This window comes from Pongo pygmaeus, chromosome 18 (assembly GCF_028885625.2).
Source record: "Pongo pygmaeus isolate AG05252 chromosome 18, NHGRI_mPonPyg2-v2.0_pri, whole genome shotgun sequence".
Lineage (NCBI taxonomy): Eukaryota > Metazoa > Chordata > Mammalia > Primates > Hominidae > Pongo > Pongo pygmaeus.
The window spans coordinates 71,850,308-71,987,873 of NC_072391.2; the positions used below are offsets into that span (position 1 = coordinate 71,850,308).

The following is a 137,566-nucleotide window of genomic DNA, read 5'->3' on the forward strand; positions in this document are numbered from 1 at the left end:
CGAGGTTAGGAGTTCAAGACCAGCCTGGCCAACGTGGTAAAACCCTGTCTCTACTAAAAATACAAAAAAAAAAAAAAAAAAAAAAAAAAATCAGCCTGACGTGATGGCGGGCACCTGTAATCTCAGCTACTCAGGAGGCTGAGGCAGGAGAATCGCTTGAACCCAGGAGGCAGAGGTTGCAGTGAGCCAAAATCATGCCACTGCACTCCAGCCTGGGTGACATAGCGAGACTCCATCTCAAAAAAAAAAAAAAAAAAAAAAAAAAGACAGAGAGAGAGAGAGAGAAGATCTCAAATCATTGTCCCAACTCTACACTTTAAGGAACTAGTAAAAGAAGAAAAAATCAAACCCAAAACTAGCAGAAGGGAGGAAATTACCAAGATCAGAAAAGAGAAAATCAATGAAACTAAAAGTTAGTTCTTTGAAAAGATTAATAAAATTGACGAATCTTTAGCTAAATTAAAACAAAAAGAGAGAAGATGAAAATAACTTAAATCAGAAACGAAAGTGGGGACCTTACTATCTACCTTATAGAAATAAAAAGGACTATGAGAGAAAACTATGAACAATTGTTTGCCAACCAATTAGGTAATCTAGAGGATATGGACAAATTCCCAGGCACACAAAATTTACCTAATTCACTCAATGAGAGATAGAAAATCTGAACATAACTACAACAAGTAAAGAAATTGAAGTAATAATCAAAACTCCTCCAAACAAGAAAAGTCCAGGCCTAATAGTTTTACAGCAAATTCTACCAAACATTTTTTTTTCTTTCTTGGAGACTTTTATTTATTTTATTTATTTATTTTTTATTATATTTTAAGTCCTGGGGTACAGTGTAGAATGTGCAGTTTTGTTACATAGGTATACATGTGCCATGGTGGTTTGCTGCACCCATCAAACCGCCACCTACATTAGGTATTTCTCCTACTGCTATCCCTTCCCTAACCCCCCGCCACCCAACAGGCCCTGGTGTGTGATGTTCACTTCCCTGCGTCAACGTGTTCTCATTGTTCAGCTCCCACTTATGAGTGAGAACATGCAGTGTTTTCTACCAAACATTTACAAATAAATTACCACCAATCATTCTCAAACTCTTCCAAAAATAGGAGAGGAGGAAACACTTCCCAACTCATTTTAAGAAACCAGCATTACTCGGATACTAAAGCCAGATAAAGACACAAGAAAAGAAAACTACAAGCCAATATACCTTAAGAATCCAGAGGCTAGCCGGGCGCAGTGGCTCATGCCTATAATTCTAGCACTTTGGGAGGCTGAGGCAGTTAGATCACTTGAGCCCAGGAATATGAGACCAGCCTGGCCAACATGGTGAAACCCAGTCTCTACCAAAAATACAAAAAAATAGCCAGGCATGGTGGTGTGCACCTGTAGTCCCAGCTACTTGGGAGGCTGAGGTGGGAGGATCACTTGAGCCCATGCCACCACACTCCAGCCTGGGCAACAGAGCAAGACCCTGTCTAAAATAATAATAATAATAATAATAATAATAATAATAATAATAATAATAAAAAGCAATACAGAAAGTTACATGGATGTAAAAACCTTAACCAATTTAAAGCTCAGTTTTCCTAAGTAACTGAAACCTAATAAAGACAACATAGGAAATTGTCTTGATAAAACATAAATTCTTTGTTTTATTTATTTATTTTTTTAAGGCCAGTTACCAAAAAAATTAAGAAAAACTTCCTGTACTGTGATTGTTTCTCTTTATAGGAAGGCTGTTTAGATAACCTGAAAGTTACACCTGATGAAAAGAGTAATAAAATTTAATCAGACACAAGAAGAATTTGTCCAAGGTTATGAGCATACACTGTATTATAGAAGAAAGTAGGCCGGGCGTGGTGGCTCACGCCTGTAATCCCAGCACTTTGGGAGGCTGAGGCAGGAGGATAACAAGGTCAGGAGATTGAGACCATCCCGGCCAACATGGTGAAATCCCGTCTCTACCAAAATACAAAAAAATTAGCTGGGCGTGGTGGTGCACGCCTGTAGTCCCAGCTACTGGGGAGGCTGAGACAGGGGAATCGCTTGAAACTGGGAGGCGGAGGTTGCGGTCAGCTGAGATCACACCACTGCACTCCAGCCTGGGCGACAGAGCAAGACTCCATCTCAAAAAAAAAAAAAAAAAAAGGAAGAAAGTAAACAAGAAAACTTGTACCTTGATAAGGGGAGTAGGTGATTCTTAGTAACAGGATGGGAAGTTTTCTGGCAACAATTCAGACACATCAAGAGTAGCCAAGAGTACAGAATCAAGTTATAGTAAAAGAAAGCATTTTTCTTCTAGGCCTTTAAGATAAACATTTCAGTGTCAGGCCATAAGGGAAGAGTTAGAACGGGAGAAAAAAAAGTTATAAGAGTTGATGAAAAGGTTGAAGGAAAGAGTTACTATCCCAGGCAAGGTCTTGCTCTATTGCCCAGGCTGGAGTGCAGTGGGGTGATCACAGCTCACTGCAACCTCAAACTCCCGGGCTCAAGTGATCCTCTTGCCTCAGCCTCCAAAGTAGCTAAGACTACAGGTGGTGTACCACTATACCTGGCTAATTTTCAAATTTTTTCATAGAGAAAGGGTCTTGCTATGTTGTCCAGGCTGGTCTTGAACTGGCTTCAAGTAGTCCTCCTGGCTCCCATTTCATAATTTTTAAAAACATGTTTTTCCATAATAAAATTTTTGGATGTATTAATAGACCCAATAAATGTAATCTTTTACAAAATGTAAGCATCTGAGAACACACTTGTATTTATATTCAGTAATTCTGTTCATTAAAAAATAATATTTTTCATATGGGTCATAAAAAATGTGTTCTTGTATTTCATTAAAATTATTATTTTTTAATGAAACAAATTGACCCAGACATTTAACGAATATCTATTAGTTTATTTAACCTAACATAACTTAAAAATTTCAAATTACATGAAAAGTTCATTTATAGACATTTATCCTATTACATTTACCTAAGTTATTTACGTTTTTTTTTTCAAGACCTCACTCTGTCATCCAGGTTGAAGCGCACTGGCGCAATCTCGGCTTACTGCAACCTCCACTTTCCTGGTTCAAGCGATTCTCCCACCTCAGCCTCCCGAGTAGCTGGGACTACAGGCATGCACCACCATGCCTGGCTACTTTTTATATTTTTAGTAGAGATGGGGTTTCACCATATCGGCCAGGCTGGTCTCGAACTCCTGATCTTGTGATCTGCCTGCCTTGGCCTCCCAAAGTGCTAGGATTACAGGCATGAGCCACCGTGCCTGGCTAGTCTTTGGAATTTTACCTGTGGGATTTTTTTGAGGCCTGAATTGAAGATACATTTCTCCATAAAACAATTTTAATTGCTTCCTCTGAGAGCCTTGTGGCTCCACCAACTAGGCTATTTTACATTACAATTTTGGCTTGAGGTGTTTCAGATCACCCGGTTTTCACAAATTCAGGCTTCAGACCTCAATGAGGACTCTCCTTGTGGCTCTGCATCCTCAGCCTTTACCCACTCCACGCAGGACATTTCACTTTCAGTGCCCTGGGGAGGTGGTTTCCTCTTGGTTCACTCTAACATTGAGGATATGACCCTTTGGGGTCTGTAGCGAACACATCTGTTCCTCCTCATCATGCTCCCTCTGTCTGCCTCTGGTCTTAGCCTCAATTGCAGTGGAAGGTTCTGTGTGAACTCTGTCTCAGCTTTCATTCCAGCCACAGTTCCAGTGGCTAGCTCCTGCCTAGCAAGCTCATACTCAACTTGTACTGATAGAATCCCACTGCAAATGCATACCTCTATCTTCCTGCTTTTGTCCAAGGACTTCTGCCAAAGCCAGCATCTGCTTGGCTTGCACGGCAGGGAAGTCCCTAAGTGAGGGTGAATCGATGTCCCTGAAGACAGTCCTCACCCATAGGAGTGGAAGCTGGTGATAAATGCTCCAGCCTCCTGTCCTATTGGACAATTCCGATATGTTTTCTCTATGCTTCTCAAGATGCCCTTACAGAATCTGTAGGAGAACCTCACATACTCAACCTTACACTGCTCCTCCAACTTCTCCCTTTCTAGACCTCCCTGGTTCTTGCTCTTTATTTCTGCAATCACCTCCCAAATAGGCTGCCTGCATCCATGTGCTTATTTTAGGTTTTGATTTTTTTTGTTTGCTTGTTTGTTTGTTTGAGATGGAATTTTGTTCTTGCTGCCCAGGCTGGAGTGCAATGGTACGATCTTGGCTCGCCTCAACCTCTGCCTCCCGGGTTCAAGAGATTCTCCTGCCTCAGCCTCCCAAGTAGCTGGGATTAAAGGCATCTGCCACCACGCCCAGCTAATTTTGTATTTTTAGTAGAGATGGGGTTTCTCCATGTTGGTCAGGCTGGTCTCGAACTCCCAACCTCAGGTGATCTGCCTGTCTTGGCCTCCCAAAGTGCTGGGATTACAGGCGAGAGCCACCACGCCTGTAATCCCATTTTTAGGGAACCTAAAAGAAGATATAACTCCACTGCTTTTGCCAGAACAAAATTTTTTTTCTTCTTTTAAATTTCTTCCTCTCCGCTATAGGTGTCTGAGATGGGACAGACACTTACGAGATGAGAGTCCTGGAATTTTCTAAATTTTACATTCATCTTGTGGCATTCTTTATAGATAACATTTATTCATTGGAGCCTGGTGTGGTCTTTGGGCAAAACACCTAACTGTAAAGAAAACTCCAGGTGAAATTTTGCAACCATTATGGCTTTTTTGAAAGTTAGAACTATTCATATACATATTTCCAACTTCCTCTCAAAAATGGCAGATGAGTCAAGAACGTATGTCAACAGAACGGGTAAATTGGGAAAGGCTAGAATTTTGAAATCACAGATATCTGCTTCCAAAACAGTCCCCGCGAGGGCAGTAATAATGGAGTAGGGCTGCATGCTGCCACCAGAGGGCAGCAGAGGCCGGGAACAGGTGGAGAGGCAAGGCCCAGTTACTGTTACCGTCTGAGATCTGATGGAGACAAGATGAGCATTTATTGGGCTCTGTTACAAGTTGGTCATTGTGCTGGGCACAATAAAAAGTCACACAAAGTTCAAAGGCAGAGATCAGAGGTCAGAGCCAACGGGGGAGTGGAACAGAGCAGAATTAAGAGGGCTGTTCTTCAGATCAACTAAGGAACCCTCAAAGACAGCATGTCTGGAAATACAAACACAACACCAGAAATAAATATGATGGCTATTTTTTGGTCTGTTCTTGACCATGGAAGCTGGGTCATCCCTGGAGAATCAGGTGAGGCAAATTTGTAGGGCTACTGAGGGTCAGTCAATCTGCAGATTTACTTTATGCTGATCAGAATTTAAATGGCCCTCTTGGCTGGGTGTTGCGGCTCATGCCTGTAATCCCAGCACTTTGGGAGGCTGAGCTGGGAGGATTGCTTGAGCCCAGGAGTTCGAGATCAGTCTGAGTAACATAGAGAGACCCTGTCTCTACTTAGAAAAATTAAAAAATTAGCTGGGCACGGTGGTACATGCCTGCGGTCCCAGCTGTTTGGGAGGCTGATGTAGGAGGATGCCTTGAGTCTGGGAGGTCAAGACTGCAGTAGGCTATGATCGTGCCATTGTACCCTAGCATGGGCAACAGAGTGAGAACCTCTCTTATAAATAAATCAATAGCCACCTCCCTGAGCAAACATAAAACTTTTTTGGTTTAGTGTCTCTCCCACTACAAGAATAAACGCAATCCCACATCACAGGTCCAGGCTTTTCCCATCAGGCTAGATATGTTGGCATTTTGATAATATCCTGTGCTTCCTCTAACATCTAATCTTTGCCTCTTACACTTGATGGCAAAATCCTCCAGCTCCCCCAGATGATCACTGAGGTGGGGGCTGCTCCGTGAGCACTAACTGCTTGGGGATTGCAGGCCTCGTGGCCTTCCTGTATTTTGCCCTGCTGTGAAAATGCAGGCAATATGGCCGGGTGCGGTGGCTCACGCCTGTAATCCCAGCACTTTGGGAGGCTGAGGTGGGAGGATTGCCTGAGGTCAGGAGTTTGAGACCAGTCTGTGCAACATGCTGAAACTCCATCTCTACTAAAAATACGAAAATTATCAGGTGTGGTGGCGGGCACCTGTAGTCCCAGTTACTTGGGAGGCTGAGGCGGGAGAATGGCGTGAACCCAGGAGGCGGAGGTTGCAGTGAGCCGAGATCGCGCCACTGCACTCCAGCCTGGGCGACATAGTGAGACTCTGTCTGAAAAAAAAAAAAAAGAAAGAAAATGCAGGCAATTACCTCTGCACTCTCAAGTTCCTGTGAGGTGGGACTTGCTCTCTCTCCAAAAGGCCTTGTGGATACTCCCAACCCCACTGGACAGTTATAGTGGTGCCATGGGGAGCTCTGGGAGAATCTGTCAGATTTTCACCAATTGGACTTTTCATTAATAGGTGGGCTTGGTTTCGTGTTGTCACTTTTTTTCTAAATCTTCTCATTACCATGCTATAAACTCACTTATTTTTTGGCCTTTCTTATTAGTTTTGTTTTACTTCTTTTTTTTTTTGAGACAGGGTCTCACTCTGTTGCCCAGGCTGGAATGCAGTGGTGTGATCACAGCTCACTGCAGCCGCAACCTCCTGGGCTCAAGTGATCCTCCCACCTCAGCCTCCCAAGTAGCTGGGACTACACGTGTGCACCACCACACTCAGGTAATTTTCTTTATTTTTTGTAGAGATGGGGTCTCACTATGTTGCCCAGGCTGGTCTCAAATTCCTGAGCTAAAGCGATCTGCCTGCCTCGGCCTCCTAAAGTGTTGGGATTATAGGCATAAGCCTCCATGTCCAGTCTGTTTCATTGTTTTTTTGTTTGTTCGTTTTGTTTTGTTTTGTTTTGAGATGGAGTCTTGCTCTGTCGCCCAGGCTGGAGTGCAGTGTCACAATCTCAGCTCACTGCAACCTGTACCTCCCAGGTTCAAGCAATTCTCCTGCCTCAGCCTCCTGAGTAGCTGGGATTACAGGTGCATGCCACCATGCCCAGCTAATTTTTGTATTTTTAGTAGAGATGGGGTTTCACCATGTTGGGCAGGCTGGTCTTGAACTGCTGACCTCAAGTGATCCGCCTGCCTCGGCCTCCCGAATGCTAGGATTACAGGTGTGAGCCACTGTGCCCGGCCTGTTTCACTCTTCTTAAAGAAAATTTTCTTTCTTTTTTTTTTTTTTTTTTGCTAAATCTTGCTCACCTTAGGCTTTTTCTCTTGCTGTGGCCATGTGTGTTTACACTTGCAGAGTTCCTCCTGTGTTCCTCCTCTGCGTCCCTCCCCCTGGGTGTGATGGTCTAGGATGAGCTGCTCAGCTCCATCAGTATATGAAGGTTATGAGTTCTGCTGCTTGGACAGGCTGGGTTCCGGTGGCAGGCTTCAGGGACTCGAGTGATGGGTGGCTCCGACAGGCCCTGCTTATCTTCAGGCTGGGAGCTGCAGGCATAAAGCTGCCCCTATGAGTGCCAGAGCAGGGAGACATAGCAGAGTTCGGGGCTCCCTCCCTGAGGCTCCCCAACATCAGCTTGCTTCCGCTTCCGTGTCCTCAGACAGGTGAGTCCAGGACCAACCCCCTTGGCCCTGAGTGCGAGGCCCTGGAGCTGCACTTTGGCAGCTTCCTAGGTGGTTCTGATAGGGCAGCAGAGAAAGACAAGCAACAGTTTCACCGAGACTGAGCTGCTTGAGGTTCTAGTTCCCACTATGCGCGTTTGTTGCTGGAGCCTTTCTCCCTCTGTTTTAGGAAAGTCAACCGGAAGCTCAGTTTGGGTTAGATAAACTCCAGAAGAGATCCCTCCCCAGTGGCGGATCAAAGTAGTTTGTGGGTACAATGCATCCCAGGTGCAGGCAATAAGAGGAGATGCTGTCTGCAGAGAATTTAGAAACAGAATAAAGCCGAGTGAGAGAATAAGAGTCAGTCAGCTTTCTCCTTTTGTTTTGTTTTGTTTTCTTTTGTCTTGTTTTCTTTTATTTTCAGAGATGGAGTTTTGCTATTTTGGGTGGGTTCGTCTTGAACACCTGGCCTCAAGTGATCCTCCCATCTTGGCCTCCCAAAATGTTGGGATTACAGGCATGCACCATCCCACCCAGCTGAGAGCTGGTCAGCTTTTAACCATCACCATGCCCCAGCAATTCTACCCAGCCTGGTCAGGGCTAAAATCTCCCTCCCTGGGGACCGATCCCCCACCCCTCCACCCCTCCCCACACCACTGCCCCTTCCCAACCACGAGGGAGTGTGATAAACAACTCATTTTTGTTGGTTTCTTTTCAGTGTTTTATTTTTCAAAATATACAATTTAAGTTTTTATTTCACAACCGTAGTTTTGTATATTTATTCCAAAATCTTTAAATAGCTCCGCAGCAAACAGTACAAATCACAAGGTCCGTCAAACTGCTTCTCTTTAGCCTTTACACTAGGCGAGTTTTTTAAGTTTCAAGTAGTAATGGTTTGTGGGTAAGAAAAGAACCAAAAACAGGAGGAAACAACATTTTTTACATAAGCTCAACATGTAGGATTAGAAAGGGCCGTCTGACCAGCTCCTTGGTCTGGGACCAGACTAAGAACATGTGTCTGGTTTATAAATAAGACCGTCCTGGGAGCAGTGAGGGTTTTGGTTACGAGGAGGAAGGGGCAGGAACCTCATCTGCGGAGGCTGGGAGGCAGGAGGAGGTGAGGCACTGAGAGGTGGCTCCTTCTGGGAGGGCCCGAGTAGGGGGCTGAGTGGGGTAGAGGCCAAGAATGGCCGGGGACGGGGTGGGGCTGCCACCGGTGGAGAAGCCTCTTCAGCCTCCCTTGGGGAGAAGGGCTGTGATTCTGGAGGCAGGGGAGGGATGGCGAGAGAAGATGCCAGGTCCTAAAGCAAGCAGCTGGGACTCCTGCCAGCCACCCTGGGCCCAATGACACAGACAGCTGACAGGGCCAGAGGGGCTGCCCCAGGGTCTGGAGTGGACTGTGGAAGGCATCATGCTGTCTCTTCTTGCGAGAGCTCTTTGTCCACCTCAGAGCCACCAAAGCCTCCCCAGAAGGGACAGCAGGGAGGACAGGGACCACAGGTCCCACAGACCCACTTCTGACTGTGAACGCGGAGCTGTGCCGTGCAGGCAGCTCCTAGGCAGCCCACGATGCTAAGGCACAAGAGTGACACAGGTGGCCACGAGGGGTCAGTTTTCTTCATTTCCCCTTGCAGCTGCTACCTGTGGCCAGGTCCTGAAGCAGTCTTGTGGGCTGAGCTCTAGGCAGGGACGCTCCAGGAAGAAGCGGGTCACCAAGGGCCACCTGGCCACCAAGTGGATGTGAGCCTCCTACTAGGGGTCAGGAGGGCGGTCCTGCCTCAGGGCCCCCTCAGCACCTTCCACTAGGCGCAGGGCCAGACAGAGCCCATCCTGCCTGGCCAAGCCAACCTTCTTAATGGGGTCTGGATGGCGGGTGGGGGTCGGGAAGGGGCCAGGGCTGGGCTGAGGGCAGGACGGAGGGGGTGGCAGTTGTCACTGCGTCTTCAGGTGGGGTTTCTCTGGAGTGAGGGTGTGGAAACAGTAATCCCACAATTTAGTGCTGATACCAAATCCTAGAGAGGGAGACAAATGGGGAGAAGATGAGGCATTGAAGGAGCAGGCGTGCGCTGGCTTGGGAAGGGTGCCAGGGGAGGGATAAGAGGTGGAGACAATGTCAATATCTGTCCCCTTGGCCTTCCCAACTCCCGAGGCCATCCTGGCAGAAGTCAAGGGTGGGGAACCTGTGTCTTTTATTGTCCCCAGCATGAAGCTGGAATAAACCCTAATTCCTTATCTGGCCTTTGTTTCTAGGATACGTGGCCCCCTCCCACCCCCCACCTCCATCTCCTTCCCCTTCCTTGGGGGCCAAGTTCATTCCTGCCTCAGGGCTTTGCACCAGTCGCTCCTGGGATGCCAGATGCTGGTTTCTCTTCATTAGGGTCTTAGCTCTAATGGCACCTCTGCAATGACACCTGGACCATTTAATCTCTTTGCTGTCCAACTAGCCCCTAGCCACACATGGCTACTGAGCACTAGAAATGTGGCTAGAGCTCCAGAGAAACTGAATTTCTAACTTCATTTAATTCTGATGAATTAACATGTCAATGTAAAAACTGATGCTTGATTCAGTTCCTGGAATTTTTTTTTTTTTTTTTTGAGATGGAGTTTCGCTCTTGTTGCTCAGGCTGGAGTGCACTGGTGTGATCTTGGCTCACTGCAACCTCCGCCTCCTGGGTCCAAGAGATTCTCCTTCCCCAGCCTCCTGAGTAGCTGGGATTACAGGCGCGCACCACCACATCCAGCTAATTTTTTGTGTTTTTAGTAGAGAGGGGGTTTCAACATGTTGGCCAGGCTGGTCTTGAACTCCTGACCTCAGGTGATCTGCCTGTCTCGGTCTCCTAAAGTGTGTTACTGGAAAATTTTAAAGTATGTTTGGAGCAACTTACCTATGTGAACTACTGTTTGCAAATTTTATAAAATCTAGATATGGATCTACTATTTCTAATGAAACTTTAGTATCTGAATTGAGATGTGCTGTAAGCGCAAAATACACCTTAGATTTCGAAGACTTAGTATAAGAGTTGCTAATTATTTTTTTTTTTAAAGAGACTTTACAAAAAGGGTCTTGCTCTGTCACCCAGGCTGGGGTACAGTGGCATGATCATAGCTCATTGCTGCCTCAAACTCCTGGGCTCAAATGATCCTCTTGCCTCAGCCTTCTAGGTAGCTGAGATTACAGGTGCACATCACCACACATGGAAAATTAAAATTTTTTTATGTAGAGACAAGGTCTTGCTATGTTTCCCAGACTGGTCTGGAACTCCTGGCTTCAAGCAATCCCCTGCCTCCACCTCCTATAGTGCTGGGATTATAGGCCTGAGCCACTGCGCCCAGCCACTAATGATTTTTTAATGTTGATTACATGTTGAAATAATAATTTGCTTATATTAGGTTAAGTAAATGTTATTAAAATTCTTTTCATCTGTTTATTTTCATGTCTTAGTGTGGCCACTAGAAAATTTAAAATCACATATGTGGCCCACATAATATTTCAATGGAAATCGCTGTACCCTCCTCCACCTGTGTGATATTCCATCACCTTGCTTTATTTTCTTCTTCTTTTTTTTTTTTAAGACAGAGCCTTGCTCTGTCGCCCAGGCTGGAGTGCAGTGGTGCAATCTTAGCTCACTGTAGCTTCTGCCTCCTGGATTCAAGCTATTCTCATGCCTCAGCCTCCCAAGTAGCTGAGATTACAGGTGGGCACCACCACACCCCGCTAATTTTTGTATTTCTAGTGGAGACAACTTTCACTATGTTGGCCAGGCTGGTCCCAAACTCCTGACCTCAAGTGATCCACCTGCCTTGGCTTCCCAATCCCCTTGGCTGGGATTACAGGTGTAAGCCACCACGCCCGGCCCCTTTATTTTCTTTCTGGCATTTATCACACTTTGAAATCTTTGCCATTTATTGATGTCCTTGCCTGTCTCTGCACAGCTGTCTGCACCCGGGAAGAGAGTAGAGGGAACCGTCTGTATATGCCCAGTACAGTACACGGAACACTGCCTCGCCGTTCCCAGGAGCTCGATGGTAGTTGGCAAATAAATCAATGAACACATATAGGGGGCTGGGAAGCCCAGGCCCATCCTCACCTGACTTCTGATGTGCAAAGTGGTGCTTGACGTGGTGGGCCTTCAGTTTGTACAGGTAGGAGCCCTTGTGCGGCGAGCCGAAGTGCAGGTAGTAATGGGTCATGTCGTAGAGGACGTAGCCCAGGAGGCCCCCCGCAAACACAGTGCCCCCCACCGCCTCGGGCAGGATGAGCTGCATGCACAAGTAGAAGACGCCGATCACCAGGGAGGCTGGCACAGGGGGGAAGACCAGGCGGGAGCCGTCGAAGGGTGCCTGCAGATGGAGAGGCTTGGGCATCAGGAGGCAGCCAAGCAGCCCCAGCAGCTGGCCAAGCCCCGGCCGCTCCCTGCAGAGGACAGGGGCAGAGCGGCCCAGACATTCCACTGCATAGGCTTGGCACCTTTGGTGGCTTTGGGGAGGGCGGGCCACCCCGTCTGGAAGACCTGGAGAGATTGTCTTCCTCCCCATTTGTGAGCCATTGTGTCCCCATTTGGGACCTGGCAGATTGCAGAGGAACATGGGATGGGCGGGATGGGCAGGTTGGGCGGGGTGTGCCGGCGGCTCAGAGCCCATCTCATGCTCTAGAGGCCACTGTGACTCTGGAATTTGTCAGGTGCTAGACAGGTATCCCATCCCTAAATGCCGTGCCCCTGGCTAGAGGGGCATTCTGGAGACAGGGCACCTAGACTGAGGCCTGATGTTGTCTGGGAGAGCAAGGCACTGAGGGCGGCTGAGGTTAATGCAGCCTCTGTGGTGGGATGACCTGGAAGTGTCACTAGAGGTGTCCTCCCCACCCCCATGTCCAAACAGAAGGCCTTTTTTGTTCCAAGGGGGTGTCGCCACAGTGAACCAGAGAATACCGCTTCACCATGGCCCTTGAGCTTCAGAAGCCGAGGGCCTGGCATAGAGGTGAGATCTTAGCTATGGCTTGGTGAGGATTCTGAGAAGAGAATCCTGCAGCCTCTCTGGGCTGGAGGAGAGAGAGAGAAAGCAGGTGACAGTGACAGAGTGAGATGCTGGCGTGGGCCTCCCTCCCTTCAGACCAGGAACAACAGGACCAGTGGTGTGCTGGAAAAGCAGCTCTCAGGAAAAGGAGGAAGGGAGAGAGCTGGAGAATGAGGGAGGGGGAAATAAAGGGAGGGAGGGAGAGCCCTGATTGGTAGCGTTTGCTAATTCCTGCAGTGTAAAAACTCCTGCCCTGGCGCTTTCAAGCGCCGAGGTGGCGTCACTGGAACAGAAACAGGAAAGGATGTGCATGGGTGCTCTTGTGAGCTGGTATGGGCCAGCTCCAGGTCACAGCTGGATCAGGATCCTTAGATGGATAGGTTTGGGGATCTGAGAACACGTTCCTGATTGGAGCCCACGTGGCTACAGGCCATACAATCTCCTCGGGTCCTCATGGTGTGGCAGCAGGGGACTGGACAGACTGGGGTGGAAGTGTCTCAGAAGAGGGAGCCTGAGACAGCCCCTGGGGCCCCAGAATGGCCTGAGCAGGTCCCCAGAAGGTTCTGGTGTCCCCTGTGGATGGGAAAGATAGCTGACAGGGCAGTGGATCTGAAAAGGCTTCACAAACAGGGCAAGCGACACAGCAGCAGATGCAGTGAGCTCTGGAGAGCAGAGGCCAGGTAAGGCTGGAGGACACAGGCCAGGCCTGGGCTGCGCTACCTCTGAGAGCATACCTGAGAGACAGGTTGGCCCAGGACTGGGCACCCACCCCGATACTGGCCCCTAGGAAAGCCCCCTAGGATGCAGATCAACTCTGGGGAGAGCCGCTGGGAGGACCACAGCCAACCAACCTGAGGACTCTCCCAGGCGGCCGATCAAACCCTGAATCGGCTCATTGAGATGAACTGGATTAAGTTGCTGCTGGGAAACCAAGGTGAAACCCACGTTCAGTATCAGCAACATCAGGGTCTAAACTGGTGTCCTGAAAGTATCATATCTGCCATATTTTCTCTAATTTACACCCAGCAGAGAACAGAGTGTGGAGACCGGCTGGGGAACAGCCTGGGACGGGCCAAGGACAGCACAATGCAGGGACAGAGAGGCAGTAGAGGGTATAGGGGAGGTAGCTTCCTTTGGGCAGACCTATCTTCTAGGGCCAGCTTCTGGGACTGTCGTGGAGTCCTCGAAGGGCCTCAGGGGAAGGGTGATTGACAGCGCAGACTCTGGAATCCCCAGAATGGGGTACAACATCCTGGCTGTGCCAAGTATGACCTGGGGCAAGTTCCTTAGTTCTCCTAGGCCTCGGTCTCCTGCTCTGTGGAACGGGGAGAACCATGGGACTGTTTTCAGGACAAGCTCCAGGAGAGCAAGGCTTTTTGTTGTTTTGTTCAGTGATGTCTAGAACAGTGTCTCGCACACAGGAGGCACTCACTGGGCATTTGCTGAATGAACGAATGAATGAGTTGTTTCAAGGATTAAAGGTGATGCATAAACAAGGGTGCAGAGGGCCTGGGGTCAGCATGATGCTGCACACCCATGCTGTCCCCGCCTGGCTCAGGTTTGGATGCCCAACCCAGTTGCCCCTGTGAGTCACATCAAATGTCCTGTCCCTCCCAACCCACAGCCAGACTCCCAGGAGGCTCCGCAGCACCTGAAGCTGCCACTGGCTGCCGGGCCCTCTCGGGCTGCACATGCAAGGTCCGGGCTGGGACCCTGCCCTGCTCACCTTGTGATGCTGGCCGTGCATGACGAAGTGCAGCATGATGAGGTAATAGCTGTCACTGGGGGGCTTCATGTGGAACAGGAAGCGGTGGATGAGGTACTCGATGAGGCTCCAGAGGAATGTCCCCAGCATGAAGAGCCCGGGGAACATGGACTTGGGCACTGCCACCGTGTACTCTGCAGGGTGGCAGGGAGAGCGAGGTGAGGACCGGTGCACAGCAGCCTGGTAGCTCCAGGTGCCCCCGCCTCACCATCCCCATCAGCTCGGGAGCTGCTGCCCTCTGTTGGACAGCTACAGGGCCAGGCCATACTGCTGGGGTCCTTGAGTGAAAATGGGAAGGAGGCTGCAGGGCTCTGGTCTGGGTCTGGGAAGTCCTTTACAGGAGTGATGGGCCACTGGCTGGAGGCCTGACATCCTCCTTACAGAGGCTGTTGGAGGAGTGGCTGTGGCTGGGGCTGGGCCTTTACCTGGAAGGGTGACCTTGCCCCAAGGACATTGGAGACGAGAAGGCGACACTCCTGAGCCAGGGCGTTGTTATTATTATCTTGAGACAAGGTATCTCTGTGTCACCCAGGTTGGAAGATGGGAATGCTGGAGTGCTGGAGTGCAGTGGTGTGATTACATCTTACTGCAGCCTCCCATTCCTGGTTCAAGCGATCCTTCCACCTCAGCTTCTCAAGTAGCTGGGACCACGGGCGCATGCCACCGCACCCAGCTAATTTTTAATTTATTTTTTATTTTTATTTTTTTTGTAGAGATGAGATCTTGCTATGTTGCCCAGGCTGGCCTCAAACTCCTGGACTCAAGCAATTCTCTCGCCTTGGCCTCCCAAAGTGCTGAGATAACAGAAGGGAGCCACTGTGCCCAGCCTCCAGGGTGTTAATGATGGGAAGTGTCAACCACCAGGGACCACGGGGCAGGAAAGACAAGAAAAAACAAGCACCGAGATCTCAACAGACAAGACCTGAAATCATAGCACAGGAGGAAGATGTGAAAACACTGAAGATGATCAGCCTAGGTGGAGAGGAGAAGACTGGAGACAGGGCACCATCTTCAAGCACATGCTTCCCACCACCCTCCGGAGACAGCCTGCAGACCTAGCAGCTTTCAGCTCTTTCCTCCACCTCATTCATTCTTTGACCTCATGGAGATTTCAGCTCTCGTTCCTGTTTGCTCCATATTCATCCTCACCCTTTTTTTTTTTTTTTTTTTTTGAGATAGGGTCTTGCTCTGTTGCCTAGGCTGGAGTGCAGTGGTGTGATCTCAGCTCACTGCAACCTCCACCTCCTGGGTTCAAGTGATTCTCCTGCCTCAGCCTCCTGAGTAGCTGGGATTACAGGTGTGTGCCACCACACCTGGCTAATTTTTATATTTTTAGTAGAGATGGGGTTTCACCATATTATCCAGGCTGGTCTTGAACTCCTGACCTCAAGTGATCTGCCCTCCTCAGCCTCCCAAATTGCTGGGATTACAGACATGAGCCACCATGCCCGGCCCATCCTCATCCTCTTAGCTTTGTTTCTTTTCTCTACAAACCATAGCTTTGGCCATATCTTCTCTCTTCTTAACGGCTTTATTGAAATCTAATTCACATCCATATAATTCATCCAAATAAAATATATAATTCAGTGATTTTTAGTATATTCACAGAGTTGTTAAACCATCACCCCAGTCAATTTTACAACATTTTTATCACTTCCCGCCAAGCCCCTGTACCCATTAGCAGCCACTCCCCATTTCTTCTCAGACCCTCCCAACCCTAGGAAGCTACAGGTCTACTTCCTCTTTGTTGGATTTGCCTATTCTGGACATTTCACATCAATTGAATCATATGACATATGGTCTTTTATGACCGGCTTCTCTTACCAAATATGTTCAACGTTCACCCATGTTGTAGCATGTATTAGAGCTCCATTCCTTTTTAAGGTTGAATGATATTCAAACTTTATTCATCCATCCATCAGTTGAGGGACACCTGGGCTGTTTGTAGCTCTTGGCTATTGTGAATAGTGCTGCTATGCACATTCGTGTAGAGGTTTCGGTGTGAAAAGATGTTGTCCTTTCTCTTGGGTACAAGACCAGGAGTGTTTGAGGAACAGCCAGACTGTTTTCCAAAGCTAGCCATTCTCTTTCTCTTTTTTTTGTGAGGCAGTTTCGCTCTTGTCACCCAGGCTGGAGTGCAATGGCACGATCTCGGCTCACTGCAGCCTCCACCTCCCAGGTTCAAGTGATTCTCCTGCCTCAGCCTCCCGGGTAGCTGGGATTATAGGCGTGCGCCACCATGCCCAACTAATTTTTGTATTTTTAGTAGAGACGGAGTTTCAACATGTTGGTCAGGCTGGTCTCGAGCTCCTGACCTCAAGTGATCCACCCACCTTGGCCTCCCAAAGGGCTGGGATTACAGGCGTGAGCCACCATGCTTGGCCTAGCCATTCTCTTTTAACCCTTACTCCATCTCCCTCACCTGCGCCCATGAACCCTCACCCCTGGGTCAGCGCAGGAACCTGCCTTTGTACCCCATACCCAAGCTGCTGAGCATGGAGACTCACACAGCTGTGGGTCTGGCACCTTTAACCTCTGCAAGACCCTAGACACAGCCTGATGGATGATCCCTGTGCATCTTCAAGTTCAGCTCCCTCCCCACTGCCCTTGGACATTCTCTACTCCCCTTTACCGCCGCTCCTTCCACGCAGCCTCCTACTTCACAGAGAAGAGAGGCCCTGGGGTTGGGGAGGAACTATCCCCTCCACATACTTCCCCCAACTTCCAAGCACACCGCATTCTGCCGGTACCCAGGCGCATCCTCCTTGCTTCTCAGGGAAGAGGTGTGCACCGGCACGCGGGTGCTGGATGATCAGAGCAACAGTAACAGCAGATGTGTCCTGACTGATTCCTGTGTGCCAGGCACCACCCAAGGGCCTTGCATGGATTACTTCCTATTTCATCTCACCACAGCCTTACAAGGGAAGCCCTGCATTGCCTGCATGATTGAGGACGTGGAGGCCCAAAGTCCGTGACTTGCCAGGCTCCCCTTGCTTGGCAGTGCAAAGCCCTCAGCCGCCTCGTCCCACCCTCCCTCCCAAGGGACTCCTCTGGGCTCCTTCAGTCTCTCCTTTTCTCCCGGCTCTTCTGCTCATCTTTCCGAGCAAGACTTTCCCATCATGGACTCAGCCCCTTCATCATCAAGGCTCCTAAAAAGCCAGGCTAGGCTGAACATGGGGGGCTCATGCCTGTAATCCCAGCACTTTGAGAGGCTGAGGTGGGAAGATCGTTTGAGCCCAGGAGTTTGAGGCCAGCCTGGGCAACACAGTGAGACCCCGCCTCAACAAAAAGTAAAAAAATTAGCTGGGCATGGTGGCTCATGCCTGTAGTCCCAGCTACTGAGGAGGCTGAGGCAGGGGGATCACTTGAGCCCAGTAGTTCAAGCCTGCAGTAAGCTATGATTGCACCATTGCACTCCAGCCTGGATGACAGAGCAAGACCCTGTCTTAAAAAGAAAAAAAGAAAAAAAACGTAGGTTGGACTCATGGCTCCACTTTGCCACTTCCTACTGGCTTGTCAAGTCCTTAAAAATCTGTCTTCTGGGCCAGGTGCAGTGGCTCATGCCTGTAATTGCAGCACTTTGGGAGGCCAAGGTGGGCGGATCAGCTGAGGTCGGGAGTTCAAGACCAGCCTGACCAACATGGAGAAACTCTGTCTCTAAAAATACAAAAATTAGCCGGGCATGGTGGTGCATGCCTGTAATCCCAGCTACCTGGGAGGCTGAGGCAGGAGAATCACTTGAACCCGAGAGGCAGAGGTTCTGGTGAGCCAAGATCGTACCATTACACTCCAGCATGGGCAATAAGAGTGAAACTCCATCTCAAAAAAAAAAAAAAAAAAAAAAAAATCTGTCTTCTGCCCCAAACCGCCAGAACTTCAAAGGCTATTCATGATGTCTTTCTTGCCAAATCTAAGCAAATTTTTTAGTCCACCTCTAACCTGGCTGTGGCATATGACATTAGCACTACTCTCTTCTTCAATCTGCAGCTGCCTAGGCATTTAACCTGAGGCTTATGAATATCCGAGGGTACTAAGTTGGATTGCAGAGTGTCTGTGAACTTGCTAATATATCAAATTGTACACCTATAGGCATTTTTTCTCTGTACTGTGTCCACAGTTTCTCAAATTCTCAAAGGATCTGGGAGCCATAACGTTGGAATCCATAGCTCCACCTTCTGCCTGTTGCCACACTTGGCTTTTCTCCTCTTCTCTGGATCTCCCTGCTCAGGCTCCATCTTAGAAACTCTCCCTCTGTCCCCAGGGTCCAAACCTGGACCCTCTGCCTCTCAGCTCAATCCCTTCCTCTCCCACGTGCTGACGACCAAAGCTCTACACCAACTCCACCCTGGGTGGCTACTCCCTACTGGACAGCTCCATGTGGTTGTCCACAGTCCCCACCTTGAACACCTTCCAAATGAGGCCAACTATCTTCTTCCTTCTTCCCACCCACCTCCTCTTGGGTTTCCCTCCTGGGAGGCTGTGGTTACTGACATCCACACATTACCAAAGGAGTCAGGTTCAAGTGACCCCTCTTCCATGGAGTCTTAGCTGGGCTGGTCTGGTTGGTGAGAGACTCTGCTTCCAGAGAAGCCCCGATACCTCTGGGGTCCTTCAGGTCACTCTGGTAAAGTGCAGAGAGCACAGGCATTGGATTTGCAGACCTGGATTCAAATCCTGGCTCAGCACCACCTAGGTGTTACAGTTTTCTCAGGGAAACACCGTACCCATCTTGGAGGGGTGTAGTTAGGATGGAGGTAACAGAGTATCTGATTATATGATGAGTATATATGTTGTATTATATAATAATAATAATATTATATATATATATATATTTTTGAGATAGTATCTCACTCTGTCACCCAGGCTAGAGTGCAGTGGCATGATCCTGGCTCACTGCAGCTTCTGCCTCCTGGGTTCAAATGATTCTCCTGCCTCAGCCTTCCAGGTAGCTGAGATTACAGGCACACACCACCATGCCTGGCTAATTTTTATATTTTTAGTAGAGACTGGGTTTCATCATGTTGGCCAGGCTGGTCTCAAACTCCTGACCTCAGGTGATCCACCCGCCTCGGCCTCCCAAAGTGCTGGGATTACAGGCGTAAGCCACTGTGCCTAGCCTTAGCTCTCTTATTGGTAAGGAAAGGACTGGACATACGGGAGCACTCTCTGGTGCAGACTAAGGTCCTGGCCTCTGCCGGGCCCTGCACACCACCCCACCGGAAGCCTGCCTCCCCTCCTCTCCAGGATGCTGCTCGCTCTAACATGCTCTCAGAAGCTGCTCTGGAGCCATCCTGAGTATGCAGCGCCGCCCCCTTTCCCCCGTCCCCTCAGCTTTTGAAAGCATTTTCATGTGCGCATCCAGGAATGTCAGCCTTGATCTGGTGTCTGCGTTCAGCTTCCACTGCTTCTTGGCACCCTGACTCTTCTGTATTGATTCCAGTGCGTCCTTTGTCCAGCAGCTGCACTGGGACCCCGCCGAGTCTCCCCTTGCCTTGCTTTGTGGGCTCTTATTTTCTCTGCCTGTGGCTTGTGCCTTGCATGACAAGCTGGGGGCTGAGGGAGGCACGTGGAGACGTATCTTTCATGCCCCCATCACTGGCATCGTGGTCACAGGCTTACTAACCCTCTACACTGGACCTTTATAAGACAGGCACATTTTAGCTCTCTGCCGAGGCCATGTGGCTGATAGAGCCCTCAAATCATCCTCCCTGCCATGCAGGAAAGTCCTCTCCTATAGGTCAAGCCTCTGCCCGCCCCCTCACCCCAGCATCACCCCTGTCTGCCCATCCGGCCGGAGCTGGTACTGAGTGGCATCTCTGGAGGAATCCGGCAGAGGGACCTGGGCCAAAGCTTCAGCATCCCCTTCCCCCTCCGGCTGCCAGCCCTGGCGGCCCTGCCACTGTTTGCAATTGTTAGGGGAGTGCCGGGCAGACAGTGGGTGATTCAGCGAGCAGGCCTTCTGAGCAACAACCCCCGTGCTGTGCCTGAGCTATTCAGCGTGGGCAGAACAGGGCAACCATGGCTTGAGGGATGCCCGCAGTAACCCTCGGTGACCGGGAGCAGCTCTGGGCTGGATTTGGGGGAACTTCCTGCAGCTCGCTCACCCCTGACTCATCCTGGGTCAGGTGGATAAATGAAGCCCCTGATGCTGTGACCATGGCCCCTCTCCTCTCATCTCAACCATTCAGGCACTTGACTTGTGGAGTGCAGGGAAAAGAGCTGCCCCTGGCAGAGTGAGGGCAGCTCAGGAAGCTCAGAGCCAGGACAGACAGACCACAGGGCAGGTGGCATGTACCTGGAGGCCCAAGGTAGGCAAGGCGCTTGCGGGGCTGGCTGTCCCAGCGGCTGTACTTAAACCCACAATCATCCTAAACCCCAGTCTCATAGGCTCTTTAGACACTGCCCCATATCAGCCCCTCTTTTCATCCTCTGTCCCCCAGCTAGAAGCTGGGGCGCACCTGGTATCCACATCCTAGCCACATGCCCTTCAGATACTCCCTTGATATCTTTGAGGCTCCATTTCCTCAGCATTAAAAGGGGATAATGACAGGACCCTTCTTATGGGGCTGCTGGGAGGGGTAAATGAGGCGGTCCTAGGAGAGTATGTGGCCCCGCACATGGCAAGTGTCCCACAGAGGTTAGTGGGCTGTTACTCCCAGTCTGGGGATCTGCTGCCTGAGCCTTTGCCTTGGACACACTCTAGGACACTCCCAGATCTTTCTCTCCCAAGTTCTCTGCTAATCTGTGCTCAGTTCATAGGCCAGTCCGAGTCTAGCTCTCAGTTGTGTCACCTGATGAAGTGATTTCATTTAGTTTCTTAGCAAAGAATCCCAGATCATGTGTCTTTTGGTGTGACACTCAATGAGAGGCACTCAATCTCTCTCTCTCTCTTTTTTTATTGCTATGCCACCCGATGATTCCATTTAGTTTCTGCTGATGTGTTGTTGGGTTTGGTATCCATTTGGAGGGTAGATGGGAGTTGGACAAAATTCTTCTTTGGAAGACTATTTCTACAGAGAGGCTTCACCAAAAATGCCTGTGATGTGGTTTGGGGTTCTGTGCTCTCAGAAACTCTGGGCAAGGGAAAGCACTGAGGTCTCCTCCCTCTAGGATCCTCACGGCAAGTCAGGAAAGAAACTGGCATTACCTGTTGTAAATGACGTGAAGAGTCGGACGTTGCCCTGGGCAAAGGTTCGGTAGTAGGACCAGCTGAGGTACAGCACCAGGGGCACCCAGATGATGGGGACACTGTACCTGCAGGAAGGCCGTCAGAGTAAGAGAGATACATGCACAGGAGCTTGACAGAGTACAGCTTTCTTTTTTTTTTTTGAGACGGAGTTTCGCTCTTGTTGCCCAGGCTGGAGTGCAATGGTGTGATTTCGGCTCACTGCAACCTCCGCCTCCTGGGTTCAAATGATTCTCCTGTCTCAGCCTCCCAAGTAGCTGGGATTACAGGCATGCGCCACCACACCCAGCTAATTTTGTATTTTTAGTAGAGATGGGGTTTCACCATGTTGTCAGGCTGGTCTCGAACTCCTGACCTCAGGTGATCCACCCACCTTGGCCTCCCAAAGTGCTGGGATTACAGGCGTGAGCCACCATGCCCGGCAGGGTCCAGTTTTCTTAGAGACACATAACTCAACTGGATGGGGGACAAGATGACACCAAAGCATATGCAGAGTGCCTATGGAGACCTGGGGTCAAAGGGATACTGGTACAGGGAGTGGGGAAGAGAAAAGAGGAGAAAGGCTGTGAGTCCATCTGCCTCGTCTCTGAGATGAGTTATTGGCAGAAAAGAACTCTGTCCCCAGGGCTACTGACTCTATGCAACTGGACAGATGCTGACCTCTTATGGCAGAGGAGCTAATTGCAGGCAAAATTGTTCCCATGCGCATCGCGGGCAAGAAACTCCTCATAAGCATCTGGAATAGACCAGGGGTGGCATTCAATGTAGTTTCTGGCTACATGTTGGGTTGTGACCCATCCAGTGGACAAAACCATGCATAGGGATGAATTATTCCCATGGCATGTTCCTCCCTCCCTGAGAGCTTTACAGCATAAACCTGGGCTCTGGGGAGGGACCTAATTGCCCCCTCCCTTTCCATATCTGATTGGCACCGTCAGAAGAGAGGGACAGCCTGCCACAGGCTCAGGGAAGAGCTCACCAGACAGTCTTAGAGAGGCCCTCAATGAGGTCTGAGTGGAAGAGGCGGATGGGCCTGGTCACCGGCTGGTGAACCCACTCATCGTACTTCTCTCCCAAGTGGCCCACCTGCCACAGGAGAGGCTTTTGCCAGTCCACCAGGTCCTGCAAGAGATGAAGCCAAGTGGACATTTGATATTCACGTCTTCCCGTATTCATTCTCCCATTTCCTCTTTACAGCATCCCAATCCCCCGCTCCTACCTCAGCTCCTGTGATCTGCGTGGGGCTACCCACCCTCCTGCTTCAGTGATCAAAAACTGACCAAGCTGCTCATCCCAGCCCCCGGCCACAGCAATAGGATCCGGTAAAGGTTTGCGACCTAAGCTGCTGTGATGAGCCATCAGACACTCCCTTTTTCTGTTGGAGGTGCTAAATCAGCAGGGCATGAGCCTGGATTTACTAGCAGAGCCTGCCTGAAGATGCCACCAGCACAGAAGATGGCCAAACCGAGGGCTAGAGAGACAGAATCCCAGTGATGATATCCGAGCATCCAGATTCAGCCACATCTGAAGTTTAAAGTCTTGCTCAGGACTCTTGAGGTACAGGAGGTAATACATTTTGTATCAGGAATGAAGTGGGCTCTTTTCCCCAGGCTTCTTGGTGTTGGCCTGGGTAATTAATTCATTCAATCATTTATTCAGCAATTTATTTAATATTTTATATATATATTTATTTCTATGCTAGGTGCTGGGAAGAATCAACAGGAATGAAAGAGGCCAACCTTGTTTCATGTAGCTTAGTGCTTAGAGTTAGACTGAAGTCAGGCCTGGGTACAAATCCATTTGCCATTTACTGTGTGACTTTTGGAAAATTACTTAACCTCTCTGAGCCTCAGATTCCCCCAGCTATAAAATGGAAGTAATTGTTGGTTGCAGTAGCTCATGCCTGTAAACCCTGCATTTTGGGAGGCTGAGGCAAGATAATTGCTTGAGGCCAGTAGTTTGAGACCAGCCTGGGCAATAGTTCGAGACTCTGTCTCTTCAGAAATAAAAAAATAATAACGGTACCTGCATTAAGTGCTCAGTGAGATGTGGCATGCCAAGCAAGGATAGTTTAGTGGAGATACAGAGCAGGCTGAGATCCAGAGGCAGAATGGCTGGTACAAATGCCCAGGTCACGGTAGGCGAGGAGGGCTTTGCAGAGGACCTGGGTTTTGGTTTGGAGTTCATCAACATGGAGGATTTGACAAGGGGGAGAGAGGAAGGGATAACGGGGAGTGTGGGCACAGATGTAAAGTTGAATATGGTTGTGGCCTTTCTGGCACCTTAACAGTGCTCTGTGGGCAGCAGGAGGAAAGTTGCTGAAGGCTTAGGTGATAGAACACCCTGTACCACATCCAGGAGTTGCTTATTCTCCAGGCCTGTCGTCTCCAAGGCAAGGATGTACGTGTACCCCATCGGTACTCACAGGCTAATCCCCAGAGGCAGGGAGAAAATATTAATGACCCTATTTGTATTGCTATTATTTCTATTTATTTGTGTTTGTAATATATTTATCTCCCTTTTCCTTTTTTTTTTTCAAGACAGTCTTGTTCTGTTGCCAGGCTGGAGTGCAGTGGCATGATCTCAGCTCACTGCAACCTCCGCCTCCCGGGTTCAAGTGATTCTCTTGCCTCAGCCTCCTGAGTAGCTGGGACTACAGGCATGCATCACCACGCGCAGCTGATTTTTGTATTTTTAGTAGAGACGGGGTTGCATCATGCTGGCCAGGATGGTCTTGATTTTTTTTTTTTTTTGAGACAGAGTCTTGCTCTGTCACCAGGCTGGAGTGCAGTGTACAGTCTCAGCTCACTACAACCTCTGCCTCCCGGGTTCAAGTGATTCCCCTGCTTCAACCTCCCAAGTGGCTGGGATTACAGGCACATGCCACCTCGCCCAGCTAATTTTTTATATTTTAGTATAGACGGGGTTTCACCATGTTGGCTAAGATAGTCTCGATCTCCTGACCCTCGTGATCCACCCACCTCGGCCTCCCAAAGTGCTGGGATTACAGGCGTGAGCCACCACGCCCGGCCTCTTTTTTAGTTTTATTAAGAGGTGGGTCTTGCTGTGTTGCTCAGGCTGGACTTGAACTCCTGGGCTCAAGCGATCCTCCTGCCTCAGCCTCTTCAGTAGCTCAGACTACAGGAGCGTGCCACTACGCAGGCGTTATCTCACCTTTACACGGCATTTGAATGTTTTCTAATGCACAGACTATGAGAGTACATTAACACATGCAAATACTTTAGAAATAATTTAAATGGACACACAATGGAGAGTGTGTGCAGAAAGTTTTACTCATAGGGATGCAAGCTCAGAAAAGTTTGCAGGTTTCAGCTCCAGGCAGCTGGAAGCCCTTGAGGATTTCTGACAAGCCAGTGCTGGGTTAATCTGGACTGAATCCAGTAAAGAACAATGAACCTGAAGTCAGGGGAACAGCATTAAAATCTGGCTGTGCCTTTGACCAGCTGTGAGATCCTGGGCGTGCATCTTTTCCTCCCGGGGCCCTTCAGTGCCCTCATCTGTGATGCTGGTGGGCCCGAATCCGCCACCCACAATCGGAGTGAGGATGAGGGTGTCGCGGTGGATGCTCAGCCAATCTTCAGCACAGGGAGTCAGGCAGCCACTGCAGGTGGGAAGCAGGGGAACCAAAGGCAGGGAGAGAGAAGGGGAGAGGAGCAAGGGCTGCATGTGGAAGAGCTTGCAAGCCTGGACGAAACAGCCATCAGTGATTCCAGAAACCTGCCTTCCCGTGGCCCTGGCTGCAATCTCATCCTTGTACAGGCCTCTCCACCAAAGCCTGCAGCCACAGCGGGTCTTCCAGGAACTGGCCCTCACGTGCCCCCAGCTCCTCTGGAGGTGGAGCTAGTCTCGCCCATCACAGCCTGGGAGCAGGGGTGTGGGGGTCCTGGGAGCAAGCAGGCAAGGCCGCTGGGTTTCTCTCTGTGCCCGTGACCAGGGTGAAGGGCCCAAAGAAAGCTGTGGCTTCTGCCATGTGAACTTTGGCAGGTCCCAGGTACTGGCTGCCTTCCTGTGGCAGGGGTGGGGGTTGGGGGGTTCACTTCCTGCTTCTCAGGCTGGAAGATGATCCAAGTCAGCCTGGAGCTATCCCGCCCTGGCACTAACTACATCAAGCAATCATCCAAACTCCTCCTAGTCGCTGCTCCCTTTCTGACCCCAGTCTCCTTGACCTCAGTCCTTGAGTCTAGCAGCAAGTGGGGTCATTAGAAGTGTGCTGTCTCATTCCCTCCAGTCCTCTGCCCTAGGTCTGTAAACACACACACACACCCTGCACCACCACAACCGCTACAAACACCACCAGGAAAAAGAACTGGAGGAACCAGCTGGTGGCCTGTGTTTACACCTTATCTTGCGGCAGTCTGCAGAGCCCCACCTTAGAAGAAGTTGGGCCAGGGTCACGGCGAGAATGCGAGGCTTTGTCCCAGCTGCAGTAGCACTCAGAGCTAATCCCCGTGGAGCCCTGGTTATGTGTGAAGCATGGTTCTAAACACCTGACACAGGTTCAGTCACTTGATCCTCGCCATACCCCTAACTAGGTGGGTATTCTAACTATTGTCATTTTGCAGATGGGGAAACCGAGGCTGAGTAATCTGCCCAAGGTTGCCCAGTTATGTCTCCTTGATGAGTTGGCCCCTTTACCACTGGGAAAGAGCCATCTTGGTCCCTGGAAATACTCCTTCTCCTGAAGTCCGCTTGGGTATTAATAGAATCACGCTGGTTTCCTGAAGCTTGCTGTGCGCAGGATCCATGTTTTCCCATACTTTTACTTTCAACCTGTGTACGTCTTTACATTTAAGGTGCATCTCTTGCAGACAGAATATAGTTGGGTCTTCCTTTTTAATCTAGTCAGACAATCTCTGCCTTTTTTTTTTTGAGAAGGAGTTTCACTCTTTTTGCCTAGGCCGAGATGGCAATGGTGCCATCTCGGCTCATCGCAACCTCCGTCTCCCGGGTTCAAGCGATTCTCCCTGCCTCAGCCTCCTGAGTAGCTGGGATTACAGGAGCCCACCACCACATCCGGCTATTTTTTGTTTTTGTATTTTTAGTAGAGATGGGATTTCACTATGTTGGCCAGGATGGTCTTGAACTCCTGACCTCAGGTGATCCTACCCACCTCCGCCTCCCAAAGTGCTGGGATTACAGGCATGAGCCACCACACCTGGCCATCTCTGCCTTTTAATTGAAGCACTAAATCTATTTACATTTAATGTTGGAGTAGGTCTCCTCTGGTTTTCTTTTCTCATTCTTTCCTTCTTTTTTTGAGACAGGGCTTGCTCTGTCACCCAAGCGGGAGTGCAGTGGCCCAATCTTGGCTCATTACAGCCTTGACCTCTGGAGATCAAATAATCCTCCCGCCTCAGCCTTCCGAGTAGCTAGGACTACAGGTGGGCGCCACCACACCTGGCTGCTATTTTCTGTTTGTCTCCTCTGTTCTTCCTTTGTCTTGTTTGTATGAAATATTTTACAATATTCCATACTATCTCCTCTACTGACTTTTTAGCTATGCTTTTGGTATTTTCCTTGCAGTTGTTACTCTAAAGATAATAACACACATCTGTAACTTACGACCATCTCTCTCAAATGAATCCCCTGGTCCTTTCTTTTTCTTTTTGAGACAGGGACTTGCTCTGTTGCCCAAGTGAGAGTGCGGTGGCATGGCTGTGGCTCACTGCAGCATCAACCTCCTAAGCTCAAGCAATTCTCCCACCTCAGCTTCCCGAGTAGCTGGGACTACAGGCTCACGCCACCATGCCCAGCTAATTGTTTTTTTGTTTGTTTGTTTTTTTTTTTTTAGAGACGAACTATCACTATGTTGTGTAGGCTGGTCTCGAACTCCTGGGCTCAAGTGATCCTCCCGCCTCAGTCTCCCAAAGTACTGGGCTTATGAGCATGAGCCACTGTGCCTGGCCAGTGCCCCTGGTTTTTCTATGTCCCACTTTTGCATGTTACACATGACAGATACTGCTATCCTGTGATTCACTTGTGCACTTTACACAGACTGAGCGATCTTGAACTGTGATCTTTTCCAGCTATAGCACAGGGATGTGGCCGGGGACCCCTCTCTCAGCCTAGCAGTGGTTCAGGCAAATTTTAATCTATTGATCCATTTTGTCCTTATTTTGTGAAGCAAGTAAAAAATGGCATAGGATTCTTTTTCTTTTTCTTTTTCTTTTTTGAGATTGAGTCTCACTCTGTCACCCAGGCTGGAGTGCAGTGGCGTGATCTCGGCTCACTGCAACCTCTGCTTCCCCAGTTGAAGTGATTTTCCTGCCTCAGCCTCCTGAGTAGCTGGGACTACAGGCAGGCACCACCATGCCTGGCTAATTTTTTTGTATTTTTAGTAGAGATGGGGTTTCACCGTGTTGACCAGTCTGGTCTTGAACTCCTGGCTTCAGGTGATCTTGCCTCGGCCTCCCAAAGTGCTGGGATTACAGGTGTGAACCACCGTCCCCAGCCGAAAATGGCATAGGATTCATACGTTGAATTCAGTTGAACCACAAGAAGAGACGTCTAGGTAAGCTATAAGCAGGGACTTCAGCCTAGATCTCACACCTGGATCTACAGGAAACAGAATAAAAGCACAGAGCTGGTGTGGAAACTGAAGCTAGACCGTGGAAGACGTGTTTACAGGTGTAGTGGGAACACAGCCCCAGCACAGGGGTCTGTCATTTGATGTCATTTGATTGACCTGATTTCAGTTAGTCCCTGGGTAGACCAGCAAGCACTGCCACCTGTACGCATGGTGGACTTGTGCTCGAGAGTCAGTCCCAAGCTGCCTCTTGCCTGTCTGGGGCCGTGGAGGGCCTCACACCCGAGCTCTGTATCTAGCCTATGCTGTGTCTCCACAAGGAAGCCCGCCTGGGTGCCCAGGGAAGGTGCCCACTTCACTCTGGGGCTGAAGGACCACCCTGGAGGAATCCCAGGGAGGCCTCACTCTCCCTTCTGTGAACACCCCCCTCAGTCATCAAAGGCCAACACCTATAGTTCTACGACTGGGGCCTGAGTCCCGCTATTCCAGGGGAAGCCCCGTGAGCCTTCCAGATAAGCACAAAAATTCAGGCCCACCAATCCCCGACCCAATTTATAGATGAGGATATTGAGGCCTGAGAGGTCAAGTGGCTCTTGAGATAGGATTGGTTGGGCCTGAAGTGGAAGCCTCCCTCCCCCTTCCCCCAGCTTGTAGCAGCCTCCACACAGTTTCCCAAGAGCTGGGGCTGGCACCCTGTGCACTTGACCTTGATTTAGGTGGTACATGCACTGATAGGGTGTCCTTTCTTAATCATCTTCCAGTCCTGAGCACTGAAGGAGAAAGGCTCAGCTGGGTGCTGAGAGGTTCAAGGCCTCTCACTTGCTGGTTGTTCCCAACATGGCAGGTGGCGGGACCTGGTTTTGAGAAGGGAGGACAGCAGACGATGACGGCTTGGGATCCAATGAGATGGGAAGCAACGCAAGACACATTTTGCTTCCTGCTCTACCTGACCAAGCAATTGCCTTAGCTCATTGCCGTGGGGGTGGACAGCGCTTCTGACGCTGAGCAGCTGCCCCGTCCCCGCCTGCCCCGGCTCACCACATTTGCCACCTTGGGGAGAAGCAGATTCTGGGCACACCATTCCCCAGGAAAGCGTCCTATGCTACCTGGCCCTGTGCTGCCCGGGAGGAGGGGTCCTGGGGAGGCGGAGGAGGAAAGCAGGGAAGGCTCCCTTCTACCTGGGCACCACGCCCTTCCGCCCACCCTCTTCTACCTGACCTAAGACCCCTCTCCTACTCCCACCACATCAGTGGGTCTCTTCCTTCCAGCTCGTTTCTGGTCCTGGCCCCATTTACTCCTTATTTCCCAAGGCTTGGGGGACAGAGGGAAGGCATGGGCACAGGTCTGTGGGCTATGTACGTGGCTGGGGTTGGGGAGAAGGGGAGATCAGGCCACTGATGAAGCCTCCACTTCCCAGGCATCTGGGGGCTCCCATGGCTCCCCCTACAGTAACAAGTCCCCTTTTACAGCAGTGGAACCCGACGCTAGAGAGGCATGTCCAGCACTCGGGGCCGTCCAGAGGAAGCTGGCCTGCATGGGCGACAGCACAGTTATGCCCGAAACTGCTCTGGAATGAGCAGCTCATTGGGGTGGAGGGATTTTTTGGTGATTCAAAGACCTGACCAACGGGCTGGGGCCCAGGAAGCAGATGCAACGGGGAGTGGATTCGGCCAAAATGCCCCTCCCCCAGCCTGCTCTGTCCCTGCCTTAGAGAGAAGGGGAGGGCCTCTCCCAGGCTATGCCAGGAATGCAGCCCGCAGCAGCACGGCAGGGGGAAAGGGCAGCTTGCTGCCCAGAGGGTGGGCGGAAGGGCATGGTGCCCGGGTAGAAGGGGGCCTTCCCTGTTTTCCTCCTCCCCCTCCCCAGGACCCCTCCTCCCGGGCAGCACAGGGCCAGGTGGCATAGGACACTCTCTTGGGGAACGGTGTGCCCAGAATCTGCTTCTCCCTAAGGTGGCAAATGTGGTGAGCGGGGGCAGGCGGGGGGCAGGATAGCTGCTCAGTGTCAGCAGCGCTGCCCACCCCCACAGCGATGAGCTAAGGCAATTGTTTAAAGAAATGTCCACCCAAACTCAGGCACATCGCTCCAGGGCAGCTTTCTGAGCAGAGCTGGAGACAGGCTTCCAGGCAGCCGGGGCTGTGGGAGAGGAGTGGGGGCCTGTTGTCTGCACCCTGGTCGCTGGTCAGCTGGGGCTCAGGCCTCACATCCCCTGTCCTTCATGAGCCTTAGTCCTGGGAGTTGGGGCCGATGATGACCTCATTTGACAGATGAGAAGACAGGGTCAGATGTTCGGCTGCACGTGCTGTGGCAGGGCCTGGACTCGAGTGCCCCACTCACAGCCCAGGCTCAGCCAGGAGGCCTCCTGGCAGCCAGATTGGGATCCCACGGCTGTGACTTCCTCAGCACAGAGGCTGTGAGGAAGCCCAGCAGCGGTCAGTGGGGGCAGTGAGGTGGGGCTCTTGGTGGCGTTGCCGGAGTGGCCGCAGGCCTGTCCTGTGCGGTCTAACTGGGACAAACTCAAGTCCACAGAGGTGGTTCCGGATCACCTGCCTCCTCCCCCTGAGCCCTGTGACCCTCCCGTCACCCAGGGGATGTGAGGAGAGGGAGGTGGCCTCAGGCTCATCCCATGAGGATTCAGGCAGCGGAGAGTGGATAGGGAGCAAAAATGCCAGACTCACAGAGAGAGATGAAAGATAGCTTGAGCGCTGGCAGAAAGCAGGCATGACCTCTGCCCTTAGGGCTGAAGATGAGCCAAGGGGGCCTGCCCAGGGGCCCCACCCCAAAACCAGGTAGGGTGGTCTTTCCCTTGCAGCACACTTCTGATATCCCTTAGTACATTCCACCAGATCCTCCAGATAATCCCACACAATAATAAGATGCAGGGTTGCAATCCCAGCACCTTAGGAGGCCAAGGTGGGAGGATCACTGAGGCTGGGAGTTTGAGACCAGCCTGGGCAACATAGCAAGACCCTATCTCTACAAAAAAATTTAAGAAAATTAGCCAGGCATGGTGGTATGCACCTGTAGTCCCAGCTAATTAGGAAGCTGAAGTGGGAGGATGGCTCAAGCCTGGGAGGTTGAGGCTGCAGTGAGTTGCAATCTTGCCACTGTACTCCAGCCTGGGTGACAGAGTGAGACCCTGTCTCTAAAAAAATAAAAAAGATAGAGGGAATAGCTTTCTCCATCATACTGGAACACTGTGTGGCATCTCTTGCCTCCCAGCCTGCCCTGTCCACTGCCCTCCCAGGGTGTCCTCTAAGACCCACGGAAGCAGAGGGCAGTGCTCAGCCCACCTGCCTGCTTTCTGCCTTGGAGTATTTTTTGAGCACCGCTGAGCTCCTCTGAAGAGGGGCCAGGAGCTCTGGGCACGGAGGCAGGCAGAGAGGAGACTCAGGGACCCTAAGCCCAGTACGGACAGCCTTGGGGAGGCCCTTTGGATGTTGGGCCCTCCAGACCCCTACTCTGGCTGGGAGGGATTATAGAGAGAAAGGAGGCCCAAGGGGACCCAAGGTGACTAGGCAGGCAGGGTGCCTGGAGGAGAGCCAGGCCAGTGCCCACGGTGCCAAGGCTGGTCCCCTCTGAGAGTGTGTTGGCCAAAAGGGCCCTTTTTCTGATCCGGATGCTAACTTCCTGAGTTCTCAGTGACTGATCTGGGGGTCCTAAACGGGCAAAACACTATGGCCAACATCAATAGCCTTTCCAGGCCCTGGGGACCCTGGTGTCAGGGTGGTCTGTGTTATGTCAGGCAGGGGGCAGGGACGGGGAGTTTGGGGATGCCTGTTGGATGGGTCTGTCTGTCCCTTGAGGGAAGAGGGTGATCACACCCATTGTCCAGCCCCAGCAGCTGGTTATGCCAGCATCTGGCTTAGCCTGAGGAAGGATGGGGAAGAGGATGTGGCTGGCTTGGGAGACACTGCTGGTATCTGCTCAGCCTGCTCCCTCCCTCTGCCACCCCCTCTCCTACTCACAGGCCTCAGGGTCTTATTCATGGTCAGCTGTCGGGGTGGGAAGGTTCCAGGACCTTGTGGAGGGGAGGGGCCGCTATCTGGGCGGCTAGTGTGCCCAGAGGTGACTTTGGGCGGGAGATTTAAGCTCTTCCTCATCAGTTAAATCAGGATAATTATAATCCTTATCCCTCGTGCTGTCAGCAGGATTAAAGCAGATAACCAATAATACATTTAAAGCGGCTGGCACACAGCGAGGGCTCAGTACAAGAGATGTGAATTCAGGGCTAACTCTGCTGCTGAGCATCTGGGCAGGGAACTTCTGCAAACCCCTCAAATCACACCTGTTCTTGCTGCTTCCCCAAAGAGAGGCTGGTCCCCAGGGTGGAAAGGGTGGAGCGGGCTCCCAAGGGAGGGCTCCGAAAAGGACATGGCAAAGTGGCAAAAAGAGGCTGCTGGACCAGGGGGACAGGTGTGCCCAGGAGCTGAGAGTGGTGGGCAGCTCTGGCCACCTCACCTGGCTGTGTTCTAGAAATAGGGAGGGATGTGGAGGGTGGGAATCCACAACCTGGCTTCTCGTCCCATAAGGAAGCCTGGGCCCTGCCTGGCTGGGTGACTGAAGGGATGATTTAGAAACTGTTCTGGTAAAATTCCACACAGAGCCCGAAAGTAAGACCATCCCTCACCTCTGAGCACAGTGGGGCACCAGGGTTTGCTTCCTGGCCCTTCTTGCTGTCTTTTCAGATCCTTCTAGCTCTGTCCTGGCTCCCCTGGCCTGGTGTCCTCTCATTCTTCCCAGCATGGCCCACTCTGTCCCCACCTTCTAGGGCCAGGGAAACTGGGCCCCGGGAGGCCAGGACTCCAGCATTTGGCAGCAATCACAGTCCTGAGCTTGGAGGGGAGGCCAGAAGAGTTAACACCAGCAAGCCCTTCTGCCACAGGAGCAGGTGTGCAAACCCACCCCAGGCCTGGGGACCCTTGGCTGAGACAAAGCTGCCACCTTCATGGCCTCTCTCCCAGCTGTTCCATGTCCCAACCCAAAAGACCCACCCCAGCCCCCGCTGCCTGGGTCAGCAACAGAGAGAGGGCTCAGGTTGGAGCGCTGCGGGCTCCCCCAGCCTCTCTGTTCCTGCTAACGGAGCTGGGATTGTCAGTGAGGTGAACGAGACAGCAGCAGCACCCTTTTTTGGAAAGTCAAAAGCGGAAAGAAAAGAAAAAAGCAGAAAAGCACCCTCTGCCCTCCTGGGAAGCCCTGCTCCCTGTGCTGATTTTCTGGGGTGCTGAAGGGGTTCCCATGCACACCCGGGTGGGTGGGGGCTCCGTCCAGAGTGGGCCTCCACATCCTCCCGGGGCCCAGCCCTCGCCCTTCTGTCTCAGCCCAGAGACACAGGAGGAAGGGGAGGAAGAGTGAGTGTGTGGAGAGAGAATGAGAGAGAGGTGGGGAAGGTGAGTCAGGCTGCTTGGAGAGCTGGCCCGGAGCCAGGCAGGGAGCAGGCCATGGGGGAGGAGGGGCCCCTCGTCTCCTTGGGTGTGGTCGTGGTGACAGCATAGGTGACGGTGGCACAGCCCGGGTTAATCCTCCCCTTGCCTCCTGCAGTGATGGGGCCGGGGTCAGCCCTGAACCGCACCTCAGGGAGACTGGGAGGAGCTGGCCACAAAGCTGGCAATGTGGGCTGGACCTCCCGTCCCCAGCCAGCCTCAGACCCCAGCTCCTCCCTCCAGGACAGTTTTGTTCATGTCACTCCACCCTGATGGTTGCCACATTTGTTCAGTCCCGGTCAGCTCTTTTCAGAATTCAAGCCCTGAGCCAAGCTCACAGATGCCTCTCTCTGCAGCTCCTTTCAGTACCATCCACTGGTCACTCAGGACAGGACTCTGAGCCAGGACACACTGTAGCTCACCCTTTGGTCCCCTCATCATTCCCCAAACTCTCCTCATTCCCCTCCGATCTCCCCCTGTTCCAGACTGAGGTCCTGACCCTGCCAGTGCCCAGGGCCCAAGCTGGGGGTTGAGGTTCGGAAACCAGATCCCAGCTCGCCGGCTGCATGGCCGGGCGGCCTTTCCTCCGGCTGGCCTCCATCTTGCCCTGGGTTCTGCACCTCTCAGGAGGGGACGTGGCACAGAACAACTTCTTTCGGCCTCTCTGGTTGGATCCCGAGGCGTCTGTGCTGTGGGCGGATGGGTTCTCCCAGAGGCGGCTGTGATCTCATGCGACAGGTGGGATCTCCGTGTTCCCAGTGTCAGGGCCAAGGGGGCCCAGCAGACAGTCAGCTTTGTGGGATCCCCACCCCACTCTGCTCGCCTGTGTTCCTTGGGCATGCATCCCATGCTGCCTCCTGGGTTAATAACTCTTTATGGCGGTGGTGGGGAGGGGTTACTGTCCCCTCCACCAGGCTGTGAGCTCTCGCAGGGAGGGGACTGTCCCATTTGTTTCTGTGTCTTTGAGGCCCAGCCGAGGCAGAGGCCATGCAGGGTAGAGGTTTATGGACATGCACATTTGTGTCTGTTCCTAAGCTGGAAGGAAATAGCACCAAGCCCGGCTCCCTCCAGTGACCCCCTCCAGTGACCCCCTCCAGGCAAAGCTGCTTCTCCCCTGCCACTGAGTGACTCCTTTTCCACCGGGACCGCTCAGCTCCTCCAGGGCTCATCTCACCAGTCTATGGGGTCTGCTCAGCCACAGCAAGGCACTGGCCTCTCGATGCCAAAAGAGGCTTATCCTAAGACTGCAGGCATCTCTGACTCCTCCCAAACACGGAGGATGGCTTCAGCGCTGTCTCCTGCCGGACTCAGCAGGCTCCTGTGCCTTGCACTGGCCAATGTCGCTTCCAGATGACTGCAGGTGCCAGGGGCAGCTCTACCTTGTGCCCTGGTCAAAATGGGCATGTCTGGGCCTGCCAACCCTGTCACAGCCCCTTCTCAGCTTCAGGGGTCCTGGTGGGAGAATTGTTCTTCTCTAGGGGTGTCTGGGATCTGGCTCCATGCTGAGACCTTGTCTGCTATTTTTCTGAACTTTCCACCAATGAGGCACCCCCACACCCCTGCCTGAGTTTGCTGTCCCAGGTCACGCCTCTGGGCTGTGGACACCTGCTTCCGCTTCCCCGCTGGGCACACATCATGCCCACTCCCAGCTTTGGATCCACGCACCCTCTTCCTCTCCTCATCCCTTCCAGCCCCCAGTCATCACCCCACTCCATCCTATGCCAGGTACCTTGTCCCAATCCACCACTTTGAACCGTGGTTCCATAGCAGGATCTGTCTTCTGAGTTTCCTCAAGGGCTACAGCCTCGTTCTCCGTGGAGCCCTGGAAAGAGGAGATACGAGAGGATTATATACAGTGGGTGAGGGAAGAGGGCAGAGCCCCAAGCTGCCCCAGAAGAGGCAGCCAGGAGTGGTGAGAGCCCCATGGGTGGGGCAGGGTGGTGGAGACCAAGGACGCTGGGTACTTTTGAAAACAGAGAGACCCTGATGTGAGCATTGTTATTCTCTGTATCTTACATTTCCCTTCAAAAAATAATTTCCAGCCGGGCGTGGTGGCTCACACCTGTAATCCCAGCACTTTGGGAGGCCAAGGTGGGTGGATCACCTGAGGTCAGGAGTTTGAGACCAGCCTGGCCAACATGGTGAAAACCTGTCTCTACTAAAAATACAAAAAAGTTTACCAGGCGTGGTGGTGCGCGCCTGTAATCCCAGCTACTCAGGAGTCTGAGGCAGGAGAATTGCTTGAACCTGGGAGGTAGAGGTTGCAGTGAGCTGAGATCCAGCCTGGCACTCCACCCTGGACGACAGAGCGAGACTCCGTCTCAAAATAATAATAATAATAATAATAATAAAATTTCTGCATAAACAAAAGAGGCAGAAAGATCTGGGAGAGGAAGTGAGCCCCAGCAGAGAGACTGCAGGGAAAGAAGCTTGCTTAGTGGGAGCCCTCCGGGAAAGGGGTCCCTGCCAGTCCTCCTTCAGGTCCCGGGAAGGTGCCAAGCAAAGGGAGTCCCAGGGTAGCACCCAGGGCACCTGGTGGAGCTCACAGGGCCACACTGGTGAGTCACAGGCTGTGGCTTCTAGGACCACACACCCACAAGAAAGAAAGGCAGCAGGGAGCGAGGGAGGCTGTCCCTGCGGCAACACCCGAGTGCCAGTCAGCAGCCACACGTGGGGTGGGATTGGCAGAGCAGTGCCCAAGTGGGCTCAAGGTTAAATCGAACTCACAAAGAGGTAAAGTCAGAGGGAAACGGGATGTGCTGGGAAAAGCACACAGCCCCAGCCAGCTCTGACGTCACGCAGGGTGAGGCCAGAGCCAGCAGGCTGGCACGTAAGTGAAACCATGCTGCCCCGTAGGAGGAGCAGAGAGAGCGCTTGCCTTCTCTGTGTCCTTGTGACTGAAGGAAGCCGTGGTGCTGGTGGCCATGGCAGGGAGCTGGAAGCTGGGCATTGGCCGGCGGCCAAGAGGCTACTGTCATGACTTGTACATTTTTGTTTCCACGGACCCAAGAGAACCTGATGGTGACAGTGACTATTTTGGCATTTTATGGGAAAACCCACATGTAACCCAAGTAAAAGTCGGCTTTTGTGGTCCTGTCTTAGTCTGTGTGTCTCAGCATATTTAGTCTGTATCATCAAGCTAATATCTGAATTTTTTTGTTTATTTTTTTGAGACAGATTCTTGCTCTGTCACCCAGGCTGGAGTGCAACGGCCCACGCTACCTCTGTCTTCTGGGCCTAGGCTATCCTCCCGCCTCAGCCTCCCAAGTAGCTGAGACTACAGGTGCACATGACCACACGCAGCTAATTTTTGTATTTTCAATAGAGATGGGGTTTGGCCATGTTGCCCAGACTGGTCTTGAACCCCTGACCTCAGGTGATCCGCCCACCTCGGCCTCCCAAAGTGCTGGGATTACAGGTGTGAACCACTGTGCTGGGCCAACACCTGAATTAAAATATATGTGTGTGTGTGTGTGTGTGTGTGTGTGTGTGTGTGTGTGTGTGTATCATGCTGTCTTGAGTACAAAGAAGAGTAGATTTTATAGCACATCATACATGGAAATGCCTTAAATATCCAGTATAAATGTCCTCCCTCTTCCCATGACAGCAGCTCAATAATCCTGTTCCAATTCTGTTTAACCTCAAAATACTCCAGTGGTGTGATAGGTTCCAATTGGCAGGGACCTTGTGGATTTCTGTTTCCTGTTTCTAGACCCACGCCTAGCATGGGTCTTGCAAACACCAGATGCTCCACCCACATTTCCCCAGTGGGTCGTGTTTCAATGCTGTGTCTCTGCAAGCAGCCAACATCTTCCAAGACTCCTGCCATGTGGTGGGCCTGGCTGTGGGGGCGAAGCCCTGAAGCTCTGCAGGACTCACACTCCTTGGGGATGTGAAACAAATGGAGTGGGTGCATCTGCCCACCCTGCCACGTGGTGGGGAAATACGGCTGTCTGCCTGAGGGGGTGGGCCAGGACGCAAAACATGCATCTTGCACTCTGGGCTGGATAGGGCAGTGCCCAGATAACAGGATCAACACTCCAACAACCTAGATCATAGATTCTCAGTGCCCTTTGGCCGAGTACACAGGACAGGCATGAGCAGAATGAAAAGTATATAAGACTGGTATGAGATTGCCAGCGTTTTATTTTGCCAAATAAATATATTTCAAAGGCAGGCACGGTAGCCAATGCTTGCAACCCCAGCACTTTGGGAGGCGGAGGTGGGAGGATTGCTTAAGGTCAGGAGTTCGAGACCAGCCTGGGCAACAAAGCGAGACCCTGTCTCTATCAAAGAAAAAACAAAAAGCCAGGCGTGGTGGTAGTGTGCGCTTGCAGTCCTAGCTACTCAGGAGGCTGAGGGAGGAGGATCATTTGAGCCCAGGAGGTTGAGGCTATGAGTGAGCTATGATTGTGCCACTGCACTCCAGCCTGGGCCACAGAGTAAGACCTTGTCTCAAAAAAAAATTTTTTTTTAATTTACTATCAGTAACATTTCATAAACAAGAGGAAATTTCAATACCAAATATATAGGAAGTACATGTTTTCAGGATAAAAGGCAGTTCTTTCCAAGGAAGGCAGTTGGCAACTTTATACTGACATTTACCAAAAAAGGTTCTATTTTATTATTTTTAATTATTTTCTTTTTATAGAGATAGGGTCTCATTATGTTGTTCAGTCTGGTCTTGAACTCCTGTGCTCAAGTGATCCTCCTGCCTTTGCCTCCCAAAGTGCTACGATTATTGGTGTGAGCCACCATGCCTGGCCTCTATTTTAAAGTATTTATGAATGCAGAACAATTACAACAACATTCTGTTTTTATGAGCATTAACTGCACATAATTGTTCTTTTGGCTCAAGCTGGTTGATGTGGGGCTCGATGATCTATCTGTAACAGGAAGTAAATCAAACGTTCACCATGTCCTGGTTCTAAGGTTCTACTTCAAAAATTACAAAAATCCTGTTTCTTAGAGAGATGCCGGCTAAATAGAAACAGCACGTTGAAAGCTTCTTCATTCAACTGGAAGTATCCTGAGTGACATGAGGAAACCGGAGGAGTCCCTGCTCTGTGGATTTCTGTCCTGCTCCTGGGAGCCAGGGGGAAGAGCAGTAGGTCACGCCTCAAGCGGCTCCACCCCCAGCACAGAGGGGCCAGGGATTCTCTCTCCAGAATTCCTCTGAATCATGGACCAGTGCCAGTCAAGGGCTGAAAGAGGGGGCACCCTCTCTATGGAGGCTGAGGAAAAGAGGGGCAAAGGGGAAGGGGGTGGGCATGGCCTCTTTCCATCCTTCTCCTTCCTGCTTCTGCTTTAGGGTCCTGGGGCCACCCCAGGGAGCAATGTCAGGACTGATATGCTTCTGGCAAATAAGCCCCAGACTGACTAAATAAGCAAGGTGCTTTCCTGGGTGGCTTCATTGGGACCACACCCCTCCTTGGCAGAAGCCCAGGTTCTTATCACAAGATGGGACACACCTCCAACATGGGAGGAGACTCCAGGAAAAACCAGAGCCAGCGTCACACGGTGTCAGTAGCAGGAATACTCCTAGGTACAGGGACACGTCCTCCGGTGCATTGTTCATTAATCAATTTTCTCAAGTCTAGTTGTGAGATTCTAGGTCTAAAAACCCTCCCTACACACAACTAAGACAAAGACCTTCCTGAAGAAGGTCTCCCATTCCCGCCTGGTGGATGCCAGGACTCCAGGAACTGAGTCCTGCCAGGAGCAGCTGCGCCGCACGCATGCCACACACATTGATCTGGGCCATGTTTTCCAGACTCCCGCCCCGGTGTTTATTTTATAGTTGAGCCAGCTCACCCTTGAATTCCACAGGCAAACACCATCCATGAATCAGGAGTGTGTAGAGGTCATTCCTAGGAATTAGGGTGCAACCCCAGCTTTAAAAGGCTTTTAGAAAGTTTCTTGGAAACTTTCACATTCATTATTTAAAAGGTTCTCCTGGTCCTGGAAGCAAGCCAAAGGGTGGTTTTTAAACACTTTAAAAACCAAAAAGTGCCTCAAATGAAGATATGTGTGCTTTCTTTTTTCCAGTATTTGGAAATTATTCCAGATGATGCCTTTTTTTTTTTTTTTGAAACAAGGTCTCACTCTGTCACCCAGGCTGGAGGGCAGTGGCATGATCTTGGCTCACTGCAGCCTCAACCTCCTGGGCTCAAGCAATCCTCACACCTCAGCCTCCCAAGTAGCTGGGATGATGGGTGTTCACCATCATGCCCAGCTAATTTTTAATTTTTTTGTAGAAATGGGGTCTTGCTCTGTTGCTCAGGCTGCTCTTGAACTCCCATGTTCAAGCGATCCTCCCACCTCAACCTCCCAAATAGCTGGGACTATAGGTGTGCACCACCATGTCCAGCAAATTTTTTATTTTTTATAGAGACGGGGTCTTGCTATGTTGCCCAGGCTGGTCTCAAACTCCTAAGCTCAAGCGATCTGCTCACCTTAGTCTCCCAGAGTTCTGGGATTACAGGTGTGAACCACCGCGCCTGGCTGGTGGTGCCTTTGAATTGGGGAGGTTTCAGTATTTGGTAAAGGAAGTGAAGAATTTTGAGTTAGACTCACACTGGCTTTCACGGGAGTGATCAGCACAAGTGTTGATGAGTGTGGCTTGACAGGCGGTGTCCAACCCATCTGTGTCAGGTGACAGCTTTCTTGTACCCTGAGGCGAACGAGACTGTCCCAGGGCAACAGTCTGGTGCTGAGGACAGAAGCCCTCATCCCAGTCCCTCCTGGCTTCTCTGCCTTGGGAAGGTGGGAAGGTAGGCAGAAGAGACAGCTTGACACTCTTGCGTTCAGGCCCAGGGCTGCTGAGTGGCAAGGGGGCACCTGGCTCTCCTGATACCGCATTTACCTGTTGATTGTATTCCAAGCTAGCCCGTAAGCACTGTGCGGTAGAGACCCCGCTCAATCTTGCTAACTGCTCACTCCCTAGTCCCCAGCACAGGCTTGGCCCTGCCAATACCTGCTGAGTGATCCAGCTGAGTGATACCTGCTGAGTGAGTCGAGCAGGTGGGTGGCCTGGGTCGACTCTGAGAGCCCCCCCAACTCCCCGCCCCAGGCCTGGAGAGGCCACCGATGTGTGGGGAGGGCAGGCAGGAAGAGTGCCTTCCACAGCCCATGTCTACTTGGAGAGAGAAGGATGGGCACAAGCAACGGCCGAGGTGCTCTGCCAAGGAGACGGAGTCGGCAGGCACTGCTCATTCCCAGCTGAGAGCCACCGGACGTGCTGGGCAATGGAGGGTAGGGAGGGCACTTCAACCTCCTTATATCCTTCCAGCCACATTCCAAGGCCACACAAGAGAGAAGCCTTTGAGACAGAAGTACCAACCCTCACTGCTCCCAGCACAACGCCAATTCCTGGCTCATCACCAGGTGTTATTTCCTCTCTGGTCAGTCCAAGCCACAAGGACGGTATCGAGTCACTGTCAATGGAATTTTTTTTTTTTGAGACACAGTCTTGCTCTGTAGCCCTGGCTAGAATGCAGTGGCACCATCTTGTCTCACTGCAGCCTCTGCCTCCTCAGTTCAAGCGATTCTCCTGCCTCAGCCTCCTGAGTAGCTGGGACTACAGGCATGCACCACCATGCCTGGCTAATTTCTGGTATTTTTAGCAGAGATGGGGTTTCACCATGTTGCCCAGGCTGGTCTTGAACTCGTGAGCTCAGGCAATCTGCCCACCTCGGCCTCCTTGGGATTACAGGCATGAGCCACAGTGCCTGGCCTGTTACTGCATCTTCGTATCAGGGAGGCTGCAGGGAATGAAGCAGACTACAGTGAAATAGAGGGGCCACACCCTGTTATAAGAGGGCAGCTCTGACTTAGGTCCAAGTCACAGGAGGATGGGGACCAAGGGCTGTCAGACCTTCTGATTTCTTTTCTTCTTTCTTTTTCTTTTCTTTTGACACAGGGTCTTACTCTGTTGCCCAGGCTGGAGTGGAGTGGTGTGATCATGGCTTGCTGCAGCCTTGAACTCCTGGGCTCAATTTTTATTATTATTATTTTTTTTTTTTGGTAGAAAAGGGGGTCTCGCTATGTGGCCCAGGTTAGTCTCAACCTCCTAGCCTCGAACTCCTGGCCTCAGGTGATCCTCTTACCTTGGCTTCCTAAGGTGCTAGGATTACAGGCATAAACCACTGCGCCTGGCCCTGATTTCTATGAAAAGCTGGAAAAATATATTTTTATGTAAAATCTCCAGATTTTAAAATTTGACTTGCATTTAAAACAAATGATGTGGGCCAAACCAACACATATGAATATAAATGTGGCCCTTGGTGTGCCAGTTGGAAACTCCCAGGCAAGCTGCCGGCCTCCTGCTCCCTGGGATGCCCTGTCTACTGAGAAGGATGAGCAGGGACAGACGAGAGCAGGGGTTTTCTTCTCTCTGTCAATTCCCAGAACAGGGAATTCCAATGGGGAGCCTGGGCTATACCTTCACGGGGCAGGCCTTCAGGGCCAGTTGTGCCAAGGCCCAGGTGGGGTCGGGGCAGGCAGGCACCAGAGGGACCAGAGTCCCAGCAAGGTCTGATGAAGGGCAACCTCGGGTGGGGACTGGCTTCTAGAGGAAGCAGCGGGTCAGGGAGCAGAAGTGGGTGTTGGACCTGGTTTTTCCCGGTTCTCCTCCCCTTATGTCTAGAAAGGTGATAAAATTAGCCGGACATGGTGGTTCATGCCTGTTATCCCAGCACTTTGGGAGGCATAGGCAGGTGGATCACCTGAGGTCAGGAGTTTGAGACCAGCCTGGGCAACATGACAAAACCTCATCTCTACTAAAAATACAAAAATTAGCCAGGCATGGTGGCAGGTACCTGTAATCTCAACTACTTGGGAGGCTGAGGCAGGAGAATCGCTTGAACGCAGGAAATGGAGGTTGCAGTGAGCCGAGATCTTGCCACTGCACTCCAGCCTGGGTGACAGAGCGAGACTCCACCTCAAAATAAATAAATAAATAAATAAATAAATAAATAAATAAATAAAAAAGAAAGAAAAGTGACAAAATCTGTGAGGGGTAAGGAATCACAGTAGAGACTCAGGCCATGCACCAAGGGCATTACCTCCAGGGTCTCGTTTCCCAGTGTAGACGTTGTGGGTTGAGCTATGCCAGTCCTCACAAAGATCTCTATGCTGAAGTTCTAACCCCCAGTGTCTCAGAATGTGACCTTCTTTGGAAACAGGGTCATTGCAGATGTAGTTAAGATGAGATCATTACAGTGGGCCTTATAAAAGGGGTGATTTGGACACAGACACACGCGTGTGAAGATGGAGGGAGAGATGGGAACAATACCTCTCCAAGCCAAGGATTGTCAAGAGCAGCTGGCAGCCCCCAGCAGCTCAGGGGAGGGCTGGAACGGACTGCCCGTCAACGTCCTCAGAAGGAACCAACCCTGCCAACACCTTGCTCTCAGACTTCTGGCCTCCAGAGCTGTGAGACAATACATTTCTGTTGTTCAACCACCCAGTTCGTGATAGTTTGTTACAGCAGCCTAGAAAGCCTGTAACAAGGCCTGAATCAGTTCATCAGTTTCACCTGGGATCAAGACCGCCACCAAAGGAGAGGGAATCCAACCAAGAGAGGGGACAACCGAGGGAGGCATCCGAGGAGCTGTGGAGCCAGGAGTCTGCCCCTCATCCTATGCTGAGGACGCGGCAGAAACCAGGCTCTTTCAGTCAGCACAGCCTTGCCACCCAGCCTGCAGGGGCAGGCCACACAGATGGCCCTGGGGGGGAAGGCATTCAAATAGGACAGGCATTCAAATAAGTCCTTTCCTAGCCCACTGCTGCCCATCTGCAGCCAGGGGAGGCCTTGTTCCCCTTCTTTAGGGCCTGAGAGGTCACTTCCCAGTTTTCCCTACCTGGAAACGCTGCGCGTGGAGCAGTGAAGCAAACGCCGCCCTCTTTAGTGCAAACTTTGTTCTATTCTGCACTCCCCCCACCCCCCACGTGGCAGCTGGAACAGCCCTGCCATCTCCACCACAAGCACCTTCACTAAGGCGCACATGCGGCGGCGTCTCACTGGGACAGACACAACTCTCCCTGAGAGACTGGCAAGAGGCATTCCACACACGGGGGAAACTGAGGCACAGGCGGCCCGAATGACTTATTCAAGATCTCTCAAGTGATTGCTGGAGGGGCGAGGGGAGCACACAGTAGCCCACTCCCAGGGCTGTTCCCGGGAAGGTTCCTCACAGTAGCCTCCTTTCTCCCCTCCTGGAGGACTCTCTGGGAGGTCCCCAAGCCCCCAGCTTCCTCCAGGGTCCCAGACCCTGTCCTCCCTAGAGAGGGTTTGCTTGGACGGCGCACGGGGGAGAGAACAGAGAAGAACAACAGAAAGTCTGCGCTCTGCACACAAACAAACAAATCCACCATAGAGGCAGCTTGAAAGGAGGCAGTGTGCGGCGGGCGGGGGCTGGGGGCGGGGGCGCCGGCATAAAGGCATGTTGTTCGGGAAAGCCGGGGCTGGGCACCGCGGGACGGACAGATGGCCTTTTATCCCATAGCCTGGGTTTTGCCTGAAAACCCTTTTTCTGAAAGGGAATGGTTGCCTCGGGCCTTGGGTCCAGCTGCCCCCACCCCATGGAGGCCCAGGGGGAAGGTGGCGGGTCTAGGTGTCGCAGCGCCCCTGGGTGGCACATGGCCCCTGGCAGCTAGGAAGGGGCAGGCCCCAGAGGGAGATGATGGTGCCAAGGCTGTTCCAAGCCGTATCTGTATCTGCAGCAAGAGTCTTTCTTGGGGAGGAGACTTTTGCATTAACAAGCCCACCTCTGAGGCCCCCAGAGAGCAGTCCCCTTGGAGCTGGTTGTTTTTGGTAAAAGCTTTTGGCTGAAATGAAGGCAGCGGATCCGCTTGCTTCCATCTTTAATAAGCTGCCCTCTGCCTTTCTAGATCCAAACCAGGAGTCAGGACCGGCCAGGAGCTGAGCTCTGGATGCCTGTGGTGGCCTAAGAAACCATATCTGGCAAGTGAGAAGCCTCAGAACCCTTGAAGCCCACCCATCCCTCGCCCTCCCCGCAGTCATTGTAAGGCGATGGGCCCTGCAGGCCACCGTCCTGGTATTCATGGGATCAAGAGGAAAGGAGGAAAGAAAACCAGCAGGAAACCTGTGCCTGAGCTGTGACCAGCTCTCCAGCTCAGGTGTGTGGAGAACAAAAAGACAGTCCTGGGCCCTGGGGCGTTGACTCTGTTCACCACGGACCCAGCATTGCTTCTACTCGTGAAGTGAGCTCCCTCTGATGCCATTGCCAGCAACCTCGACACCAGAAGCCGAAGCCAGCACAGGTGGGCAGGCAACCCAGGAGGTGGGAAAAGGGGCCAGTGGTTTGAAAAAATGAAATTACCACTCCCTAGGATACCCCCTGTGGGTTTTCAAGCCACTAACTCCATTCTTTACCAAATGTTGCCACTGACTGTTGGCAGTCACCGGGATCCTCAGCCCTCCAGCCTCTAACCTCGGATTAGGGCAAAGTTTCCAAGAATGCACTGAGTAACGGAGACAAGTGGGTTTTTCCAGTGAATGCCGGACTTGGGGATCTGGAGAGGCCCCCAGGGAAAATCTCCGTGCTGGGAGCACAGCTGGAAGGGGCGCGGCCAGGGCTTGTCAGGGTAAACAAGAGGGGCTTTTGGAGGCTTCCCTTCTGAGTCCTTCCTTACAAAATCCTGCCTCTCGCTGCACGGGTAAAATGGGAGGATCTGAGTTTCAACTCCAATGAGCAGCATCAACTGCTCGCAGGACATGAGTTCCTTAAAACGTGTCCTTTTGCAGACTTGCCAAGACCACTTCTGGACCATAGTCTCTCAAGACTGAGACCTCAAGCCACCTCAAGTAGGTTTACAGGATGTGCTATCCACAAGGAAAATACACGTACGGCACCTAAAATATATTATCTCCTCACTGATCCAACTGGTATAATAAAATAAATTTCAGATCTATTGCATAACACTCCAATCTAAGAATTATCCTGTATTTTGTTATTTTTAAAAGGAGAATCAAGACTATTGATTTACAAACAACCTCATATGCCATTATTCCAGAAACAATATTTCGAAATGTGTCTTTTATAATCTAATAATTTAAGAAAGAAAAATATTGTTCTTGCCACTGTTTACAAAATGGCAAATGATTATACTACGAAAAACAATAATAGTCACTGAACTGTTTTATTTAAAAAACCCAAACAACAAAAGCAGCAGCAGCAGCAACAACACCACCCTCCCTCATACCTCCTACTTCTTTTTGCTGATTCAGGCAATTTCCTCTCCCCATGCCTGGCCATGCAGTCTTCTCCCTGTGCAGTCAGGGATGTTTATGCTTAGAAAGATTGGCTGACTTGTCTCAGGTGGCATGGTGTGTTCTAGAAGACAAGTCCATTGGATTCAGGCCTATGTCCTCTTTTTTTTCACTGTGTGTGTGTGTGTGTGTGTGTGTGTGTTTAAGAGACAAGATCTCGCTCTGTCAGCAGGCTGGAGTGCAGTGGTGCAATCATGGCTCACTGCAACCTCAGCCTCGAGTTCCTGGGCTCAAGCAATCCTTCTACCTCAGCCTCCTGAGTAGTTAGGACTATAGGCACATGCCACAATGGCCGGCTAATCTGTTAATTTTTCTTCAGAGATGAGGTCATGCTATCTTGCCCAGGCTGGTCTCAAACTCCTGGCCTCAGGGGATCCTTCTATCTCAGCCTCCCAAACTTCTGGGATTACAGGCATGAGCTACTGTGCCTGGTCCCACTGTACATTTATTTTTGTTTGTTTTTTGAGACAGAGTCTCACTCTGTCACCCAGGCCGGAGTGTAGTGGCTCAATCTCGGCTCACTGCAACCTCTGCCTCCCGGGTTCAAGCAATTCTCCTACCTCAGCCTCCTGAGTAGCTGGGATTACAGGCATGTACCACCATGCTTGACTGATTTTTTGTATTTTTGGTAGAGATGGGGTTTTACTATGTTGCCCAGGCTGGTCTTGAACTCCTGACCTCAGGTGACTCACCCGCCTTGGCCTCCCAAAGTGCTGGGATTATAGGTTTGAGCCACTGCGCCTGGCCCCATCATACATTTCTTAAATTAGCAAAGTCTACGCAGTGAGTCCTAGAACTCATGACAACCAGTGACGCCTGGTGGATATAGCCTCCATTCTATGTGTTATACTCGTCACCATAATGATGCTTCAGCCCCAGGAAGTGACTTCCTTAAATGACCACAGGGTAAATTGTCTTTCTGGGAGGTCAGTGCCTGCCTGACATGGCCACAGGTAAGGGACATCACTGAATACACATTCTGGTGTGGTCAAGCAGAGAGGGCAAGAAAGAGCCATTTGCGAACGACACACGGACAGCAGCTTCCTAAACAGCACCACCAGATTGGGTGCCATTATCCCACAGAGAAATGCCTATGGTGCTGGGCTGGGCCACAGCTCTAGACCAGCACCACCCGGCAGGATTTTGTCCAATGATGGAAATGTTCTATATGTATGCTGTCTAATATGGCTGGTGGTTCCCACCTTGGACAGCTCAGCTCCGGACTCATATATTCAGTCACTATTCAAAATCTCTACTGTTGTTTCCCTGGCACCTCAAACCTGACCCCAGTGAACTTTGATAGTCCTATCCGAAACATGGGCCCCCACCCCAGTATTAATCATTTCCATAAATCAAATCACCCAGTTGCTCAGGATAAAACCTTGCTGTCATCCTCAACTTCCTTTCCCTCGCTGCTGGCATCCAATGCAGCAGCAAGTTCTAATGGTTCCATGTCCACGACAATTTCAAATTCTCTCCATCCTCACAGTCACCAATCCAGGCCACCCCCATCTGCCACCTGGACAACAGCAATGGCCTCTTAACTCTCTTGCTGCTTCCACTCTTGATGCCCTCCAAGCCCAATCTGCCCTCCACATGGCAGCCAGAGCTATCTGATCAAATGTAGAGCAAATCTGTCAGTCTTCTGCTTAAAATCCTCCAGTGGCTGCCCCTGGTTCTCAGCATAAAATCTAAATCCCTGGCCATGACCCACGAGCCCTACCAAGTCAGGGCTCTTGCCCACCTCCTTCCACTTCAGCCCCCACCACACTCCATCCCTCCCCACACTCCAGCAATGCCAGAGTCTCCTCTTGGTCCTGTTGTGCCTCAGAGCCTTTGCACATGCTGTTCCCTCTGCCTGGAATGTTTCTGACCCAGGGTGTTGGTCCATACAGAATGTTTCTATTCTATTGCAGCACTTGCTGCCGCCTGTAATTATCATGTCTGTTTCACTCCTCTGAGGTAAGCCCCATGAGTGTCTCAGCCAGGTGTCTTTTTGTCCCCAGCACCAAGCAGGGTGCCTGGCACAGAGGAAACATTAGCATATTTGTGGCTGAATGGAGGAAGGGATGGTGGGGAGTGGGAGGCAGCCCCGTAAGCCCCCAAGACAAACTGGGGCCTTGGCCAGCCTCACCTTTGGGGACTGTCCTTCCCTGACCAGGGTAAGCGTCCTGGGTATAGTGCTGCACCTGTCCAGATGAAGATGGAGTGAAGGTGGGAGGCCATCACAGATCTCCCTGGCCAGGCCTGGAGGGACGACTCAGAGAGACCAGAATGTCACATTCTCCAGCTCCTCCAGGGGTGCACAGTTCTGCCCAGGAGGGTCCAAGCATGCAGCAGCTCAGGTTCCGAAAACACCCGTCCCTCACCACCTAGCAGAAACCCACCCCTGGTTAGCAGAAGCTGGAGCTGAAGGGACTCCTTGCTCTCCTGTGTGGGTGTGATCCCTGCGTCCTGTTTCACAGCTCTCATATTATGTCACTGTAGCCACACAGAATCCTGTAGGGGAGGCCGGGCATGAGGAAACTACTGCTCAGAGAGGTTGATTAACTTGCCCAAAGTCACACGGCCAGTTAGATACAGAGCCAGAACTAGAATACAGTCTTAGGCTCCAGATCCTAGACTCCCTCCTCTGTCTCAGAGGGCAACAGCATGGGCTGCCCGGTCAGTGTCCACAGCTCAACTGCTCTGCACCAAACGCCATGCACCACGACAAGAGCTTGAGGATGTGGCTTCTTTAATAACCCCACGAACAGCAGGGCGAGGTGGCTTACGCCTCCCAGCACTTTGGGAGTCCAAGGTGGACGGATCATGAGGTCAGGAGTTCAAGACCAGCCTGGCCAACATAGTGAAACCCCATCTCTACTAAAAATAACTGGGTGTGGTGGCACGCACCTGTAATAATTCCAGCTACTTGGGGGGCTGAGGCGGGAGAATTGCTTGAACCCGGGAGGTGGAGGTTGCAGTGAGCTAAGATTGCACCTCTGTACTCCAGCCTGGGTGACAGAGCGAGACTCCAGCTCAAAATAAATAAATAAATAAATAACCCCATAAGCACTGCCTGCCAAGCCACACCCAGCACCTCCAGTTTCCCCATCTCCATTTTTCTTCTGTCCTTACCCTTCTAGGGCAATGAGTTACAACAAACTTCATGGTGCTCCAGAATCACACAGGGTACTTACAAAAAATACAGATTTCTGAGGTCTTGACTCCAGAGATTTAAATTTTGTAGGTTTGGAGGGTGGCCTTAGAATCTTTTAAAAATATAATCTATGCACATTAATTCTTTAGTTACACACGGATTTTTTTCACTCAAGTGAAGCATCAAACTTTTCACTTGAGTCTTTGACATTGAACTCTCTGTCTTAGAGTCATTTTTCTGCAATAGACCGTAGTTCTCCAATGAGCATTCATATTCACTTTCATCTAGGTTGTTTGAGTGGCAGAAGTTGTTTAATAATAACTGTACCGGGACCAGGCACGGTGGCTCATGCCTGTAATTGCAGCACTTTGGGAGGCCAAGGTGGGTGGATCACTTGAAGTCGGGGGTTCAAGACCAGACTGGCCAATATGGCGAAACCCTGTCTCTACTAAAAATACAAAAACTAGCCAGGTGTGGTGGCACGTGCCTGTAGTCCCAGCTATGTGGGAGGCTGAGGCAGGAGAATTGCTTGAGCCTGGGAGGTGGAGGTTGCAGTGAGCCAAGATTGCGCTACTGCACTCCAGCCTAGGTGACAGAGCGAGACTCCATCTCAAGAACAAAAAACAAAAAACAAAAAAAATGTACTGGGAGGAATAGTGTTCCTCCCCCAATTCCCCCTGCCAACTCATGTCTGCCCAGAGCTTGTGAATGTGACTTTATTTGGAAACAGGATTTTTATTTATTTATTTTTTTTTGAGACAGGGTCTGGCTCTGTTACCCAGGCTGGAATGCATTGATGTGATCTCAGCTCACTGAGACCTCTGACTCCTGGGCTCAAGTGATCCTCCCACCTCAGCCTCCTGAGTAGCTGAGACTACAGGTGCATGCCACCACATCCGGGTAATTTTTGTATTTTTTATAGAGACAGGGTCTCCCTATCTTGCCCAGGTTGGTCTCAAACTTCTGGGCTCAAGTGACGCTCCTGCCTCAGCCTCCCAAAGTGCTGGGATTACATGCCTGAGCCACCACACCTGGTCAGAAATAGGATCTTTGATGTAATCAATGTAAGATGAGGTCATGCTGGATTAGGGTGGGTTCTAACTTCAGTATGACTAGCATCCTCCTAAGAGGGGACTTAGGAGACACTGACATAGAGCCACCCATATGGGAAGAACACCCATAAAGATGGAGGCAGGGATGGAAGCGATACAACTACAAGCCAAGAAACACCAAAGGACAGCAGCCCCCCTAGAAGCCCGGAGAGGGGCTTGAAGTGGATTCTTCCTCGCAGCCTCTAGAGGGAACCAACCCTGCTGAAATCTTGATGTCCACTGTCCAGCCTCTAGAAGCGTGAGAGAATACATTTCTGGTTTTTTCTGGGCGGGGGGGGAGGTTGGTGGGTGGGGATGGAGTCTTGCTCTGTCACCCAGGCTGGAATGCAGTGATGCCATCTCAGCTCACTGCAACCTCCGCCTCACAGATTTAAATGATTCTCCCACTTCAGCCTCCAGAGTAGCTGGGACTACATGCATGCGCCACCACACCCGGCTAATTTTTGTATTTTTAGTAGAGACGGGGTTTCGCCATGTTGGTCAGGTTGGTCTCAAACTCCCGACCCCAGGTGATCCACCCGCCTCAGCCTCCCAAAGTGCATTTCTGTTGTTTTAAGCCATCCTATGTACGGTGCTTTGTGATGGCCAACATAATATCACTGGAAATGTGATCCTTTGCTGCATATAACCATTCATGTGCTGTTATTTTATTTTTCTACTCATTCTTTAAGAACACATCTGTGAGTGATTTCCACAGGGTAACTACTTAGTATTTCATCCAACATTTTGTTAGGAAAATTTCAAACATACAGCAAACTGGGAGAATCTCACCAGGAGCACCTGCATCCCCTCTAACCTGGATTTCACCATTCACATTCTACTTTTTCTTTCCAAAGCAGTCTTTATAAGGCTTGTGTATACCAGCACTAACTCTTGCAAATATGAGGTCACCTGCTTAGGAGGCACTATAAAGCTGGTGTTAAATTTATTTGGCTCTTTTCCCCCTACTAAGCGTAATTTTCATATAGTTAAAAAAAAAATCAACCGTAAGGATATAGTTTGACAACGATATGCCTCCTTGCAGCCAATGCCCAAATCAAGATACAGACCAGTTCCATCTCCCCAGAAAGTCCCGGGAATCTATTTTAATATGTTCCTCATGCAATTCTGATGAAAGGAACGAGGAGGAGATGCGGAATACATGTACAGTTCCCTCGGCCAGAGGGAGAGTACAGTTTGAGATTCACGCGGCTTTCCAGGAGAGGTGCCATGTTCCCTCTAGCAAACATGGCTGCCCCCCTGCCGTCCTAGCCTTGGTCATCCACGCACACGTGGAATCCAGCCTGCAGGCCTCCCCTCTAACCACAGGCTGTGAACACAAAGCAGGAAGAACAAGCAGGACCCACCTGAATGCTGAGTTCCAGGACAAGCTGCAGCTACCTGCTCCTTCGACACCCCTCCCCATGCCCGCATCCCCTGGCTAAAATCACTACTATTCCATCACTGCTTGGACAGACAACCACTGTGGGCCACACACATGCTGCCGGGGGCTGCTGCTTGCAAGGGTTTCTCCAAAGTGGCTTCTTATCTGCTCCAGCCACATGACCTCAGGGCCCAGGGCAAGCCCGGCAGTGCTAGCCTTTGAAAGTCAAACTTGACTGTGTTCGCCAAGGCTGGTGACAGGCTCCAGAATCACTCCCACCTCCTGTTCTTTTTCTTTGTCTAGTGGAGCAGAGTCTTGGCTGCAAGGAAACGCAAGGAGGAAAAACACAAATGGCTAAAACCTAATAAAACAGTAGTGATTTCATTGGTATAGAATATAGTCCAAAAACAGACCTAAATAAATATATATGTAAATTGACTGATATGTGAAAAGGGTAAGTTTAAAAAAAAATCAGTGGAAAAAGATAGATTATTCAATAAATCTACCGGGACAACTAGTTAGTAATTTGGAAAAATATAAACCTAAAATAATACCTATCTTTTTCCTTACATCCCATCCCCCCAAAAAAAATTCCAGGGAAGCAAAATATTTAAGCAAAAACAAACAAGAAAAAACACTAAACATACAATTATTAGTAGGAAACTGAAATATTTTGTTTTTATGTATAAAATCTTAAAGTAGGGGCAGAACTTTCTAATAATAAAACTGGTGTCTTTTACTACAAGGAAATTTAAAGGTTTTGCATTGAAGAAAAAAACATTAAGCAAGGCAAAAGGCAAATGAAAAGTGGAAGAAAAATAGTAACACAGATGCCAAAAAACAAGCTAATACCCTTTACCTCTAAGGAGAGATTATAAATCAATAAGAAAAAGACAACTATCAATATAAAGATGGATAAAGGACATGAAAAGGCAGTTTACTAAAAATGTGCAAAAAGTTTAGAAACATGTGGAAAGACTTGGAACCTCCCTTATCCTTCATATAAATAAGAATGTAAACAGGGAGAAATTTTTTCATCCATTGACAATGATTAAAAATACTGCTAACACACAGAATTGGTGAAAGTGTGGAGAAACAGGCATTCTCACACGTTTTTGGAGGGAGTTAAAATTGGTACAACTGTTTTGGGGGCAATTTGGCACTATCTATTAAAATATAAGATGTGTATTATTTGGATCCAGAAATTGCAAATCCAGGACTCTGTATTATGGTTGATTTGCATATATATGCAAAGTGATTGTGTAAGAATGCTTCTTGTGGCACTGATGTAATAGGAAAAAGCATCAATAGGAACAGCTGTTAAAAAGAATGGAGTAAACCTATATTGCTGATATGGAAAGAAGTACAAAATATGTCATTGGGTGACAAAGACAGCAAGTTGTCAAGCAGTCTGTGTCATATGATTCCTTTATGGGAGAAATAAAAAGAGAATAATATATGCGTGGCTGGGCGTGGTGGCACATGCCTGTAATCCTGGCACTTTGGGAGGCTGAGGTGGGTGGATTGTTTCAGCCCAGGAGTTTGAGACCAACCTGGGCAACATGGCAAAACCCTGCGTCTACAAAAAAATACAAAGATTAGCTGGGAATGGCGGCATGTGCCTGTAGTCTCAGCTATTTGGGAGGCTAAGGTGGCAGGATCACCTGAGCCTGGGAGGTCAAGGCTGCAGTGAGCTGAGATAGCACCACTGCACTCCAGTCTGGGTGACAGAGTGACAGCCTGTCTTTAAAAAAAAAAAAAAAAATATATATATATATATATATATGCATGCATGTATATATATATATATATATATATATGCATGCATGTATATGGGTAGAATCTCTGTGAGCTTATGCAAAAAATGATGGTATTTATAGAGGGACTAGAGCGAGAGGGAAACAATTCTTTTTTTTTTTTTTTGAGACGGAGTCTCGGACTGTCGCCTGGGCTGGAGTGCAATGGTGCGATCTTGGCTCATTGCAACCTCTGCCTCCTGGGTTCAAGCAATTCTCCTGCCTCAGCCTCTTGAGTAGCTGGGATTATAGGTGCACACCACCGCACCTGGCTAATTTTTTGTATTTTTAGTAGAGACGGGGTTTCAATATGTTGGCCAGACTGGTCTCGAACTCCTGACCTCGTGATCCGCCTGCCTCGGCCTCCTAAAATGCTGGGATTACAGTCGTGAGCCACCGCGCCTGGCTGGAAACAATTCTTTTTTGCACATTCCTCTTAACTATTTAAATTTTTATGAACTATATTAATATGTAATTATTATGATAGAAAAAATCTACAGTCTAATTTTAATCAACTATGCTATCCATCCCCTTAACAAACAGAATACTGCAGAATGTGATAAACCTTTGACATCAATCCTAATGAAATGCCATTAGAGAGTATTAATTAATGTCGATTAGAATGAGAGTTTCCAGGCCAGGACGGTGGCTCACGCCTGTAATCCCAGCACTTTGGGAGGCTGACGTGTGCGGATCACTTGAGGCCAGGAGCAAAGAGACTAGCCTGGGCCACAGAGCAAGACCCCCATCTCTACAAAATATTAAAAAATAATTTTAAAAAAATGCAAGTGTCTAGGACACAGTGGATTTGAAACAGTCCAGGAAAATTCTCCTTCCCAGCCCTTTCAGCAGGTACCGCTTCCTGTATCTAGAACATTCCAGGGGAACCCTCCTGACGGCCTTAGGATCTTGGCTGCATGCAAGGCTCAAAGCCAGGTAGCTGCCTACAAACTCTGCTGTCATCATGGCTGCCTGGTTCCGCACTAAAGTTCATGAGTCACCTTGGTCCCCTGCCTTATCAGGTCATGTCCCACTCTGTTGCACCTGGCAGGTTCTCCCTTAACACGGGTCTAGACTCATGACATCTAGTCTGGGACATTCTTTATACTCTTATCCTGACGGAGAAGAAACTTAGGTGGGACCAGCAATTAGAACTCCAGGATTCATTTATTTCTATAAAGGAAGTTCGATGTCAGTCTTTAATGTCTTTAAATGCGCACCAGCATACTACACATGTTTCATTCATGACACATCTATCTTCCTCCCTTTTCCCAAGTCAGACCAGCCACCGCTGTAGAGAAGGTCTGATGTGGAGGGCCCTAGGTCTTACTGCTGAGATGGGCTTTTCCTGGCTATGAGGGAGCAACATGCCGTCGGCTGACTGGCTGGGATCAGCTCCAAACCACTCAGGGTGCAAGGTGAACTCACCTTTATGGGTGAGATCAAGAGTGGTAGAGGAAGTAAGAGTTTCTTACTCCTTTTTCCATTCTTCCTACTAAAGACCCTTCTTAAACCTGTTTGATGAGCACACCTGTGTCACCCACATTGTACTTCCACGTTTTCTAAGCAAGAGAAACCTAGATAGAAGGAACATTTAAAATTCCCTTACTTTCCCTGGGAAGGTCACCTCTGCTAGCAAGACACTCCAGAGGTAACCGCAGTCCTGGATCAGGCTGCTTAAGGAGTCACAGCCATGCTGGCTGGAAGGCGAGGTGCTGGCCTGAGGCTCTGTCTGCCTATGGGACACTGTCTGGCAGTGCAGCCAGGGCCTCGACTGCCCTATTTCACCTGGACAGGACTTGCATCTTGGAAAGGAGAAGCAGCAGCCACCTCCTAGGGGTCCCCTCTTCCTCTCCTGGTGTCTGCTGGAGCACTGATGAACATGACACATTACAACCCCATGGCAAGTTTTTTTAGGAAGGAGGTGAGGCTCTACAAAGTTACCTCGTCCTGGACAGCCCCTCCTTAGGCATGCAAGGACAAAGGGACAAGAACCTTAGCTTAGTAGTTGCCTTTCCTGACCTAGCAACTCCTCTTCCATGTGTGATGGTACAGATGAAATCCTTCTATAGGGATCATCGTTATCCAAGTGTTCTTTATCTGAGTTCCTGAAGAAAGTTGCAAATGACAGGAGAATTGCTTGTCCACTCCCCTGGACACCCCCTACGCTGCTGCTGTAGCTGAGCCACACACCAGTGACCTCCGGGCAAGTCAGACCAGCCTCCAGGACACCAGGCCCCCGAGGGAGCATGCTGGGAGCCACAAATCATTATTATTTCAGGTTTCCCATGTATTTGGGGTGTTTCGCAGGCCCTCATGCTCATAAAGGAAGTATTTCTCTAGCCTGGCTAAACTAAAATTGTCTAAATTAAAGGCTTTGGGATATAACTGCAGCAACCAAGCGTTTCCTAAGTGCCTGTGATGCCAGGTAAAGCTTTTCAAGCCAACACATCATTCCAGCTTACACTTTGACCCACACTCCCTCACCCCATGAAAGGGCAGGTGCCAGGAAGCTGGAGTGATCCACTGATTAATCAGTAACGGAGTGTGCAGGGAGTCAATGACACGTCAGAGGAAGGTACACCTGCTCCCCCCAGGAAATCCCCATCACATGAGTATACGCATTGCCTCACGTCATCCTAGAAGACAAGTTTATGAAGTCTAGAAAGCAAACAGCTTCAGGCTAAGGATCCTTCTCCTTCTGTCTTCAGAGGCCTGACTTCAGCCCAGTCAGAAGGATCAGAGGGGACCTTGGATGGTACCTCATCCCTCCTAGATCTGAAAGAAATGTATTTGGTACCCCTCGGCTTAATCTCATGCCTAAGATTTGTCCCTAATGAGTATGCATTGAAAATACTGGGCACTTGGAGACCCATATTGCAGGATCTCTCTGAACTACGGTTCCTACATCTACTCCACCCACTTTAAGAGTTCAAGTAGAAATCTATGGGATGGGGTTGGAAGAGGGAGAGCGTCAGGAAAGACAAAGAATGGATGCTGGGCTTAACGTCTAGGTGATGGGATGATCTGGGCAGCAAACCACCATGGCACACGTTTACCTATGTAACAAACCTGCACATCCTGCACGTGTACCCCTAAAGTTAAAATAAAAGTTGGAAGGGAAAAAAAGTCTATGGAAAAATACTTTGAAAAATGTAGATAGGGTCGGGCACAGTGGCTCATGCCTGTAATCCCAGCAATTTGGGAGGCCAAGGTGGGCTGATCACCTGAGGTCAGGAGTTCGAGACCAGCCTGGCCAACATGGTGAAACCCTGTCTCTACTAAAAATACAAAAATTAGCCGGGCGTGGTGGCACATGCCTGTAATCCCAGCTACTTGGGAGGCTGAGACTGGAGAATTGCTTGGACCAGGGAGGTGGAGGTTGTAGTGACCTGAGATCATGCCACTGCACACCAGCCTGGGCAACACAGCAAGACTCTGTCTCAAAAAAAAAAAAAGAAAGAAAGAAAAACGTAGATCGCTATATATACACTTAAGGTGTGTTACCATTAGCTCTACAGGGATCATCGTTATCGAAGTGTTCTTTATCTGAGTTCCTGAAGATTCAAGTTGCAAAAAGACAGCAAAAATCATGTAGATATTTATGAGTCAGTTGTTTAATAAATTTGGCCCTTGCTCAAATACTGACCACCTCCTACCCCAACTTTGCCCTGCCCATCTAGGCAAAGTGTTCTCTCTTTGATGGTTAGAGAGTGCTATCATCCAACAATATGAAATGTATCAAAATGCAAAGTAAGATAAACATCCATGCAGAAAAAAAATAGAAAGCTTCATGAAGTCACTGAAAGCAGTGGAGAACTGTTTGACTCACAACTCCATTGCCAAATAAGGAGGGCAGTGTTGAAAAAGAGGCAATGAATGAAGGAAGAAGCCTTTCAAAAGAGATAGACCTGTTTGTTAAAGGATGAAGAGAGACCCTTAGCCCTTAAATATGCTTGTTAATAAGATGACCCATTTAGGAGTACGCTGTGAATGTTCAAATTGGAGTTTATGGCATGTCACATTGTGCTTCCACACAATTTTTTTTTTGTGAGACAGGGTCTCACTCTGTCACCCAGGCTGGAGTGCAGTGGCTTGATCTCGGCTCACTGCAACCTCCACCTCCCACGTTCAAGCGATTCTCCTGCCTCAGCCTCCCGAGTAGCTGGGACTGCAGGTGCCCACCATCAAGTCCGGCTAATTTTTTTGTATTTTCAGTAGAGACGGAGTTTCACCGTATTAGCCAGGGTGGTCTCGATCTCCTGACTTCGTGATCCACCCGCCTCGGCCTCCCAAAGTGTTGGGATTACAGGCATGAGCCACTGCGCCTGGCCACAATTTTTTTTTTTTTTTTTTGAGACAGTGTCTCAGTCTGTCACTCAGGCTAGAGTGCAGTGGTGTGATCTCGGCTCACTGCAACCTCCACCTCCCAGGTTCAAGCGATTCTCCTGCCTCAGCCTCCTGAGTAGCTGAGATTACAGGCACACGCCACCATGCCTGTAGTCCACATGTGCACAAAACCAACATGACTTGACTCATTATTTGCTCAACTTAAGAATCGGTGCAACACTGAGATCTTTAAGTCCTTTTCAGTTTCTTTTTTAAAGATAATCAATTTCCCTCTCCCAACCTCTTGTCCTATGTCTATGAAATTTTGGTCTTCATTTAGAATAAGTAATTTTTTTTCGAGATGGAGTCTTGCTCTGTCGCCTAGGCTGGAGTGCAGTGGCATGATCTCAGCTCACTGCAACCTCCGCCTCCCTGGTTCGAGCAATTTTCCTGCTTCAGCCCCCTGAGTAACTGGGACTACAGGTGCATGCCATCACGCCCAGCTAATTTTTGTATTTTTAGTAGAGATGGGGTTTCACCATGTTGGTCAGGCTGGTCTTGAACTCCTGACCTTGTGATCCACCCACCTCAGCCTCCCAAAGTTCTGGGATTACAGGCATGAGCCACTGCGCCCGGCCTAGAGTAGAATAACTTTAAAAAGTGGCCTTTTATTAGGATTCAAGGACTCTTGTCTCCAACCAGCATAAGTCATTATGGTTGTTTCCAGAAGACCTTGTCTGGCACAAGAGAAAGCAACCATGAAACCAAGCTGATCTGTCCTTTTCCCTGTTTGGGGGCAACACAGGATCATGGAAGCTGGATTTATTCAGTCCAGCAAGGTGCTCCTTATTCCCCCACAGCAGAGTCTCAAAGTGTAGGCCTTAATCAAACTGACTTTAAAATTTGAGGTCTTTCTTTGATCTTTGTGAGTAAATGATGCCATTTCATAGATTTCCGTTATTACATAAGACTAGGGGCTACGTACAAGTACCTAAGTGGGTTATTATGAGTTATTAACATTTGGAATTTTTTTTGTTTTTTTGAGACAGAGTCTCATTCTGTTACCCAGGCTGGAGTGCAGTGGCGTGATCTCCGCTCACTGCAACCTCAGCCTCCCAGGTTCAAGCAATTCTCGTATCTCAGCCTCCCGAGTAGCTGGGATTACAGGCATGCACCACCACACCCGGCTAGTTTTTGTATTTTTAGTAGAGATGAGGTCTCACCATGTTGGCCAGGCTGTTCTTGAACTCCTGGCCTCAAGTGATCCGCCTTCCTCGGCCTCCCAAAGTGCTGGGATTACAGGCGTGCGCCACTGTGCCCGGCCTAGAATTTATAAACTAAAACCAGCCATTTCTAGAGATCCCTAAAGACTGCTTCCATTTCTCATTAGGTAATCTGAACATCATTCAATGCTAAGCAACATTGGAAAGGTTCTACTGGGCACAAGAGAACATAGAGATCTAGAATTCTACTCCCCCTCTTAAAGGAGAAATTACAACTAATTTGGGTAATTTTCAAGCAAGTTTATTGTAGGTTGCATGGTTCACTCTAAGTATATAATGACATACTTTCATGAATGAAATTGGTGGCTACTAGCTTTACTGTAACAGGATTTTTAAAATACTTTCTATGCATCAGACTTCAAATATGTTAAAGCAAATCCCGCCACCCTCAAATTTGCTTGTCTGGTATTGCTATTTAAATACTTCGCAGTATACTATCAGGGTAAGAAAGTGAAGTTATTTGGATAATAGTGTTTTGGGGGCAGTGTTTCACAATGTAAAGTACTGAGTTTGAAGTTCATATTTCTCAGTTATAAGCTTTACGAGTGTTGCTAGCATCAAGTTTGTTGTTCTCAAATTTTGTTGTTATGGCTGAGCTCTTTTTCCATCAGAGAGAAAGAGCAGGTGGGGAAAGTGGTCATTAGAGTCTTCTGCCCACCTTACAATACCCATGCGACCCAGCAATCCAGTTACTGGGCATATACCCAGAGGAATATAAATCATTGCATCACAAAGACACATGTACATGTATGTTCATTGCAGCACTGTTCACAACAACAAAGACATGAAATCAACCCAAATGCCCATCAAGGTAGACTGGATAAAGAAAATGTGGTACATATATACCATGGAATACTATGCAGCCATAAAAAAGAACGAGATCATGTCCCTTGCGGGAATATGGATGGAGCTGGAAGCCATTATCCTTAGCAACTAAGGCAGGAACAGAAACCGAATACCACATGTTCTCACTTATAAGTGGGAGCTAAATGATGAGAACTTATGGACACAAAGATGGAAACAACAGATACCTGAGGCCTCCACCTGAGGGTGCAGGATAGGAGGAGGGAGAGGAGCAGGAAACATAACTAATGGGTACTAGGCTTAACACCTGGGTGACAAAATAATCTGTACCACAAACCCCCATAACATGAGTTTACCTATTTAACAAACCTGCACATGTATTGCTGAACTTACAAGTTAAAAAAAAAGTAGTTTTTTCCAATTCTGTGAAGAAAGTCATTGGTAGCTTGATGGGGATGGTATTGAATCTATAAATTACCTTGGGCAGTATGGCCATTTTCACGATATTGATTCTTCCTACCCATGAGCATGGAATGTTCTTCCATTTGTTCGTGTCCTCTTTTATTTCATTGAGCAGTGGTTTGTAGTTCTCCTTGAAGAGGTCCTTCACGTCCCTTGTAAAATTTTCACAACCTACTCATCTGACAAAGGGCTAATATCCAGAATCTACAATGAACTCAAACAAATTTACAAGAAAAAAAACAAACAACCCCATCAAAAAGTGGGCGAAGGACATGAACAGACACTTCTCAAAAGAAGACATTTATGCAGCCAAAAGACACATGAAAAAATGCTCACCATCACTGGCCATCAGAGAAATGCAAATCAAAACCACAATGAGATACCATCTCATACCAGTTAGAATGGCAATCATTAAAAAGTCAGGAAACAACAGGTGCTGGAGAGGATGTGGAGAAATAGGAACACTTTTACACTGTTGGTGGGACTGTAAACTAGTTCAACCCTTGTGGAAGTCAGTGTGGTGATTCCTCAGGGATCTAGAACTAGAAATACCATTTGACCCAGCCATGCTATTACTGGGTGTATACCCAAAGGACTATAAATCATGCTGCTATAAAGACACAAGCACACGTATGTTTATTGCGGCACTATTCACAATAGCAAAGACTTGGAACCAACCCAAATGTCCAACAGTGATAGACTGGATTAAGAAAATGTGGCACATATACACCATGGAATACTATGCAGCCATAAAAAATGATGAGTTCATGTCCTTTGTAGGGACATGGATGAAATTGGAAATCATTATTCTCAGTAAACTGTCGCAAGAACAAAAAAGCAAACACCGCATATTCTCACTCATAGGTGGGAATTGAACAATGAGAACACATGGACACAGGAAGGGGAACATCACACTCTGGGGACTGTTGTGAGGTGGGAGGAGGGGGGAGGGATAGCTTTAGGAGATATACCTAATGCTAAATGACGAGTTAATGGGTGCAGCACACCAGCCTGGCACATGTATACATATGTAACTAACCTGCACATTGTGCACATGTACCCTAAAACTTAAAGTATAATAATAATAATAATAAAAAAGAATAGGAGCAATTAGAGAAGATTGAGAACCACTGTTCTGAGTCTATGTGCTTTAGAGAATTTTGCATGAAAAGCCACCAGAAAGAGTAAACAGGACTAGAAACCCAGGCAACCTGGGACATGCCTATGAGTGTCGCCCAGGTACTTATAGCTACATGGGGACTGGGGGGTCTTAACCCTGAGAGCAATGTGGGTCTCGATTGAGATTTTCTATGGTTAACTTCACTTCTAACCCCTGAAGGAGACTCATGGGACGGGTGGACTTTAAGAGCCTGCTAAGGGAGAGGTTTTGCTAACTCTCTCCGGCTGCAAAGAACCGAGGACAAAGGCAGAAATGAGTGACTTGCTTGATGGTTCTCCATCCTTTCCATCAACTCTCAACCCTTTAACTAACAAGACACAGAAAAGAGATTTTTCTTAATCTTTTTTTTTTTTTTTTTTTTGAGACAACGTCTCGCTCTTGTCCCCCAGGCTGGAGTGCAATGGCGCAATCTTGGCTCATTGCAACCTCCGCCTCCTGGGTTCAAGCGATTCTCCTGCCTCAGCCTCCCGAGTAGCTGGGATTATAGGCATGCACCACCATACCTGGCTAATTTTTGTATTTTCAGTAGAGATGAGGTTTCACCATGTTGGCCAGGCTGGTCTCGGACTCCTGACCTCAGGTGATCCGCCTGCCTTGGCTTCCCAAAGCGCTGGGATTACAGGCGTGAGCCACCGTGCCCGGCTATGTTTCATTCTTAAAGTATGCTAATATTTCGTTTTCAATTATGCACATACCTCAGTTTTTCAAGCAACTCATTCAATCACTTATTCAAACATTTATTTATTCATTCATTCATTTTTTGAGACAGGGTCTCACTCTGCTGCCCAGACTGGAGTACAATGGTGCAATCACGGCTCACTGCAGCTTTGACCTCCTGGGCTCAAGCAATCCCCCCATGGTAGCCTCCCAAATAGCTGGGACTACAGACACATGACCATGCCTGGCTATGTTGGAAAATTTTTTTGTAGACCTAGGGTCTCACTATGCTGCCCAGGCTGGCCTTGAACTCCTGGTCTCAAGCTCTCTTTTCTGCCTTGGCCTCCCAAAGTGCTGGGATTATAGGTATGAGCCCATACCCAGACCATTCAAATATTTATTAGTACCTATTGGTATGTACCAGTGTACCTGTGTGTGCTAGAGAAGTCCAGATGAATTAGACAAGTCCAGTCCTTGGGGAGTTTACGGATTAGTAGACAAAATAATAGGGAAAACAAGAGCCACAGTGGAAATACGTTAAATAAGAAAGAATGTTATCTGCTGGGTGTGGTGGCTCACACCTGTGATCCCAGCACTTTGGGAGGCCAAGGCAGGTGAGGTCAGGAGTTCAAGATCAGCCTGGCCAACATGGTGAAACCCTGTCTCTACTAAAAATACAAAAGTTAGCCGGGCATGGTAGTGGGCACCTGTAATTCCAGCTACTCGGGATGCTGAGGCAGGAGAATCACTTGAACCCAGGAGGCAGAGGTTACAGTGAGCTGAGATCGTGCCACTGCACTCTCCAGCCTGGGGCCTGGGGAACACAGCAAGACTCTGTCTCAAAAAAAAAAAAAAAAAAAAAAAAAAAGTTATGAATGCTGTAAAATAGGTTCAGGTAAAGAGCTATGAGAGTCTGAGCGAAGGGGAAAAAAGCAGATATAGGTGAGGAGGTAAGGAGAATCTCTGTGGAAGAAAGAGCATTCAAGCTGGACTTAAGGGATATGGCAATAGGGAGCCATTGAATACTTAGGAGCACTGCCATAACATGATCAAGTTCTCTTTAGAAAGGTTCAGAGACAATGGGGAACAGAGGAAGCCCTGCCCAAGAGACTGCTGCAATAGTGAGTGTAGCGAGGCTCTAGCCAAAGTAGGGCAGTAGTGGGGGAATGTTCCAGAAGGAAGACTAAGGGGGGGGGCTCCTGAAGATCAACAGGTGGTCCAAGTCATTGGTTCTTCTTGCTCCATTTACTCCCCATTTTCTCCCTTTGCCTATGGATTCTCTAGGACAGAGTAGGCCATGGAAACAGTTGCTGTGAAGAGTAAGAAAAACATCAATAATACCCCAGACATAATACTGAGTGAAAGCAGCCATCAACAGAGTGCACCATTCCCATATAAAGATGAGGGATTCACAAAACTATCCTGTGGTGATAGAGATTAGAACAGTGGCTGCTTCTGGGAGGCGCTGTTGCCTGGGAGGAGGCAGGAGCCTGTGCTAGGTGCTGGAAGAGTTCTAGGTCTTGATCTGGGTGGTGGCAACAGAGATGTTTACCTAGTTTAAAAAAAAAAAAAAAATTGGCCGGGCACGGTGGCTCATGCCTGTAATCCCAACACTCTGGGAGGCCGAGGCAGGCAAATCACGAAGTCAAGAGATCAAGACCATCCTGGCCAACATACTGAAACCCTGTCTCTACTAAAAATACAAAAATTAGCTGGGCGTGGTGGCATGTGCCTGTAATCCCAGCTACTTGGGAGGCTGAGGCAGGAGAATCGCTTGAACCTGGGAGGCGGAAGTTGCAGTGAGCCGAGATTGTGCCATTGCACTCTAGCCTGGTGACAGAGGGAAACTCATAAAAAAAAAAAAATCACTGAGCTGTATGTTTAAGCTTTGTGCACTTTTCTGGGAAATGAGAAGTGAGAGAAACTAACAATGGAGACTGAGAAGTCACGACTGGGGTCTGGGTGGGGTGTGAGGCACAATCTGTGAATATGCTACCTGACTTTTCAAAAGGGACTCTGCAGATGTCATTAAGTGAAAGATCTTGAGATGAGGAGATTATCCTGGATCATCTAGGTGGGTCTAGTGTGACCCCGAGTGTACTTCTAAGTGGAAGATGGATGCAGGAGCGTCAGTCATAGGAGGAGACGCAGCAACAGAGGCAGAGGCCGGCATGATGGGATTGCTGGCTGGGCCATGAGCCAAGGAATGTAGGCAGCCTCCAGTAGCTGGAAAAGGCAGGAAAAAAGAATCTCCCCTAGAGTCTCCAGAAGGAATGCTTCCCTGCAGATTCATTTTTTACTTTGGAACTGTAAGAGAGTAGATGTGTGTTGCTTTAAGTCACCGAGTTTGTGATAATTTGCCAGAGAAGCAATCAAAAATGAATTCAGGTGGAAAACCAAAAGGGTATGGCATCCAGCAGCCAGGTGAAGAAAGTGTACTGGGGTGGAGGAGGGGTGATCAATGGTGTCACCAGTTGCTGCCAGGCCATGTAAGGTAAGGGGAGCACTGGCCACCGGGTGGAGGAAGGCGAAGGTCCTGGTAATGCCAGCAAGGGCTGTTTCCGTGGTGTGGTAGGTTTCAGAGCGCATGGGGTGCTTATCACCTGTCTAAATAAATGAAGACTACATACAGACCAATGAGGAGCGTGTGTCATAAGAAAAAAAATAAATGAAGATGACGAATGCTGTTGCGGAAGCATCAGTCCAGGTTATTTCCCGGGAATACTTCCAAAGACAATTACTCTCATGTATTTCTAGGAGTCCTGTTTGTTTCTTTTTATTTCCTCGAGAGAATCCTAATTTTTGTTCTTCTTCCCAATTCTGGGTCTCAAAGCCTCTTTATTCACTGAATTGTGGGGTGATAGCAGAGAGCACACCTGGAGCTTGTGCTGACCCTGGGGTGGCCATGGAACTGCAGTGGCCTGGGCCCTGGATGCCCCACCAGCTGGCCCTAGCTTCGTCCTCCAGGTGAGACTCGCCTGGCACCACAGCAGGCCAGAGAGTAGAAGCCCCTGCAGGTGGTAGAGGGCAGTGACTGTTGATTGGTCAGGCAGGCTCCCCTGGGATGCCCCCTTAGAGGCCAAGCAATCTCAACCCCTTCAGTAAGTCGAATACTTGGCACTACTCTGCTCAGAAGGTGGTGGCAGTTCAGCGAATTCCCCAAGCATCAGTTTTTATCAGACCAGCTTTCCAAGATGGGCTGAGCTCAAGATGTTCCTGGTCCTGGGTAGGGTGGGAACCCCAGGTCTTCCTGCACTTAGATCTCCTCCTTATTGTTCCTCCCCATTTAATTATTCAAGCCCTGAAGCTCCGAATGGCTAGAGCCCAAAGTCTTACAGACCCATGTGTGGCTGAATCTGTGGACTTCTCAGCCACGCTGAGACAGAGACAAACCCTGTGGGATTAAAACATGGCATTGAGACCTTCAGACATCAAGGTTACCCCAAAACTAATGGCTGAGGAGTCAGGCTTGCCTTCTCCTTAAGGTCTTCTCAAGCAGAGGGCGTGGTCAGCTGGCATAGTCAGATATCTGCCCACGGTAGGACCTCTCCAGGATTGGTGGGGCATGGGGGAGTATGAGCCACCCTCTGGCAGTTATCATCCCTCTGGGTGGCAGGCTTGGGGCTCAGGAAAAACCCCAGTTCCATATTCACTTTATTTATTTCTTGAGACGGGGTCTCCTCTGTCACTCAGGCTGGAGTGCAGTGGCATGATCACAGCTTATTGCAGGCTCAACTTCCCAGGCTCAGGTGATCCTCCCACCTCAGCCTCCCAAGTAGCTGGGACCACAGGTGCATGCCACCATGCCTGGCTAATTTTTGTAATTTTTTCTTGTAGAGATAGTTTTTCACCATGTTGCCCAGGCTGGTCTCAAACTTCTGGGCTCTAGCGACCTGCCCACCTCAGCCTCCCAAAGTGCTGGGATTACAGGCATGAGCCACCGTGCCTGGCCCCCATTCCCTTTAAAGTGCACATAAAACCTTTGATTTTACTGTTATTATCGCCAAGCATGAGTACATGGAAAAATAAAGTGGGTCAATTTAAAGATAAATATTAAATATGATAGTTCAAGTGGTACACCAAATTGGTAAAAGGCGAAAGACTTATACAATCTGAAGAGTAACCAGAGTATAGTACGCCAAATTTGGGGGAAAAAACCTGGGGTGGTGATTCATGGATGCCCAGAGTCTGGGAAACACAGTAATATAGCCTGGGAAGGAGGTTTAGACCTGAAGTCCTTTCCTTGTCTATTTCTTTTGTGAAAAATGCTGGTCGCAGCTCAATAAGTGGACTTCATACTCTGCTAACACGTGGCTGCAGCTGGGAGAGCACTGCTCTCGCCTGAGCTTGGGTTGAGGCTCTTGACCCCACCGTCCTGAGCTCCTTCCCTGCTCAGCCATGGCTCTGTCACTTGCTCAAGGTGGGCAGCTTGACTTCACCATGTCCAAGGCCGTGCTTGGCAGACAGCATGTTGGCTTAAACAAGATGGACTTGTTTTGTGAATGTGCCTTCGTGTGGGCGTGAATGTGTGTACATAGAAAGGGTGCAACAAAGTGGGGTGCAGGGGGAACAAACGGGGCCAGGCCTTCTCCCTGGAGGGAAGGGCCAGGATGCTCCCATCCAAGGGCTAAGCCAGCAGGACAGGCCCCTAGGAGGGGCACTGTTCAGAAACGAGCCCCAAACAACAGAGCTGGTTCATGGCACTCCCTTTCCCCAGCAAAAGCCTCCTGCTCCTCCAGAGACAGGGGGCTCTAACCACAAGGGTGTCAGCATCCCTGGTCCAGCAGGAGAGGAGGGAAGTGCAAAAGGCAGCTTGGGGCTTGCTAGAAGGGCTTAGCTAGGGAGAAGAACAGAAATTGTCTCCATCCAGGCATCTCTTTGAAAGGATATCCCACCCCCAGATTTCTCCTTTGACAACCTCTCCCACAAGTTTTTGTTTGTTTGTTTGTTTGTTTTTGAGACAGGGTCTTGCTCTGTCACCCAGGCTGGAGAGTACAGTGGTGTGATCTAGCTCACTGCAACTTCTGCCTCCTGGGCTCCAGTGATCCTCCCACCTCAGCCTCCTGAGTAGCTGGGACTGCACGCACGAGCCACCACACCCAGCTAATTTTTTGTAGAGATGGGGTTTCACCATGTTGCCCAGGCTGGTCTCGAACTCCTGGGCTCAAGTGATCCGCCCACCTCGGCCTCCCCAAAGTGCTGGGATTATAAGCATGAGCCACTGTGCCCAGCCTTCCTCTCTCTCAATTTAAAGACAACCCTGTACTAGTTCTTAGGTTAGAAATCTGAAGGCAGAAGCTGGCAGCCTGGTGGAGGGCTGGGCTAGTGTGACCATTGTCAAGTTTGGGCCATGGGTCTGCAGATGCATTGTTTTGAGTTTTGTTCCACATGCTCAGGTTGGGGCCCAGAAGTAAGGATGTCTGCAGCATGGCCCGCCCTCGGGCTCTTAGGCAACAGATGAGCATACAGGTCAGAAGCATGTATGAGACTGGGTCCCTGGGTCCCTCTCTAAGCATCAGACAAGGCAAACCATGGTGCTAGGTGGTTAGCAGAGCTGGGAGGTGGGGCCATCCAGGGCAGCTGGCCAGGGGTGGCTGTAAGCATACTCAGGATGGTGTTGGGAGGACGAGCCACACCCTAAGGCTCCTTTCTAGACGATACAGTGACAACACAGGGCAGGCCCATGAGCCACCGCAAACCTGTCAGTCTCGACCTCTCTTATTTCCTGCACTCAGTTTTTCTTTTCTTTTCTTTTCTTTTTTCTTTTCTATTTTTTTGTGACAAAATCTCACCTGTCGCCCAGACTGGAATGCAGTGGTGTGATCTCGGCTCACTGCAACTTCTGCCTCCTGGGTTCAAACGATTCTCCTACCTCAGCCTCCCGAGCAGCTGGGATTACAGGCATGCACCACCACACCCAGCTAATTTTTGTATTTTTAGCAGAGATAAGATTTTACCGTGTTGCCCAGGCTGATCTTGAACTCCTGACCTCAAGTGATCCGCCTGCCTCAGCCTCCCAAGCAGCTGGGAGGGCACCACCATGCCCAGTGCACAACCACACCTGGATAATTTTTTGTATTTTTAGTAGAGACAGCGTTTCACCATGTTGGCCAGGCTGGTCTCAAACCCCTGACCTCAAGTGATCCACCCGCCTTACCCTCCCAAATTCCTGGGATTACAGGTATGAGCCACTGCGCACGGCCTCCTGCACGCAGTTTTTCCTATATCTTCTTCTAAACCCTTCAGCATGACCCGACACCAAACACCAACCTCTCAGATTAAACTGGGCTCTCACCACAGAATGCTGAGTCCCAGCATATTGTCTAGAGACTCTCTCAAATTCATCCCCCTTCTCCCCGTAGTCACAGCCACTGCAGTGGCGGCCATGCAGCAGCATGCTGCCTGATCTCCTCACACCCCCTTAGGCTGTCTCTGTTCCTCCTTGAAACTGCAGCCAGGGTCCTCTTCCAAAGACGCAAATCTCACCATGAACCCTGCCTGAACCTCTTCCCCGGCTTCCCTTTATTTATTTATTTTTTTTTGAGATGGAGTCTTGCTCTATTGCCCAGGCTGAAGTGCAGTGGCGCGATCTTGGCTCACTGCAACCTCCACCTCTCAGGCTCACCTGGCTTCCCATTTTTGTTAGAGTCAAGTCCCAAATTCTGACCACAGCCTATGAAGCCCTGTGTGATGTGGCCCCGGCTGACTTTTGGCCTCCCCCCACATCCCTGTCCTTGCCCATCAGCCTCCGGCCACGTTGATTTTATTTCCAATCTTTTACTATGTCAAGCTCTTCCTGCCAGAGCCTTCACACATGCTGTCCCCTTTGCCCGAAATATTCTTCCTGCTACATGTCACCTGGCTAAGCCCATCCTATCAATCAGCTCTCAGTGTCAATGTCGCTTTCTCAAGAAGGCTCTCTATGCTCCTCCCCTCTAGATCCATACTCTGATACACCATGAATTAAGCAACTATCATGTGATCTGTGTGTTCCCTCTCCTTCCCCATTATCCCATTAGCTCTATGAAGACAGGAACCGAATTGGTTTTGTTCATTGATATCTGCCCACACCCAGCACAGTGCTCTCAACCCATTAAGGAACCAGTTCCATGACTGAATAAATGATGGAGAAATTAGGCAGGATGACCCAATGAAAAGCCACCTGAAACAGTGGGTGCTAAGTCCTTTCAACCAGAGATCTAAGAGTAGTTGCTGGGCTCATCTTGAAAGCAAGAGTTAGAAGCAGGGGACAATTGTTGATTTTCAGGAGTCCCCCTTATCCACGGTTTCACTTTCCACGGTTTCAGTAACCCACGGTCAACCTGGGTCCAAAAATATAATTAAATGGAAAATTCCAGAAATAATTTATAAGTTTTAAATTAGTTTTCAATAGTAGCCAATGCCACATCACCACACCTGTCATTCACCTCACTCCAACCCATCATGTAGGCATCTTATTATCTCTTTTTTTTTTTGAGGTGGGGTCTCACACCATTGCTCAGGCTGGAGTGCAGTGGCATGATCATGGCTCACTGCAGCCTCCACCTCTCAGGTGATCCTCCCACCTTAGCCTCCCAAGTAGCTAGAATTATAGCCACATGCCACCACACCCGGCTAATTTTGGTATTTTTTGTAGACACAAGGTCTCTCTATGTTGCCCAGGCTGGTCTTGAACTCCTGGGCTCAAGCGATCCTCTTACCTCGGCCTCCCAAAATGCTAGGATTACAGATGTCAGCCATGGTGCCTGGCCTCAGGTTATCATCTTACATCATCACAAGAAGAGTGAGTACAGTACTATAAGATGTTTTGAGAGAAACGGACCACATTCAAATAGCTCTTATTACAGTATATTGTTATAACTATTCTATTTTATTATTGCTGTTGTTAATCTCTTCCTATTGTTCTTAATTTATAAATTTAACTTTATCATAGGTATGCATATATGGGAAAAAACATAGCATATATAGGATTCGGTACTATCTGTGGTTTTAAGGATCCACCGAGGGTCTTGAAATGTATCCCCTTGGACAAGGGGGAACTACTGTATATCTAAGCATGATGGCCCCATAGTCACCAGTCCCAGAGCCAGGCCTGGGGAACATCCAGAGAGTCGCTTTGCCTCTGGCCTGAGCCTACCTGGAATCCTGTGGGCTAGGTCTGTCTCCTCCACCCGAAGATTTTTGGGATGGAGCCAGCATTGATTTTGGAGTCAGATACATGTGGCTTTCCCACTATTTAGCTATTTGACCTTAGGCGCATTAATCAGAGCCTCCCTAAGCCTCAGATTCCATATCCTGAAATGGGAATAACAAAACCTGCCCCAGGTTCAATTAAGGACTTAAATACCACCGGGAGCTGGTACTGCACAGCAGCGTGCAGCTCAGCACGCAGTCTGGTCCAAAGTGCCGGTCCCTTTTCCTTGGCAAAACTGGCTCATGCCTTTCATTTCACTCTTTTGGAGTCCCAAGCCATCGTGTAAGACAAGAATATAAGGGAAGGTCTGAGAGGTTGGAGGACACAGTCCACCCCAGACATGGCCCAGGCCTCTCCACCCACCCAGGGGAGCCCTGGTGCAAGGCTAGGGCGGCACCAGGAAACCCAAGCTAGTGAGAAGAGCTACGGATCTGTGCCTCTTTGAAGCAGAAGTGAGGTGGGATGGGGAGGTGGGAACAGGTGAGCCCATTATCCAAAGAGAAACGGAGAGTGGTTGCAAAGAGGGAGAGGCCGATAAGTGAAGAGGAAGGAAAGCCGGGGCGTATGCGGGGACTGGGGACAGAAACGGGAATCCACGTTGTCGGAGGGCAGGGGCTGCAGAAGGAACACGCTGGAAGGAGAGGTGCTGGAGAAATGGGAGAGCTGGCACGGAGGCGGGCCAGGCGGTAAGGGTGTAAAGGAAGAGCAAGTTCCTGGAGAGAAGAAGGAGGGGTTGGAGGGGACGACAGTGACCTGTTGCCTGGAGAGAAGAGAGGGAAAGCGAAGGAAGGGAGGGCAGAGGCTGTCACCTTGGGTCCTGCTAGAGGGAAGGTGAACGGGGCTCGCCCGGGAGTGGAAGGCTGAGGGAGGCCTGGGTTGGGGCGGGGGGCCCCGGCCTGGCTGTACCTGCTGCTCCCCGCGCAGCTCTCCCACGTAGTACTGCTCCAACCAGCGGCGCGCGTTGGCCGAGTGCCTGTGAGGCGGCCCGTCCAGATCGGCGCTGATGTCCTGGCCCGCCCTGGCCCGCAGCAGCTGCTCGCCCCCCGGGTGGTGCCGCACGAAGCTGGAGAGGTCGTAGAGGCGGGCCCCGCGGCGGACCCAGCACGCGCCGGCCGCCAGGCGCCGCTGGACCTCGGAGGGCGAGAAGGAGGCGGCGGGGGGCGGAGCGGGGGCCATGGCCGGAGACCGCAGCTCCCAGCGCGCAGCCCGGCGTCTGCTCTGCTGCCGCCCTGAGCGCTTCTAACATCCCGGGAGCCCCGGGGCCGTTCCGGGCGGGCCGCCACCGCACCTGCTCATTTGCATACCGCGCTCCTATTGGCCGGCAGGGAGCCCCGGCAGAGCCGCGAGGGGCGGGCCGGGCGCCGGGAGCTGCGCGCCAGGTGGCCCGGGGCAGGGAGAGGCGCGCCTGCCAGGTGTGTCCCGCGCGGGAGGAGGGTGGGCGGACACAGGCGGAGCGAGTCTCCACGTCGCGGGTGGTTGTCTGGGCGCATATCCTCGGTGGCCTGATCGCCGCTGGAATAACTTCAACTGCCTCCAGGGAGGAGCTGGCCGCATGGGACCCTCTGGCTCCAGGAGGTGCCCGAGAGAGCGAGAGGCGAATGAGGTGCTCGCCTCGGGTGCAAATATTTGTTTTGTTTTTTAAATTTCAGTAGCTTTTGGGGTCCCAGTGGTTTTTGGTTACATGGAGGAATTGTATAGTGGTGAATCCTGAGATTTTAGTCCACCTGTTCCCCCGAGTAGTGTACATTATACCCAATGTGTAGGGTTTTGTGTGTGTGTGTGTTACACCCCCTCCCATTCTCCCTATTGTCCATTATATCACTCTGTATGCCTTTGCGTCCTCATAGCTTAGTTCCTACTTATGAGTGAGAACATACAGTGTTTGGTTTTCCATTCCTGAGTCACTTTCACTTAGAATAATGGCCTCCAGCTCCATGCAAGTTGCTGCAAAAGACATCATTTCGTTCCTTTTTATGGCTGAGTAGTATTCGATGGTGTATATCAACTGCATTTTCTTTATCCACTCCTTGGCTGATGGTTATTTAAGTTGGTCCCATATCTTTTCAATTGTGAATTGGGCTGCAAAAAACAAACATTCGTGTGCAAGTGTCTTTTTCATATAATGATTCTTTTCCTTTGGGTAGAAACCCAGTGGTGGGATTGCTGGACCGAATGGTGAATCTACTTTTTCTCCCCTCCCCTCCCCTCCCCTCCCCTCCCTTCCCCTTCCCTTCCCTTCCCTTCCTGTGACAAGGTCTCACTCTGTCACCCAGGCTGGAGAGTAGTGGCGCGATCTTGGTACACTGCAGCCTTGACCTCCCGGGCTCAAGCAATCCTCTTACCCCAGCCTCCCAAGTAGCTGGCACTACAGGCATGCACCACTACGCCTAGCTAATTTTTGTATTTTTTTGTAGAGGCGAGGTTTCACCATGCTGTCCAGGATGGTCTCAAACTCCTGGGCTCAAGCGATTTGCCTGCCATGGCCTCCCATAGTGCATTTTTTTTTTTTTTTTTTGAGACACAGTCTCACTCTGTTGCCCAAGCTGAAGTGCAGTGGTGCGATCTCAGCTCACTGCTACCTCCGCCTCCCGGGTTCAAGCGATTCTCCTGCCTCAGCCTCCAGAGTAGCTAGGACTATAGGCGCGCGCCAACACGCCCGGCTAATTTTTTTGTATTTTTTGTAGAGACGGAGTTTCACCATGTTGGCCAGGCTGGTCTCGAACTCCTGGCCTCAAGTGATCCGCCCGCCTCAGCCTCCCAAAGTGCTGGGATTACAGGCGTGAGCCACCGCTCCCAGCCCCAAAGTGTACTTTTAATTTGTTAAAGAATCTCTGTACTGTTTTCCAAACAGGTTGTACTAATTTACATTCCCACCAGCAGTGCATAAGCATCCCCCTTTCACTACATCCACGCAAACATCTACTGTTTCTTGACTTTTTAATAATGTTCGAGGGCAAAATTTAATGGGGCACCCCAGAACTCAATCATCACTATATCTAATACCTGAACGTAATATTTTAAAAAATTATATTGTTGGCCAGGCACGGTGGCTCACACCTGTAATCCCAGCACTTTGGGAGGCCGAGGTGGGCGAATCACGAAGTCAAGAGATCAAGACCATCCTGGCCAACATGGTGAAACCCCATCTCTACTAAAAATACAAAAATTAGCTGGGTGTGGAGGCACGCATCTGTAGTCCTAGCTACTTGGGAGGCTGAGGCAGGGGAATCGCTTGAACCTGGGAGTCAGAGGTTGCAGTGAGCTGAGAACGCCCCACCGCACTCCAGCCTGGCAACAAAGCGAGACTCCATCTCAAAAAAAAAATTATTTTGTTGCACAGTGTGAATGTTCTTAATGCCACTGAACTGTACACTGAAAATGGTTGAAATGGTAAATTTATATTATGTATATTTTACCCCAATACAAAATATGTAAGAATGTTTTAAAAAATCGTATTGGTAAAAGACGGGGTGAGGGGTGGGGTTAGGGGGCATGGCATTGGCCACCCGTTTTTGTAAATAAAGTTTTATTGGAACCAGGGCCAGGAATTCATGAGACATGGATGTGAAAGTGCAGGGTTAGCTCCTGTTTTTATTTAAAATTTTGATATTTTGTCCATCATGGAATTTTTTGCATTAATTTTGAAGTTTTACAATACTGCATTAAAATATTATTTATCTTGATTACTGTTTTTTTGTTTGTTTGTTTTTTGCCATGCCTGTAAATTTTGCACTCAGGGCTAGTGCCTCACTCCCTCACTCTAATCCTGGGCCCTGGGGAAGGACCTGAGGGGAGAACAGAGAACACTGTCTCCATTACAGAAGGGGAAGTAGGGGCCCACAGGAGTAAAGGCTGGGGGTGATGCTGTGTGGAAAGGAGGACTGAGTTTGTTCATCACAGTTTTGTTTAGAACAGGAAAAACTTGGTTGGACATGGTGGCTCATGCCTGTAATCCCAACCCTTTGGGAGGCCAAGGCAGGAGGATCGCTTGAGCCCAGGAGTTCAAGACCAGCCTGGGCAACAAAGCAATACCTCGTCTCTACAAAAAAAATTTTTTTAAATTGAAGCCAGGCCGGGCGCAGTGGCTCACGCCTGTAGTCCCAGCACTTTGGGAGGCTGAGGTGGGCAGATCACCTGAGGTCGGGAGTTTGAGACCATCCTGACCAACATGGAGAAACCCTGTCTCTACTAAAAATACAAAATTAGCCAGGCATGGTGGCACATGCCTGTAATCTCAGCTACTCAGGAAGGCTGAGGCAGGAGAATCATTTGAACCCAGGAGGCAGAGGTTGCAGTGAGATTGTGCCATTGCACTCCAGCCTGGGCAACAAGAGCAAAACTCTGTCTCAAAAAAAAAAAAAAAAAAAAAAAAAAAAAAAAAAAAAAAAAATTGAGGCCAGGTGCAGTGGCTCACACCTGTAATCCTAGCACTTTGGGAGGCCAAGGCAGGCAGATCCCCTGAGGTCAGGAGTTTGAGACCAGCCTGGCAAACATGGTGAAACCCCGTCTCTACTAAAAATACAAGAAAATTAGTCGGGTGCAGTGGCATGCCCCTGTAGTCCCAGCTACTTGGAAGACTGAGGCTGGAGAATCGCTTGAACCTAGGCGTCAGATGTTGCAGTGAGTGGAGATTGCACCACTGCACTCCAGCCTGCGTGACAGAGCGAGGCTCCACCTCAAAAATAATTAGATAAATAAATAATTTAAAAAATTAGCCAGTTGTACTGATGCGGGCCTATCGTCGCAGCTACTGGGGAGGCCGAGGCCAAAGGATCTCTTGAGTCCAGGAGTTCGAGGCTGCAGTATCCTATGACTGCACCACTGCACTCCAGACTGGGCAACAGAGTGAGCTCCATCTCTTAAACAGAAAACAAAAAGCAGGGAAAAGCCACACACAGCTTTACTTGTCCAGCCACAGGGGATCCCACTTGAACTCATGATTTGTAATCAAATGCTCCTGGTACAGAGGCTAACCCATCCAGCTGGCTTTTGTCTCTTTCAGGAAAGATATTTTAAGGATCATCCCCATTTGTGCCCTTCTGGGGCCAGGCATCTGTGCTGGGCCAGTTCAAGTATGGGAAGCCTGGCCCAGATGCCTCAGGGGTCCCCAGGTCAGAAGAGCCGCCCCTCTCCCCTCTCCCTTCTCTTCGGACTGACCCTCAGGGAGTAGGCGAGAGTTTTGCTGTCTGTGGGTCTATGGAGCACCTGCCCATCAGGCCTAGAGGCCTTACATAACCAGAGTTGTTGCTTTTCTCAAGTGGTAAACGCATAAGTAGTCCCCTTTACCCAACTTCCACACCTACTCTGCTCCAAATCCCCTGCACGTCCCAAAGCAGCCAAGCACACAGTCACAGGTGTACTCAGGTACTTCTTGCTGACAATATCTGTGGGCACTCCCATTTGGAGTTCATGGCCCTGAACTCCCAGTGTTTAAAGTTGAACAAATGATTTGGCCATCTGTTCAGAATTGTAACACTCACAGTTCTTGCCCTAGTTATTCCACTTCTAGAAATTTAATCTTACAGGTATACTATATCAAGATGCATGAACAATAACATTAATTGCAACCTCATTTATAGAGTAGAAATGATCAAATGTTCATCATTAGGGAGGACTGATTAAATAAATTATGGTATATTCAGACAGTGAAATACTATGTAGCCATTAGAAAAAATGAGGTAGATCTATGTGTACTAATTTAGAATAATCTCCAGAGTATTGTAGGGGAAAACAACAGGAATGGTGTGTATGGCATGCTAAAAACTAGTTTGCTATTTTTAATTATTTAATCTTTAAGATATTTTTATGCAAACAAAAACATATATGTAATTTTTAAAGCAAAAAGTTTCATTAACTCCTTGAATCTTCCTCCTAACTCAAGAGCTAGGACATTACCAAAAACTTGCACCTACTACTGTACCGCAAACCTTTCACCTCTCTGCCTATTGGTTACAAAGATGTAACCTCTGCCCTGATGTTTATGCTCATTCTTCCTTTGAAACAGAATCGAGTTCTGTCCCCAGGCTGGAGTGCAGTGCTGTGATCTTGGCTCACTGCAACCTCTGCCTTCCAGGTTCAAGCAATTCTCATACCTCAGCCTCCCAAGTAACTGGGATTACAGGCGTCTGCCATCACGCCCAGCTAATTTTTTTATTTTTGTAGAGACGGGGTTTCACCATGTTGGCCAGGCTGGTCTTGAACTCCTGACCTCAGGTGATCTGCCCACCTCGGCCTCCCAAAGTGCTAGGATTACAGGTGTGAGCCACTGCGCCCAGCCGCTTTTATTTTTAATATTTTTAGCACACCTATATGTGTACCTATAGAATGTATTATTTAGATCAGCTTGTTTTTGAGTTTTATGAAAATCATGTGATACTCTATTTAGCTTTATGTGGCCTTGCATGCTTTACTCAATATTATTTTAAGATTCATTCAACACTCCATCCAGTGTTGAGGGTCACTTTTTTTTTTTTTTTTTTTGAGACAGTCTTACTCTGTCGCCCAGGCTGGAGTGCAGAGGTGCAATCTGAGCCCATTTCAACCTCTGTCTCCTGGGTTCAACCAATTATTCTGCCTCAGTCTCCTGAGTAGCTGGGATGACAGACACATGCCACCACACAAGATTTCACTGCTGTGTCATATTCCACTATATGAATTTATTCATTTCCCTTTTCCTCTTCAAAGGAATTTTGTTTCTTTTTTTTTCTATTGTGAAATTTCTTGTACCTATGGGTGAGACTTTCTATAGTCTATGTACCTAGGAGTACATCCTAGAGTACGCAAGTGTTCGAATTTGCAAGAGAATGTAAATTGACTTCTAGGTGGATATACTATTTTACATCTCCATGAAAGATGCATGAAAATCTCCAGCCCTAATATTAGGAACAAGGCAAGGATGGCCAGTCTTATCACTTATATTCAACATTAGCAATGCTAGCCAGTGATGTAAGGCAAACAAAAAAAAGAAAGCCATAAAAAGAAGAAATGAAGGAGGAAAACTTTCTACTTGCAGAGACCATGATCGTTTACATAGAAAATCTCAACCAATTTGCAAAACAACTAGAACTAATAAGTAAATTTAGCAAGTCCATAGGATCCAAGGTCAAAATACAAAAATCAGTCATATTTTAATTACTAGCAACAAACAATTGGAAAATAATGTTTTAGAATTTCATTTATAATAGTGTCAAAACCCATAAAGTATGCAAGGATAAATTTGACAAAAATTATCCAAAACCTCTAACTGAAAACTATAAAAATGCTGCTGAGATAAATGAAAGAATATCTTAACAAATGGAATTCATAGATATACCAAATTCCAAGTTCATATATTGCATAACTCAATATTAAGATCTCAATTATCTTCCAACTGATCTAATGATTCAACACAATTCCAATCATAATCCCACTAGCCACTGGTTTTGTGGTTGTTTTTGTTTGTTTGTTTGTTTGTTTGTTTTTTGAGACAGTCTTACTCTGTCACCCAGGCTGGAGTGCAGTGGTGCAATCTGAGCTCATTTCAACCTCTGTCTCCCGGGGTTCAAGGATTCTTCTGCCTCAGCCACCCAAGTAGCTGGGATGACAGGCATGCGCCACCACACCTGGCTAATTTTCATATGTTTAGTAGAGGCAGGGTTTCACTATGTTGGCCAGGCTGGTCTCGAACTCCTGACCTCAGGTAATCTGCTTGCCTTGGCCTCCCAAAGTGCTGGGATTACAGGAGTGAGCCATCGTGCTAGCCCACTAGTTGTTGTTGTTGTTTTTTTTAGAACTTTAACTTGCTTTTAAATTGTATATGGAAATGTAAAGGACCTAGAATATTGAAAGCAATCGTGAGAAAAAACAAACTTACGGGACTTACACTTCCTGACTTCACGCCTTGGTATAAAGCTACATATTCAAAACAGTGTAGTACTTGCCTGAGAAGCAACAAATAGATCAATGGAACAAAACAGAACAGAAAGAGACCCAAACATATAGGTCATTTTGTTCTTTTATTGAGATAATTTACATATGATAAAATGTGGCCTTTTTAGTGTACAGTTGGGACATCTTCTATATCCTTTTTTCTTTTTCCTTCTATATCCTTCTAAAGGTCAGATTTGTCTCTCCCTTTGCTAGTACAACATTGTCTTCATTATTGTAACTTTAGTAATAAGTCTTGATATCTGATAAGGCTGATACCCACACCCTGTTCTTCTTTAAGAGTGTCTTTGTTTATGCTCAGATTTTTCTTTTTTTCATATAAACTTTAGAATCATTTTGTCAATGTCCATGAAGAAGCCTATTGGGATTGTGAAAACAATTGCATTGAATCCATAGATTAATTAGGAGAGGATTAATATATTTGAGGCCAGGCTCAGTGGCTCACATCTGTAATCTCAGCAATTTGAGAGGCCAAGGCAGGAGGATTGCTTGAGCCCAGGAGTTCAAGACCAGCCTGGGCAACATGCAAGACTCCGTCTCTACAAAAAAAAAAAAAAAAATACAAAAAATTAGTTGGGTGTGATGTGATGCACCAGTGGTCCCAGCTACTCAGGAGGCTGAGGCAGGCAGATCACTTGAGCCTGAGAAGTCGAGGCTGCAGTGAGCTATGATCATGCCACTGCACTCCAGCCTGGGTGACAGAGTAAGATTCTGTCTCAGAATAAAAGTTTGCAATACAGAGACTTCCTATTTATGTACCTGAGCTATATCTCCACTTATTCATCCAGGCCATATGTAATATAATTCCATAAAGGTTAAGGTTTCTGACTATAGGACTTTCACACATGTGTTAAATGAATTCCTAAGTATCCTATATTGTTTTTCTATTATAAATAATTTCTTTTTTCTTTTCCTTTCTATCTTTTTTTTTTTTTTTTTTCTGAAGGGTAGTCTTGCTCTGTCACCCAGGCGGGAGTGCAGTGGTGTGATCTCGGCTCATTGCAACATCCACCTCCTGGGCTTAAGCAATTCTCTGCCTCAGCCTGTGAGTAGCTGGGATTACAGGCACATGCCACCACAGCCGGCTAATTTTTGTATTTTTAGTAGAGACGGGGTTTCACCATGTTGGCCAGCCTGGTCTTGAACCCCTGACTTAGTGATCCACCTGCCTTGGCCTCCCAAAGTGTTGGGATTACAGGTGTGAGCCACCGTGCCTGGCCAATAATTTCTTTTTAAATAAGCTTTTTGTTGATGTATGACATACATAGAGAAAAGTACACAAATCATAAGTGTACATACAGCTCAATGAATTTGCACCAAGTGAGCATACACTTCTCAGGAAATAGAACACTGACAACCCCACAGAAGTCTCCCTCAAGCCTTTTCACAGTTACTGCCTCTTTCCCAGAGAAAACCACCATGTTGATTTCCAACCCCATACACGAGTTTTGTCTGCTTTAGAATTTTATACAAATAGGATCATACAGTGTATATTCTGTTTAACTACCTTCTTTCACTTATTCTTAGGTTTGTGAGATCTGTTTATGTTGTCTGGTATAGTAGTAATTTGCACATTCTTATATCTGTATAGTATTCCAGTATATGAACATGCCACTCTTAATTTATCCATTCTATTTAATGGACTTTTGGGTTGTTTACAGCTTGGGGCTATTAAGTGCTGCTATAAATATGCTTGTACATGGTTGTTGTTGTTTTTTTTAATTTGAATGCATTTCTGTCAGGTAGATACCCAGGAGCGGACTTGTCTGTGTTCAACTTGAGTAGGTAATGTACCAAATTATACTCCCATCAGCAGTATATGAGAGTTCCAATTTTCCCACGTCCTTGCCACACTCAGTTTTATTAGCATTAAAACAATTTTTTAGCCATCCTGATGGGTAAATATTGGTATCATATCATTGTGATTTAAATGTATTCAGTGACTGGGACTGAATACATGTATTTAATTGGTTATCCCTATTGTCCATCTTTCTATCAAATTTTTTTTTTCGAGATAGAGTCTTGCTCTGTCGCCCAGGGTGGAGTGCAGTGGTGCGATCTCCGCTCACCGCAACCTCCGCCTCCTGGATTTAAGCGATTCTCCTGCCTCAGCCTTCTGAGTAGCTGTGATTACAAGTGTGCGCCACCACGCCCAGATAATTTTTTGTATTTTTAGTAGGTGGCCAGGCTGGTCTCAAACTCCTGACCTCGTGACCCACTCGCCTCGGCCTCCCAAAGTGCTGGGATTACAGGCGTGAGCCACTGTGACCGGCCCTTTTTTTTTTTTTTTTTTTTGAGATGGAGTCTTGCTCTGTCACCCAGGCTGGAGTGCAAAGGCATGATCTCGGCTCACTGCAACCTCCGCCTCCTGGATTCAAGTGATGTTCCCGCCTCAGCCTCCTGAGTAGCTGGGATTACAGGCACCGGTTACCACACCCAGCTAATTTTTGTATTTTTGCAGAGACAGGGTTTTGCCATGTTGGCCAGGCTGTCTTGAACTCCTGACCTCAGGTGATAAGCCCACCTCGGCCTCCCAAAGTGCTGGGATTATAGGCGTGAGCCACCGTGCCCAGCTGAGGAACATTTTTTTTTTTTTTGAGACGGAGTTTTTGCCCTTGTTGCCTGGGCTGGAGTGCAATGGTACGATCTCGGCTCACACAACCTCCGCCTCCCGGGTTCAACCAATTCTCCTGCCTCAGCTTCCCAAGTAGCTGGGATTACAGGCATGTGCCACTACGCCCGGCTAATTTGTTGTATGTTTAGTAGAGATAGGGTTTCACCATGTTGGTCAGGCTGGTCTTGAACTCCTGACCGCAGGTGATCCGCCCGCCTCAGCCTCCCAAAGTGCTAGGATTACAGGCGTAAGTCACCGCACCTGGCCTTTAAAATTTAAAGTAGTTTATCAGTCTTTTATTTTATGATTATGGCTTTTGTATCTTAAGAAATATTTGACTACCCCCAAATTATAAATATATTCTTCTATATATTCTTTTCTTCTGGAAGCTTTATTTTTTTACTTTTCATATTTAGATCTAAAATTAACTTGGGATTGATTTTTTTAGTATGATGTAAGATAAGGGTCGAGATTAGTATTTTTTTTCCATGTATATATCCAGTCTATTCAGTAACACTTGTTGAAAAGACCACTCTTTTCTACACAGCTCTGAGGTATCACTTTCACATAAATCAAATGTATACAGTCATGTGTCACTTAATGGCAGGTATACAGTCTAAGCAATGCATCATTAGGCTATTTCATCATTATATGAACATCATAGAATGTGTGTACATGAGCTGGATGTGGTGGCTCATGCCTGTAATCCCAGCACTTTGGGAGGCCGAGGCGGGTGGATTGCTTGAGTCCAGTAATTCGAGACCAGCCTGGGCAACATAGCGAAGGCCTGTCTCTACAAAAATTAGCTGAGCCTGGAGGTACATGCTTGTAGTTCCAGCTACTCAGGAGGCTGAGTTGGGAGGATTGCTGGAGTCTGGGAAGTGGAGGTTGCAGTGAGCCGAGATCATACCACTGCACTCCAGCCTGAGCAACAGAGCCAGACCTTGTCTAAAAAACAACAACAACAAAAAACTTGCATTAAAGTTCACATAACATAAAATTCATCATTTTAACCATTTTAATACATACAATTCAAGGGCATTAGTACAGTCACAGTGCTGTGCAATTATCATCTCCAAATATTTTCACCACCCCAAAAGGAAACCCCAGATCCACTGGCAGTCCTTCTCCATCCTGTTCTTCTCCCAGCTCCTGGCAACTACTAATCTGTTCTCTGTCTTCATGGATTGTTCTATTCTGGATATTTCATATAAAAGGAATCACACAACATGTGACCTTTGTGCAGACTTCTTTTACTTAGCACAGCGTTTTCGAAGTTCATCCACGTGGCAGCAGGTGTCAGTACTTCATTCCTTTTCATGGCCGAACAGTGTTCCATTCTGTGGATATATCCCATTTTGTTTATCCATTCATCGGGTGATTGACTTTTGGGTTGTTTTTGCCTTTGGCTATTATGAACAGTGCTGCAATGAATATTCAGTTTCTTTCTGTATAAAATAGGGATCAAAAATTGCTGTCCTGGCTGAGTCAAAGGCTGTCAGGAAACTCAAATGAGATAGCACAGAGGAAAGTTTTCTGTGAGCTGCTTGGCGTCGTGCAACTGTGGAGTGGAAGCTGGTGTTGTTATTGTTATGGTTATGGACATGTTCAGCTATCCTGGCATCAGGGAGGAGAAGAAGGGTCCCAGGCCTGAGCTCTCCCTCAATGCCAGCTTGTCACCCAGTGCCCAGTGTTGGTCCATCTGGCAGAGGCCAGCTGCTCACAAATTATATTAGTCCATTTTCGCACTGGTGATAAAGACATACGGCTGGGTGCAGTGGCTCATGCCTGTAATCCCAGCACTTTGGGAGGCCGAAGTGGGTGGATCACTTGAGATCAGGAGTTCAAGACCAGCCTGGCCAACATGGTGAAACCCAATCTCTACTAAAAATACAAACATTAGCCAGATGTGGTGGCAGGTGCCTGTAATCCCAGCTACTTGGGAGGCTGAGGCTGGAGAATCGCTTGAACCTAGTAGGCAGAAGTTGCAGTGAGCCGAGATCACACCACTGCACTCCAGCCTGGGCAACAGAGGAGACTCTGTCTCAGAAAAAAAAAAAAAGAAAAAGAAAAAAAAGACACACCCAAGACAGGGTAATTTATAAAGAAAAAGAGATTTAATGGACTCACAATTCCATGTGCTTGGAGAGGCCTCACATTCGGAAGGTAAAAGGTACTTCTTACATGGCGGCAGCAAGAGAGAAATGAGAGCCAAGCAAAAGGGGTTTCCCCTTGTAAAGCCATCAGATCTTGTGAGATTGATTCACTACCATGAGTACAGTATGGGGGAAACCACCCCTATAATTCAATCATCTCCCACAGAGTCCCTCCCAAAGCACATGGGAATTATGAGATACCATTCAAGATGAGATTTGGGTGGGGACACAGCCAAACCATACCACAAGTGTATCTAGATATCAGTGCTTGGCCATTCGGATATAGCAATCAGGGAAAAGGGCCAGTTAACAATAACTTGCCTTGGAGTTCTACATCATTATTTGGTCTTGTTGCCTGTGGACCTGAGTTGGACGGAATAACTTTTGAACAAATCTGCTGGGTGCATTTAGACAGGTACGACAGGCAATGATTGGAGTTACTGAGAAACTCCCTAGTGCTCTAGGCTAGCTATAACCACAGTGCAGAGTAGTTTCACTTATTTACTCCCTCTATCTTTTTCAAATTCCTGCTCTCTGTCTTGAGCTGGGAACATAAAGGAAAGGGAAGACATCATTTATATGCCCCAGATTGTGGAAAAGAGCATGTGAAGCTGGAGGGCATTTCTAAAGCAACTCCCTCCAAAAAATTATCTAAACTGCCATGGTGCTGAGAGGCAGGGGGAATGTACACATATTTAAAAAGAGAGGGTTTAGTGAAATTAATAGAAAAGTCTCCTGGGAAGTGAGTACTTAGGTGACTATTAGAAAAAGGAAGGCTGGGCTGGGTGTGGTGGCTCAAGCCTGTAACTCTAGCACTTTGGGAGGCCGAGGTGGGTGGATCACTTGAGGTCAGGAGTTTGAGACCAGCCTGGCCAACATGGCAAAACCCCATCTTTACTAAAAATACAAAAATTAGCCAGGTGTGGTGGCGCACACCTGTAATCCTAGCTACCTGGGAGGCTGAGGCAGGAGAATCGCTTCAACCCGGGAGGCCAAGGTTGCAATGAGCCAAGATCATGCCATTGCACTCCAGCCTGGGCGACAAAGTGAGACTCCATCTAAAAAAAAAAAAAAAAAAAAAGAAAAAGAAAAGGGAGGACTACAGATGGGTATATATTACCCCAGCAGTCCCAGAGTCTCTGCTTGGGGGGTCAGGGCCCACATCCCATCTTTTGTGACATCTACCCACTTGCTGGGACATACTATGGTGTGTGGGGTTGGAGTGTTGCTCCCTGTCTGCCAAATGGCAGTCCCATCTGCACAGCCAAACACTACTATACAACCCTAGAGCCTTCTTCCCCCTGTTCCCACTCCCACCCCCAGATCACATGGAAGAGAGCAATCGAGGCCAGAGCTACGGAGTCTCGGGTCCTTGCAGAGAGTTGGGGGCTGCTATATTTTCACTTCCTGCTTTGACCAGCTCTGGCCCCAATGTGTTAATGGGAGTATATTCAATGGCATCTTAATTATCCAGGCTGTCATTATGTCATTGCTCTTAGGTTGTTGAACATAACATACAACTTCTTTGTGGATCCTGACTCTCAATCCCCTAAATCTTTGCCAGCCTTTGATGGCACCTTCTTCCATCACTAGCATATTTTCTTTTTCCTGCCTCTAAAGAGGAGATATTTCCCAAGGTCGCCCGTGGCACTCCACTCTTCTGCCTGTACTCTTCCCCTTGGTGACAGTATACACTTCCTCTACCTAACAACCATCTCTAGCTGTTGAACTATACACCCGTAGCTCCCTCTCTGACCCTCTTTCAAGCTCCAGAAAGGCATTTCTGATCACCATGTGACAACCATATCCCAAACTCAACCTGGCACATCCAAACCCATTATCTTGTTCCTAAAACGAGCTTTTCTATTTCTGCCATAAAACTTTAGATACTCAGCAAGGAACCTCAGAATCCTCTTTTATTTCTCCTCTCCCACCCTCCCCAAACCAATCCACTGCCCACGTGTGTCAATTCTACCTCAGAGATGACGCTCATGTTCACCCCAGCCATCAGCTGTAGATCCTTAACGTTACCATAGACCTGTGAGGACCATAGACCTCACGTGATTTCATTCAGCAAAGGGTGTTTAGTTAACTAGTTGACTACCAGGACAAATTAGAGTATGTAATACAGTCAGTCTGGCTCTGACTCACCATGAATTCCCATATTGGGAGGACTACTTGAGCCCAGGAGGTCGAGGCTACAGTGAGCCGTGATCGTGCCATTGCACTCCAGCCTGGGCAACAGTGAGACCCCGTCTCAAAAAAAATTTTTTTTGGGCTGGGCATGGTGGCTCACACCTATAATCCCAGCACTTTGGGATGGTGAGGTGGGCGGATCACTCGAGGTCAGGAGTTCATGACCAGCCTGCCCAACATGGTGAAACCCCATCTCTACTAAAAACACAAAACTTAGCCGGGCCTGGTGGCGCATGCCTGTAATCCCAGCTACTCAGGAGGCTGAGACTGGAGAATCGCTTGAAGCTAGGAGGTGGAGGTTGCAGTGAGCCAAGATGGCGCCACTGCACTCCAGTCTGGGTGACAGAGGGAGACTCCATCTCAAAACAACAACAACAACAACAACAACAAAAATTTCCCATACTATTCTCTGAGAACAGAGAATGTTCTAGTTGTCCTGGACATTCTTCTCCCTTTTTAACCTGTCTTCGGTTGGAGAAGTAGGAAGCAAACATACTAGAGAAACATGGCAGAGCTGCCTGGTTCTTTCGAGTATCTATTTGAGAAAGCTGGAAGAATTCGCACCAAGATGTTATTGGAAGTCACCTTCCTTTTCCATACGTATATTTCCTGCTTTTTTTCCCCCATAGTGAGCGTGTGTGGACAGTGGGGTGAGAAAAATAACTTTTTTAGATTAATGTATTTATTTATACAAGCAACACATAGATATATTGTCACTGTATAAAAGATCTGCAGATCAGGGGCAGGGGATGACCACAAGGGGTCATGAAGGACCTTTCTTGGGGTGATGGAAATACTCTATATCTTGATTTTGGTTATAACATGATGGTACATATTTGTCAAAACTCATAGGACTATATACCTCAAGGGGTGAATTTTACAGTATGTAAGTTATATCTCAATAAACTTGACTTAAAAGAAAAGAGTTATACTATAGAGAAGTTTACAGAGTGAGTGAGGCATGTCCTCTCACAGCCCTCCCTGCCCAGCTCAGTCTCCCCAGTTCCATTTCTCTGACAAGAGGCAACCACAACTCACAGTTTAGCATATTTCCTTCTGGTCTCGCCCACCCATCCCGGCCCCACATAAATTTTTTAACTACAAAAATTTCAAACTTACAGGGAAAGTACAAGCATAACACAATGAACACCCTTAAACTCTGCACCTGGATTTGCATGATTGTTAACATTTTTCTCTGTTTGCTTCTCTCTCTCTCTGACACACACACACACACACACACACACACACACACACAGAGATAAGACACACATCTATGTACATACTTTTTTTCTGAACAATTTTGAATAAATTATAGTCATTGTACACTTCACCTCTAAATATTTTAGCAGGTGTCTCTTAAGAACCAGGATGCTTTTTTCCATAACCACAATACAATTGTCATTCTCAGAAAAATGTTAACATTAGTGTGACATCTAATATGTAATCCATATTCAAATTTCATCCATTATCCAAATAATGCCTTAAAAAAAAAAAAAGCTGGGCCAGACATGGTGGCACATGCCTATAATCCCAGCACTTTGGGAGGCCAAGGTGGGCAGATCACGGGGTCGGGAGTTTGAGACCAGGCTGGCCAATATGGTGAAAACCCATCTCTACTAAAAAATACAAAAATTAGCCAGGTGTGGTGGTGCATGCCTGTAGTCCCAGCTACTCAGGAAGCTGAGGCAGAAGAATCGCTTGAACCTGGGAGGCAGAGGTTGCAGTGAGCTGAGATAGCACCACAGCACTCCAGCCTGGGCAACAGAGTGAGATTCTGTCTCAAAAAAAAAAAAAAAAAAAAAAGCTGATTTTGCTTTAAAGTCCAGGGCCTTATAATAAAAGATACACATTGCATTTAGTTGTCATTTCTCTTTAGTTTTCTTTAAGTTAGAACAGTTTTTCATATCCTTCTTTTGTCTCTTGTGACATGGACAATTCTGAAGAGTCCTGGGCATTTCTGAAGAGTCAAGGTTGTTTTGTAGGAGGTAGCTCAATTAGGATCTGCCTGATAGTTTCCTTATTACTAAATTCAAGTACAACATTTTTAGTAGGAATACTACATAGGAGATGTTGTGTCCTTCCTGGTGCCTCATAGCAAGAGGCATATGAGGTCAGTTTGTTCCATTATTGGTGTTTTTCACTGTAATCATTTGGTTAGGATCATGTCTACCAGATTTCCTCACTGTAAAGGTACATTTTCTCTTTTGTAATTAATAAAAAATCTGTGAGATGATAAGTAAATATCATCTCACATAAAGATATTTACTTGTCATCTCACAGATTTTTTTTATCTTACTAGGAGACTTAGTAAATATCCTATAATAATGTTCTTGCCTGAATCAGTTATTTCTGATTGTAACATGGTGATTTTCTATCATGTCTTCTGCATTTATTTGCTGAAGTTATTTTATTGAAAAAAAACCCTAAAACTTTCTCTTGAATGTGTTATAATCCATTTCTGCCATTATTCATTTTTCCACTCAAGTTAACCCAAATTTGGCCAGTGGAAGCCCCATCAATCTGGCTGTATTCTTTTGTCAAGTCTCTACTAGTTTTTTTTAACTTTTTTTTTTTTTTTTTTTTTTTTTAGAGCTAGGGTCTAGCTATGTTGCCCAGGCTGGTCTCAAACGCCTGAGCTCAAGCAGTCTTCCCACCTTGGACTCCCAAAGTGCTGGGATTATAGGCATGAGCCACCGCACCTGGCCATCTCTACCAGTTTTTAAGCACTTCCTTACTTTCTGGCATAACAAGATATTACAGACTCTCCTTGTACTTTCTGTGTCCCAGCTCTGGAATCATCCACTTCTTCAAAGAGCCTTAGTTTCTTTTAGTAGGGAGTGGGATTTTGAAAATAAGATCAGAGCACTATGTGTGCTCATTGCTAGTGGGGTGTCATTGCTTCCTGGAGCTTTCAATGCTCCAAGCAAGAAAATGTGTTTCTTAAAAGATCATGAGTTCATACTGATCCCTGTGGTTCAAATCCAGTATTACTGGATTCTTCTTCTCCTTCTTCCATTCCATATTATTATCTACCTTATTCTACAATGGTTTCCAACCAACATCAGCATGTGTACTTATTTGCATAGCCTGCAATGGACACAAGATATGTTCAGAGTTGTTACACAAGTACTACGACAAACATACTACATCAATTTCAGAAGTTTTGGGCAGTTCTTGTCATCAGATATATCAGTCCAGAATTGTATAATGACTTTCGGGACCGTTTCTCTATAAGACATTAAATATTATGTTTTATGACTATATCATTGTAAAGAATATAATCTAGACTGGATTCATCATTATATAGTAATTATTATCATGTTTCTTATTTTCTTCTGAGTTTTTGGATGCGTGTAGCCTGTTATTTTGGCCTGTATTTTTTATTGTGGCAAAATATACATAGCATAATATTTATAATTTTAACCATGTATAAGTGTACAATTCAGTGGCATTATATACATTCACAATGTCGTGTAACCAGCACCACTGATATGGCTTGGAGTTGTGTCCTTGCCCAAATCTCATGTTGAATTGTAATCCCCAGTGTTGGAGGAAGGGCCTGCTGGGAGGAGATTGGATCATGGGGGTGGATTTCCCCCTTGATGTTCTTGTGGTAGCGAGTGAGCTCTCATGAGATCTGGTTGTTTGAAAGTGTGCAGCACCTCCCCCTTTGCTATCTGTCTCTTGCCTGCCATGTGAAGACTGCCTGCTTCTCCTTTTGCCTTCCACCACGATTCTAAGTTTCCTGAGGCTTTTCCAGCCATGCTTCCTGTACAGCCTGTGGAACCATGAGCCAATTAAAACTCTTTTTTTTTATAAATTACCCAGTCTCAGGTAGTTCTTTATAGCAATGCGAGAACTGACTAATACAACCACACTATACCTAACACCTTTTCGTTTTCAACAAAAACTCTGCACCTATTAAGTAACAACTCCCCCTTCTCCCTCTCCCCAGCCTCTTGCAACCCCTATTCTCCTTTCTGCCTCTATGAATTTGCATATTCTAGGTACATAATATAAGTGGAGTCATACAATATTTGTCCTTCTGTGTCTGGCTTATTTCACTAAGCATGATGATTTCGAGGTTCATTCATGTCGTAGCATACATCAAAACTTTATTCCTTTTCATGGCTGAATAATATTCCATGTATGGCTGTGCCACATTTTGTTGATCCATTCATCTGTTAATGGACACTTGCATAGTTTCTACCTTTTGGCTATTGTGACTAATGCTGCTATGATCATTGGTGTACAAGAGTTTGTTGAAGTCCTTGCTTTCAATTCTTTTAGATGTGTGTCTAAGAGTGAAATTGCTGGGTCAGTAGTCCTATGTTTAACCTTTTGAGAAACTGCCTGTTTTCTATAGTGGCTGCACCATTTTACATTCCCACCAGCAGTGCACGAGGGTTCCAATTTCTGCACATCTTCACCAATAACTGCTATTTCTGTTTTAAAAATCATAGCCATCCTAGTGTCTCTTATGATGTTAAAGAAAGTAAAATTGGCTGGGCACAGTGGCTCATGTCTGTAATCCCAGCACTTTGGGAGGCCAAGGCAGGTGGATCACCTGAGGTCACGAGCTCGAGACCAGCCTCACCAACATGGTGAAACTCCGTCTCTACTAAAAATACAAAAATTAGCTGGGCATGATGGTGCATGCCTGTAATCCCAGCTACTTGGGAGGCTGAGGCAGGAGAATCACTCGAACCCAGGAGGCAGAGGATGCTGAGAGCCGAGATCACTCCACTGCAGTCCAGCCTGGGCAACAAGAGTGAAACTCCGTCGCAAAAAATAAAACAACAACAACAACAGAAGGAAAGAAAGTAAAATTAATACCTGTTTGTGGCTCTTAAAAGTATTGTGAACTGGGGCCGGGTGCAGTGGCTCACGCCTGTAATACCAGCACTTTGGGAGGCCAAGGCGGGCAGATCACGAGGTCAGGAGATCGAGACCATCTGGCTAACACGGTGAAACCCCGTCACTACTAAGAAAATACAAAAAAATTAGCCGGGCGTGGTGGCGGGCGCCTGTAGTCCCAGCTACTTGGGAAGCTGAGGCAGGAGAATAGCATGAACCCAGGAGGCGGAGCTTTCAGTGAGCCGAGATCGCGCCACTGCACTCCAGCCTGGGCGACAGAGCGCGACTCTGTCTCAAAAAAAAAAAAAAAGGGTGTTTTGAATTGGACTCGGTGGTGCATGCCTGTAGTCCCAGCTACTGGGGAGGCACAGGTGACAGGAACTCTTGAGGCCAGGAGTTTGAGTCCAGCTTGGGCAACATAGCAAGACATCCAATTCCCCGACCAAAAAAAAGCATCATGGGACCTGCCTGATGAAGTTAGTCCTACATCTCACTGACAGTACCTGATAGAGTACAGTGCTCAAAACAAATACTGATTCACTGTTTCTTCAGTGTGGTTGTCATCAGTTTGGTATACATACAGTCCTGTGTTGCTTAACAATCCGAACATATTTTGAGAAATGCATTGTTACGTAATTTCATCACTGTGTGAACATCATATCAGGTACTTACACAAACCTAGGTGGTGTAGCCCACTACACACCTAGGCTATGTGGTAGGAGGCTGTGAACTTGTACAGCATGTTACTGTACTGAATGCTATATGCAATTGGAATACAGTGGTAATTATTTGTGTATCTAAACATAGAAAAGATACAGTAAAAATATGGTAGAATCTTATGGGACCACTGTCATACATGCAGCCTGTGGTTGACCAAAATACGTCAACTTCCATATGTAGTACAAGACTATACTTAGTTTCATTGTTTCTGTTGTATTCAGTTCTAGGGATTTCCCTCCTATGCTTGTGAATTCAATATTATTATTATTGGTTTTTTTTTTTTTTTTTTTTTTTTTGAGACAGAGTCTCTCTCTGTTGCCCAGGCTGTAGTGCAATGGCATGATCTCAGCTCACTGTAACCTCTGCCTCCCGGGTTTAAGTGATTCTCATGCCTCAGCCTCCTGAGTAGCTGGGATTACACATGTGCAGCATCACACCTGACTCATTTTTGTATTTTTAGTAGAGACAAGATTTCTAGTAGAGACAAGATTTCACCATGTTGGCCAGGCTGTCAAGAACTCCTGACCTCAAGTGATCTGCTTGCCTTGGCCTCCCAAAGTGCAATATTATTTTTAAGTATGTAAAGAATTAATCTGGTTCAAGACTATACTTAAAAATCCCCTCAGCAAAGTCCATTCACTTCACTTCCCTATACCTTCCACCCTGTTCCATTTCCCATCGTAGTTAAACTGAATTCCTTAGTTTCTGGCTTATATTCCCTGTGTTTCATCTTGTTATGTATTTGTTATGTAATTATATGCTAATAATAAGCATATATATATATATATTCTTATTTCCCTTCCTTTCTTACACAAAAGAGTGGCTACTATAAATATTCTTTTGTACTTTTCTTTTTCCTCCGAATGAGTTAGATTGTAAGTTACTCCATGTTAATTCATTTTCTCTCATAGCTTCATGGTATTTCACTGTGTGGATACACCATAGTTTATTAAACCAATCTCCTCCCTGTGTATGTACATTTAGATTAGTACTGGTATTTTGCAATTATAACTTATTCCAGAATAAATGTCATATGCATATGATTTTCGTATGACTTTGATGAGTATCTTCAGGGAAAATTCCTAAAAATGAAATTGCTGGATTAAGGGGTAAATGCATGTATAGTTTTGTTAGACAGGGCCACATACCCTTCTGTAGAGGTAGTACCCTTTTGTATTCCTGCCAGTAACATATGAGAGTCCACAGAGTATGTGGTTAAACTTTAGAATGCTTGTCCGTCTGATAGGGAAGAAATTTTGTTGCCTTAATTTGCCCTTCTTTTATTATGAATCAGGTTTTAATCTTTTAAAAGCCTTTCTGCTGAGTCTCTTTCTACTTAAATACATCCTTCATCCTGACTGTTGCCAAGTTAAACATATTTTAGCATTTTCCTAAAGCTTTCTGTATCCCTCCTTCTAGCATCAATTTCCTCTGCCATCTGTCACAATCCGTATTTCAACTATATCTCCAACTCTTGTCCACATATCAGAAGAGCAGACCGATTGAATTCATTACCCCTAAATACATTCCACCTTTTCTTGCCTCTGAGATTTTGCCCACTTGTGGTAATGCCATCTTTCTGGGATGGCAAATATTCTATTTTCATGGGTTGATATTTTGTCTATATTTCAGGGTCCAGCTCAAACATCCACACTGATTTTCCCATTGATATTTGTTTTGTCTGTGTATAAGCTGTACAACCTATCAGACTTTAGATGCTATACCAGTGACTTTCTCTAGGGGAAAGGGGACATATCAAATCACTCAAAGAGGACTTTTAACATACATGCTCATCAGTTTGGCTCATCTCTCAACCCCAGGTGTATAAATGTTTCTGGAGCAATTTGGCATGTTCTAGGGGATGTGGTGAGGAAAACAGATAAATTCTGTTCTAAGGAGCTTAAATTCTTGGTGAGGCAATTGATAAATAAATTAGTAAATAAACAGGAACTTAGGAAGTGAAAGTCAGCAGAGAATTTAAGCAGGGTGAGATGGTGACTTTCTTTTCCATTCAAGATGGAAGAGAACAAATTTATCTTTCTGCATGAAACAGCCAAAATACTGGGCAAAATGCATGAAACAATGGCTTCAAGACTTTGGACATCAGGCAACCAAAGGCAGTGATCCCTGAGACGTGGGGTAATAAATGAGGTGAGCTTCCTGATTGACCCAGTTTACTGCCTGGAAAGAGTTTCCAGGTCATAGTGCATGGGTAGGGAAGTGAGGTTTGGGATGGGGAATATAGGCAGAGCTCAGTGGTCATCCTCAGTTGAAGAGATGGAGCTGGGAGTTGGGGGACACCCAGGTGGCTGGAGTTCTCAGGGGAAAATACCAGAGTGGAGAGAGATGCACAGAGAACTCCAGAGATCTACAGAGTGTTTCCCTCAAGTATTTAGCTGATATTGATGAACACATGTGTGTGAAGAAACTGCTGAGAATCAGTAAAAACCAACTGAAAGTGATAGAGGGAACAATCCCTGAAGCTCACACAACCCAACATTCCACTGGCCAGACTGGAAAATCTCATAATTCTCGGGACATTGGGTTGAATACTCAAAGTGCTTTTACCTTAGTTGTGGAAAATAATTAGCTTCTCTTGTCTCTACTAAAACACTTTAAAGGCAAGGCCCCCCAAGGACAAAGAAGCAGAAAAATACTGCCTCTTTGGCAGTATTTTAACAGGATATTGGTAAACAGTTATGAGAAAAATTAGAAACTGTCCCACAAATTACAAATGATAAAGCTGATAGAATCAGTAGAAAGGAGCATTAAAACAGTTATTGTAAGTGTTCTCACATGCTCAAGAAGCTACAGGAAAGACAACACCTTAAGTAGACGCACTGAAGACAGAAAAGAAAATATCCAAATCAAACTTCTGAGGTGAAATCTACAATGTCTGAGATGACAAATACACTGGAGAGGATAAAGGACTGTTTAGAAATTGCAGAAGAAAAAAGCAGCGTTCACTGAAGATACATGCTTCACTATGAAGCTATAGCAATAGAAATTATCTAAAATGAAATACAAAGAGAAAGAAGACAGAAACAAAATCAGTAGAGAGTTGGTGAGCTGTGAGACAATTTCTAGCAGGCTAATATACGTGTAATTGAATTTCCAGAGGGAGGGAGGAAAACAAAAATATTTGAGGATATAAAGGCTGATAGTTTTCCAAATACGATGAAAACTATATATTCCCAGACCCAAGAATTTCAACAAACCCCAAGCACAAGGGGCATTAAGAAAATTACATTAAAGAACATTATAAGCAAATTGCTTAAAACTGGCAATAATGAGAAATATCCTAAAAGTAGCTGGGGAGGGGAATGGGCAGGGGGACGCATTACATACTAAAGCAGCAGTCCCCAATCTTTTTGGCACCAGGGACTGGTTTTGTGGAAGACAATTTTTCCAAGGACAGGAGTTAGAAGGATGGTTTTGGAATGAAACCGTTCCACCTCAGATCAACAGGCATCAGTTAGATTCTCACAAGGAGTGTGCAACTTAGATCCCTCACGTGCACATTTCACAATAGGGTTTAAGCTTCTACAAGAATCTAATGCTGCCACTGATCTGACAAGAGGAGGAGCTCAGGAAGTAATGCTTGCTCACCCACTCACCTCCTGCTGTGCGGCCTGGTTCCTAACAGGCCACAGACCAGTACCGGTCTGCAGCCCAGGGGCTGGGGACCCTTGTTTAAAAAACAAAGATAAGGATGACAACAGATTGCTCATTGAAAACAATGCAAGCCAGAAGACAATGGAGCAACATCTTTAAAGCACTGAAAGAATAAATCTTGTCAACCTAGAATTCTATACTCAGTGAAGATATATTTAGAGAACAAAAAAGAGTAAACAAAGACCTTTTCGGACATTAAAAAACTGAAGGAATACACTTATAGCAGACCTATACTATAAGAAATAAAGTCTTTCAGACAGAAGACAAATGATACCATATGGTAATACTGATCTATTGAAAGAAATGAACACCAGACATGATAACTATGTTGGAAATTTAAAAAAAATTATTATTATTTAAATATCTTTTTAAAATATTGTTTAAACAAGATGTATGTCGGGGATTATAACATATGTATAAGGAAAATATATGACAAAATGAATTTTACGAAGGCAGGAAGAGGAGAAATAGAAAGATACTGTTGTAAGGTTCTCACAGTATATGTGAAGGTTCATAACATCACTTGAAAGTAGACAGTTAAATATGTATTCCATAAATTGTAAAAACAACCACTAAAATAACAAAATGAAGAGTTATAGATAATAAGCTAAAAAAAGGGGATAAGTGGAAACATAAAAAACACTCAATTAGCTGGGTGTGATGGCTCATGCTTGTAATTCCAGCAGTTTGAGAGGCTGAGGCGGGTGGATTATTTGAGATCAGGAGTTCAAGACCAGCCTGGCCAACATGGTGAAACCTTGTATCTACTAAAAATACAAAAAGTAGCCAGGCGTGGTAGCGCATGCCTGTAATCCCAGCTCTTTGGGAGGCTGAGGTGGGAGGATCACTTGAACCTGGGAGGCAGAGGTTGCAGTGAGCCAAGATTGCACCACTGCACTCCAGCCTGGGTGAGAGTGAGACTGTCTCAAAAACAAAAAACAAAAAACAAAACACTCAATCCAAAAAAAGTCAGTAAGATAACAAAAGGGGAACAACAAGCAAATAGGACAAATAGAAAACAAGGAGCAAGATGGTAACCCTAAACCTAACCATATCAATAACCACATTAAGTGTAAATTTTGTCTGGGTAAAGTGACATACTTGTAATCCTAGCACTTTGGGAGTCTGAGGTGGGAGGATCACTGGAAGCCAGGAGTTTGAGACCAGCCTGGGCAACATGGCGAGACCCCCATCTCCACAAAAAATAAAAACAAAAATTAGGCAGACATGGTAGCATGCACATGTAATCCTAGCTACTCAGGAGGCTGAGGCAGGAAGATCACTTGAGCCTGGGAGATTGAGGCCACAGTGAGCTATAATCATGCCACTGCACTCCAGCCTAGGCAACAGAGCAAGGCCTTGTCTCTAAAAAAGAAAAAATTTACGAGATTGGGTAGTTAAAATCCAACTATATGCTGCCTACAAGAAATCTCACCTTAAATATGAAGACATAAATAAATTCAAAGTAGAATGATGGAAGATCTACCACACAAACACTAATGACAAGTAAGCTGAAGTGGCACTATTGCTATAAAACAGAATAGATTCCACAGCAAAGAATATTATCAAGAATAAAAAGTAATCATAATAATTATTAATATATATAATTAAAACAATAAAGTAGCTAATAATCAAGAGACCATAATCTTAAATTTAAAAGAGTGGTAAGATACGCCTAACATAAAATTTACCATCTTAAATATTTTTAAACGTACAATTCAGTAGTGTTAAGTATACTCACCTTGTGCAACCATCACTGCCATCCATCTCCAGAACTTTTTCATCTTATAAAATTAAAACTTTATACACAATAAACACTTATGTTTTCCTTCTTCCCTCAGCCCCTGGCAACTGCCATTCTATTTTCTGTTTCTATAAATTTGGCTACTTTAGATACCTCATATATGTGGAATCATATAGTATTTGTCTTTATTTATCTGGATTATTTCAGTAAGCGTAATGTTTTCATAGTACATTCATGTTACAGTGTACATGAAAATTTCGTTCCATTTTATGGCTGCATAATCGTCCATTGTATGGATATACCACATTTTATTTTTGATGAACATTTAGGTTGTTCTCTCCTTTTGGCTATTGTGAACAATGTTACTATGAATTTCGGTGTAAACAATCCTCAATTTTTATATCCGTAATAGCAGAAATTCAAAATACAGGAAGGAAAAGTTGACAGAACTGCAAGGAGAACAAATTCATAATTTGTTCATAGTTCAAAAACAAATTCTTAATTATAGCAAGAGACTTCAGCACCTCTCTCTCTCAATGATTGATACATTATGTAAACAAAATCAGTAAAGGTATAGAAGACTTGAACAATGTTATAAAAACAACCTGAACTAATTGACATTTATGGAACACTCTATCACACAACAGCAAAATACGTTTTTTTAAAGTTTGCATGAAACTTTTATCAAGATAGACCATATTCTGGTCCATAAAGCAAGTTCAGTCAATGTATAAGGACTTAAGTCATGCAAAGTATGTTCTCTGACCACAATGGAATTAAATGAGAACTCACTATCAGAAAAATATCTGAAAATGCCCTAATATTTAGAAACTAAATATGCTTCTAAATAACTGATGGGAAAAAAAAAGAACTCAAAAGGGAAACTAGAAAGTATTTTGCATTGAATGAAAAAGAAAGTATAACTCATAAAAATGTGCTAGATGCAACTAAAGCAGAACTTTCAAGTTTACAGTGCCAAACACCAAACATCAAACACCAAACACCTGCACTGGAAAACATGAAAGTTCTCAAATCAATGACCTCAGGTTTAGGAAAGTAGAAATAGAAGAGCAAATTAAACTCAAAGAAAATAGAAGAAAAGAAATGTTAAAGATTAAGACAGAAATCAATGAAGTAGGAAACAAAATTTAAAACAGAGACAATGAAACCAAAGTTAGTACTTTGGGAAGATCAATAAAATTGGGAAATCTCTAGCCAGACCAATAAGGAAGAAAAGAGAAAAGACACAAATTACCAATATCAAGAATGAGAGAGGTGGCTGGGTGCTGTGGCTCACATCTGTAATCCCAGCACTTTGGGAGGCTGAAGTGGGCAGATCACTTGAGGTCAGGAGTTCAAGACCAGTCTGGCCAACATGGTGAAACCTCGTCTCTACCAAAAAATATGAAAATTAGCTGGGCGTGGTGGCACATGGCTGTAGTCCCAGCTACTTGGGAGGCTCAGGCAGGAGAATCGCTTGAACCCAGGACGTGGAGGTTGCAGTGAGCCAAGATCACACTACTGCACTCCAGCCTGGGTGACAGAATGAGACTCCATCTCAAAAAAAAAAAGAGAGAGAGAGGAGAGATCAATAGAATCTGTCATTGTTAAAATATTAGTAAGGGTATATCACAAACAGATTTTTCTCCAATAAATTTGACAATGAGATAAAATAGACTAATTGTTTGAAAGACACAAACTACCAAAGCTTACTCAAGAAGACATAGATCACCTAAATAGCCCTATAACTGTTAACAAAATTGAATTTATAGTTTAACATGTACTCACAAAAGAAATTTTAGATGGCTTCACTGGTTAATTCTATGGAATATTGGCTTCACTGGTAGTTGGACCAAATTTTTTCAATATCTCTCATAAAGAGAAATACCAAATATGTAAGGAAGAAATAATACCGATTCTATACAAACTCTTCCAAGATTCAAAGAAGTAGCAATACATTCCAACTCATACTTTGAAGTCAACCTTACTCTTATACAATACCAGAAAAAAAAAAAAAAACATTTTAAGAGGCTAGGCATGGTGGCTCATGCCGGTAATTCCAGTGTTTTGGGAAGCCAAGGTGGGAGGCTCTCTTGAGGCCAGGGGTTTAAGACCAGCCTGGGCAACATAGTGAGACCCTGACTCTATAACAAGTAAAAAAATTAGACAGCTGTGGTGGCACATACCTGGTGTCCTAGCTACTTAGGAGGCTGAGGCAGGAGGATCAATTGAACCCAGGAATTTGAGGTTATAGTGAACTATGATCATGCCACTGCACTCTAGCCTGGGTGACAGAGCAAGACTTTGTCTCCAAAACAAAGCAAAACAAAAAGCATTGCAAGGAAGTAAAACTACGGACCAATTCATCAACGTTATTGCAGAAATTCTTAACAAAACTTATGCAAATAAAATACAACAATATTTTCAAGAGATCATACATCATGAAGAAATGGGTTGTATTTCAGGAATTCAAGTTTGGTTTAACGTTAGAAACTTAATAATATTCACCATATTAACAAACTAAAAAATGTAAAACCATGCAAGTCTCTCAATAAGTACAGAAAAAGCATTTGACAAAATCCAGTCAAATCCATTTCTGTCATCCAATCATATCTACTCATCAAAGGAGGAATTGAAGGGAACATATTCAACCCAATAAAAGATACCTACAAAAATCCAATAGCTAATACCAAATGTAATGGTAAATGATTGAATATATTCCCCCTAATTTCAGGAAGAATGCAAGGATTTCAACAATAAAAGTGTTGAATACCACTTTTATTCAACATTATACTAAATATTATATCCAATGCAATGGGCAACAAAAAGAAGTAAAAGACACTCAGATTGGAGAGAAAGAAGTCAAATTGTCTTTATTCGGAGATGACATGACTCAGTCTTTCATGATTAAGTATGATGTTAGCTGTGGGATATCTGTAGAGGTCCTTTATCAGGTTGAAGAAATTCTCTTTTAATCCTAGTTTGTCAAATGGTTTTATCATGAATGGTATTGAATTTTGTTAAATGCTCATTTTGCATCTACTGAGTATGTTTTTTTCTTTATCCTATTGATATGATATATTATTCATTTTCAAATGTTAAATGAACTTTGCATTCCTAGGATTAATCCCATTTGGTTGTGTTGTATAACCCTTTTTATATGCTGCTGGATTTGGTTTGCTAGTATTTCATTGAGGTTTTTGTTTGTAAGTTCATAAGAGATGTTGGTCTATAATTTTCTTGTGATGCCTTTGGTATCAGAGTGGTACTGGCATCATAATGAATTAGAAAGTGTTACCTCTTCCCCTATTTTTTTGATGAATTGCAAATAATTGGTATAAATTCTCTAATTGTTTGGCAGAGTTCACCAGTGAATCTGAGCCTAGGCATTTCTTTGCGGATAGTTTTCAAAATTACTAATTCAGTACCTTTATCTATTGTAGGTCTATTCAGATCTTCTACTCCTTCTTGAGTCAGTTTTGATACTTTGTGTTTTTCTGGGAATGTGTCCATTTTATATATGTTATCTGATTTGTTGGCATACAGTTCTTAGCGTTTCCTAACAGTCCTTTTATTTTATTTCTGTAAGGTTGTAGTAATGCTGTCTCTTTATTACTGATTTTTGTAATTTGAGTTCTCTGTCTCCCTCCCTCCTTCAGTCTAGCTAAATATTTTTGTAATTTGAGTTCTCCATCTGTCTCCCTCCCTCCCTCTTCAGTCTAGCTAAAGATTTGTCCATTTTGTTGATCTTTTCTAAGAACCGACTCTTGGTTTTGTTGATTTTCTCTATTGTTTTTTATTCTCTATTTCATTACTTTCTACCTTAATCTTTATTATTTTCTTTCTCTGCTTGCTTTGGGTTTAGCTTACACTTCTTTTTGTATTTCTTAAGGTGTAAGTTTAGGTTATTGGTTTGAGACCTTTCTTCTTTTTAAATATAGGTATTTATAGCTATGAATTTCCCTCTAAGCATTGTCTTCACTATATCCCATAAGTTTTGGGATGTTGTGTCTTCATTTTCATTCATTTCAAAATATTTTCAAAACACTATGTACCCCATAAATATGTACAATTGTTGTATGTCAATTAAAAGATACTAATTTCCCTTGTCATTTCTTAATTGGCCCACTTGTTATTTAAAAGTGTGCTGTTCAGCTGGTGCAGTGGCTCACACCTGTAATCACAGCATTTTGGGAGGCCGAGGCAGGAGGATCACCTGAGGTCAGGAGTTTGAGACCAGCCTGGCCAACATGGTGAAACACCGTCTCTACTAAAAACTACAAAAATTAGCTGGGTGTGGTGGCGGGTGCCTGTAATCCCAGCTGCTTGGGAGGCTGAGGGAGGAAAGTCGCTTGAACCTGGGAGGCAGAGGTTGCAGTAAGCCAAGATCACGCCACTGCACTCCAGCCTGGGCAACAGAGGGAAACTCTGACTCACACACACACACAAAGTGTGCTGTTCAATATCCACATATTTATGAAGTTCTCAATGTACCTTTTGTTGTTAATTTCTTTCTTTCTTTTCCCTTCCCTCCCTGTCCCTCCCTTCCCCGTCCACTGTCCCTCCCCTCCTTCTCCCCTCCCCTCCACTCTCCTCTCCTGCCCTTTCCTTTTGAGATAGGGTCTTGCTCTGCTACCCAGGCTGAAGTGAAATGGCATGACCATGGCTTACTGCAGCTTCAACCTCCTGGGCTCAAATGATCCTCCCACCTCAGCCTCCTGAGTTGCTGGGACTACAGGCACATGCCACCACCTCGGGCTAATTTTTAAAATTTTTGTAGAGATGGGGTCTCACTATGTTGCCCTGGCTAATCTTGAACTCCTGGGCTCGAGTGATCCTCCCACCTCAGCCTCCCAAAGTGCTGGGATTACAGATGTGATCCACTGCACCTGGCTGTTAATTTCTAATTTTACTCCATTGTGATCAGAGAACATACTTTGTATAATTTCAATCCTTTGTGAAATTACTGAAATTCTTTTTATGACCTAACATATGATCTGTACTGGAGAATGTCCCATGTGTACTTGAGAAGAATGTATATTCTGCAGTTGTTAAGTGGAGTGTTCCAGGTATGCATCAGGTCTAGTTGGTTTATAGTACTATTCAAGTCTTCTGTTTTCTTGTTGATCTGCCTAGTTGTTATATCTTTTGTTGAAAGCGAGGCATTGAAGGCTCCAACTATTATTGTCGAATTATCTACTTATCTCTTTAATTTTTTAAAGTTTTTACTTTATATGTTTTGGGCCTCTCTTATTAGGTGCATTTTTATTTGACTGACTAATAAAATTGTATATATTTATCATGTACAACATGTTTTGAAATATGTGTACATTGTTGAATCACTGAGTCAAGCTAATTAACATATGTATTACATACTTATTTTTGTGGTGAGAACATTAAAATCTACTCAGCAATTTTAAAGGATACAATACATTGTTGTTAACTATAGTCACCATGTTGTACAACAGAGCTCTTGAATTTATTTCTTCTCTTGAACTGAAATTGTATACCCTTTGACTAACATTTCCCCAACTGTTCCCCTACCCTAGCACCTGGTAACAATCATTCTATTCTTAATTCTATGAGCTCAACTTTTTTAGATTCCACATATAAGTGAGATCATTTAGTGTTTGTCTCTCTGTGCCTGGCTTATTTCAATGAAATAAGTCCTATTTCATTGGACTTTTCATAGTGTCCTCCAAGTTCATCCATGTTGTCACAAATGACAATATTTCCTTCTTTTTAAGGCTGAATAGTATTCCAATATGTATAAGTACCACATTTTCATTATCCATTTATCTGTTGATGGACAATTAGGTTGATTCCATATCTTTGCTATTGTGAATAATGCTGCAATGAACATGGAATATATAAATGTTAGACCTTCCTGATGGATTGACTGATTTTTAAATTGACAAATAAAAATTGTATATATGTGTGGTGCTGTGAAAGGAAAATAAATCTCGGGGCCCCCAAATCACTAAACTAAAGGGAAAAGTCAAGCTGGGAACTGCTTAGGGCAAACCTGCCTCCCATTGTATTCAAAGTCACCCCTCTGCTCACCGAGATAAATGCATATCCGATTGCCTCCTTTGAAGAGGCTAATCAGAAACTCAAAAGAATGCAACTGTTCGTCTCTCACCTACCTGTGACCTGGAAGTCCCCTCCCTGCTTCGAGTTGCCCTGCCTTTCTGGATGGAACAAATGTGCATTTTATATATATTGATTGAGGTCTCATGTCTCCCTAAAATGTATAAAACCAAGCTGTGCCCCAACCACCTTAGGCACATGTCAGGACCTCCTGAGGCTGTGTCATGGGTACACGTTCTCAACCTTGGCAAAATAAACTTTTTAAATTAACTAAGACCTGTCTCAGATATTTGGGGTTAACATTTTAGTAACCACAAAGGGATTCTGAGTGGAGATGCGCCTGACCTTTGACAAATCTCCTATTGGTGCTTGGTAGCAGCTTGAGCTATCTTTATGGCTCAAACCAGTAGGACAATTTGCTGAGGCCTGGAAGTGTTATGAGATCTTTGGGGTGTTGATTTTTCTTCCCAGAAACCTCTGTGGCTGGTGACGCTTTTGCCTGAGTTTTTGTCCTGCATCCAGGAAGAATGAGGTATGCAGACAAGTGAATGGTGATGAAGATGAAGAAGAGCTTTATTTAGTGTTAGAATGGCTCAGAGGAGACCGGAAGTGGGTAGCTGCTCTCTGTAGGTAGGTCATCCCATGGAGTGTTCAGCTCTCAGCAAAGAGGAGGCCCTGGAGGGGGTAGCTCTTCTCTGCCCACTGGTCATCCTGCTTTCTGCTGTTCTCAGCAGAGAGGAGGCCCTGAAGAGGGTGGCTCCTCTTTGTAGGCAGGTCGTTCAGACATCTCTGCAGGTCTCTGAAGCTCTCAGCAAAGAGGGTAGCTCCTCTCTGCAGCTAGTTGTCCCCTTCCTCTCTCTGTCCTCTGGTCTTTGCCCTGCTCTGGCTGAGCCCAGGGCTTTTATGGACCTAAGAGGGGAGGAAGTGCATGCCAATTGGTCGATGTGCAGCCATGGGCAGGCCCAGAGGAGGTGCTTCAAGTCCCTACTCTGGTCTGTGTGACTGGCAGCCCGCCCCCAGCTGTCAGGCCCTCCCTGGTCTGAAGGTGGGACCTTACTGGGGACCTGCCCACTTCTGCCCAGGACTCTGCCTCCTGCTGCCATTCAAGGCCCCAGGGCTCTGCCCCAACCCCACTCCAAGACCAGTGCCCTCCCCAGGAGAGGAGAGAGGCCAGGCAATGGGAGCAAACGCCCCCCAAGACAGCAGGGAGCACAGGAGGGTGGGGCTCCTTCCTTATCCATAGAACAGGAAGACCTAGGTCTGCAGTTTGGGTGGCTGCAGCGGCACCCAAGGAGCTCCCACCCCAACTCAGAAGGGGCGGGGTTCCCACGGGCTCCATGGAGTGTGCAGCCCCAACCAGCCTCCCTCCTGCAGCCAGTCAGAAGCACCTCCTCCAGAGAATCCCTGATCTCCCAAAATTTGGTCAAGATCTAAAGTTTATTTTTCTGTACAACTGCTTTTTTTTTTTTGGAGTTTTACTTGCTTTCAACACAAGGAAGGCAAGTTTTTCCTGTTTCCATGACAATGGACGGCAGGTAACTCCTTTATGGAGTTTGAACTCGCTCCCAACAGGGAAGACGAGTTTGAGTTTTTCCTGCTTCTAGGATGGTAGAGAGCAGGCTTTGGCCTAAGACCCATCCCTATGTAAATAACTGAATTGGGGTTTGTCTTGGCTAAAGTTAAAATTAACAACCAGCTGGTCTTAATTTCTCCTTACCATTAGAGTGCTCAGAAATCATATAAGTTGTGCAATCATTTGTTTCACTCAACTTTTTCTGTTGTTTGTTTGTTTGTTTCTTTTGTTGTTGTTTCAGTCTTTTTCCTATCGGGTTTGACCAACTCTATCCAACTTGATCATATCTGAAGGAAAGTTCCAAATTATGGGGAACAAGACCTTTGAAGTGGCTAAATTCCCCCACCCACAATAAAAGGTGGGGTGGTGGGGGGAGAAAAATGGCCAGCAAAAGGGGAAAAAAGGGAAAGATTTTTTAATTTTGACTACTTAAGGCTTTCTTTATTTACATAAGAGGGCTACATTTTGCTAGCCATGACAAACTGAAAGAGCAATGGCTGTTGCCCCATGCTGCAGTTCCATAGCTAAGGTTCTGCCTTCTTTTTTTCCACCACAACAGCCTGGATTTGGTTCCTAAATCAAGCCCTTTCTGGTATGATACTTGGTACTTCTGAAATAGCAGCAATTTGTCCTAGCTGAAATATGGTAATAAATTTTAAAAATATATATATTTAAAGGAGCTCAATGGTTAAAAGTCAGCTTAATTAAAAGCTAACATCTAAGATGTGTGTGTGTGTGCGTGTGTGTGTGCATGTGTGTGTGCATGTGTGTGCGTGTGTGCATGTGTGTGCATGTGTGTGTGTGTGCGTGTGTGTTTGTATTTAAAAGGCCTTCATGTTTTTGTTTTTGTTGTTTTCTCCTACAACCTTGTCTTTTTTTTTTTGAGCAAAAGTTTTTTTTCTTTTCAGTTGACTGAACTCTGTTTTCTTCATTTACTTCTGCAGTCTCTCCTTTCTCTTGCACCCTGTGCTGCATGAGGGATTTAAAATAGTTTATAATAGCCTGGGGTTCCTTAAAGAAAATAGAGAAGGTGCCAGGCTCCCTTCTGGGGAGAAAACTCTGTTTTTCCTTATGGAACCCCAAGAGTGTAAACAGACAAATTCATTTCAGCTCTTAAACTGATTGCTTTTGTATTGTGTTACCTGATTTTTTTACTAAAATAGCTATTGCAACAGAAGCTACTCTTGAGTTTTTAAGGAAGAGTGTAGTTTAGACACTTAGAAATGTCTTTGTTTAAAAACAAATTTTTTTTGAGACAGAGCTTTGCTCTTGTTGCCCAGGCTGGAGTACAATGGTGCCATCTTGGCTCACTGCAACCTCCGCCTCCCTGGTTCAAGTGATTCTCCTGCCTCAGCTGGGATTGCAGGTGACCACAACCACATCCAACTAATTTTTTGTATTTTTAGTAGAGACAGGATTAGTTATGCTGTTAGTCACGTTAGTCAGGCTAGTTTCGAACTCCTGACCTCAAGTGATCTGCCCGCCTTGGCCTCCCAAAGTGCTGGGATTACAGACTTGAGCCACTGCACCCAGCCTAAAAACGTTTTTTTTTTTAAAGTGCACTGTAAAAGCATCATGTGGTCTAACCTCATAATAATTCTCCCTTTTTTGGAGTCTGAAGGTTCAGTGTGGGCTCTGCCCAGAGCTCAGAGATCCAGTTTAAAAATAGGTAGTCCCGATCTAAATAAAATTGGTCTCCTTGTACAATCCTATGATAAGTTTCTATAATTTTATGTTTGATTTGATATCATCTTTAATCTCCCTCTAGCACCACCAGACTTTTTCTCTCTGTACCTTGAGATGTAAATTTTGCTATCTGATTTTTCATCTAAGAGTTGTTTCCTTCAATATGCAGATTTATGGGTATTTAGCTGACAATGCCAGGGTAATGAAACAGGTTATCAAGAGTTTGCAAATCTAAGATAGGAAAAAAAAGGAGATCTTAGGAATCTACAAGAGTTATTTATACCGATATGCCTAATACGTCTATGTATTTATGTGTTGTGTACCTAATGTTTCACTACTAAAAATATATAAAAGAACTATAATTAATTAGCTTAAAGGAAAATAAAAGCGCTTAAATCAAATACTTTATCAGAAAAAAGGAAAGACTAGTCAAATGCTTTTCTAAGTTTACATAACATAATATATAAATAAGCTAGCTTTAAAATTATTGGTAATGTTAGAAATGTCTTAAGAATTGCCAGCATACATTTTTGTTTGCATTTATTGATCAAGCAATTTCATACTTATCCCTGCCAAATACTATGAAGTGTCAAAATTTGGCATGGGGTTACAAAACTATAAGCCCATCCCAAAACAGAATGATCTTTGCTTGTGTAATTTTTAATAAATAAGACATTGATATTGGCTTAATGAAAATAGTTACATCTTGAATTATTTAGTAAAATCACCATAACTTCTAATCTTGTGGCTTTAGGCAGTCTAGTCCATAGGCAGGAATATTTTTTTTGAGAAAGGACTGTTATTGTTTTCGTTTCAAAGCCAAACTATAAACTACATTCCTCCCAAAGTTAGTTCGGCCTATACCCAGGAATGAAGAACAGCTTGGAGGTTTGAAGCAAAATGGAGTCAGATCAGATATTTTTCACTGTCTCAGATATGGTGATTTCATAATTTTAAATGATGACTATCACAGTTTTCATAAATAATCTAGGTAAATAAAATAAAATAATTAGGTAATGTAATGGGATAAATACTTATAGACAAACTTCTCATAATTTAGAATCTAAAGTTATATTAAATAATAGATATTACATTATTTGGGTATTTTCCAATAAAAATATATTGTAGGAAGACATTCTAAATATATATGTGTCCTTCTAAAAAGGTGAATAATTTTTGTCTAATTCAAAGCTTATTTAAAGGTTATGTATAAAATGAGGTAAAAGAAACCAGGAAATAAGAGAGATGTAAACAAAGTTAGAAATAAAGAAGTATTTTTGGTAAGAAAAAGAGAAACAATTTTACATGAGAAAGAATCTTGTATGGTAAATTTTGTCTAGAATAAAATGACTGATTGTTTAAGAAAGAGGGATGTTCCAGACAAACCAGAAAGTCCAAGCATGCCATGAAGGGTCTGTGTAAGTCACAATAAGAGGATTTATTTTAAAAAAACTAAAAACTTTTAAATGATCAAGTTGTCTATAATTAAAGGGAAATTATAATTGTCTTTCTAGAGATTGGGTTTGATGTAAAAGAAAACACATATACACTAAATAATTGGTTAGAACAATGATATTTCCTTAAGGGGTTGATTTACTCTTAAAAAATTACAAGATTTTTTAATTTTTAAAAATTTTAACCCAAAGTTCAACTTTTATTGCATCTCATCGTTTTTGTTTTCTCTCTGCTTTTAAAAGGTGCAAAATAGTAATGCTCTCCTTCAACTCATTTTCAGCTCATATAAGGTTTTTTTCCCCTTTGGGTTCTGTTTATTGTGGCCTGATTCTAACAATGTTTTCGTAAAGGTCTAAAGGAAATGTTTTCTTCCAACATAATATTCTGTGAATTGCAGAAGATCTTTTCTTTGGCCTTTTGATAACTGGCCTAACAGATTTCATGTCTTATCAAATAATTCTTATCCCATTATTATTAAGTTTTGGTTTGCTTAGAAAAAAAACAGATCAAAAATTTTTTCAATTAAGGTTATTACATCCGTGTATCTTTCTGTATGTGCTTTTAAAGTCCTTGTAACATTGAGTTGCTGGGCTTTGACTCCTGGGTCTAAAAAGGACATCAAATCCTGCTAACTCTTAAACACTGACAGCAATTAAAGCATCGTATTCAGGTCTGGTAGAAGATGCCAATCAAAATAAACTGCATTCCTAAGACACAGGGCCAGAAACTAAAGCTATTCAACTCCTCAAGGTCCAGGGACTATCACAGAAGAGGCAGGTGCATGAGATTGTAAGGGCCAATTTTGAGAGATAAAAGAAGTTCAGTTTCTCTATAAATTAACCATTAATGTCAAAGGCATACTGATGCAAGACCAGCACATGAGGCCCTGTGTCAGATTAACAAGGTTTTCTTGAAGTATTAACCAACTCCTTATTAAAGGTTATAAAGGTTATAAAAAGACTTATGGAAGTTACATGTTATGGTCAAAATCAACATTTTAGAGATTGTTTATAAAATTTTGAAAAACAAATTTAATTGGCTTCATGCTATTTTTATTAGGGCTTATTGTTTGGAAAATTAAGTCTCCTCTCTCAAAGAATGAAGGTTGTCACCTTTTTAGAAGACCCTTGAGTTATCACTTTGGTTAAATGAATCACTTATTTTACAATGACCTGTGATCCTATTTTGTGATATCAAGAGTTTTAAACCTTTGGTATTTGACAAACTTTTCAAAATCAAATTACACATATCTTTTTATGACCTAATTAATCTTTTTAGATATTAGGTTCCCTAAAGCCCAAAAATGACATATTTGGCCTATTTGGTATAAAAATTATACAGGAAGCATTGTCAAACATGAAATGGTTTGGTTTTCTTTGGGCTATATTTGTATAAACATGTTATTGGTATGTGTTCCAAAATTATGGGAACTCCTATAATTCTTATATGACTTTGTGTACATTATTAGTAGTAATAATAATAATTGTTATGTTAAATTTTTGTGTGCCACAGAGGTAACAGATTTCCTTGTCAATTATGTCTTTGACTATAGCTGCCCTAAAACTTTTTGTCATCCATGGACAATTGTTGTCTTGTTTTGGTTCTCTTTAAAAGGTGGTTTTATAATCTGCTATAAAACTCTAATAGGTGCTCTTGAATGCAGGTTTCTGATAATTTTGGAGATCGTGACATCAGAATAGAGGAAAAACTTTCAGGACTCATGGAGAGCTGAAATGTTCATGAATATCAAGCAGAACAGGAATTAACTACAAGGACTGAACTAATGGATGACTGAAATAATCTTTTTGACTTTTTGCTTAAAATGTTACTGATCTTTCGTTTTTCAGCATCAAGGAAACTTTTCTTTTGTGCTATTGACAGCTTTTAACAATTAAGTATACTCCTACAAACAAAATTTGGAGCATATTTGTTTCTCTTCACCTGATTTCTCCAGAATTTGGAAACTATTTTGAGTATTCTTAACTTACGGCTATATAGTTATTTGCACAAGTGCAATAAGAATCTGTTTTCATTTGTAACAGGACATGATTGGAGCAACTGGTTATTTTACCAAGTTTTGACTAGAATGGTATACTTTCCTTTAAGGAATCAAACTTGACTTTTAGAGCCAATAAAAGCCCCTTGGGAAAACTGGCCTCATACCTTATCTACACAGTCCCTGTACATGATTCTTGACCTGTGATAAGAAATAAATGTCACTTTCTGACAGGCCTGGGAGCCCCAAGTTATCTTGAGACCTCAAGGGGAGAGGAATTCACCCAACTCATAGGTATTTGATGGTACAAATCCATGGCTGGGCTTGGCTTTAAAAAAGTCTTATCTGAGATTCCTTCTATGGAGCAAAGTTCCATCAAAGCCAATTTAAAAAGCCTATGTGAAGAATAATTATTCTAGCTGCACTTTATACAAATAATCTGGCCAAGTATAATAAAGCAAATTGGTCCTATCATGATTTGTCTTTAGTAAAAATGGCAAACTGGGGAGAGAAAAATTATGTTTCAAAAACTAAAGTACACCTGTTGTTAGATTCTAGTCTTGCCTAATGTTTTTCTGTTTTTATTATTTTCTACAGTCTGGACTGAATTCCAACTTTTCCTGGCTACAAGTCTCCAAAATAATGTTTTCATTTTTTTCTTTCTTTTCCTTTTCCCCCCATTTTTCCTAATTTGAAATCACTGAAAACTAAGCTGTGCTTTCTTAAAGCCCTGCAAACTGAAACTAGAGAACTTAAACTTCAAAAGAAAGTAACAGCAACATTTTACACACATAAGCCACTTTTATACCTGCCTACTGATGTATGGACTTCAGAGTAAGGTGGCCTATATCAATTTTGCAGGATTGTTCTTTTGTTTGTTGTAGTTTTTCTCCCTTCTTCCTCCTATTTTCTCTTCATAGGACATAAGACTTCACAACCTGCTAAAAATGAGCTTTCCTAATAACTTGGAACTTATCTGTCTAGGAATAAACTGTCTTAGCTGTGAGAGAGCAGATGCAACCTGAGACCAGAGACTCTTTTTCTTCCAAAAATGCTTTCTCCAAAAGATTTTAGAAACAAAAGGGGGGAAATGTGAAAGGAAAATAAATCTTATGACCTCAAAATCACTAAGCTAAAGGGAAAAGTCAAGCTGGGAACTACTTAGGGCAAACCTGCCTCCCACTCTATTCAAAGTCACCCCTCCGCTCACTGAGATAAATGCATATCTTATTGCCTCCTTTGGAGAGGCTAATCAGAAACTCAAAAGAGTGCAACCATTTGTCTCTCACCTACCTGCGACCTGGAAGTCCCCTCCCTGCTTTGAGTTGTCCTGCCTTTTTGGGAGGAACTAATGTTTATCTTACATATACTGATTGATGTCTGATGTCTCCCTAAAAGGTATAAAACCAAGCTGTGCCCTGATCACCTTGGGCACACGTCAGGATCTCCTGAGGCTGTGTCATGGGTGCACGTCCTCAACCTTGGCAAAATAAACTTCCCAAATTAACTGAGACCTATCTCAGATATTTGGGATTCATAGTATATAATATGTTTTGACATGTGTGTAGATTGTAGATTGACCCATCTCATATTACAAAATGTCCTTCTTTATCTCTAGTAACATCTTAGGGACACAGCGTTATGCTGTTAGAAGCCATACTAGTATTTCATTTAGGAGCTCTGCATTATTTAGGCAGAGGTTTGTACAAAGTTATTATGTGTGAAGTGTTCTGTAGTTCTTAACACACACACACCTGCTCGCATTCTCACTTATTATCTTAGCTTGCCCTCTAAGCTACCAGATCTGTATTCAAATTCTTTCTGTCCCTTGGAAATCCTATGGGTAAGTCTTAAACAGAGCAACATATAACCCTGAGGGCCAAATCCTGGCACAGACCTCAAGGCAAGTGCCTGTTGAGGAAATACCTTGTTCACACAATGAACTTGTGGGCAGGATGCCCAATACCCAGACAGGATCATGGCCTTGCTCCTTCTATCTGCTGCCACACCCAGCTCTGTAGCTTCCCTGAGCCCAACTACAAAAATAATCTGCCACTTATGCAGGGGGTACACCAAGTGGCTTCCCTGCTGAAGCTGAGGAAGGGGAATCTCCAGATCTACTTGGAGGAAAGGAGAAGTCCTCCAAAATGCCCATAGAAAGTAGAGCCTATGAATAACCCATCCCTCCCAGCATCCAGAACACCTAACCCAGGGCCTGGCCTGCATTGCCAGCCTCCCGAGGTGCAGTTATTGAGTACTGAGAAGCCGCCAAGGACTCAGCCTCGTCTCCCTCGGTGTTCTCCAAATGGTGGGATGATCTTCCTGCGATAACATTGAGTGCCAGAGTTTAAAAAAGCCATCCCCTTTTCAGTTTTTCCTCAAGTCATTCCAATCATGTCAAACAGAAAGCCTTTGTTTGATGCTACTAAGTCTTTAAGCCTAGCTGGAATTGATTAGCAGTAACAGAATTGTTTTGTCTTTGTTGTATTTGTCTTTATAATTATCTTCTATTTGTGGCAAAGTATACTGGGTTTTCCATTTGTGATAGGGATGTAAACTTTCCATTTTATATGAATTAATTTCAGTTAAAAAGTGAGTCCCTTAAAGAAAGTTATTGCATATTTAAATAATAATGGGGTGGCAAAATTCATGAGGGTTGTGTTGGCTGTGCTCAGAAATGAAAGGCAAGGCCCAGCTGGGTGTGGTGGCTCACGCCTGCAATCCCAGCACTTTGAGAGGCTGAGGTGAGAGGATCGCTTGAGGCCGGGAGTTTGAGAGCAGCCTGGGTAACACAGCGGGACTCCATCTCTATATTTATAATAAAAGAAAAAAAAAAAGGAACGCCCCTAAATATGACATGGGCGAATAGTTCCTACCAAGTGATCCTGGCCATGTATGCCCAAACCCAAAGAGGGTTGCAAAGGAGGACATTTAAATTGGGGGCTCTGCCAATGTTCCTCACTTTGGGGGGCCTGGGAGCAGGTGTCGGAGTGAGGGCACAGGAACAGCAGCCCGCTGTCTGTGACACCTGGGCTGGCTGTGACACCTGGGCTGGGCGTGGGCCTCGCCAAGGATGCGGAGCGCAGAGCCGCGCTTCACCACTAGGTGGTGGACGCACGCTCCCAGCATGAGCGGCGCCCACCCCGGGAGCAGCGTGGCCCTTTGCAGCCCGAGCTGCTGGAACAGGCTGGGACACGCCTGCCCTCTCGCGGCCCCCTGCCCGAGGGGCCCTGCACACCCGGAGCCGGGCTTGGCGAAGTCAGTCTCAGACCCCTTCAAAACCAAATCTCAGAGCTGCTTGAGCCACAAGGAAATGAAATAACTCCTAATGGAGACTCTTAACCTTACTTTGTACACAGACTGGTTACGCTGTGGCGCTCCTCTCAGAATAACCTTTTTAAATGCATGAACTAGATGGGAATAAATAACAAGATCTAGGAATTTGGAAAAAATGAGCAGAAGTGACTTTTCCAGGTCACTGTAATGACTGTAATATGACATGAACATACCTTCCATTTCTATCGGCACTGCTAATACCACTATGGTTTATTTGCTGCCTGCATTCATAATTGAAGAAAATCCCAAGTATCACTTAAAGGTGAGTGAGAATAAGGATTTAATTATTTTCCTTTGCAAGTTCAGGGACCCCATAAATTCTACGCCCACGGTTAAGAAACCTTTAGTGTCTGGCAGTTTCCAGATGGGGCGAAAAAAAATAGAAAAAAAAAACCCTTAGTGAAAATCGAGGCAAGATTAAAGAAATTTAAACTGAGCACAACAGATTTCCCTGTCCATTTCCTGTTTTGCCCCAGCTTTAGTGCTCAGGGCCTCCTCAGTATCCACTCTCTGCCTTGACCGTCAGGAGCTGTGAGCAGCACGGGACATGCATGATCGTAGGGTAAGTAGGGACTAGGAGGGGGCTAAGATATCATCCAGGCTCAATTGTTCGGCTTCCAGACACTGAGACAGAGAAGGGAGTTGGCACCTAGCATCTCCTACTCATTCAGGTCAGAGCTAAAGATCCACGCTCCATACCCATTTCTCCATTTCAGCCTGGGGGACAATTGGGAGGGGACTGGTAAGCCTCCCCAAGAAAGTAACATGAGCTAAGACTTGGAGGAGGCATGTGGATCTCAGGGGAAGAGCATTTCCCTCTTCCCCTGAGAAGAGGAGGCATGGTGGGAACCATTCACTCAGGTCATATATAGAGGCCTTGCTTTTTTTCTTTTATATAGAGATGGAGTCCCGCTAAGTTGCCCAGCCTGGTCTCAAACTCCCAGCCTCAAGCGATCCTCCCACATTAGCCTCTGAAAGTGCTGGGATTGCGGGCGTGAGCCACCATGCCCAGCTGGACATTGCTTTTGATTCCTGAGCACGGTCAACACCACCCTCATGAATTTTGCCACCCATTATTTTTATTTATCATCATTATTATTTTTTTTTTGAGACCTAATTTCACTCTGTCACCCAGGCTGGAGTACAGTGGCGTGATCTCAGCTCACTGCAACCTCCGCCTCCCAGGTTCAAGTGATTCTCATGCCTCACCCTCCCGAGTAGCTGGGATTACAGACGTGCACCACCACGCCCGGCTAATTTTTGTATTTTTAGTAGAGGCAGGGTTTCACCATCTTGGCCAGGCTAGTCTTGAACTCCTGACCCCAGGTGATCCATCTGTCTCAGCCTCCCAAAGTGCTGGGATTACAGGCATGAGCCACTGTGCCTGGCCCCATTATTATTTAAATATGCAATAACTTTAAGAAGAGGAAACAGCTGGTGCAGCAGCCCTGGTGGATAGGCCTGTCATGCTTCCAGAAGAAAGCCATGTAGCTGAGGCAGAGTGAAGCGTAAATGAGATTGGAGAGGTAGCCAGAGACCCGATCTAGAAAATCATCCTCTTATAAGGACTTCGGCTTTTGTGCCGTGAAAAACGTGGACCTGGCATAGAGTTGCTGGTGTTTGAATGTGTCTCCCAAAAGTCCATGTGTTAGAAACTATGCCCTCATGAATGGGTTGATGGATTAATGAGGACTCTGCTGTCATGAATGGATTCATGTTGTCACCATCGGGGAGTGGGTAATCATGGGAATGCCTTTGTTATCAAAGCGAGCTCTCTCTTATACATGCTTCGTTTTGCCCTCTTGCCACGTGATGCCCTCTGCCATGTTAGGATGAAGGTAAAAGGCCCTCACCAGATGCTGGCACCACATCCTTGGAATTCCCAGCCTCCAGAATTGTGAGCTAAATAAACTTCTTTTGTTTATAGATTACCCAGTCTATGGTATTCTGTTACAGCAACAGAAAACGGACTAAAAGAGGGTTTTGAGCAGAGGAGGAATGAAATCTGACTTAGTTTTAATCAAGGTGATCACATGTTCTGGTTTGCCAGGGCCAGTACTGGCTTACTCCTGTTATCCATTGTAATTATCAATAGCATTTCTTTTTGCTCTCAAAGAAGGAGTCAATTATGGTTGCTTTAACAGCATGGCCTGGCTACTATACTGAGAATGGACTGGAGGGGGCAAAGATGGGAAGAGGGAGACTAGTCAGGATGCCATGGCAAATGATCCACGCAAGAGATAACAGCAGCTTTGACCAGGGTGGCCGCAGTGGAAGTGATGAGAAATGGAGAGAGTGCCCAAATTTAGCTTTTGTGATGTGAATCCAAGACATCGATTAGACTTCGAAGTAGTAGCCATTGGCCAAGAGGCAGATGCTGATTGTCCATGATGAGCCCCTAGTTCCTGTGCTCCGTCCCTTCTGCCTGTTACTACCTGGCCGCCACACACTTGTTGAGGATGCAGTCGGATGTAGGGGAGAAATGATGCTACAATCTGGAGATGATGGGGACAGACCTGGCTGTCCTACCCAGAGCCTGGACCAGAGACTCTCATGTCTAATAGTGACCCAGCTCCAGGGAGCTGTACTCTCCCATCATTTTCCTGTCCCAAGCAGAAGCCCAGGGTTTAGAGCGAACAGTATGCGGGGCAAGTTGTGTTCATAGTTCAATATGCAAATGTTCTCTATCGCCTTTTGCTAGGATTTCACACACCCTATATCCAGGATCAGCTACATAATTCGCAGGGCCCAGTGCAAAATGAAATTGCAGGGCCCTTTCTTCAAAAATGATTAAGAATTTCAAGATGGGGACAGCAGAGCATTAAACCAAGCACAGGGACCTGTGTGATTTACACAGGTCACACATCCACAAGCTCAGCCCTGCCTATAACTGAAAGATGTTTCATAATCACTTCTGGAGCTTAGGAGCGAAGCTCCTGTTGTCTGTGAGAAAGAAGAGGACATAATCCTAGATTAACAGAACCTTAAATGACAATTTCCACTTCTACCACCTGAATTGGAAATACTTATTTGTCTGGTGGACACCCTGATGCCAAGTGGATATTATAAGAAAAGACTGCCAGAGCCTTCCAGGTGATCTTGAAATCTGGGTCAAGCTGAATTCCCTGATAGGATGCCTACAGAAACCCTGGGGCAATGCACGAGGAAATTGCTGGAAGGAGAAAGTTCTTTGTGGCAACCCAGGGACAAACCAAGACAAGTAACTAGGTGATGTGCCAGGTAGTAGAGTTGCAGCAATGAATAAAGTGCCAGCAGCCCCCACACTGAGCTAACCCGGTCTGATATGGTGACCGTAAGTCCTGTGAGGCTTGAGGGTGGGAGGAGATGAACAGTGACATAAGTGTACAGAAATGAGGACAAGACAGGGTCCTGCCACAGGTGAAGGGGTGGGGTTTTAGGGATGCTGCCTAGGAAGGGACTGGAGGGGCAAGATGAGTTTGGGGGTCTTGTAGAGGATTTGACGCTGAAAATAACTCTTTAGAGATAGTAATCCTTTCAGATGCTTCCCACAGTCCACATGGGTTTCTCTCTCCCAGCCAGTCAAGTCTGGCCTGACCCTCTCCATTTTTTGCTTATGATCTTTGCCCTAGTCTCTCCCATTTGATCTGAGGTCCTCCAGAAGCCATCCATGGCCCCACTGAGCCCCAGGAAGCTTTGAAATGTTTAGTAAGCATATCAATCATGGTCCATTCAGGAAAACAGCAACCACAATAGTTATCTTACCAGAGAGAATTTAATAGAGAGAATTAACAAATACTGGAGGAAAGGACAAAAAACAGACATTGTAACTTCAGGAAGTAACTCCCACCCCAAGGACTGGGAGAACAAGGGGGAGAGGTGGGTTTATTAGAACCTAGGAATAGATAGGGGAGTGTGGGGAAACCTCAGCTCAGGCTTCTGAGGAGAGGGCACTGCCAGGCGGGTGCTGGTGCCTTGGAAGGTGGATGGATGGTCCTGAGAGCCAGGACTCAGATCCCTATGGAGTGGGCACTGCCTGGCTGCTGCTGCTGCTTTCTCTGATGGGGGTGATGAAGCTGGCTTGGGGAGCATACAGTGTCACTCTCAGAGGGCCAGGCACAATGGCTCATGCCTCTAATCCCAGCACTGTTGGAGGCCGAGGCAGGTGGGTTGCTTGAGTCCAGGAGTTCAAGACCAGCCTGGGCAACATGGCAAAACTCTGTCTCTACGAAAAAACAAAAACAAAAATTAGCCAGGCGTGGTAGATTGGGCCTGTGATCCCAGCTACTTGGGAGGCTGAGGTGGGAGGATCGCTTGAGTCTGGGAGGTGGCTATAACCAACACAGTGCCACTGCACTCCAGCCTGGGCGACAGAGCCAGACCCTGACTCAAAAGAAAAAAAAAAAGTGTCACCCTCAGGGTAAAGAACAGATGCTGTGGTGACGTTGGCGGGAATGGAGAGCAGAACAGGATGAAGCCGCTCCCTTCTCCCATCTTCCAGCATTTCAGTCTCCCTCTAGTACCACCTAGTGGTGCTTGGGCTCTGCCGAGAACCCAAGGTGGAACCAGCTGAGGGCAGAAATGTGGATTCCAGAGTCCCTTGATCTTGATCTGAATGTTCCCCATGCCCCTAGCTGAGTGCACATCCTCTTGTCCTCTCTGATAGCCAGGGCCACACAGCCACTAGCTCCCTATCCCCCACCCCAAGAACTCCAAGCATTACTGCCTGCCCTGCTTCCAGAAGTAGCACACCCAAGAAATTCAAGCGAGAGCCCCTATCTCTAACAGACCCTGCTCTGTCCCTACTGTGGAGCACTGAGAGTTTTTCTATTCCTCCCCCTGTTCCTTCTAAACCAAAAAAGTTCACGGTCTTGTTGAAAAGCCCATTTCCCTAAGAAACCTCCTCTACTCTATATACACACATTGGTCCTGACTTCATAGTCTAGTAACCTCAAGATGAAGTTTCCCCTTCATCTTTTTTTAAATTAATAATAATCATATTTATGAGGTACATAGTGATGTTTCAAACATATAATATGTGGTGATCAGATTAGGATAATTCCCTATTCCACATATCCATCATCTCAAGCATTTATCATTTATTAGTGTTGTGAATATTCAATATCCTCCTGGCTATTTGAAACTACATATTCTTGTTAACTATAGTCATCTTACAGTGGTATATTCAGAGAAATGATGAACTTTCCCTCCTATCTAGCTGTAATTTTGTATCCTTTAACAAAGGTCTCCTTTTGCCACCCTTTCCCCACCCTTCCCAGCCCCTAGTATCCTCTGTTTTACTTTCAACTTCCATGAGATCAACTTTTTTTTAGCTTCTACATGAGTGAGAAAATGCAGTGTTTAACTTTCTATCCCTGGCTTGTTTCACTTAGCATAATGTCCTCCAGTTCCATCCATGTTGCCACAAATGACAGGATTTCATTCTTTTTATGGCTGAATAACATTTCATTGTGTATATACCACATTTTCTTTATCCATTAATCTGTTGATGGACACCTAGGTTGATTCCATATCTTGGCTATTGTGAATAGTATTGCAGTAACCATGGGGATGCAGATCTCCTCGATAGACCGATTTCCTTTCCTTTGGATAAATGTCCAGTAGTGGGATTGCTGGATCTTATGGTAACTCTACTTGTGGTTTTTTTTTTTTTTTTTTTTTTTTTCTTCTTTTATTATTATTTATTATTATTAAACTTTAGGTTTTATGGTACATGTGCGCAATGTGCAGGTAAGTTACATATGTATACATGTGCCATGCTGGTGCGCTGCACCCACCAACTCGTCATCTAGCATTAGGTATATCTCCCAGTGCTATCCCTCCCCCCTCCCCCCACCCCACAACAGTCCCCAGAGTGTGATGTTCCCCTTCCTGTGTCCATGTGTTCTCATTGTTCAATTCCCACCTATGAGTGAGAATATGCGGTGTTTGGTTTTTTGTTCTTGCGATAGTTTACTGAGAATGATGATTTCCAATTTCATCCATGTCCCTACAAAGGACGTGAACTCATCATTTTTTATGGCTGCATAGTATTCCATGGTGTATATGTGCCACATTTTCTTAATCCAGTCTATCATTGTTGGACATTTGGGTTGGTTCCAAGTCTTTGCTATTGTGAATAATGCCGCAATAAACATACGTGTGCATGTGTCTTTATAGCAGCATGATTTATAGTCCTTTGGGTATATACCCAGTAATGGGATGGCTGGGTCGAATGGAATTTCTAGTTCTAGATCCCTGAGGAATCGCCACACTGACTTCCACAAGGGTTGAATTAGTTTACAGTCCCACCAACAGTGTAAAAGTGTTCCTATTTCTCCACATCCTCTCCAGCACCTGTTGTTTCCTGACTTTTTAATGATTGCCATTCTAACTGGTGTGAGATGGTATCTCATTGTGGTTTTGATTTGCATTTCTCTGATGGCCAGTGATGGTGAGCATTTTTTCATGTGTTTTTTGGCTGCATAAATGTCTTCTTTTGAGAAGTGTCTGTTCATGTCCTTCGCCCACTTTTTGATGGGGTTGTTTGTTTTTTTCTTGTAAATTTGTTGGAGTTCATTGTAGATTCTGGATATTAGCCCTTTGTCAGATGAGTAGGTTGCGAAAATTTTCTCCCATTTTGTAGGTTGCCTGTTCACTCTGATGGTAGTTTCTTTTGCTGTGCAGAAGCTCTTTAGTTTAATTAGATCCCATTTGTCAATTTTGGCTTTTGTTGCCATTGCTTTTGGTGTTTTAGACATGAAGTCCTTGCCCATGCCTATGTCCTGAATGGTAATGCCTAGGTTTTCTTCTAGGGTTTTTATGGTTTTAGGTCTAACATTTAAGTCTTTAATCCATCTTGAATTGATTTTTGTATAAGGTGTAAGGAAGGGATCCAGTTTCAGCTTTCTGCATATGGCTAGCCAGTTTTCCCAGCACCATTTATTAAATAGGGAATCCTTTCCCCATTTCTTGTTTTTGTCAGGTTTGTCAAAGATCAAATACTTGTAGATATGTGGCATTATTTCTGACGGCTCTGTTCTGTTCCATTGATCTATATCTCTGTTTTGGTACCAGTACCATGCTGTTTTGGTTACTGTAGCCTTGTAGTATAGTTTGAAGTCAGGTAGTGTGATGCCTCCAGCTTTGTTCTTTTGGCTTAGGATTGACTTGGTGATGCGGGCTCTTTTTTGGTTCCATATGAACTTTAAAGTAGTTTTTTCCAATTCTGTGAAGAAAGTCATTGGTAGCTTGATGGGGATGGCATTGAATCTGTAAATTACCTTGGGAAGGATGGCCATTTTCATGATATTGATTCTTCCTACCCATGAGCATGGAATGTTCTTCCATTTGTTTGTATCCTCTTTTATTTCCTTGAGCAGTGGTTTGTAGTTCTCCTTGAAGAGGTCTTTCACATCCCTTGTAAGTTGGATTCCTAGGTATTTTATTCTCTTTGAAGCAATTGTGAATGGGAGTTCACTGATGATTTGGCTCTCTGTTTGTCTGTTATTGGTGTATAAGAATGCTTGTGATTTTTGTACATTGATTTTGTATCCTGAGACTTTGCTGAAGTTGCTTATCAGCTTAAGGAGATTTTGGGCTGAGACAATGGGGTTTTCTAGATATACTATCATGTCATCTGCAAACAGGGACAATTTGACTTCCTCTTTTCCTAATTGAATACCCTTTATTTCCTTCTCCTGCCTAATTGCCCTGGCCAGAACTTCCAACACTATGTTGAATAGAAGTGGTGAGAGAGGGCATCCCTGTCTTGTGCCAGTTTTCAAAGGGAATGCTTCCAGTTTTTGCCCATTCAGTATGATATTGGCTGTGGGTTTGTCATAAATAGCTCTTATTATTTTGAGATACGTCCCATCAATTCCTAATTTATTGAGAGTTTTTAGCATGAAGGGTTGTTGAATTTTGTCAAAGGCCTTTTCTGCATCTATTGAGATAATCATGTGGTTTTTGTCTTTGGTTCTGTTTATATGCTGGATTACATTTATTGATTTGCGTATATTGAACCAGCCTTGCATCCCAGGGATGAAGCCCACTTGATCATGGTGGATAAGCTTTTTGATGTGCTGCTGGATTCTGTTTGCCAGTATTTTATTGAGGATTTTTGCATCAATGTTCATCAAGGATATTGGTCTAAAATTCTCTTTTTTTGTTGTGTCTCTGCCAGGCTTTGGTATCAGGATGATGCTGGCCTCATAAAATGAGTTAGGGAGGATTCCCTCTTTTTCTATTGATTGGAATAGTTTCAGAAGGAATGGTACCAGCTCCTCCTTGTACCTCTGGTAGAATTCGGCTGTGAATCCATCTGGACCTGGACTTTTTTTGGTTGGTAAGCTATTGATTATTGCCACAATTTCAGCTCCTGTTATTGGTCTATTCAGAGATTCAACTTCTTCCTGGTTTAGTCTTGGGAGGGTGTATGTGTTGAGGAATTTATCCATTTCTTCTAGATTTTCTAGTTTATTTGCATAGAGGTGTTTGTAATATTCTCTGATGGTAGTTTGTATTTCTGTGGGATCGGTGGTGATATCCCCTTTATCATTTTTTATTGCATCTATTTGATTCTTCTCTCTTTTTTTCTTTATTAATCTTGCTAGCGGTCTATCAATTTTGTTGATCCTTTCAAAAAACCAGCTCCTGGATTCATTTATTTTTTGAAGGGTTTTTTGTGTCTCTATTTCCTTCAGTTCTGCTCTGATTTTAGTTATTTCTTCCCTTCTGCTAGCTTTTGAATGTGTTTGCTCTTGCTTTTCTAGTTCTTTTAATTGTGATGTTAGGGTGTCAATTTTGGATCTTTCCTGCTTTCTCTTGTGGGCATTTAGTGCTATAAATTTCCCTCTACACACTGCTTTGAATGCATCCCAGAGATTCTGGTATGTTGTGTCTTGGTTCTCGTTGGTTTCAAAGAACATCTTTATTTCTGCCTTCATTTCGTTATGTACCCAGTAGTCATTCAGGAGCAGGTTGTTCAGTTTCCACGTAGTTGAGCGGTTTTGAGTGAGATTCTTAATCCTGAGTTCTAGCTTGATTGCACTGTGATCTGAGAGACAGTTTGTTACAATTTCTGTTCTTTTACATTTATTGAGGAGAGCTTTACTTCCAAGTATATGGTCAATTTTGGAATAGGTGTGGTGTGGTGCTGAAAAAAATGTATATTCTGTTGATTTGGGGTGGAGAGTTCTGTAGATGTCTATTAGGTCCGCTTGGTGCAGAGCTGAGTTCAATTCCTGGGTATCCTTGTTGACTTTCTGTCTCGTTGATCTGTCTAATGTTGATAGTGGGGTGTTAAAGTCTCCCATTATTAATGTGTGGGAGTCTAAGTCTCTTTGTAGGTCACTCAGGACTTGCTTTATGAATCTGGGTGCTCCTGTATTGGGTGCATATATATTTAGGATAGTTAGCTCTTCTTGTTGAATTAATCCCTTTACCATTATGTAATGGCCTTCTTTGTCTCTTTTGATCTTTGTTGGTTTAAAGTCTGTTTTATCAGAGACTAGGATTGCAACCCCTGCCTTTTTTTGTTTTCCATTTGCTTGGTAGATCTTCCTCCATCCTTTTATTTTGAGCCTATGTGTGTCTCTGCACGTGAGATGGGTTTCCTGAATACAGCACACTGATGGGTCTTGAGTCTTTATCCAGTTTGCCAGTCTGTGTCTTTTAATTGGAGCATTTAGTCCATTTACATTTAAAGTTAATATTGTTATGTGTGAATCTGATCCTGTCATTATGATGTTAGCTGGATATTTTGCTCGTTAGTTGATGCAGTCTCTTCCTAGTCTCGATGTTCTTTACATTTCGGTATGATTTTGCAGTGGCTGGTACCGGTTGTGCCTTTCCATGTTTAGCGCTTCCTTCAGGAGCTCTTTTAGGGCAGGCCTGGTGGTGACAAAATCTCTCAGCATTTGCTTGTCTGTAAAGTATTTTATTTCTCCTTCACTTATGAAGCTTAGTTTGGCAGGATATGAAATTCTGGGTTGAAAATTCTTTTCTTTAAGAATGTTGAATATTGGCCCCCACTCTCTTCTGGCTTGTAGGGTTTCTGCCGAGAGATCCGCTGTTAGTCTGATGGGCTTCCCTTTGATGGTAACCCGACCTTTCTCTCTGGCTGCCCTTCACATTTTTTCCTTCATTTCAACTTTGGTGAATCTGACAATTATGTGTCTTGGAGTTGCTCTTCTCGAGGAGTATCTTTGTGGCGTTCTCTGTATTTCCTGAATCTGAATATTGGCCTGCCTTGCTAGATTGGGGAAGTTCTCCTGGATAATATCCTGCAGAGTGTTTTCCAACTTGTTTCCACTCTCCCCGTCACTTTCAGGTACACCAATCAGACGTAGATTTGGTCTTTTCACATAGTCCCACATTTCTTGGAGGCTTTGCTCGTTTCTTTTTATTCTTTTTTCTCTAAACTTCCCTTCTCGCTTCATTTCATTCATTTCATCTTCCAGGGCTGATACCCTTTCTTCCATTTGATCGCATCGGCTCCTGAGGCTTCTGCATTCTTCACGTAGTTCTCGAGCCTTGGTTTTCAGCTCCATCAGCTCCTTTAAGCACTTCTCTGTATTGGTTATTCTAGTTATACATTCTTCTAAATTTTTTTCAAAGTTTTCAACTTCTTTGCCTTTGGTTTGAATATCCTCCCGTAGCTCAGAGTAATTTGATCGTCTGAAGCCTTCTTCTCTCAGCTCGTCAAAGTCATTCTCTGTCCAGCTTTGTTCCGTTGCTGGTGAGGAACTGCGTTCCTTTGGAGGAGGAGAGGTACTCTGGTTTTTAGAGTTTCCAGTTTTTCTGCTCTGTTTTTTCCCCATCTTTGTGGTTTTAACTACTTTTGGTCTTTGATGATGGTGATGTACAGATGGGTTTTTGGTGTGGATGTCCTTTCTGTTAGTTTTCCTTCTAACAGACAGGACCCTCAGCTGCAGATCTGTTGGAGTACCTGGCCGGCCGTGTGAGGTGTCAGTCTGCCCCTGCTGGGGGGTGCCTCCCAGTTAGGCTGCTCGGGGGTCAGGGGTCAGGGACCCACTTGAGGAGGCAGTCAGCCCGTTCTCAGATCTCCAGCTGCGTGCTGGGAGAACCACTGCTCTCCTCACAGCTGTCAGACAGTGACATTTAAGTCTGCAGAGGTTACTGCTGTCTTTTTGTTTGTCTGTGTCCTGCCCCCAGAGGTGGAGCCTACAGAGGCAGGCAGGCCTCCTTGAGCTGTGGTGGGCTCCACCCAGTTCAAGCTTCCAGGCTGCTTTGTTTACCTAAGCGAGCCTGGGCAATGGTGGGCGCCCCTCCCCCAGCCTCGCTGCCGACTTGCTGTTTGATCTCAGACTGCTGTGCTAGCAATCAGCGAGACTCCGTGGGCGTAGGACCCTCTGAGCCAGGTGCGGGCTATACTCTCCTGGGGCACCGTTTCCTAAGCCCGTCGGAAAAGCACAGTATTCGGGTGGGAGTGGCCCGATTTTCCAGGTGCCGTCTGTCACCCCTGGAAGGGGAACTCCCTGACCCCTTGCGCTTCCCGAGTGAGGCAATGCCTCGCCCCTGCTTCGGCTGGCGCACGGTGCGCTCACCCACTGACCTGCGCCCACTGTCTGGCACTCCCTAGTGAGATGAACACGGTACCTCAGATGGAAATGCAGAAATCACCCGTCTTCTGCGTCGCTCGCGCTGGGAGCTGTAGACCGGAGCTGTTCCTATTCGGCCATCTTGGCTCCTCCCTCCCTACTTGTGGTTTTTTGAGGAGCCTCCATACATAGTGGCTTTACTGGTTTACATTTTTTTTTTTTTTTTTGGAGATGGAGTCTCGTTCTGTCACCCAGGCTGGAGTGCAGTGGTATGATCTCAGCTCACTGCAACCTCCACCTCCCAGGTTCAAGCAATTCTCCGGCCTCAGCCTCCTGAGTAGCTGGGATTACAGGCGCTTGCCACCAGGCCTGGCTAATTTTTTATATTTTTAGTAGAGGCGGGGTTTCACCATGTTGGCCAGGCTGGTCTTGAACTCGTGACCTCAGGAGATCTGCCCACCTTGGCCTCCCAAAGTGCTGGGATTACAGGCATGAGCCACTGCGTCCGGCCTTACTGGTTTACATTTTCACCAGCAGTGTATAAGAGTTCCCTTTTCCCCACATCCTTGCCAGCATTTGTTTTTTGTCTTTTTGATAACAGCCATTCTAGCTGGGGTGAGATGATACTCCACTGTGGCTTTGATTTGCATTTCCCGGATGATTAGTCATGTGGAGCATTTTTTCCATCTATTTGTTGGCCCATTTGTATGTCTTCTTTTGAGAAATATCTGTTCAAATCACCATTTTAAAATAAGATTTTTGTTTTTTTTGCTGTTGAGCTGTTTAAATTCCTTGTATATTCTGAATATGAATCTCCTGTCAGATGAATAGTTTGCAAATATCTTCTCCCATTCTGTAGGTTGTCTTTTCACTCTATTGTTTCCTTTGCTATGCAGAAGCTTTTTAGTTTGATGTAATCCCATTTGTTTATTTTTGCTTTTGTTGACTGTGTTTTTGAGGTCTTATTCATAAAATATTTCCCCAGACTAATGTCCTAAAGCATTTCCCGTATGTTTTCTTCTAGTAGTTTTATATTTTGGGTCTTATCTTTAGTTCTTTGATCCACTCTGAGTTGATTTTTGTATAGCATGAGAGATGAGTGTCTAGTTTTGTTCTTCTGCATATGGATATCCAGTTTTCCTGGCACTATTTATTGAAGAGATTGTCCTTTCCCCAGTGAGTGATCTTGGCACCTTTGTCAAAAATCAGTTGGCTATAGATACATGGATTAATTTCTGCATTCCCTGTTCCACTAGTTTATGTCTATTGTGCTGTTTTGGTTACTATAGCTTTGTAGTATGTTTTGAAGTCTGGTAGTGTGATACCTCCAGCTTTGTTCCTTTTGCTCAGGGTTGCTTTGGCTATTTGGGGTCTTTTGTGATTCCATACAAATTTTAGGATTTTTTTTTTCTATTTCATTGAATAATGTCTTTGGTATTTTAATAAGAATGGCATTGAATCTGTAGATTGCTTTGAGTGGTGTGGTCATTCTAACAATATTGATTCTTCCATCTATGAGCATGGGAGGTCTTTCTGCCTGTTTTTATCCTCTTCAATTTCTTTCATCAGTGTTTTGTAGTTTCCCTTGTAGATGTCTTTCACCCCCTTGGTTAAATTTATTCCTAAATATTTTAATTTTTGTAGCTACTGTAAATGGGATTGACTTCTTGATTTATTTTTCAGGTAGTTTGTTGTTTGTGTATAGAAACACTACTGGTTTTTGTGTGTTGATTTTTGTATACTGCAGCTTTAGTGAATTTATTTATCAGTTCTAAGCGTCTTTTGGTAGAGTCTTTAAGTTTTTCTATATATAAGATTACGTTGTCTGCAAACAGGGACAATTTGACTTTATCCTTTCCAATCTGGATGCCCTTTATTTCATTCTCTTGCCTAATTGCTCTGAATCCTCTTCATCTTGATAAGGTATCTCCAAGATAATTTCTCTCTACCTTAGAGATAATGAAAATGTGACATGAGAACAGCCAGATGAATATTTGTCCAAAGAGTAGTCTGATTCTCATGCAGCCTTGGGGAGAATCCATAGACAGGACTAGGTGCCATGCTGTCTTTCCCAAAGTGTGACTGTAGCAGACCTGGTGCCCTGCCCATATTTTCTTTCCTGGGCTGGTACACCTTGCCCTCTAGCTCCTGGGTGTTGCCACTGCTCACACACCTACCTCTTTCTCTTGCTCTTGGTAGACAGAGCACCTTGCCTGGAGATGCCTTGTAGGTTATGCACCATCTTCAGGGCGCAGCCTGTGGCCAGTGACTAATGGAGGTGGGTATGTAACAGCCCAGCCCCCTTATCTTGGCAGGGGTACAGGGGCAACCTCTGTAGTAGAGTTTATTATACTCCAGTGCTCCCTGTGGGGTTGGGCTAAGGCTAAACTTAGCCTGAACTTGCATCTTTGCTTGGCTTATTCCCTGCCCTATACCAGTTTCTCCAGAGATCCCTCCCTCAAAAATCATATACACAAGAATCACCATTTCAGGTCTTGCTTCTGGAAAACCCAACCTATAACAGTGTCCCACCCAACACCAGTCCTTTGAGATGTTGATGAGAAATAAATTTAATGGCCAAGTAAATTTGAGCAATGTGCAATTTTATTCTTCTCCTAGAGAGTCAAAATGCCTATTAAAGGTCCTGAAAAATCCTGCAATGAAGAAACCTGCTTACCCTTGTTCCGTCCTACCAATATCAGACACTTCAGGGAGACCCATCCAGGCAACGTGCCTCAAGGAGCCAGTCAAGCTCAGAAGGAGTAGGAGAGGGAATGGGAAAGGGGTATTGGGCAGAATCACTATTCTAGAGTATTCTAAGACAACAGTCTATTCCAAGACTGGCTTTAAGGTTTGGATTGGGTTTGGTTGAGGATTAGAGAGAGGGTTTGTTCTGTGGCTGGCCTGTAACCCTGGGGAAGCTTCCAGACCAGTGGTCTCTCAAGTCCAACCCTGAACACAAATGATGAGGTTAGAGCCAGCCCAATCCCCAGCATATGGGTGTGGAAGCCTCATGTGTCCTGGCCTGCTGGCTTCACTGTTAACCACTGTTATGACTCCCTCAGACCTTACTCTGCCCAAAGACTACACAGCATGACCGTCTCTTCTCCTTTCACTGCCAAGCTGGAAAGATATTGTTTGACTAGAGAAAATTGGTAACTTTTTGTTAACTGACAAAGTCCCAGATCCAAATTCAGTCTAGGAGACCAGTTTATCATAATCCAGCTTCTCTTTTCTCTTCTCCATGAGGGTGTATGGGACTTAGTGTCTATTAACGAAGAGGGTTGACAGGTCCACGGTGATGGGGAAAAGTGATACCAACACAAACATGGCGGATCTGTTCATCATGGTAATCAGGTCACAATGTATACAAATATCAAAACATCATGTTGTACACTTTAAATAAATATATACAATTTTTATTTGTCAGTTATACCTTAAGAAAGCTGAGGTGGCTGGGCGTGGTGGCTCATGCCTGTAATCCCAGCACTCTGGGAGGCCGAGGTGGGTGTATCACTCAAGCCCGGGTGTTCGAGACCAGCCTGGCCAACATGGCAAAACCCTATCTCTATAAAAAAATTACAAATATTAGCCGGGCATGGTAGCAGGTGCCTGTAATCCCAGCTACTTGGGAGGCTGAGGTGGGAGGATTGCTTAAGCCAGGGAGGCATGGCAGAAGTTGCAGTGAGCTTAGATCGCAGCACTGCACTCCAGCCTGAGTGACAGAGTGAGAACCTGTCTAAAAAAAAAAAAAAGGAAAAGAAAAGAAGAAGAAGAAAGCAAGCTGGGGAAAGAATTTCACAATTCCACTTAAGATTATAAATCACATATGAAGTTTGCTTGAATAAGCCAGCTTATACTTCACAAATAGTTGAATTATCCCCAGATATTAAAAAAAAAAAAGGCCATGAGAATCAGTGGCTTGAATGTAGGAAAAAAATGTCCAGAAAGAAAAAAATAAAGGCCAGGCACAGTGGCTCACACCTGTAATCCCAGCACTTTAGGAGGCCAAGGCGGGTGGATTACTTGAGGTCAGGAGTTTGAGACCAGCCTGGCCAACATGGTGAAACCTTGTCTCTACTAAAAATACAAAAAATTAGCATGCACCTGTAGGCCCAGCTACTATGGAGGCTGAGGCACGAGAATTGCTTGAACCCAGGAGGCGTAGGTCGCAGTGATTCAAGATTGCACCAGAGTACTCCTTACTCCAGCCTGGGTGACAGAGTGAGACTCTGTCTCAAAAAAATAAATAAATAAAATAAAAATATACTTGATGAGAATACCAGCCCGTGTTGACTGATGCACTAGCACAGTGAACTTGAATCATCCTGATTTTTGTAAGTATGAGATGACCGATTGCCTAGGGCAGTGCTTTCAGAGGCCTGAGACCAAGAAGATGGCAGTACAAGAGGAAACCTGTAGTGTGGACATGGAGGCCTGTATGTACTTGAGAAGACTTATTGCGTGGACACGAAAAGCTGTGTATGCTTGAGAAGACGTGTGGCATGGGTGTGTGAACCTTGGGGACTAGTGGTATGGACAGGGAAGGCTATGTGCTTCTGAGGGAACATGTGGTTTGTTTCCAGAACATGTGGTTTGTTCTCCTGTTAGACACAAGGAGACTTGTGATGTGGACACGATGTTTGTCTGTGATCCAGAAACCTGACAGTGTGGACATAGAAGGCTGCGAGCACCTAGGGGACTGGTGGTGTGGACACTGATGGTTAGTGTGCAGAGGGGAGACACTTGTGCTGTGGCCACAGAAGACAGTATGTGTTTCAGAAGGACTTGTGGTGTGGGCGGGGGTGCCCTTGTATCCCTGAGGGAACTTCTGGAGTGGAGGTAGGAGGCTGTGTGTCCCTAAAAGGACTTGTGGTTGTGAAAGTAGAAAGCTGTCTATATGTGATGTGACTTGGCCGAGCGCAGTGGCTCACGCCTGTAATCCTAGCATTTTGGGAGGCCGAGGCGGGCAGATCACGAGGTCAGGAGATCAAGACCATCCTGGCCAACACAATGAAACCCCGTCTCTACTAAAAATACAAAAATAAGCCGGGCGTTGTGGCGCGCACCTGTAATCCCAGCTACTTGGGAGGCGGAGGCAGGAGAATCGCTTGAACCTGGAAGGTGGAGGTTGCAGTGAGCCGAGATTGCGCCACTGTACTCCAGCCTGGAGACAGAGCAAGACTCCGTCAAAAAAAAAAGAAAGCTATCCATATGTGATGTGACTTGTGGTGCAGACACCGAAAATCGTGTGTTCCTGAGGGGACTTGTGATGTGGACAGAGAACATAGAAGGCTGCATAACTCGAGAGTATCAGGGACTTGGGAGTTTAAAAAAACAAGGCTGTGTGAACTTGAAGGGACTTCTGGTGTGGACCCTGGATGTGGATCAAGAAGGCAGTATATACCTGCAAGGGGTCATGACGTGCACACCGAGGTATGTAGACTCAAGACAACTTGTGGAGTGGATTAGAAAGCTGTTTGTTCCCAGCAAGACTTGTAGTGTAGACACAGGAGGAGGTTATACACGAGGACACGTGTGATGTGGCACAAAGGCTATGTGCACCTGAGGAGACTTCTTATGTAGATAAAAGGCTGTGTATGCCTTAGAGGCTTGTGGTGTGGACATAGCAGTTTTGTGACACTGAGGAACTTGTGGTGTAGACCAAAAAAAGAAAAAGAAAAAGAAAAGAAAAGACTGTGTGCATCTGAGGGGACTTTTCATGTCCAGGGGAATTGTGGTGTGTGTGGGTTGGGTAGGGAGGCTCTACGCATCTGAGGCCCCATCTGTGTTAGACGAGAAGGCTGTGTGTATTGGACGCAACTTGTAGCGGGAGGTAGAGCTCCTGTGTACCTGAGGTGCCTGGCGGGGTTGGTGTGGAAGATTCTGTATACCTGGGAGTGTTTGTGCTGTGGACACAGGAAGCTGTGTTAACCCAGGGGACTGGTGGTGTAGACCCAAAGGCTGTGTGTGCCACAGGGACATGTAGTGAGGAAGTTAAAACCATGAGGGAACTTGTGGTATGGACACAGCTCTTTGGGTTTTTTTGTTTTGTTTTGTTTGTTTTTTTTAAACAGGGCCTCACTCTGTCACCAAGGCTGGAGTGAAGTGGCACAAACATGGCTCACTGCAGCCCTGACCTCCCAGGCTCAAGCCATCCTCCCACTCTCAGCCTCTCAGAGTGCTGATATTACAGGCATCAGCCACAACACCCGGCCTGGACACAGTTCTAATAAAAAGACAGATAATAACAAGTATTGGCAAGGATATGGGGAAATGGGCACCTCTTATGCTGCTGATGGGAATGTCAAATGGTGCAGCCCTTTCGGAAAACAGTCTAGAAGTTCCTTAAAATGTTAAGCATAGCGTTACCATAGGATCCAGCAATTCTACTCCTAGGTGTACCCAAAAGAAATGAAAATGTATGCCTACACCAAAACTTACCTGTAAATGTTCATAGCAGCGTTATTTATAATAACTAAGAAGTGGAAGCAACCCAAATGTCCATCAACCAATGAAAGGACAAACAAAACATGGCAGAGTAGCGCCCCCTTATCTGTGGTTTCGCTTTCTGCAGTTTCAGTTACCCATGGTCAACCATGGTCCAAAAATAGGTGAGTACAGTACAATAGCATATTTTGAGAGTGAGGCAAGAGACCACACTAAGTTTATTACAGTATATTGTTATAATTGTTCTATTTTATTTTTATTGCCATCAATCCCTTTCTGTGCCTAATTTATAAGTAAACCTTATCATAGATATGTACGGATAAGAAAAACATAGTGTATGTAGGGTTCAGTACTATTCATGGTTCCAGGCATCCACTGGGGTTCTTGGAACATACCTCCTGCAGATAATCGGGGACTGCTATATATCTGTAAAATGCTAGCAACCCTTCGTGCCGCACGCCTTGGGTTTCATAAGTCTCATCTCAGCTTCTGTTTTCATGTTGCCTTCTGTCTATGTCTCTGTGTTTTCTTTTCTGTCTTCTATAAAGACACTCATCATTGCATTTAGGGCCCACCCTAATCCAGGATGATCTCATCTCACGCTCCTTACCTTAATTACATCTGCAAAGACCCTTATTCGAAATAAGGTCGCATTCTAAGATTCCACGTGGAAAAAGATTTAGGGGGCCACAATTCAACCCGCTACTAGGCGTGATGGCTACAGAATACAGGGTTTCTTTCGGGGTGATAAAAATGTTCTAAAATTGATTGTGGTAATAGCTGTCTAACTTTGTGAACAGACTGCAAGCCATCGAATGGTATACTTTAAATGGGTAAATCATGTGGCACGTGAAGAATAAAGCTGTTATTAAAAAAACAAATAACAGCCCAGGCATTGTGGCTTCACACCTGTATCCCAGCACTTTGGGAGACTGAGGCGGGTCAATCGCTTGAGCCTAGGAGTTTGAGACCAGTCTGGGCAACATGGCAAAACCCCATTTCTACCAAAAATATAAAAATTAACCAGTCTCATAACCTAACATCAAAATAAATAAGTAACTTTAAAATTAAAAATTAAATTTAAAAAATTTAAATAAAATTTTAAAGTGACAAGAACAGATACTACACTTGATCTTAGCCAAAAGGCCGAGAAGCAATAATAAATTTTTAAAACGCAGAAGAACATTCACAGCATCTTCTTGCACCCTCTATTACTCATGCGGCCATGCCTGGTAGAAACGAACAAAGCATTGCCTCTCTTCCAGCATCTTCAGCATGGTAGGACTCCCTGAAGACAGAGTCATTGAACATCTCGCTCATGACGTTGTTTTTGAAACAACTCCAAACTTTCAACTGTTTTTGAAAGACAGAAAATTGGCGAGTTAACAGGGCCTTTTCTTCTTTTTCAAGACAGAATATCGCTGTGTTGCCCAGGCTGGTGTGCAGTGGCGTGATCATGGCTCGCTGCAGCCTCTACTTCCCCAGCTCAAGTGATCCTCCCCTTTCAGCCTCCCTAGTAGCAGGGACCACAGGCACACACCACAACACTTGGCTAATTTTTTTTTTTTTTTTTTTAGAAATGAGGTATTACAGGCTGCTTTTAAACTCCTGGGCTCAAGCGATCCATCTGCCTTGACTTCCCAAAGTGTTGGGATTACAGGCGTGAGCCACTGCGCCTGACCCAGGGCCTCAAAGTGCCCTAGACCTCAAGATTATCACAGCAGAAGTTGAGCACTGACTTCCCAAACCTTCACTTGGCTTCACTTGGCACTGTATTTTTAAAAATCATTACTATACTTGGATGTTCTCACAAGGCAAAAGACAAAAAACAAAAAAATTCCAGCAATGTTTATCCATTCCTCACTAACTGGACAGACAAGGACATGAGGCCAAATAGTAAGATGAAGGTTCAAATATCAAAATATCCCTGACATTGACCTGGCCCTTTGCTGGGCTTGTCCGGCTACTGGGTTTTCATAGGGTAGGGAAGTTCATGGTGTCTTCCATGCCTCTGAAATGTGATTGAAGATTCCGAAGGGAGCAAACCCACAGCAAATCAGCACCTTTGAATTTCCTGCTGATCTCCGGAGAGAGAAGGACCCAGCTCAGACATCACTTCCTCCATGAAGACCTCCCTGATGCCTGGGACCAGCCTTTCCTGCTGTGTACCCCTGTGGCACATGACACATTCCCCTGTTAGACCACCTCCACATGGCCTGATTCATAGCAGATATTCAATAAATTGGGTGGATATAAACCTAATAAAGTATATTGTACCAGAAATTAGATGGGAGCCACAAAACACAAGCGACTCATAGAAACTTAAATTTTCTTGTAACCACATTTAAAAAGGTAAGAAGAAACCGGTGAAATTAATTGTAATACTATATTTCATTTAACCCAACATACTCCAAATATGATCAAGGCAATATGTAATCAATATAGAAACTACATTTCACTAAACTATAGAAACCTTATTTCACCTGACTTGGAGCTCGCCCTATGGGGTAGGGTAGGGGGAGCCTTTCCCCAAGCGCATTTGTCAATAACATTTGAAGCAATTGTTTGATTTCACGGCTGACTGAGATCATGGTGAGGGATTTTATTTTATTTTTTAATGAAGACTTTTTTTTTTTTTCTTGAGATGGAGTCTCACTGTTGCCCAGGCTGGAGTGCAGTGGCATGATCTCAGCTCACTGCAACCTCCGCCTCCCGAGTTCAAGCGATTCTCCTGCCTCAGCCTCCTGAGTAGCTGGGATCACAGGCCAAATCCATCATGCCAGGCTAATTTTTGTATTTTTTAGCAGAAACGGGGTTTCACCACGTTGGTCAGGCTGGTCTCGAACTCCCGACCTCAGGTGATCCACCCACTTCGGCCTCCCAAAGTGCTGGGATTACAGGCATGAGCCACCGCACCCGGCCCTAAATGTAGTAAGTCTTTAGAACCCAGTACATGTTTTCTTTTACGCTTACAGCACATCTCAATCCAGATAAGCCACATTTGTAGTGCTCAGTAGCCACATGTGGCTACCATATTGAGCAGCACAGATTTAGGGCATCTGCAAAATATAGCAGTTATTATGCTGAGCCCTTTACAGCCACATCCCTGTGACACAAACGATTAGAATCAGCCTGCTCCACCTGCCTCGTGCTTCTGCCACCCTAGGTGATCCGCTAAAGGATTCGCTTGGATTATTGTGTTTAATCTTCCCAGCAGTCCTGTAAATAAACACCATTATGACACTCACTTTCCCCATGAAGACACTGAGGATAAGAGATATTAGGAAACTAGCCCAAAGCTGCATAGCCACTGAGTGAGGTAGCCAAGCCAGGAAGCCTTAGGCAGAAACTTTTCCCACAAACAGCCTCCACATGGTTTCCCCAAAGCCCCACATGCACCTTCTAAAGCAGGTTCCTATTACAGGGCATTTTGAAATAGAAGCCTATCTGTACCTTCTTTCAGGCTGAGTTAATACAGATTTAGCTCTAAATATGCATGCATTTTAGCCAACTGAATTCACACCACCACAACATCATTGGCTGCTTAAAATGTTATTAAGAAATCAGGTGTGGGCTAGATTGCATCCATCTATCCACTTTTAGTTCAGAAGTTAAAAGGTTGTAATTTACTTTTCTATTGATTTGATTTATGATTTCCAGTTATGCAGGCTGTTGTTTTTCAAACAGAGATCAGAACAGGAAATGGCTGTTTCGACTTCTATCCATGTTTTGCAATGTGATTTAAATTGTTCTGAATTTTTGGCTTAGATGTGCCAAACTGCATTACCTTCAACCTTCTCCAGTAGCTTGCAGGGTGTATAGAACTAGCCACAAGCAGCGTCATTCAGAAGCAGTTTAGGGAAAGCAAGGACCCCAAGTTCTTGTGGCAATTTCTATACTATCTGGACATGGGATTCGTAAGATTAGTATGTTTTCTGTTTGCTTTGGGAAGGGGTAGAGAAAGCAAGGAAAAAAGTGCTATGATCCCTGTCTGCGGATTCTAAAGGCCTTAACATTTCTGGTATCATGTAAATTCTGTTGTTTTGCTGGCTCAGTAAGGTTGGTTTTTTAAATGTGGTGACCAAACAATGACTTTAAGTAGCAGTTTCTCAAATTTTAGGGTTTGGTACAAATCACTTGGATGCTTATAAAAATACAGATTTTCACTCTAACCCTCTGGAATGTTGATTCGGTATATTTGGGGTGGGGCCCAAGAATCTACAGAACTTCCAAAAATTCTGTTCTCCACAGGGCAGTGAGAAAACTGGCAAAAATCATCAGGATCAACTTTTTTTTGGAATTCTAGAAATTAACCAAATGGTTGCAGCAATCCAGGAAGCGTTTATTCAAGAAAAATGGCTCTTGGTAAGAACAGCTAGCATTGTGGTGTTTTTACTTGCTCCAGTCCTAACCCCTTCTCTCCAGCTCCATGGTAACCTTGAAAACCAACAGCCTGCACTCATGAGGAACTCCAGTGGTCTGGCAGCCACCAGAAGGGGCTGAGGTTGGAGCGCCTTTGAAGTCTGTTTCCCAGAGAATTCTCATGATTTGACCTATCTAGTGGTTCCCCCGGAAAACCACTTGCAAAGCTTTCTTTATTTCACCTGACTTGGAGCTCGCCCCATGTGGTAGGGTGGGGGGGGGGTTTCCCCAAGTGCATTTGTCAATAACATTTAGAAGCAATTGTTTGATTTCATGGCTGCCTGAGATCATGGATAACAGCCAGATCAAACAACAGGCTTAACAAAAAGGCTTAAGAGGAAAAGCTTGCGAATGAGATTTTCATAGAGCTTTGATAAGCTCTGATATATTCCCAGGAATCTAGAAGGCCAGGCATGTGTAGAGTTGTGTCCATGCTCAAGAATGACATGAGAAATCCCTAGGCTGTCACCTCTGGCTGACTTTGAGGCTCTGCACAAATGGGAAGTGAAGGCTAAGGTGGAGTTGCCAATTGTACACTCCATTGCTTATTGAAAGCACACTCCAACATGCACACAAAACCCCTTAACAAAGACTTATTGGTTCCAGTTATTTAAGGAAATCTCTGTCCAATCACTAGTTAACCACTAAACAAATCACACAGAGGCTTCAGTGGCTAACACAACCAAGGAATAAACACTTTATAAAATTACTTCAGAAATGTCATTAATCAAATTAACAAGAACAAATAGCAGCAACAACAAAATCTGGTGGGAGAGTAAAGAAAGATCTTATTTCCAGAGTTGCCATATTATATTACTTAAAATATCCAGTTTTCACTTAAAGATGAGACACATAAACAAAAAAGTATAATCCATACATAGGGAAAAATAATCAATAGAAACTGTCCCTGAGGAAGTCCAGATGTTGGATTTACTAAAGATTTCCATTTAGTCACCTTCAATATGTTCAAATAAATGAAGGCATTTACAATGAACTAAAGAAAAGTTTGAGAATAATGTCTCATAAAATAGATACTATCAAAAGATAAAATTATAAAAATAACCAAATATAAATTCTGAAGTGGAAAAGCACAATAACTGAAATGAAAAATTTACTAGAGGAGCTCAACAGCAGATTTGAGTAGTCAGAAGAAAGAATCAGACAACCTGAAGATAGATAGATCAATTGAGATTATCCAGCCTGAGGACAAGCAAGAAAAATGAATGGAAAGAAAAATGAGCAGAGCCTTGGAGACCTGTAGAACACCATAAGTATCCCAACAAACACATAATAAGACCCACAAAAAAGGATAGAAAGGAACAAAAAGAATATTTGCAGCCTGGGCAACATAGCAAAACCCCATCTCTAAAAAAAAAAAAATACAAAAATTAGCTGGATGTGGTAGTGCACACTTGTGGTCCCAGCTACTTGGAAGGCTGCGGTGGGAGGATTGCTTGAGCTCAGGAAGCAAAGGTTGCAGTGAGCCAAGATGGCACCAGCCTGGGTGACAGTAAGACCTTGTCTTAAAAATAATTTTTTGAAGAAATAATAGCCAAAAACGCCCCAGTTTTTTTAAATTTACACATCCAAGCCCAACAAACTCCAAGTAGAATAAATAGAAAGAGAACCACACCAAGACACATCATAATCAGATTGTTGAAAGACAAAGAGAGAATCTCAAAAGTAGCAAGAGAAAATTGACTCTTTACATTCACAAGAGCCTTGTAATATTAATAGCTGATTTCTCATTAGGAACCACAGAGGCCAGACAAAAGAAACAACATTGTCAACTAAGAATTCTATATCTGACAGAACTATCTTTTAAAAATGAAGGAGAAATTAAGAGGTTCTCAGATAAACAAAACCTGAAAGGATTCATTACTAGCAATCCTGCCCTATAACAAATATTAAGAGAGTCCTTTAGCCTGAAATGAAAACTCTAGACAGTAGTAACTTGAATTCATATGAAGAAATAAAGAGCATTTGTAAAGATAACTGCTTAAACATAAAAGGCAGTATTAATGTATTTTTGTTGTAACTCTTTATCTCTTATCTGAAAAGACAATTGCGTAAAGCAAAATTATAAATCAGTGTTAATGTGCACATAATCTATAAAGATATAATCTGTAAGATAATAATGACACAAAGGAGGAAGGGGAGAATAAAGATTTTGTGTAATACTGACATAAAGCTGTATTAATCAGAACTAGATTCCTGTAAGATGTTCATTATAATTACCAGGGCAACCAACTCAAAACATATAGAAGTGACAATGGAATTGAAATGGCACATTAGAACATATCTACTTAACACAAACAAAGGCAGTAATGGAGATGTGTTTGAGTAAACAGACCAAGGACCTTGGGGAAGAGAACGTGCAGTGTGAGAAGATAAGTAGGAGATTTGGGCAACATTCTAGTAAGTCAGACCCAGCCTTGTTAGCTAAGGCAGGGAGTTTGGAGTCTGTTTAAAGGGCAAAAGTGCAGTGGATTCTGTTGTCTCTATCTCTATGTCTCTGTCTAATCAAGAGAATGAACAGCAGGCAGAGTCCTGAGTGTATCTCCTGTCTTCTAGGGACCCCCAACTGATGCAAGCATATTTCTTAATGTTATTTTTTAAATTATTTTATTTCATTTTATCTTTTGAGACAGGGTCCTGCTCTGTTGCCCAGGCTGGAGTAGAATGGCACAATCACAGCTCACTGCAGCCTCAGCTTCCTGGTCTCAGGTGATCCTCCCACTTCAGCCTCCTGAGTAGCTGGGACTACAGGGACACACCACCACGGCTTGCTAATTTTTTGTAGAGATGGAGTTTTGTCATGTTGCCCAGGCTGGTCTCCAACTCGGGCTCAAGCGATCTGCCCGCCTCAGCCTCCCAAAGTGCTGGGATTACAGGTGTGAGCCACCACACCGGGCTAATTTTCGTAGAGATGGGGTTTCACCATGTTGCTCAGGTTGGTCTTGAACTCCTGGGCTCAAACAATCCTCCCACCTTGGTCTCCCAAAATGTTGGAATTACAGGCGTGAGCCACTG

At 45.9% G+C, this 137,566-nt stretch overlaps 1 protein-coding gene and 1 non-coding gene across 3 annotated transcripts; both read right to left on the reverse strand.

The window, feature by feature from the left end:
• Positions 1-8,254: 8,254 nt before the first annotated feature.
• FA2H (fatty acid 2-hydroxylase) lies at positions 8,255-71,335 on the reverse strand. 2 transcript variants are annotated; one of them, XM_054452774.2, is made up of 7 exons: positions 71,001-71,335; positions 35,207-35,299; positions 22,487-22,629; positions 21,469-21,575; positions 14,283-14,455; positions 11,632-11,884; positions 8,255-9,555 (listed from the first exon to the last, which is right to left on the reverse strand). In XM_054452774.2, the coding sequence occupies exons 1-7, from the start codon at positions 71,268-71,270 to the stop codon at positions 9,476-9,478; spliced, it is 1,119 nt and encodes a 372-aa protein (XP_054308749.2). In that variant the 5' UTR covers positions 71,271-71,335; the 3' UTR covers positions 8,255-9,475. The 2 variants fall into 2 exon arrangements, with proteins under 2 accessions (XP_054308749.2, XP_054308750.2); XM_054452775.2 differs by having other exon boundaries at positions 8,256-9,555; positions 11,632-11,803; positions 71,001-71,296.
• Positions 71,336-131,071: 59,736 nt separating this feature from the next.
• LOC129016409 (U2 spliceosomal RNA) lies at positions 131,072-131,269 on the reverse strand. Its single transcript, XR_008494809.2, has one exon. It is a non-coding gene; the product is annotated as a U2 spliceosomal RNA (small nuclear RNA).
• Positions 131,270-137,566: the final 6,297 nt, after the last annotated feature.

What these genes read in the sequence shown, in the direction of transcription:
- FA2H (XM_054452774.2), bottom strand. Translation starts at nt 71,270, where the DNA reads ATGGCCCCCGCTCCGCCCCCCGCCGCCTCCTTCTCGCCCTCCGAGGTC. An exon ending in GGCCTCTCTAAGACTGTCTG is followed by an intron (nt 21,576 to 22,486) that starts GTGAGCTCTTCC and finishes GCCTTCCTGCAG; the next exon opens with GTACAGTGTCCCCATCATCT. An exon ending in CTTTGCACATCAGAAGTCAG is followed by an intron (nt 9,556 to 11,631) that starts GTGAGGATGGGC and finishes CTCCCTCTCTAG; the next exon opens with GATTTGGTATCAGCACTAAA.